This window comes from Pongo abelii, chromosome Y (genome assembly GCF_028885655.2).
Source record: "Pongo abelii isolate AG06213 chromosome Y, NHGRI_mPonAbe1-v2.0_pri, whole genome shotgun sequence".
In the NCBI taxonomy this organism is placed as follows: Eukaryota; Metazoa; Chordata; class Mammalia; order Primates; family Hominidae; genus Pongo; species Pongo abelii.
The window spans coordinates 2,187,320-2,309,215 of record NC_072009.2 but is presented as its reverse complement, the minus strand read 5'-3'; the positions used below and the strand labels follow the sequence as shown (position 1 = coordinate 2,309,215).

Below are 121,896 nucleotides of genomic sequence, written 5' to 3'. Positions count from 1 at the left end.
TATAGTCCCAGCTACTCGAGACGCTGAGGCAGGGGAATCGCCTGAACTTGGGAGGCAGAGGTTGCAGTGAGACGAGGTTGCACCACTGCACTCCAGCCTGGGCGACAGAGTGAGACTCCATCTCAAAAAACAAAAAACAAACAAACAAAAAACCTTTTCTTTCTTGTTACTCCGTCTGCTGAAAACATTTAGAGGTGAATCACACAAAACTGTTTGAACCAATTGATGACTTTAAAAATTCATATTAGCAAAGACAACTTTTACTCAAGATAAATTAAGAACCAACATGTAGGTTAATTCTCTTTTCTAAAGGGAAATTAAGTTTTAAAAACATATCCGCCCTCGGCCAGGCACGGTGGCTCATGCCTGTAATCCCAGCACTTTGGGAGGCCAAGGGGCGTGGATTGCCTGAGCTCAGGAGTTCAAGACCAGCCTGGGCAACACGGTGAAATCCCGTCTCTACTAAAATACAAAAAATTAGCTGGGTGTGGTGGCACGAACCTGTAATCCCAGCTACTCGGGAGGCTAAGACAGGAAAATCACTTGAACCTGACAGGTGGAGGTTGCAGTGAGCCAAGATTGCACCATTGCACTCTAGCCAGGGCAACAGAGCAAGACTCCATCTCAAAAAAATAATTAAAAAAAAAATCCTCACAGTGGGATGAGACACCCAACATCTGGAAGACATTGGGTCTCACCAATTACATAAAAGATCACGTGTCCTTCATACCTCATGGCAGGCTGTTCGGGAACCAAAGAAATCCAATAAGGCTGACACATGTCTATTGCTCTCCTTGAAGAAAACATTTGCAAAGTCAGGGGGAAATTTCAGATTTTATTTACTTATTGTGATGACTAAACATGACCAAAAGCAACCAAACATGATCAACTTCCTCTTTTTTTTTTTTTTTTTTTTTGCATTTGCAATTCTTCCTTAACAAGAACATCGTAACTGCAGGTATATAACAGGAAGGAGACCACTGGGGGCTATTTCCAAAGACATGAGCCTAATAAGGAATGGAAAAGCCATTTCTTCTCCAGGAAGGTAACTGCCATTTTTAACATTTTTATCTCATTTCCCCAACCTCCCTGCTATGGACCATGTTCAGATCCTCATCAGCCTGGGCTCTTCCACCAGCTTCTCAGCATTGCTCTCCAAGGTGTGGTCACTGGATCAGCAGCATCAACATTCCCTTGGTGCTTACTGGAGATGCAGAATCTCAGGCCTCATGTCCCAGGCCTCCTCAATCAGAGTCTGCATTTCAGCCAGACTCCCCAGTGATTCCTGCACCCCATAGAGACTGGGAGTCCTGAGAGTTGTCCTGGTGCTGTGGAGTCCAAAGTTCCTGAGACTCACTGCACAACAGCCAATCATTCAAGAGACAAAAAGAGCAAGAAAAGCATCTTTATTTAGAGAGCCAGCAAGTCAGGAAGATACCGGACCCATGTCCTAACGAACCATCTTTAAAGGCATGAATCTCAAGCTTCTTTGTACATTGAGAAGGGGAACAAGGAGGAGACTGAGGTGAGGGGGGTGGCTGGTGACCACAGACACTTGGGTATCAGCAGGGGCCCAAGGAGATTGCAAAACTTCTTTGTCCTTGCTCAGGTCACAGTGCTCCTACAAATCTTCAACATAACATTGTTACTTGTGTGCATGCCCTTCTTATCTCCTCAGAGGTTAGTTTTGGAAAGGAACTCTTATCATCCTTGCTTTCCAGTTAAACTGTAATCAAAGTTCTTTCCATGATTAACTTGGCCCGTGTGCAGAAGTACCTAAAAGCAGTTAGCTTGAGGAGTCAGAAGCAAGATGGAGTCAGCTATGTTCGATTTCTCTCCCTGTTACACTGGCAACCCATTCTATCCTCTTCTGAGAGTCTGAGTGTTTCAAAATGTGGGCCTCTCAGCGGCTTTCAGGATAAAGTCTAGGTGTCTTTAGAATTAAGCAGGGTGCAGCCCTCTGCTCAGAACCCTGCATGTGTGGCATGGTATCCTCACTCTCTCCTTAAAATAAAGGTAGACAAAAAATAGAAACAGTTCTTTTCTTTCTCTCTACTCTCACTCATTAAAACAAACAAAATGAAAGAGAGAGAGAGAAAGAGAGAGAGAGAGAGAGAGAAAGAAAGAAAGAGAAAGAAAGAGAAAGAAGAAACACAGAAAGAAGGAAGAAACGGGGCGGGAAGGAGGAATGGAGGGAGGGAGGGAGGGAGGGAGGAAGGAAGGAAGGAAAGAAGGCAGGCAGGCAGGCAGGCGGCCATTGCCAGCACATGGCACCTGCTCCCCTCTGCAATTTCAAATCCTATCACCCAAGAAAACATCCCGTCCACATAATTCCTAAAACACAAAAGTCCATTTTCAAATCACAAAATAAGTAAACATTTCTACAGGAAAGCCATCATTCTTCCTTTTTCTCTAAACAAGGCCCCGAAATAAGTATTTATCTTTCTCAGGGGAGAGTCCTTCTCTTATAGCCTGATCCAATGAAGGCTTTCCCTCTGGGTGAACTCTGTGGGGCTTTGTTTCTTTGCTTTGGGACCTCTGAAAAACAGACGCATCATGCAATGAATTTACAAAAGCAGCAGATAAAACCCACCCACGCTGTCTCACAGCCCTGCTCTCTTCCAGCTGCCTGCTTTGTCACTAGAACAGACTCTGCAGGCCACTGGGCTCAGGGGGCTTCCCACCGGGTTCTTGCCTTTGGCAGATGGTTTTGTTTTTACTTTCTCGGCAGATGTTTTCTTCGGCTAAACTTGGCTTAGACAAAGGAGGAGGAGCTGAAGTTGAGTAAGGATTACTGTTGTGGTGTCGGTGTTTTAGAAACCATGACAGAGGCTGGGCGCGGTGGCTCACGCCTGTAATCCTAGCACTTTGGGAGGCTGAGGCGGGCGGATTGCCTGAGCTCAGGAGTTCGAGACCAGCCTGGGCAACAACGGTGAAACCCTGTCTCTACTAAAATACAAAAAATTAGCCGGGCGTGGCAGCGTGCGCCTGTAATCCCAACTACTCGGGAGGCTGAGGCAGGAGAATCGCTTGAACCCAGGAGGTGGAGGTTGCAGTGAGCCGAGATCATGCCACTCCACTCCAGCCTGGGCAACAGAAGGAGACTCCATCTCAAAAAAAAAAAAAACAAAAAAACGAAAAAACAAAAAAACTATGACAGAACTGAAAAGTTTTAGTCAGGTGGCAAGTTTATATTTTCAAAGCTACATGCCATTTGCAATGGATAATTTTAAGACATAGCACAGAAATAGAAGAGTAACTGCAGAAATAAAAATAGTGTATGTGTGTTTAGCCTGAGCCAGTCACAATGATAAGGACTATTTTCTTTTTGTCATTGACAAATAAAAATTAGATATGCTTCTGATACACATGATCCATTCATATACTGAAATATGTATCCATTATGAGATGGGTAACTAAAACTAATTAACATATTACCACACATACTTTTTTTTTTTTAGACGGTGTCTGGCTCTGTCACCCAAGCTGGAGTGCAGTGGTGCAATCTTGGCTGACTACAACCTCTGCTTCCTGGGTTCAAGCAATTCTCCGGCTTAGCCTCCCAAGTAGCTGGGACTATAGGTGCCCACCACCACGCCTGGCTAAATTTTTGTATTTTTAGTAGAGATGGGGTTTCACTGTGTTAGCCAGGATGGTCTCAATCTCCTGTCCTCGTGATCCACCCCCCTCACCCTCCCAAAGTGCTGGGATTACAGGCGTGAGCCACTATTCCCAGCCCATACTTATTTTTTTAATGTGGTGAAAACAGTTAAAATCTACTGTCTTAGTGGTTTTCAAGTATGCAGTACATTGATATTAACTACAATCACCACATTGTGCAATATATCTCTTGAACTTATTCCTTAGGTCTAACTGAAATGTTCTGTCCTTTTATTATAATGCAGTGGAAGGTATCTGAGTTACCAGTGGTGAATCCATACAGGCCTGCAGCCACTGGAATTCTTGCCTCCTCAGAAGAAAGAATTTGACTGAGGGCCATAAGGCAGAGAGAGAGAGACCCAGGCAAGTTTCAGAGCAGGAGTGGAAGGTTTTTGTTTTTGTTTTTGTTTTGAGACAGAGTCTCGCTCTTGCCGCCCAGGCTGGAGTGCAGCAGTGCAATCTCGGCTCATTGCAACCTCCACCTCCCAGGTTCAAGCAATTCTCCTGCCTCAATCTCCCGAGTAGCTGGGATTACAGGTGTGTGCCACCATGCATGGCTAATTTTTGTATTTTTAGTAGAGAGGGAGTTTCACCGTATTGGCTAGGCTGGTCTCGAACTTCTGACCTTCTGATCCACCCACCTCAGCCTCCCAAAGTGCTGGGATTACAGGCATGAGCCACTGTGCCCAGCCGAGTGGAAGTTTATTTTAAAAGCTTTAGAACAGAAAAGAATGGAAGTACACTTGAAAGAGACCCAAGCAGGCACCCTGAAGAACAAGTGTGGTGTTTAACTTTATAGGACCTTATAGGCTGGTCCACTTCTAGCATCTTGTATCCCTTTCCCATGATTCTTCCCCTACAGTGAGCTGCCCGCATGCAGAGTGCCCTCCTTATGCTTGGGAGGTGAGCATGAGGTTTAAGAAGTTGTAGCATGCCCATATCTGAGACTTCCTTCCTGTTTCCAGTGGAGTGACCTCAGAAGGTCATATTCCGCCATGTTTTCTCCTAATGTGCATGTGTAGGAAGTTGTGTCTCCACGGCACTTGCACTCAATGAACAATTGAGTGTGACAGGTGTGGAACATCAGGAAATGGTCTCTCCCTGCCACAGGCTGCCAATTTTTTTTTTTTTTTTTTTTTTGACACTGAGTCTCACTCTGTCGCCCAGGCTGGAGTGCAGTGGCACGATCTCAGCTCACTGCAACAACCTCCGCCTCCCGGTTTCAAGCAATTCTCCCGCCTCAGCTGCCCGAGTAGCTGGGATTACAGGCATGCACCATCGTGCCTGGCTAATTTCGTATTTTTAGTAAAGATGGGGTTTCACCATCTTGGCCAGGCTGGTCTTGAACTCCTGACCTCGTGATCCACCTGCCTCAGCCTTCCAAAGTGCTGGGATTACAGGCGTGGGCCACCGTGCCCAGCCGCCAATTTATCATTTTTCAGAGAGGCAATGCGATCATCGCTGAACCATCACCTGGCATTGCTGGTGGGTGGGGGAAGAGCCCTCTCCTGCCCGCCCATGCCTGTCTAGTGGCCTGTAATAGTCTGACCAACATCTTCCCATACCTATCCCCCGGTAACCACCACTATGTTCTCTGCTTCTGTGAGATCAAGGTTTCTAGACTTTTACATAGGAATGAGATCATGTGGTACCTGTCTTTCCGTGCCTGGCTTATTTCACTGAACACAATATCCTTCACATTCACCCGTGTTGTTGCAAATGACAGATGTTCTTTTCTTTTGTTTTTTGAGACGGAGTCTCACCCTGTTGCCCAGGCTGGAGTGCAGTAGCATGATCTTGGCTCACTGCAACCTCTGCCTCCCAGGTTCAAGCACTTCCCTGCCTCAGCCTCCCAAGTAGCTAGGATTACAGGCACCTGCCACCACACTTAGCTAATTTTTGTATTTTTAGTCGAGACGGGGTTTCACCATCTTGGCCAGGCTGGTCTCCAACTCCCGACCTCAGGTAATCTGCCCGCCTTGGCCTCCCAAAGTGCTGAGATTACAGGAGTGGGCCACCGTGCCCAGCCGCTCTGACATTCTTGAATCACCCACACTCATGGGCCATTGGACCCTCCCTGCAGGGCCACACCTTGGGCTCCCATCCCCCGTGGCTCACTGCTCCTTCCCAAACACCACGCCTGCAAAGGAGGACGCAGACATATGTGCAAATCATGGAGGTTTCCGAGAAGCAGGATCTGTCCCTCCTATATCACCAATGTAAATTGCAAAGTCAATTATTCTGCCAACACATATGGTCTATTGATGTCTCAGAAAATAATGAAGAGCCTCAAATAATGCGTCTGGCCCTAGTGGGTATTGATATAGGGTGTTCTTTTAAGGTGGGGGTAGTAGGTGGGCAAAGGAGAGAGGAGAAGGGATTTAGGAGGTGGGGCTGGGACTCTGCATAGTTCAATCACTCTCTGGTCTGCTGTCATCTCCAGGGTCTGGGACGCTTGTATAAAAACATGGTTGGCCAGGCGTGGTGGCTCATGCCTGTTAATCCCAGCACCTTGGGAGGACGAGGCAGGTGGATCACCTGAGGTCAGGAGTTTGAGACCAGCCTGGCCAATATGGCGAAACCCCGTCTCTACTAGAAATACAAAAATTAGCTAGGCGTGGTGGTGCACACCTGTAATACCAGCTACTCAGGAGACTGAGGCAGGAGAATTGCTTGAATCTGGGGGGACAGAGGTTGCAGTGAGCCAAGATCATGCCACTGCACTCCAGCCTGGGCAACAGAGTGAGACTCCATCTCAAAAAAAAAAAAAAAAAAAAAAAAGAATAAAAAATGAAGAGCCTCACATAATGCGTCTGGCCCTAGTGGGTATTTCTACAGGGTGTTTTTTTAAGGTAGGGGTAATAGGTGGGCAAACGAGAGAGAAGGGATTTGGGAGATGAGGCTGGGACTCTGCATAGTTCAATCACTCTCTGGTCAGCTGTCGTCCCCAGGGTCTGGGATGTTTGTGTAAAAGCATGGTCGGCCAGGTGTGGTGGCTCACGCCTGTCATCCCAGCACTTTGGGAGGCCGAGGTGGGCAGATCACCTGAGGTCAGGAGTTCGAGACCAGCCTGGGTAACATAATGAAACCCTGTCTCTACTAAAAAATACAAAAATTAGCCGGGTGTGGTGGCAGCCACCTGTAATCCCAGCTACTTGGGAGGCAGAGGCAGGAGAATTGTTTGATCCCGGGTGGTGGAGGTTGCAGTGAGCTGAGATGGAGCCATTGCACTCAAGCCTGGGGGACAAGAGCAAGACCCCTCTCAAAAAAATAAAAACAATTAAAAAAAAAAAAAAGAAAGAAAAGAACGCCTCTGAGTATGGGCACGCATGTCTGTCATCCTAGCATTTTAGGAGGCTGAGGTGGGAGGATCACTTGAGCCCAGGAGTTCAAGACCAGCCTGCGCTACATAGTGAAGCCCCATCTCCAGGAAACATTTAAACATTAACCAGGCTGGGCATGGTGGTTCATGCCTGTGATCTCAGCACTTTGGGAGGCTAAGGTGGGTGTATCGCTTGAGCTCAGGAGTTCGAGACCAACCTGGACAACATGGTGAAACCCTGTGTCTTTAAAAAAGAAAAAAGAAAAAAATAGCCAAATGTGGTGGCTAGTGCCTGTGGTCGCAGCTACTTGGGACGCCAAGGTAGGAATATCGCTTTAGCCCAGGAGGCAGAGGCTGCAGTGAGCCAAGAGACTGTACCACTGCACTCCAGCTTGGGCATGAAAACCTGCATGAAACCCTGTCTCAAAAAAATATAAAAATTTTAAAAATTAGGCAGGCATGGTGGTGTGTGTGTGTAGTCCCAGCTACTCAGGAGGCTAAGGAGAGAGCGTGGCTTGAGCCCAGGAGGTCGAAGCTGCAGTGAGCCATGATAACTTCACTGTACTCCAGTCTGAGCAACAGAGCGAGATCCTGTCTCAAGAAAAGAAAAGAAAGGAAAAGAAAAGATAAGGGAAGGGGGACGGGAGAGGAAGGGAGTGGAGGGGAAAGCGGAGGGAAGGGGAGGGGATAGGGGAGGGGAAGGGAGGAGGAATGGGAGGGAAGGGGAGGGGGAAGGGGAGGGGAGAAAGGGAGGAGAGGAGAGGAGGGAAGGGAAGGGAGAAAGAAAACTAAGCAAGAAACAAGATAAAGGAAAGGGAAAGAGGGGAGGGGAGGGGAAGGGGAAGGAGGAAGGAAGGGAGGAGAGAGATAAAAAAGAAAGAGTTTGATCATGGCTGGTGTCCACATTGATTGAGATCCACAGACAACAATGGGCCATCCTGATAATATAGACAATTGTCACTTCTCTCTCGTATCACCACGAAACTAGAGATATGCTTTCTGGAGGAGCAAAGGTGCTTCAGAAATGTGGAATCCTGACATTCACAATGCAGAATCTTTCTCAGAAGCGAGCTCAACAATGTGTTCATGTTTTTTTGTTTTTGTTTTTTTTTCCAAGTTATTGGTGATTGGCTTTGTAAACAAAAAAAAAAAAAAAAAAGAGAGAAAGAGAGAGAATGCAACTGTGAATAGAGAGATTGAATGTGTCTGACGCAAGGTTGTCACAGTTCCTGTTTTCTGGTTAGGCCTGCATTTCCTTATGAATTACAGAGAATGAAGAACTTTTCTTGATAATAATGGTCATTCTATGCAGAGCAGGACTTGAGATGTTATGATAAATGTATAATTTCTCAAAAGTGGTCTACTTGAGAACACAGTTTCGAGGAGTTCCTCTCCATATTTGTTCCTGGGTAAAGCAGCTCTTCATAAGGTAATTCAGCTTTCAATTTATTTTAATCAGCACTTCAGCTCAGGCTAGCAATGTCACTATGCTTTCCAGCCAGGATGGTCCCAGGGTGCCTCAGACATTGAGACAGAGAGGAGTGTAAAATGACTGCCACTGAGGGGTAAAGTAGAATCTGATATGAGAAAAAAACAGAGATATGTAGAAATCACAAAAGAAGCATACTATATTTCCAGTGCAATTCCATTTTAGGTGAATATAGAAAATAATTGCAAAACTTCACATAGGCCTTCATTAATTTATGCTATACTAATTTTCACATATGCCCAAGTTAATTCATACTAATTTATACTAACTACCACCAAGGCCATACAATTCTGCCCAAGGTAAAATTTACCTACTGTCAGAAGTAAATGTGGTGTTTTAAAACTGATTCTACAGTCAAGAGATCCCCATTAACCACACTTCTTAAAACCAGATGAGCAAGTTCTATCAGATTAACTCTGGAGCTTAAAATCCAACTACACAGAGAACTTTTGAAAACCCTGAACGATTAGTTCCCCCTGTTGGAAGTGGTGCCCTTCACCCGGGCAACTGCTAAGTCACTGTTTTATTTCGTGTAATGGAAACACAGTAATGCATTAGATACTCATAAGATTAAAATATTTGGAGGTAGGTCCAAGGAGCACAGTAACGCTGAAGTGGTCATGAGTATAAAGAATATTTCATCTGCAACTCCTGTACAGTGATAGGAAAGTATCTGTGATAATGGCTGCTGAGAAATCTACAGGCAAGACTAATACTGTTGTGGGATGTTGCCTATGTCCACAGGCAATGCTGAATTTCAGTTACAAGTGAGTGAACCCAGAGATGTAGACTTTGTCCCATCTGAGTTGACAGAGCCCTGGAATTTTACTCACAGACTTCTGGGTTCTCTCAACATACCAAGGCAAAGAACAAAACCTCCAACGATAGGGTAACAGAAGAGGGAACGAGGGCCAGCCTTGTTCGTTTGCGATACCATTTAAATAACAAACTTAAAGCAGAAATAATTAAAATGAAATTGCATGTTAAACTGCTCTTCTATATGCTTATTTTTGGTTTCCCTTGTTCCTCTTTTATTTTTCATTATTATTACTATTATTATTATTATTGAGACGGAGTCTTGCTCTGTCACCCAGGCTGGAGTGCGGTGGCGCCATCTCGGCCCACTGCAACCTCCACCTCCCGGGTTCAAGCGATTCTCCTGCCTCAGCCTCCCGAGTAGCTGGGACTACAGATGTGTGCCACCACGCTCGGCTAATTTTTGCATTTTTAGTAGAGACGGGGTTTCACCATATTTGCCAGGCTGGCCTCGAACTCCTGACCTCATGATCCGCCTGCCTTGGCCTCCTAATTTTCATTATATTTTTAATCAATAAACAATAATTGCATATGTCTCTGGGGTGCAATGTGACGTTTCTCTGTATCTTTCCTGTTGGATTCATCCTCAGCATCAGTGCAAAACCCATCATGTTTGCAGACACTTGGTCTGAAGAGATCCAACGTTCAATGGAAATGTCTATCAGACAATGAGTGAATGGCTGTGCCTTCCATATAAAAGCACGATAATGATGTATTCTGAGTGGAGGCATGCCTCTGTGATTTTACCCCTCTCTCAGCTCGGCTGGGACCCGGATTCTTTCAGATTTACACCTCTCTGGGTAAAAAAAAAAAAAAAGCTGGGACCCAGATTCTCAGAGTTAAGTATAGTCTTTCTGCAAGAGGCTCTTTGTCCACATCAACAGTAAGATAATTTGCTGTCTCCAAACTGCTAGACCAGCTGAACTTTCCTTGTTTGCTTTCTTGTTAGAGTGCCCATGAAAAGGCAGATTGGAGATAAAATTGATTCAAGAGAGGCCATGGATAAGAGATGTTTTGTCTCCGGTTGCATCAGAATCACAAACTATTCCAGGGGAAGGTACACAGAAAACATTTCTGTAGGTTATTCTGTGCTGAAAAGGATTATGAATGACATTTGTCACTGTGGTTCATGCATATTCCTTCTGGTATCTCAATAGCGATGTGATACCCACGAACACCGTCAACATCGTAGAGACTGGGATGTGCAGAAGGGCACAGGAGAGCACAGTGCCTTTGGAAAGCTCCCAGGTCCAATATCAACTCTACTTTCCTTCAGCCTGTCTCTCTCTGATGTATCCCTCTTGTCAAGAGAGGGAAATGCAGTTAGAGGGAGTCCATTTAATGTTTGTTGAGTGAATGAAAGAATGAATGCATGATGAGTTCTTGTCTGTGGCCACATGCCTCTCTGCCAAAATCTATTTCTTCAAACTTAATTTCTGTCTGAACATCTCTATTCATGCTTCCTGTGGCTTTGGTATTTCAGCAAAAACCCTCCCTGGGTTCTGACTCCAGGAGACATAAACCACTCAAGCAGTCTTTAGAAATCCTTCAATTAATTTTTAAAAATTATTTGTAGAGACAGGGTCTGGCTATGTTGCCCAGGCTGGTCTCAAACTCCTGAGGCTCAAGTGCTTCTTCTACCTTGGCCTCCAAAGGTGCTGGGGCTACAGTTGTGAGCCACTGCACCTGGCCCCAATTCTGTCTTCCAGATTTACCCTCACTGATGATCCAGTCACCTGCTCACTCTCCTCTTTGGGTCATGAGAGCTGGTGACTATGCAGCCAAAAGGGTACCTTCTGCAGACTTCAACAGAGTCCTGCCCTTCCATTTACATTTAACCTCATTGTTTATGGGTGGCCCCCAGAAACTCTCAGAAACAACAGTTAGAGTGGGGGGGGTCCTAAGGGGAGTGGGGTGAAGTTAGACCTGAGCTTCTGAGTTATTCTTCCTCACCTCTCCTCCGTCCCTCCCTTCTCTCACATTCCTCCTCCCCTTCTCTCTCTCGACCCCCATCCCTTCCCTCAATTCCTCTTTTTTTCCAAGCTCTGAGAATGTTCTGGCATCTTCCACCATGCAGAGAGTATGGTAGGAGGTTAGGAACTAATGGCTCTGGAACCAATGTCTCCTTCAGGTGATATGTACTTCCAATCAGCAGCTCCAAGTCTGTTCATGTTCCTATGACATCAGAGAGGAAAGCAAGATTATTTGGTGCCCAGCCAGTCTCCCCCTCCTCTGGGAGATGTCCAACCTCTGTGTCCTCTCTTCTGTCTGCACCCAGGGGACCAGGTATTTGGAAGCCACACACAGAGACTCAGCTTTAGGAGGCTGGCTCCCCATCTCAAAGACATCTGGTGGTTGAGGTTGGTTGACCCATCCAATCAGTGATCTTTCAGTTGGAAGGTTTTTTGGTGGGGAGAGGGAGTAACCCTACAAAGAAAAAGCACCAGATCCCCGTGCTTTTCAGTCTCTCATTCCTGACTCAGACCAGGGAACTGATCTCTGGGGGACTTTGAGCTGGGAGGAGCTGACAACAGCTGCTATTGATTTGGGGCTGAGACTTCTCCCAGTTCCTGACGAGTTTGGAACTTGTTGACTTCGGGTAGGTCCAAAGGCAATGAATGTAAGGGCTGTTTAGGCTTCTGGAGGGGGTCTTGGAGAGGAGAGGTGCCTGGGGCTTTTGGTCAGGGGTGATTCCCAGGAGATGCTTCTAGGGGAAAAGGGAGAAGCAAGAACCTATAGATGGTTCTACGGCTCTGGGGACTGAGAGGTGAACTGGACAAAATGAAGATAGCAGGAGTTGCTGGGCCAGCAGGTGGAGGACAAGGTCAGAGGTCAACGTCCACTAAGCAAACAGCCTTTACCAGGCACGCTGCCAATTAAAGGGACAGCTTTGTGGGGCTCCAGAAGCATGTTGGTCTGCCACACTCCTGTCTTCTCCACTGAGATTTCTGTGGGGAAGGATGTTGTTGTAGAAAAATACCCATAACATTAACTTCATCATTTAACCTTTTCATTTGTGTATATATGTATTTATTTGTTTTAGAGATGGGGGTCTCCCTCTGTCACCCAGGCTACAGTGCAGTGACAGAAACACCTCTCACTGCAGCCTTGACCTCCTGGGCTCAAGTGATCCTCCAACCTCAGCCTGCAGAGGAGACGGGACTACAGGCACACGCCACCATGCCCAGCTGATTTTTAAAAATTTTTTGGTAGAGACTGGATCTCACTATGTTGCCCACTCTGGTCTTGAACTCCTAGGCTCAAGCAATCCTCCCGCCTTGGCCTCGCAAAGAGTTGAGATTAAAAGGCGTGAGCCACTGCACCCAGCCTGTTTTCACCTTTTGTTTTTTTTGAAACGGAGTCTCATTCTGTCGCCCAGGCTGGAGTGCAGTGGCGCGATCTCGGCTCACTGCAACATTCACCTCCCAGGTTCAAGCGATTCTTCTGCCTCAGCCTCCTGAGCAGCTAGCAATACAGGCATGCGCCACCAGAGCCAACTAATTTTTGTATTTTTAGTAGAGACGGGGTTTCCATGTTGGCCAGACTGGTCTCGAACTCCTGACCTCATAATCCGCCTGCCTCGGCCTCCCAAAGTGCTGGGATTACAGGTGTGAGCAACCGCGCCCGGCCTGTTTTTACCATTTTTAAGTGAACAATTCAGGCGCATTTAGTACATTCACAGTGTTATGCCACCATCACCGCTATCTAGTTCCAGAACCCGTCATCTCTGCAAAAGGAAACTTCGTATCTATCAAGTAATCACTCTTCATTCCCGCCCCCGCCAGCCCTGAGCAACCACGAAGTCAGTTTCTGCCTTGATGGCTTTAACTATTCTGGACATTTTATATAAAGTGACTCCTACAATATGTGACGTCTTGTGTCTGTCTTTCTGCACTTAGCATAATGTCTTCAAGGTTCATTCATGTTGTAGCATGTGACTGTTTCATTCCTTTTCATTGCTCAATAATATTCCATTGTATGGACGGAACACATGGGGTTTATCCACTTAGTATCAGATGGACATCAGATTGTTTTCACCTTCTGGCATTTTGGATATTGCTACATACATTTGTGTACAAATTTCTGTTTGCACATCTGTTTTCAGTATCTTTAGGTATTAGGTAGAAGTAGGATTGCTACATCACTTGGTAATTCTGTGTTTAATTTTCTGAAGAGCCATAAAACTGCCTTCCATAGTGGCTATACCATTTTAACTTCCCACCAGCAAAGCAGGAGAATTCTAATGAATCCACATCCTTGCCAATAATGATTCCTTTTCTTCTTTGTAAAAACAATTATCAGAATTCTAGTGATGCTTTGAGGATTTAAACATTGCTCAGGCCTGGCACGGTGGCTCACGACTGTAATCCCGACAACTTTGGGAGGCCGCGTGGGTGGATCACCTGAGGTCAGGAGTTCAAGACCACCCTGGCCAACATGTGAAACCCCGTCTCTACTAAAAATACAAAAAATAACCCAAGTGTGGTGTCACGTGCCTGTAATCCCAGCTACTCGGGAGGCTGAGGTGGGAGAATCACTTGAACCTGGGAGGCGAAGGTTGCAATGAGCCAAGATCGCACTATTGCACCCAGCCTGGGCGACAAGAGTGAAACTCCATCTCATAAGCAAACAAACAAACAAAAACATCGTTCACAACTGTGGTTCTGTGCATTCAAGGGTGTGGGAAACAAGGCTCAGGTTGTCTTATTTTTAGTCCCATTATAAGAACTGACAATACAGAACTGTGGACAAGAACTGAAAATACAGAACTGTGGACAGGTAGTCAAACATATTTTTCTATCTTGGTAATCTGAAATCTAAACCACTTGAAGGGCACATACAGAATCTGCTGTCCTGGGTTTGCACAGTTAACTCTGCAGAAAAGCTATTCTGAACACAAGAAAGGGTCCATAGTCACAGACCCCATAGTTAGCAATTTGCTTATTATCAGCCTTTTATTTATTTATTCATTTATTTTATTTATTTATTTTTTCTGAGATGGAGTTTCCCTCTTGTTGCCCAGGCTGGAGTGCAATGGTGCGATCTCAACTCACCGCAACTTCTGCCTCCCTGGTTCAAGCGATTCTCCTGTCTCAGCCTCCCGAGTAGCTGCGATTACAGGCATGCGCCACCATGCCCGGCTAATTTTGTATTTTTAGTAGAGATGGGGTTTCTCCATGTTGGTCAGGCTGGTCTTGAACTCCAGACCTCAGGTGATCCGCCTGCCTTGGCCTCCCAAAGTGCTGGGATTACAGGTGTGAGCCACCGTGCCCAGCCTTATCAGCCTTTTATAATCAACTCAATGGGTGGTGCATCCATCACAAATGAAGTAAAGTAGGAGAGGCCACCAGCCAGGATATGTCTGTGCCATCATTATCCATCTGCATTATGTGACCTCCCACAGCGGGCACCAGCGGGGAAAAGAACACACACACGGACCCCCAAACACTGGAGTCTCCTTCTCCCTCTGCTGCCCCCTGGACCAGCAAGAGGAAAATACACCTTGTCATCCACCAGAGATGAAAAAGGATCCCCAGCCAGGTGCGGTGGCTCATGCCTGTCACCCCAGCACTTTGGGAGGCTGAGGCAGGTGGATCGCTTGAAGTCAGGAGTTCAAGACCAGCCTGGCCAACATGGTGAAACCCCATCTCTACTAAAAATACAAAAATTAGCCGGGCGTGGTGGCGAGCGCCTGTAATCCCAGCTACTCGGGAGGCTGAGGCAGTAGAATGGCATGAACCCAGGAGGCAGAGGTGGCAGTGAGCCAAGATCGCACCACTGCACTCCAGCCTGGGCGAGAGAGTTAGACTCCACCTCAAAACAAAAAGAGAGAGAGAAAGAAGATGAGGGAGGGGGTATGGCAGGAGTTTCCTTGAGGAGACCAGCACCATTAGTTTGTTCTCACATTGCTATAAAGAAATAACTAAGACTGGATAATTTATAAAGAAAAAAGACTCCATCTCAAAGAAAAAAAAATGAGAAAAAGAAACCCCAAAGCTTCAGGAAATCCAGGGTATGAAACCGCAAATCCACTGGGCAAGGAAGATGATGCCTCAGTATCCCAATTCTTCAGATGTTCTTCTTCTTCTTCCTTTCTTCTTTTTTTTTTTTTTTTTTTTTTTTTTGTTTGAGATGTAGTCTCGCTCTGTCACCCAGGCTGGAGTGCAGTGGCATGATCTCGGCTCACTGCAACCTCCACCTCCCGGGTTCAAGCGAATCTCCTGCCTCAGCCTCCTGAGTACCTGGGATTACAGGCGTGCACCACCATGGCCAGCTAATTTTTGTATTTTTAGTAGAGACGGGGTTTCACCATGTTGACCAGGATGGTCTCAATCTCCTGACTGATCTGCCTGCCTCGGCCTCCAAAAGTGCTGGGATTACAGGCGTGAGCCCCCACACCCAGCCCAGACCTTCCTCTTATCAGTCACCAACTCAGCTTCCCCTGGGACCACTTCAAAAATCAGCTGTTCATGAGGCCCGGTGCCAAATGCCTGGCTTCTAAGAGACACATGAAAACCCTGATTCCTCTTTTCATGGGGAAGACAACTCTGTCCACCCAGTGGACAGCACAGACAGCTCCTAGCACCAGAATGGCAGGGCAAGGGTAAGAGCGTGCCCAGTGGGGAGGCAGGAATGTATATACGTGCTTCCAGACAGGATGTACAAGACAAATAATTTGAATGACTTTTTGAAACAATGTCATACGGTTGCCTGTGCCAAGCCAATTCCCACTCAGGAGACAGCGCCTACTCAGTGTGCTGGAACAAGCATCCCTGTATGAGGAAGTGACTGCTGCCGGCAAGGGCAGCTCACTTGGCAGAGAGGAGAAGCTGGAATGAAGACTAAAGGCATTTTCAGGGTGTGGACTCCCATCAGTGACTTCTACAGAGGAACCCTGAACCCAATCTGGGGTCTGGAGTGGGGACCAAAGGGACAGAGGGGAGGCAGGAAGGGACTCCCTGGGAGACTTGATGGATGACAGAGAACCACAGACACAGAAAAGGCAAAGCCCTGAAGCCACCGTTTGAAAATCAAGGTTAGGGAGACCCAACACAGGAGAGGATTTGGTAAAGGTCACCCAGGACAGGAGGCAGGCAGGGCTCCCTGATCAGAGCTCTCTACACCTGCATTTCTCTTTGTCCTGGTCACCAGGAGAGAGAAAAAGAGAGCCTCCGCCTGACTCAAATGAAAGATGTCTCCGTGGGTAAGGATTTAATTTTCCCTTGATGACCTAAGGAGAAAAATTCTCACTTTCATCCTCATAAATCTATCCTTCTCTTTGCATTCACCTTTGCATCTATCTACATATCTAGCCAGCCACCCACATCCACCCATCCATCTATCCACTCATCCACCCATCCATGAACCTGTTTATTCATGCATCCATCCATCCATTCAATCATCTACTTATCTACCTATCCATCTATCCATCCATCTATCCATCCATCCACCCACCCATCCACCCATCTACTCATCCACTCATCCACCTAACCATCCATCCAACCATCCATCCATCCATCCATCCATCCATCCACCCACCCACCCATTCATCTACTCATCCACCAAACCACTCACCCATCCCTCCAATGATACATCCCCCTATTCATTGACACATCTATTCACTGATCCATCCGTCCATCTACCCATCCATCCACCCATCAATCTATCTATCCACCTTTCCACCTACACATCCACCCAAACACCTTTCCATCCATGTATGTGTCTATTCATCCATCAAACACTTATCCATCTCTCCATCCATCCACCTGTCTACCTATCCACTCAGACATTCACTCATCCATCCATCCATCCATCCACCTATCCATCCATCCATCCATCCATCCATCCATCCATCCATCCAAATATCCATCCAAACATCCATCCATCCATCCCTCCATTTTACCCACTAATTCACCATCCATTCATGCATCTATCCATTTGTCCACCTTTCCATCCATTTATCTATCCATCTGTCCACCCATCCCTCCCTCCTTCTCACTTTCCCTCAGTTCCTGCATATGGACACCTAGACATGTCTAGACATCCATGTAGCCATGAGCCCACCTGTAACATCACTCATGCACAGCCTTGCCTGCTGTTTTGTAGCCAGATGATCATGACTATGGGTGGCAGAATATCAACAGCAGGGTGGGAAACCTGGGGCCACTGGAATTGGGCACATCTGTGAAAATGTCCCTGGATCTTTCCTTTGTGTCTCATTTCTTAGAGGACTCAGGGATTGTAGCACTTGTGTTATTTATCAAGTTTCTCTACTGCTGGCCTCTGCTCAAGGGAGTTAGAAGAAATGGCAAGAGTGAGTCTATGGAAAGCCCTTAACTCAGAGCCCCACACAGATGAAGATGCTGGTCTTAATTGAGACCTCAAATAATAATAATTATGTGAAAATAGATCAAAGCAGTATCTCTGCCCTGCAAAATATTGAGAGGGGAAAATCACATAATACATTTTCTAAAGATACAAACACTATTTTCCATTGGGCAAAACAGTCTAGAAAGCAAGGCCAAGTCTGAAGTCTACTTGAAAGAGCCAGATAATGTTGTAAGATTTATTTGCCTAAACCAGGGCCCCGGAAAACCTTGTTTATCTGTTTACACTGCTCCCCGCTATACCGCACTAGAATAATTCCCATGTACTACTTGCTGGGGGTCCAGGAAGGGAAACTGAAACTGATTCATCCCTAGGATATCAGGGCCATAATCTAGTTGCAAGCATAGACTTTGAAGACAAATGTCTTGATATCTGAATTTCACTTCTGCTGTTTATTTGCAGTGCATTAGCTGAACACGTCACCAATCTGATTTTCAAGTTTCTGACTTGTAGAATGACAGTGATCATTCTTACTATACAGTTTGGTGCAGATTTTCTGAAAGTGCTTGCAAAGCACCTGCCATGTAGAGAGGGCTCCATCAAGCAGCATGGATGTTGTTATAAATTTCATTCCTGCCCCTAAAGAGGGAATTCTTGACAAGACATCCCCAGCCCCTGACTTGTGGATTGAGCCTGCTGATGTTCAGTCAGTGGTGGGAAATGAGACCTGCTAATGGGACCCTGTACTGCACCAAGGTGCTGAACTGTTGGGAAGATAAAGGAAGAAGTCAGACAAGGTCTGGTAAGCCAGCTGACTCGCCATGAAAAACATCTACAAGGAGCTCTCACGTACCTGGAACTAAATTCTGAACCTATGCATGAGTTAAAAAGAAAAACAGGCTGGGCGCGGTGGCTCACACCTGTAATCCCAGCACTTTGGGAGGCTGACGTGGGTGGATCACGAGGTCAGGAGTTCAAGACCAGCCTTGGCCAAGATGCTGAAACCCCATCTCTACTAAAAATACAAAAATTAGCCAGGCGTGGTGGTGGGCACCTGTAATCCCAGCTACTCGGGAGGCTGAGGCAGGGAACTGCTTGAACCTGGGAGACGGAGGTTGCAGTGAGCCAAGATTGTGCCACTGCACTCCAGCCTGGGCGACAGAGTGAGAATCCATCTCAAAGCAAACAAACAAACAAAAAACATGCTAGTGGAGATAACTGCATGCTCCTTGCACCCATAAAAATAAGCTATACAAGCTCATGTTTGCCCATATCTGCGCAGAAACAACAGACCTTGTTGGATCATTTAAAATGTTGCTAAAATTTCTGCATGATTTCTTCAGCCATGTAGCATTTTTTTTTCTTGGTTAGCATGTTTTCATTGGTTTTGTTTTTTAGCATTTTGAATTTATCAGACTACTACTGGTGTCCGGCTTCCAAAGTTTCCAATGAGAAGTCTGATGATAATCTTCTTTAGGATCCCTGGGATGGGATCAGTCACTTCTGTCTTGTGGCTTTCACTGTGCTTCAGGGTGGATCTCTGACTTCATCCTACCTGAAGTTTGCCGACTTTCTTGGATGTTTATTTCAAATAGTTGCACTGACAGGTCTAAGAATTTCCCCTGTACCATGGTGAGTGAAATGGATGAGCATGCCCACGAGAGCTCTCAGATTTTCCAACCACCCATGTGTGGGTTGTGTTCAATTTCCTCCTCCTACAACCATTTTCCTTCCTAATGAAAATGCCTGGGTCACCTCACAATGTAATCACATGACCGAATCTGGTCACACATCCTATGCTTGGTACCTGTCACATCTACTTTGCTCCCAGCCTTTGGGGTCCCTACTCCTGAGGTCCTGAACATTCATAGAGAACAGATCTCATTAAGAGGGGCAGAAAGGATTTGCAAGATTAAGTGGGCCAAGTCTTGTAACACCAGTTGTAGGTAGAAGCAATAGCAGGCCCCAAAGATATCCATGTCCTGATTCCCAGAACCTGTGCAAGGGAAACGAAGGTTGCAGATGGAATGAAGGTTGCTGATCAGCTGAGCTTGAGATGAGAAGACATTACTGGATTACCCAGGTAGGACCAATGTCATCACATGGGTCTTTATCATTGAAAGAGGGAAGCAAGAGGGTCTGTGTTAGAGAGAGATTGGAAGATGCTACACTGCTGGCTTTGAAGATGGAGGGAGCAGCCACATAACAAGGCATGTACGCAGCCTCTAGAAGCTGGAAATATCAAGCAAACCCTTTCTCTCCTAGAGCCTCCAGAAGGAAGCCAGCCCTGCTGACACCTTGATGGGAGCCCCAGGAAACTAATTTCAGACTTCTTACCTCCAGAACTGTAAGCAAAGAAATGTGCACTGTTTTAAGCTGCAAAGTCTGTGATGCTTTATCCTAGAAGCAAGAGGAAACTGATCTAACCTCCTTCAGCAGTTGAAGGAAATCAAGTCAACAGCAACTGAAGTCATTAGAGTGAGGTCTCAGATTCCCATGGGGGATTTTTTTCCTTGCTCTTGGTTTTGCTCAAGACCTAGGATCTGATTTTGGCTGGTGCAAAAGCCACCAAAGTTACCGAGATTAGGGGGAATGGGATTCAGGGCTGAGTGGGGACATAAGAAGCCCGGAGCAGAAGCTGAAGAGTCAACAGACACCAATTTAAAACACAGCACATTCTTAGCATCGCACGATGTGCCTGCAACTAAATGATTGGATGGTGTGCGTTTTCTGTGTCTTTTTCAATATGTTAAAGGCAAAATCACAATAGCGAGTAAGGGTGACTGCACAGCAAAACTGTTCTTCTAGACTCATCTTGCACCATAGTGGCAGCTGCACGAATTGTGCACCACGATGCATCCCTGTGGTCAGGAAAGGCTTCTAGGATGCCTGGGAGCTGAACGAGGTGGTAAATGATGGTGTTGGCGCTGGAGAGAAGTACAGGGTAGGCATTCCAGGTGACAGGAAGGAAATAAGGAAGCCAAGCAGTGTGGTGGTGAGAAGCAGCACAGATTCACCCATGTGTGTGGACCTCTGCTTCTTCACACCCAGGAACCCAGCCAGTCCTGGAGATGCACAGATGAGCAAACCATGGCCAGACACTCACTCTCATGTTGCTTAGCGTCTAACGAGGAAAGCAGATATTTAAACAAAATTGCCTACAGGACATAAAAGTAGTGCTGTGGTCAGAGCAGCAGTAAGGAGGTGAGGCTTCTAGATGCTTATAATGTGGTCAACTTGGGTCAGACAGGGACACGATATGAACTTTTTAATTTTTTTTTATTTTTTTGAGACAGAGTCTCGCTCTGTTGCCTAGGCTGGAGTGCAGTGGCGTGATCTCCGCTCACTGCAACCTCTGCCTCCCAGGTTCAAGCGATTCTCCTGCCTCAGCCTCCTGAGTAGCTGGGACCACAGGCACATGCCACCACACTCAGCTAATTTTTTTGTATTTTTAGTAGAGATGGGGTTTCACCATGCTAGCCAGGATGGTCTCGATCTCCTGACCTCGTGATCTGCCCGCCTCGGCCTCCCAAAGTGCTGGGATTACAGGAGTGAGCCACCGCACCCGGCCACAGATGTGCACTTTTAAGGGGAAGTGACAATGGAGCTGAAAGTGGAGCTGACAATTGAAGTATGAAGACAGCACAAGGTACAGGCAGAAAGTTTTGTGTAGCAAGTGTGGTATGTGCAAAGGGCCAGTGGTCAATGGAACTGAGGATCCCGTGGGGCTTAGTGAGGAGGGAAAGAGGAGCTCAGATATGGCGTGGCATGGCAGGGAACAGTGAGGCTACAGTCAGTCCTCAACCTTGAAAATGGCCCTTTGACTGTCCTCAGGGTCTAGCCTTGCTTGCCATGTTCATTGTGCCTGGCACCCTCTGCTTGCTCCCAGACAGCTTTCTCCTGCCTCCCAGCTCTGCGTCTCTCAGATCCTGGCTCTGATCCCACACTGCTGTTGCTTCCACTCATGTACCCATTGCTAATGGCATCATTTCTTGGAGTAATTCACTGCAAAGTTCATTCCCCATGATAAACACAGTCTGTACTCATTACAGTCAACAGGGTGGCCCAAAAGAGTTCAGTTAAGGGGAAAAAAAAATCAAATTTTCCCTTGAAAAGAGCCAGTGATATGGTTTGGGTCCACCTTCCTGAGGTTTGAAAACTTCTCTGTTAGTGTTAGTTGCTTTTAGGCCTGGTCCTGCTGCATATACAATGTGTATCTTTCTCTTTTTTTTTTTTTTTTTCCTTTTTTGAGATGGAGTCTCGCTCTGTCAGCCAGGCTGGAGTGCAGTGGCGTGAACTCTGCTCGCTGCAACTTCCGCCTCCCAAGTTTAAGCGATTCTCATGCCTCAGCCTCCCAAGTAGCTGGGATTACAGGTGTGTGCCACCATGCCCGGTTAGTTGTTGTTTTAAGACTGAGTCTCACTTTATTGCCCGGGCTGGAGTGCAGTGGTGTGATCTTGGCTCACTGCAACCTCCACCTTCTGGGTTCAAGCAATTCTCCTGCCTCAGCCTCCCGAGTAACTGGGATTATAGGCACCCCCCACCACGCCCAGCTAATTTTTGTATTTTTGGTAGAGACGGGGTTTCACCATGTTGGCCAGGCTGGTCTCGCACTCCTGACCTCAGGTGATCCATCCACCTTAGCCTCCCAAAGTGCTGGGATTACAGGCAGGAGCCACTGTGCCCGGCCTATCTTTCTCTTTATATGTAGATGGTGCCCTCTCCTGGTGGGAGGATCTCAGTGCCTGGCTCCAAATCCATGACCCTAGAGGTGGAGGGGTCCCCAGCTGCCCCCCTTCCTTCTCCCAATCTGGTGCCCTTGGGAATCAGCAACTTCCTGTACCCACCTGTTCTACCTACTTGTTCACTTTGACTCAGCAACGCCCTCCCTCATCAGGCTCCCAGATCCCATCAGGTGTTCAAACCCTATGTGGCAGGTACAATCCTGGTCCCCAGAGATGCCCACATCCTAATTCTTAGAACTTGTGACCTTTTAGGACAAAGAGGAATTGCAGATAGGATTCAGGTAAGGTTCTTAAGATGGGGACATTTTTTGCATGATCTATGTAATCGCAGTGGGGTCCCAGGGCTTTTATAAGAGAGAGGAAGGGAGATATTTAACCGCAGAAAAAAGGGATGTGAGGATGGAAGCAGAGGTCGGAGTGATGTGCTTTGAAGATGGGGTAACAGCTAATGAGCCAAGGATGGCAGGTGGCTTGTAAAAACTAGAAAAAGCAAGGAATGAATTCTCTCCTAGAGATTCTGGAGAGACTGCAAGCCTCCCAACACCTTGATTTTAAAATAGTGAAATCCATTTCAGACTCCTGACCTACAGAAATGTAAGAAAATAAACATGTGCTGTTTTCAGTGTTGGCAGCTCATTACCACAGCAACAAGTAATGTACACACTTCCTCAATTCATCCTTCTTCCTCCGCCCACTCAGAAATAAAGCTCCCTCTCTTCAAAATGGCATTTGTCTGCAGTGTATGAGGAGTGTGAATACAGGTGTCATGATGTATATTTTTGTGTTTTTCTTGTTTTTTGTTTTTTTAGAGATGGGGTCTCACTATGTTGCCCAGGCTGGACTTGAATTCCTGGTCTCAAGCAACCCTCCTGCCTTAACCTCCCAAAATGCTAGGATTACAGGGATGAGCAACTGTGCTCAACCTATATCTTTTTTGTTTTGTTTTTTTGTTTTTGAGACAGAGTCTCATTCTGTCGCCCAGGTTGGAGTGCAATGGCACGATCTCAGCTCACTGCAGCCTATGCCTCCTGGTTCAAGCAATTTTCCTGATTCAGCCTCCCAAATAGCTAGGATTACAGGTGCCCACCAGCCTGCCCAGCCAATTTTTGTATTTTTAGTAGAGATGGAGTTTCACCATGTTGCCCAGGCTGATCGCAAACTCCTGGTCTCACGTGATCCTCCTTCTCAGCCTCTTGAGTAGCTGGGGTTGCTGACATAAGCCACTGCACCTGGCCTTTGAATCCTTTCGAGAATTAAGTCAATGGTCTGTTTCGGCAATTCTACTCACTTATTTCCCCACAGCCCTTCTCCTCCTCTTTCCCTTTTTCCACCTCCCACATGCTTCGCGCCTCACACACCCTTCCTATGAGTCTCAGCATCCATGCATCCTTGCACCAAAGCGTGAGAGACACGGTGTCAGTCTTGGATGGAGAAGGAGCTCCCTTCTACACTTTCCTGAGCTCCTGGAGCTGATGTTACTGGTGCCCCATCCTCCCTTTCAATCACCTTCTGCCATCCCTCCCATGAAGGTCGGCCCCACCTCAGGCTATCCCCTCATACCCCCGACCTCCATTACCACTTCTGCGCTCCCCTCCAGCCCTGTGCTCACTGCTTCTCATGCTCTATACCTGCAGTCTTTGACCGCTGCCCTTGAATTGCTGGGTTTGCTCTTTCCTGTGATCTGAAAAAGCTGAAGCACAGGGGTTTTCCTTCCTCCCCTTTGCTGTGGCGTGAACCCCCACTCCCTTGCCATGCAGGCCTGGAGGGTCTGCCTAAGTAAACCACTAGCATGATTGCATGCCAGAGTTGCATATTGTTGTGAGTCATAAAAAGGTATCTGCGGCCGGGCGCAGTGGCTCACGTCTGTAATCCCACCACTTTGCAAGGCTGAGGCGGGCGGATCACGAGGTCCGGAGTTCGAGACCAGCCTGAGCAACATGGCAAAACCCCGTCTCTACTAAAAATACAAAAATTAGCCAGGTGTAGTGGTGGACGCCTGTAATCCCAACTACTTGGGAGGCTGAGGCAAGAGAATCACTTGAACCCAGGAAGTGGAGGTTGCAGTGAGCTGAAATCATGCCATTGCACTCTAGCCTGGGCAACAGAGTGAGAGTCTGTCTTAAAAAAAAAAAAAAAGATGTGCATGTCCTCACCCTCAAAATGTAGAAACAGGATCTTATTTAGAAATAGGTTCCTTGCAGACATACTTAAGTGAAGGATCTTGAGATGAGATCATCCCAGATTTAGGGTGGGCCCTAAATCCAATTACTAGTGTCCTTACAAGGAGATAGAGATTTGGAGACACAGAGGAGGTGGCCACGTGGAGATGGAGGCAGGGACTGAAGTGACGTGGCCACAAGCCCAGGAACACCTGGAACCCCCAGGAGCTGGAAGAGGCAGGAAGGGTCCTCCCCTAGAGCCTCCGGGGTAGCGCAGCCCTGCTCACACCTAGATCTCAGACTTCTGGCCTTTGGAACAGTGACAACATCAATTTTCTTTGTCTGAAGTCACCCAGTGAGTGGTGACTAGCTGTGGTAATGTGATCAATTCTCACTTCAGAAGACATCAGAGTGACCCCTTCTGGGTCAAGGTATCCTGAGGTCTGTGTGGCATTTCTTCTAATCATACCCGTGAATGACCAGTGTATGAAAAGCTTCCCCAGTTTGCCCTCCCTAAGATGACAATTTCTTCCCTTGCGAAATTCTCCAGAGCATCTCTTTAGTGTGGTATCCACTGTGGCATCTCCTCTTTCCATAATTAAGATGTTTGAGCCCAAAAATGTGATCATTAGTATTAGTTGTTTTTTGTTTGTTTGTTTGTTTTTCTGAAACAGTCTCGCTCTGTTGCCAGGCTGGAGTACAGTGGTGAGATCTCAGCTCACTGCAACCTCCGTCTCCTAGGTTCAAGCACTTCTTCTGCCTCAACCTTCTGAGTATCTGGGATTACAGGCACCCGCCACCACACCCGGCTAATCTTTTGTATTTTTTTAGTAGAGACGGGATTTTGCCATGTTGGCCATGATGGTCTCGATCTCCTGACCTCGTGATCTGCCTGCCTCGGCCTCCCAAAGTGCTAGGATTATAGGCGTGAGCTACTGCGCCTGGCCAGCATTAGGTGTTTTTAATAAAACTGGAGAAGCATCATTTTAGCTACAGGATACTAAGTAAAAGTTCATTCTTGAGCTGCGAAAAAAAAAAAATACCTGGCTGGGCATGGTGGCTCACGCCTGTAATCCCAGCACTTTCGGCAGCAGAGGCAGGCGGATCACCTGAGGTCAGTGGTTCAAGCCAGCCTAGCTGACGTGGTGAAGCCCCGTCTCTACAAAAATATAAAAATTAGTCAGGCATGATGGCAGGTGCCTGTAATCTCAGCTATTCAGGAGGCTGAGGCAGGAGAATCACTTGAACCCGGGAGGCAGAGGTTACAGTGAGCCGAAATTGTGTCACTGCACTCCAGTCTGAGGGACAGAGCGAGACTCCATCTCAAAAACAAAACGAAACAAAACTCTGACACTAGAACAACTGTGTTGTCAAGTAAATTAGAGGATGCTGGGACAGTGACATTCTTTCCCTCTCTCCTGGACCCTGGCAGTGAAGCACTAGAGGGGTTCACGTGCACCTGAATCATGGGGCATGTAACCCAGGGGCCGCTTTTTCACCCAAGGACACTTCCGGCCTCACAATAGCACTGTGGTTAGAACTTCATCAACAAGAGACATGCGTAACATCAAGGAATGCGGCACAATTCAGCAGTCCCGAATACAGCGGCATGAATGGTGCCTTCTAAGAGCATTCAGAGCAGCTAACGAGCAAGAGATGACGGCTGGCATTTCTCAATAAACAACTGCAGTACGTTACCCTTCGTACATCAAGCAATATTTTTCAACATCTCCTGGTGAGAAACTTAGATAATGCCTGATAAGAACACACATGGCAGCATAGAACGCATTCTTCCATTTGCTTCTTTTAGGCAGAGATGTTTTTTTCTCTTGGAACTGACCCCAGAGTTCTAGCAGAGGCCTTGTTAAGTGGGGTGGGATGGAGAATTGTTGAGAAACACTAATGACCAAGACATACATTTTCACATTTATATTTGTTCTCTCTGGAGCTACCAGACACCCAGTGCAACAAAACTAACCCAATTCTATGGAAAGGAAGGGAAATGTATGAGCCACACGCCTGTGGGCTCCAGGAATCCTGGCTCCATAGCTGCCTGAATTCCAAAGTAAGAGCTGCAGTCAGGATGGGCATGGTGGCTCACGCATGTAATCCCAGCACTTTGGGAGGCTGAGGCAGGCGGATCACCTGAGGTTGGGAGTTCGAGACCAGCCTGACCAACACGGAGAAACCCCATCTCTACTAAAAATATGAAATTAGCGGGTGTAGTGGCGCATGCCTGTAATCCCAGCTATTCAAGAGGCTGAGGCGGGAGAATCACTTGAACCCAGGAGGCGGGGGTTGTGGTGAGCCGAGATCACGCCATTGCACTCCAGCCTGGGCGACAAGAGCGAAACTCCAACTCAAAAAAAAAAAAGAGAAAAAAAAAAGAGTTGCATTCATTCGAATCTTCTGTCCTTAGTCGGTTGCATGTTTCTCCAAGTTACGTGGTTCCGTAGATGTTGAGATGTTTGTGACATCCATGTCCCCTTCGATTTTGGTCCTTTGTTTCTGACAGGGGCTGTATGGTTGAGTCCAATGACCAATCATCAAATTTCCATTACGCCAAAGTTGTGTGTGCATGTGTGTGTGTACCTGTGTGTGTGTGCGTGTGTGTGTGTATAACTATATGTGTGTATATACGTGTGTATGTAGGTATTTGTGTGCATGTGCATATCCCTGTGTATGTGTGTTTGTGTATGTGTGTAGGTGTAAGTATGCATGTATGTCTGGTATGTATGTACATGTGTATCTGTGTATGTATGTGTGTATTTGTGTGCATGTGTGTATGTGTATATCTCTGTGTGTGTTTGTGTATGTGTGTGTATAGGTGTAAGTATGAATGTATGTTTGGTGTGTATGAATATGCATATCTGTGTGTACATGTGTATATCTGCAGGCTTGTGGATGTGTGTGCATGCATGTGTTATGTGTGTATATGTGTATGCACATATCTGTGTATATGTTTGTTATGTATACTTCTGTATGTATGTTATGTATGTGTATATCTGTGTATGGTTTATGTGCATAGGTATATGTGTATATCTGTGTGTGTATGCATACATGTGCATGTGAATGTGTATCTGTGTGTCTATATTTGTGCACATATGTATTTATCTGTGTATACATGTGCATGTATGTATTTTTACGGATGTGTGTAACTGTGTATATCTGTGGTATATGTGAATGTGATTGTGTATACACAAGGGTTTAAAACTTAGTGCAATAGAACCTTTGTGAAGAACCATGGGAAAACAATTGTGCTTCCTATTGGTACCAGAGAGAAAGAGGAAGAACATTTTATAAAACTCTCTTTTGTTAGTTTTCGTCGTATAATGGTAGGAAGAAGTATGGCATGAAGGACAGTTTTGTACACGCTGCAGGAATTTCTACTCACCCAGGAGAAACCTGGGAACATATAAATCTCAAAGATAACCAAGGAAATATCTGACTCATATTTTAGACACTGACCAAAGAAGAAAAACTTAACAATTTTATAAGCTCTTCAGTGCATCTCTAGTGTATATTAATGGTTTTTATGCTTATATACCTGATAACAGAAACCATCGTAAGAGACTGCAAAAATCTCACCCTTGCAAAAAAAATACTTCCACGAGGACATCTGCCCAAAAACTGGCTGTCCAAACTCAGACTGGTGTCAGCATGTTATTGATCTTTTTAGCCAAGGATAATCATTTCAAAAGAATTATGGAATCCTCTTCATTATTTCCTTTAAAATCCTTTTTTCCCCTTTACCTCCCTGAATATGCACATAGTTTAATATGGCACATCTATTCTTATGGCACTACTATACTCCCAAATAAACATCTTTTCTATTACAGAGTGTATTCGTCAGTCCTTACACTGCTATAAAGAAATACCTGAGACAGGGTAATTTATAAAGAAAAAGAGGTTTAAATTGGCTCACGGTTCCACAGGCAGTACAGGAAGCATGGCTGAGGAGGCCTCAGGAAATTTACAATCATGGCGGAAGGCAAAGGGGAAGCAGGAACGTCTTACGTGGCCACAGCAGGAGCAGGACAGGGGTGGGGAAGTTGTTGCACCCTTTAAACAACCAGATCAGATGATAACTCACTTCCGCCACAACAGCACCATGGGGGACGGTGGTAAACCATTCAATGGAAACCACCCACATAATGCAGTCACCTCCCACCAGACCCCACCTCCAAACTGGGGATTCCAACTCAACTTAAGATTTGGTGGGGAACCAGATCCAAACCATCTCTTTGTTGACATCAATACTTAGGTTGACACCAATACTCTGTATCTGTTTCATCCAATTTTATTCTTTTTCATAAAAGCAATGCAGTAAAGATACAACTAAATGTGGACCCTGGGAACAAGGAGTCCAGAGGTTGCCCAAAGAGTTGCAAAGTGCATCAGGAAACCTGAATGTGAAGATGGGTGACCGAGAGCCTGACGCCAGCCTCCTCTTGGGTCCTGAGCCTCCATTAGAGGATAGACTTAGGCATACGGTTTGCCCAGTAAATTGAACAATCTCCAGAGTTTATGAATTGAAGAGTGGGATGAATACAATACACAGAGGACCGAAGCAAACACATCAGAGTCGAGGCAAGTCCCCTGGGAGAAAAAACGGAAACCTTGAGCTGAATAGTTCAGAACAGGCTGTCACAAACTGGGCATCTCGGGGACCTTTTACCCCCAAGAACTGGAATCTGGAAAGATCTCTGCCTGTTTATCATGATTTATTTTTCCTGGGAGGTATAAATTCCCAGTGCCCTCCCCTCTATCTTACTGTGGAGGGTATTAGCTCAGTTTTTCCATTTTTAAACAGGTACTGCCAAAAAGTGTCTTCTCAATGCTTCCCACGCTATTCCACATGGACTTTTGGCTTACAGTTTGCTTGCATTTTACCCACTTTTTATCTATCATCTAATATGTCAATCAATTGCCTATTAATCATCTCTCTTAAAATATCTTCTATCATTCATATATCTATATACCCATTTCTATCATTGATCTATCTCTGTGTATATTTATCTATCCATGTATTCATCTATCCATCCACCTACCCTGTCTATGTATCTATGTATGTACTGGCTGTATCCATATCATGTATCTAGCCATGTATTCATTTATCTATCCACCCATCCTGTATATATATCTATATATCTATCAGGTCTAATCTATGTATCTATGTATCTATCTAATCTCTATCATCTATCAATCAATCATGTATCTAGCCATTTACTCATTTACCTACCAATCAACCAATCATGTATCTAGCCATTTATTCATTTATCTACCAATTAATCAATCATGTATCTAGCCATTTATTCATTTATCTATCTACCCACCCTGTATATATCAGGTCTAATCTATGTATCTATCTATGTATCTATGTAATATCTATCTATCTATCAATCATCTATCATGAATCTATCTATCTGTATCAATGTATTTGTCTGTCTACCTATCTTTATTAACTTTTTGACCACAAGTAACTTGAACAAGATAAATTCACAAATTTTCTGGGAGAAAATTTCAAGTTGATTCCAGCAGGTAGCAAACGTAAAAGCTGTCTTACACCAGGAAACAGGGTTAAAGACCCAAAGGAGGAAGAACTTTTTCATCCTTTGATAAAAGACCAACAAGTCTGATGGGGAAGCTGTAGCTGTGCCTTAAAGTGCAAAGTGACTCAGAGAACAAGGTGCAGGTTAAAGAAGAAAGCTCGTAAGGTCAGAGGTGGGAGAACCAACAGAGCTCGCTTAGATGGAAACTTTTTTTTTTTTTTTTTTTTTTTTTGAGATGGAGTCTTGCTCTGTCGCCCAGGCTGGAGTGCAGTGGTGCAATCTCAGCTCACTGCAACCTCTGCCTCCAGGGTTCAAGTGATTTTCCTGCCTCAGCCTACAGAGTAGCTGGGATTACAGGTACCCGCCACCACGCCTGGCTGATTTTTGTATTTTTAGTACAGATGAGGTTTCTCCATGTTGTCCAGGCTGGTCTTGAACTCCTGACCTCAAGTGATTGACCTGCCTCAGCCTCCCAAAGTGCTGGGACTGCAGGCATGAGCCACTGTGTCCAGCCAGATGGAAACTTTTTTTTTTTTTTTTTTTGAGATGGAGTTTTGCTCCTGTGGCCCAGTCTGGAGTGCAATAGCACGATCTCGGCTCACTGCAACCTCCGCCTCCCAGGCTCAAGCAATTCTCCTGCCTCAGCCTCCAGAGTAGTTGGGATTACAGGCATGAGCCACCGCGCCCGACTAATTTTGTATTTTTAGTAGAGATGGGGTTTCTCCATGTTGGTCAGGCTGGTCTCGAACTCCCAGCCTCAGGTGATCCACCCGCCTCGGCCCCCCAGAGTGCTGGGATTACAGGCATGAGCCACCACACCTGACCAAAACTTTTAAATCATTTAAACGAGCACTCTGTAGCCCAATGTCCTCTGCACCTTTTCATCCTTGAAGGGTGACAGCCAAAATCCCACTCTAGGCTGACGGAATGAGGAAGCTCCATGAAATCTCTGTTTTCAAGCTGTCCCTGAGTGAAATGACCTATTTCCTTGCTTTCCTCACTGGTAGAGACGACTGGGCCAGCCAAAACCCTCCGATGCCCTCAAGCCAATGCTGAATATGAATTTTACCATTTAGTTAATATATTATTTTAGTCATTTAAAAATAAAATCCGGTCAATAGCCAGACATGCTAGCCAGAAGCAAGCTAAGGCAATGCGCCATTTCTGTTCCGTGTGTTTTGAAAGTGTACCTTTTTTGGATAACGAAAATCTCTACAATATTTTCTTGGGCTAATGAGAAGTCAAGTGTTTATTTGTATTTTTAATATGAAAGAGAACATCTTTGCCCCTGGGAAATATTTATGAGGAACATAACTAAATGGAGACTAAGCTTTCCTTTTCATTTCCCTTCTGCGTCACAGATTCTTGTGTTTCTTCAAAGCACTAATTAAATATTTAAAGCTGTTGTCAATGCAGAAATGTTCCTCCCTAAAATGTTTCAATGAGCTGGAAAAAAGCGGAGAATAATTTGCTACCATCTACATATTCATAACATAAGGGTGTCAGGAGGTATTAGAGTCACTTTCGATGTGTCTGACTACACAGCATTGGTAATAATATTAGAACACTTTCAGCTTTCAAGGTGTAAATTTTTCATCTCCTCCTTTTCACTTCCTTCCATTGGTATCCAGGCCCCTTGGAGAGGTGGCTGCAGGTCACTTTTTTTTTTTATTATTTTATTTATTTTAATTGTATTTATATTTATTTTTATTTATTTATTTTTTTGAGACAGAGTCTTGCTCTGTCGCTCAGGCTGGAGTGCAATGGTGCCATCTCAGCTCACTGCAACCTCCGCCTCCTGGGTTCAAGTGATTCCCCTGCCTCAGCCTCCTGAGTAGCTGGGACTATAGGCGTGTTCCACCATGCCTGGCTAATTTTTGTTTGTTTGTTTGTTTGTTTGTTTTTGAGACGGAGTCTCGTTCTGTTGCCCAGGCTGGAGTGCAGTGGAGCCATCTCAGCTCACTGCAACCTCTAGCTCCTAAGTTCCAGCAATTCTCCTGCCTCGGCCTCCTGAGTAACTGGGATTACAGCCACCTGCCACCACGCCCAGTTAACTTTTTGTATTTTTACTAGAGACGGGGTTTCACCATGTTGGCCAGGATGGTCTTGATCTCCTGACCTCAGGTGATTCACCTGCCTCAGCCTCCCAAAGTGCTGAGATTACAGGCGTGAGCCACCACTCCCAGCTGATCACATTTATTTTTTAGCCAGTTTCTGTGCACCAAAGAAGGGACAGCCTTCTGGAAGCATTTTAAAAGGGAGGCAGTAAAAAGCTATACGAAGTTCATTCCAAAACATATCACCCAGATTTCTCGAAGAACTAAAAAGAGAACTACCATTTAGTTCAGCAATCCCATTCCTGGATACATACATAAGGAAAATAAATTATCCTACCAAAAAGACTCCTGCACAAGCATGTTGATCACAGCACTATTCCCCACAGTAAAGAGATGGAATCAACCTAAATGCCCATCAATGGTGGACTGGATAAAGAAAATGTGGTCCATAGACGCTGTGGGATACTACACAGCCACAGAAAAGAACAAAACCACGTCCTTTGCAGTAACATGGATGGAGCTGGAGGTTCTTATTGTAATCAAACTAATCCAGAAACAGAAAACCAAAGATTGCACATTCTCATTTCTAAGTGGATCTACATATTGGGTACTCATGGACACAAAGATAGGAACAGACACTGCGGGCTTCTAGAGGGTGGAGGGAGGGATAGGGTAAGAACTGAAGAACTACCTATTGGGTGCCATGCTCACTACCTGGGTGACGGAATCAGTCATACCCCAAACCTCAGCATCACACAGTCCACCCAGGTAACAAGCCTGCATATGTTCAACAAGTCAGCAAAATAAATCATGATGAAAATAATCAAATGTTCTTAGTTTTATTTTAACCACAAATTAGAAATCAGACATTTTTCAACTATCTGCCTTGGACCTGATTCTAGGGAAAATATCCTAGGTCTGTGTTTTATAAAGATATGTGTATATACCTATATATATATGTGTGTATATATACATATATATGTGTATACCTATACATGCATGTAGAGGTATATACACACATATATGTATGTATATATACATATACAAGCATACACAAATAATCAACAGTGTCTTAGTCTTCACATTGAATTTATTGTTCTGCAAATGGAATAACTGTTGATATTTTAAAATAGAACATGCATTTGCTATTATATTTCATCCATATTTTTTTAACCCCTTCTGTGTTTCAGGCAGTGTCCTAGATAGATCTGGGGATTTTGGAGTTGAACAAAACACAGTTCCTTCTTGAAACTGACATTTAGAGACCCATATCTGAGAGATAAGCAAATAAGGTCAAGCATTAATAAGGCTATGAATAAATACATCAAAATGCTGAGCAAGAAATATTTATTTAAGTATTACTCATCTACTTGACAGAGAAGAAGAAAGAACATGAAAATTTGAAAGCCAACCTATCTGGTCATCAGGGAAATGCAAATCAAAACCACAATGAGATAGCCCATCAAACACATTAGGATGGCTCTAATGACAAATATGGACAGTGACAAGTGTTGGCTCAGATGTGCAGAAACTGGAGCGCTCTTACATTGTTTGTGGGATGGTGCAATGGTGCGGTTGCTTTGAAAAGCAGCCTGGCGGATCCTTCAATGGTTAAACATAGAGTTATCATATGACCCAGCCATTCCCCTCCTGGGTATTTACCCCAAAAATTGAAGACAGTTACTCAGACAACTATGTACATAGAAGTCCTAACTGTATGCTAAGTGCTAAGCATTATTCATGGTAGTCACACAGTGGAAAGAACCCAATGCCCATCAACAAGTGTGTGGATAAACAAAATGTGGTCTACCCATACAATGGAATGTCATTCAGCCATCAAAAGGAATGAAATTCTGATGCATCATACAAAATCAATGGACCTCAAAAATATTATGCTGAGTGAAAGAAACCAGGCACAAAACCACATGGGAGGCCATTTGTTTGAAATGCCCCTGATAGGCAAATCCATGGGATAGGAAGTAGATTCGTGAGTGGCTGCATAGGGCTGGAGCAGATGGCAGGATGTGGGTGATGACCCAGGGAGTGTTGCAACTATCCTTATGAACCAGGAAGTGCTACAATTATCCAGATGAGCCAGGAAGTGTGGCAATGTCCCCACGAACCAGGAAGTGCTACAATTATCCCTATGAACCAGACAGTTCCAAATGTCTTTATGAACCAGGAAGTACTACAATTATCCATATGAACCAGAAAGTGCTGCAGTGTCACTATGAACCAGGAAGTGTCACAATGTCCCTCAAACTAAGAAGTGCTACAATTATCCCTATGAACCAGGAAGTACTGCAATGTCCCTGCAAACCAGGAAGTGCTACAATTACCCGTATGAACCAGGAAGTGTTACAAGGTCCCTATGAACCAGGAAGTGCTACAATTATCTGTATGAACCTGGAAATGTTACAATGTCCCTATGAACCAGGAAGTGCTACAATTATCCAGATGAACCAGAAAGTGTTACAATGTCCCTGCAAACCAGGAAGTTATACAATTATCGGAATGAACCAGAAGTGTTGCAATGTCCCTGTGAACCAGGAAGTGATACTATTATCCACATGAACCAGGAAGTGCTACAATTATCCATATGAACCACAAAGTGTTGCAATATCCCTATGAACCAGGAAATGCTACAATTATCTGGATGAACCAGGAAGTGTGGCAATGTCCCTATGAACCAGGAAGTGCTACTATTATCCACACGGACCAGGAAGTGTGGCAATGTCACTATGAACCAGAAAGTGTCACAATTTCCCTATGAACCAGGAAGTGCTACAATTATCCCTATGAACCAGAGGGTTGCAAATGTCTTTATGAACCAAGAAGTTCTACAATTATCCATATGAACCAGAAAGTGTTGCAGTGTCACTATGAACCAGGAAGTGTCACAATATTCCTAAAAACTAAGAAGTGCTACAATTATCTGTATGAACCAGGACGGACTGCAGTGGCCCTACAAACCAGAACTGCTACAATTATCCATATGAACCAGGAAGTGTTACAATGTCCCTATGAACGAGGAAGTGCTACAATTATCCATATGAACCTAGAAATGTTACAATGTCCCTATGAACCAGGAAGTGCTATAATTATCCATATGAACCAGGAAGCGTTACAATGTCCCTACAAACTAGAAAGTTCTGCAATTATCCAAATGAACCATAAGTGTTGCAATGTCCCTGTGAACCAGGAAGTGCTACTATTATCCATATGAACCAGGAAGTGCTACAATTATCTGGATGAACCAGCAAGTGTGGCAATGTCCCTATGACCCAGGAAGTGCTACTATTATCCATATGAATCAGGAAGTGTAGCAATGTCACTATCAACCAGAAAGTGTCACAATTTCCCTACAAACCGGGAAGTGTGGCAATGTCCCTACGAACCAGCACTTCCTGGTTCATAGGAAAATTGTGACACTTTCTGGTTCATAGTGACATTGCCACACTTCCTGGTTCATATGGATAATCGTATCACTTCCTGGGTCATAGGGACATTGCCACACTTCTTGGTTCATCCAGATAATCCTAGCACTTCCTGGTTCATAAGGATATTGCAACACTTTCTAGTTCGTATGGATAATTGTAGCACTTCCTGGTTCATATGGATAATAGTAGCACTTCCACAATATCCCTAAAAACTAAGAAGTGCCACAATTTGCCGTATGAACCAGGAAGTACTGCAATGGCCCTGTAAACTAGAAGTGCTACACTTATCCATATGAACCAGGAAGTGCTACAATTATCCATATGAACCACAAAGTGTTGCAATATCCCTATGAACCAGGAAGTGCTACAATTATCTGGATGAAACAGGAAGTGTGGCAATGTCCCTATGAACCAGGAAGTGCTATTATCCACACGGACCAGGAAGTGTGGCAATGTCACTATGAACCAGGACGTGCTACAATTACCCATATGACCCAGAAAGTGTTACAATGTCCCTGCAAACTAGGAAGTTCTACAATTATCCATATGAACCAGGAAGTGTTGTAATGTACCTGTGAACCAGGAAGTGATACTATTATCCATATGAACCACAAAGTGTTGCAATATCCCTATGAACCAGGAAGTGCTACAATTACCTGGATGAACCAGGAAGTGTGGCAATGTCCCTAGGAACCAGGAAGTGCTACTATTATCCACACGGACCAGGAAGTGTGGCAATGTCACTATGAACCAGAAAGTGTCACAATTTCCCTATGAACCAGGAAGTGCTACAATTATCCAGATGAACCAGGAAGTGTGGCAATGTCCCTACGAACCAGGAAGTGCTACAATTATCCCTATGAACCAGAGGGTTCCAAATGTCTTTATGAACCAGGAAGTTCTACAATTATCCACATGAACCAGAAAGCGTTGCAGTGTCACTATGAACCAGGAAGTGTCACAATGTCCCTGCAAACCAGGAAGTGCTACAATTATCCGTATGAACCAGGAAGTGCTACAATTATCCATATGTATGAACCTGGAAATGTTACAATGTCCCTATGAACCAGGAAGTGCTACAATTATCCATATGAACCAGGAAGTGTTACAATGTCCCTGCAAACCAGGAAGTTATACAATTATCGGAATGAACCAGGAAGTGTTGCAATGTCCCTGTGAAACAGGAAGTGTTGCAATGTCCGTGTGAACCAGGAATTGCTACTATTATCTATATGAACCAGGAAGTACTACAGTTATCCGTATGAACCAGAAAGTATTACAATGTCCCTATGAAACAGGAAGTGCTACAATTATCCCTATGAACCAGGAAGTGTTGCAATGTCCCTGGGAATCAGGAAGTGCTAACAATTATGTGTATGAACCAAAAAGTGTTGCAATGTCCCTGTGAACCAGGAAGTGCTACAACTACCCATAAGAACCAGGAAGTGTCACAATGTCCCTGTGAACCAGGAAGTGCTACTATTATCCATTTGAACCAGGAAATGTAACAATGTGAGCCAGAAAGTTTTACAACGACCCTATGAATCAGAAAGCATTACAATCTCCAGATAAACCAGGAAGTGTTACAATGTCCCTATAAACTAGAAAGTGCTGCAACCTTCCAATGACCCAGCAGTTCATTTACCATGTCTAGGAAGCAGGAAGTGCTACAAACTCCCCAGTGACCCAGGAAGTTCTCTTACCATCCCCAGGAAACAGGAAGTGCTATAAACTTCCCTAGTGACCCAGGAAGTTTATTTAACATCTCCAGGAAGCAGGAAGTGCTACAATTTTCCTAGTGACCCAGGAAGTTCATTGACCATCTCTAGGAAGCAGGAAGTGCTACAACCTCCTCAGTGACCTAGGACGTTTATTTACCATCTCTCTAGGAAAGCAGGAAGTGCTACAACCTCCTCAGTGACCCAGGACGTTTATTTACCATCTCCAAGAAGCAGGAAGTACTACAACCTTCCCAGTGACTCAGGAAGTTCATTGACCATCTCTGGGCAGCAGGAAGTGTTACAACCTCCCGTGTGACACAGGAAGTTTATTTACCATCTCCAGGAAGCAGGAAGTGCTACAACTTTCCCAGTGACCCAGGGAGTTCATTTACCATGTCTAGAAAGCAGGAAGTGCTACAAACTTCCAGTTGATGGGGTACAGGACATCCCACCCTGAATAAGAATGTAGAACATTATGTGACACCCTGAAATATGCCACCTTGGCATACTGATTGCCTTGAGCAGAAATAAATCAAGAACCAGCCAAAGCACAACTCACAGTCTCTTGACTTCGTCACAGTGCTCCTGTCTGACATTTCTTATTGACTTTAAAAACGTCCTGTCTGTGACATTTCTTAGGTCCAACAGGAAACCCCAAGCCAGGTAGTGGGAGCCAGGCCAGCCCCTGAATGTCAGCGGCTGCCTGCTTCTCTCACCATGCACTGAATCTTGCAAATTTGCTGTGACCTCACATACAGGGGGGAAAAGCTGTTTTTTCCTTTGACACGCATACCCCTCTCATCCTTCACTTCTGACACTGAATGTGTAGGAACAACTGCTTTTTTCTATATATACACTCAAAATCTCTGTGACCAGAAGTCACAGAGACTCTGGGACTCTGTGCTGATAATCATTTTTTCCAGCCCTCTCATCCCTGTGACCCAGGGCCCAGGTAGCCAGGAAAACCAGCAATTACTCAGCAGCAAACGACCACTCATTCAATCCTTGTCACGTATTGGATCCAGGTTACTGGGTCCTCACAGGCTAGATCCACCCTCCAACAGCTGCATCTAAGCTATCCAACGGGCTGGTGCAACTTCCAGGGAAAGATCATTTGGGGATTTAGGAGAATTTGAAGGGCTGGGGGCAGCCATGGCAACCTGGGTGCCAAAGTCTTTCAATGACTTTTTTTTTTTCAATGGTCCTCTCCACTTTTATTTCTGTCTCTTTCCACATGTGAACACCTCCTTCATCCTCTGACGGAGGCCTCTCTAAGGAACCTGTGATTCCATTGTAATTACACAGCTCATCCTAAATAATCTTCCCATGTCAAGATCCTTAATGTAATCCCATTTGCAAAGTCCCATGTGTTGCATAAGGTCACACATTTACATGATCAAGGGGTTAGGATGTGGGCATCTCTGGGGACCAGTATTTCGCCTATCACATGGGGTTTCAACACCTGATGGGATCTGGGAGCCTGATGAGGGAGGGTGTCACCCCTGAAGAGCTGGGTCAAAGTGAACCAAGTAGCTAGAACAGGTGAGCACAGGAAGTTGGTGATTCCCAAGGGCACCACTTCGGCAGAAGTAAGTGAGACTGTTGGGGACCCCTCTACCTCTTGGGTCATGGATTTGTAGACAGACACTGAGAGCCTCCCACCAGAAGAGGGCACTGTCTGCATATAAAGAGAAAGATACACCTTGCTAATGCAGCAAGAACAGGCCTAAAAGCAACTAACACTAAGGGAGAGGCTTTCAAACCTCAGGGAGGTGGACCCAAATGGTATCACTGGTTTCTTTTCGAGGGAAAGTTTGAATTTTTTTTTTTCTTTAACTGCACTCTTTTGGGTCTCCCAGTTGATTGTTATTAGTACAGACTGCTTTTCTAATGGGAAATTAACTTTGCACTTAGCTGCTGAAGGGAATGATGACATTAGCAATGGGTACATGAGTGTAAGCAACAGCAGCATGGGATCAGAGCCAGGATCTGAGAGACGCAGAGCTGGGAGGCAGGAGAGAGCTCTCTGGGAGCAAGCAGAGGGGAGCAGGGGTAATAAGCACTGAAAACAAGGATGGCCCCTAGGGACACTCAAAGGGACATTTTCAAGACTGGGCACTGACTGTAGCCTCATTCTCTTCCCCTCCATCCCATGCCATGCCTGACTTCCTCTTTTCCCCTTCACTGAGCCCCACAGGCACCCTCAGTTCCATTGACCACAGGCCCTTTGCACATGCCACACTTGTTACACAAAACCCCTTTTGACCCACTCCTTGGGATATAAGTCATCCTCATTCCTCAGCTGTCATCTCAACTGTCATGTTCCCTCAGGGGTCCACATGTGTGCCCCTGCCTGAGCCCCAGGCAACTAATATGGAAGCATCTAGAAGCCTCAAACCTTCATCACTGCTCTTCCTACAGCACTCCAAAAACACAAACAAACTATAAGCAATTCGGCAACAGAGGAGACTTTAAAGAGTTACTCACTGTTTCATTCACCATGAAGAAACATCTGTGAAATCAAAGTCAGCCCCTAAAGAAGGGAAACAGGCTGTTAACACCAAAGTTCTGAGAGAAATGAGGAAGAAATGACCTGGAAGCAGATGGAGAAAACACCACAGGCCTAAGTTTCTAAGTGTTTTCTAAGTATCACTGTGACCAGGACCTCATAAGAAAAAGTGAATTCCTGATCATTTTCACATCACTCTTCTCTCAGATGCAAAGAGTAAAAGATGAGAGCAAGAGTCAGGGGTGGAAAGAGAGGGAGAGAGAGAGAAACAAAGTAATTTATAAATGAACTGTGCTGGCTGGACGAAGTTGGAACTCTAACTCTGCCAACACACAATTCCCTCCTGTTGATTTCCCATCCCATCACCATCTCCCTTCAGGTAACCAACACCTTCCGCCACAGAGGCCCTAAGAGGTGGGGACACATGATTATGATCAGATTTGGGCTAGAGGGTGTCTAAAAAAGTGGCTCTATCAACCCAGAGTACTGGATAGACGTACTCTATCAACCCAGTCACTGGACTGACGTGAAAATTCACCGTGGTTTCAGCTTCTAGTTTTAAGCTTTTCAAATCCCGACTAAGGCTGCAGAAATTTTTATACTGAAAGGGGATAATAAGGAGGCTTAAATAAAAGAAACATGAGGGGGCCACATCAAATCCGACATTTTTCCAAAACCATGTAAGAATATACTTATATAGTTTCAATGAGTAATCAATAACTTACATGGTTTTAATGAGTAATCAATAAAAACCAGATGAGTATCCAAATATATATATAAAGAAATAAGAAACCTCATGGTAGGAAAACCAAGAATATTATATATTTGGGGAAAAAAGTATACCAGAATAGAATGACCCTTCCTGAAATGACTACATTTTTTAAAAGGCAATTTATTTTATTTAAAGGTGAATATCTTTGGGTTTTTGCTTTAAAGTCGGGAATTTAAAATATCTGCTCTCTTCCCTCATATTTAAACCTGTCCCGGGTTTACTATCAAAGGTAGTACAACAAAAATACAAATAAAATGTAAAGAAAACATGTAAAGATAGAAAATTGAAAAATATTTAAAAATCGTGCAAATAATATGATTGTCTTCTTAGAAAGGTATGAAATTAGAAAAAAATAGAAATTTAATAAGGGATCGTAGTTCAGGATATAGTAAGGAAAAATATATTAAATCTTTTCTATGTAACAAAAATAAACAGAAAGAGAGTGGGCATAAAAATATATCCACAGAAATGAAAAAAAAAGAAAAAATTAGAAATGCATTAAAAGAAATCATCAGGGAAAGAGGTACATCGAATATCAAGAAAAATCTCAATTTTGCAGGCATGTTGGTTCTGAAGTTCAAAGGAAAAAATGTCAGCTGGGCATGGTGGCTCACGCCTGTAATCCCAGCACTTTGGGAGGCTGAGGCACGTAGATCATGAGGTCAGGAGTTCGAGACCAGCCTGGCCAATATGGTGAAATCCCGTGTCTACTAAAAATACAAAAATTAGCTGGGCGTGGTGGTGGATGCCTGTAGTCCCAGCTGCTGGGGAGGCTGAGGCAGGAGAATCGCTTGAACCCGGGAGGGAGAGGTTGCAGTGAGTCAAGATCATGCCACTGCACTCCAGCCTGGGCAACAGAGCAAGACTCTGTCTCAAAAAAAAAAAAAAAAGTCACCAAAATCAGAAAGCTCAGACAAATATAAGACACCATGAATAAAAATTATAAGACTTGCCTGTCAAAAAATACTGTTAAATTATCCAATGGCAAAAATAAGATGAAAAAGCATTTTCATAGTAAATGGTTGGCAATATTTAATGTTTATAAAAAAATGAGGAACGCTTATAAAACAATACAGACATATCGGAAGATAAGAATAAAGGCAAAATAATCAATACATATAGAAGAAGTAGGCTGGGCACAGTGGCTCATGCCTGTAATCCTAGCACTTTGGGAGGCCGAGGCGGGTGGACTGCCTGAGCTCAGGAGTTGGAGACCAGCCTGGGCAACATGGTGAAACCCCATCTCTACTAAAATACAAAAAAAAAATTAGCCGGGCATGGTGGCGTGCACCTGTAGTCCCAGCTACTTGGGAGCCTAGGGAGCAGAACTGCTTGAACCCAGGAGGCAGAGGTTGCGATGAGCTGAGATGGTGCTCCTGCACTCCAGCCTGGTGACAGAGTGAGACTCTATCTCCAAAAAAAATGTACTATTTACTCTTTTTTTTTTAATTGCAGAACTAAAGAACTGAAACTAGGCAAAGATTAATGTTACATGTGATAGTACATGACAAAGGTTTTCTAGGTGATCAGCAGCAGTAACGATGGTGGGAAGAAAGGGACATTTGCATATATCCCTGGCATCAAAATAAATTCATATAATTCTGGGCCAATTTCAGAACCAGGTCAAAAGGTATAGAAGTACTCATACACATTGATCTAAACAATTTGCATTCTAGAAATTGATTCGAAGGAATAAAAACAGGGGCATAAAGTTGATTCAAGTTGGCTTTGAAATCCATAATTCTAAAATGTTAGAAGAAACATAACATTTTCAAAATTAAATATTGAAGTATATAATTATGTGTGAAATAAGAATATAAAATTGACAGTAAAAGTCATGTTAGAAAGACTTAAATGACATGAGAAAATCATCAAGAAATATGAATATGCCAAAAATAACGTTACTAGCACATAACTATCAAACTGTCAACAGGATTTGGACACTATATTTTTCTGTGTTACAAGTTAAACAAGCATGTAAACAAAAAAAAAATCACTAACGATCTAACTATTTGAAAAGCACTCACTTCTCCACTGGAAAGCAAATATCCCTTCCTTCATATCATGTCTGTATTTAAAACCTCGTATTCAACTTTTTTAGAGGTGGAATCCAAAAAAATCTCAGAATTTAAGATTCTATTTAAGATTTATGACTTAAATCTTAAAATCTTAGAAGTAAAATCAAGACACTAAAAATATAATCCAAATCAAAATTACATAGTTGAAAACGAGGTTTTGGAATTTCCTTGTACAAGGAGTGAAGAGTGAGCACAGGTTTCATGTGCAATCTCCTCCCAGCTGACATAGACATCACTGTCCTGTAAACAACATACAGATGACCCATAGGGTTAGAGGCTCTTACCGGTGGAATCAGGCTGCTTGGGGTTTGGATTTGGCTTTGGTTTGGGTGGGTTCAGTGGTGCTGGCTCATCTGTTTGTAAAAGATGAGAGTTGCGATTATGAGTGCCTTGCAATGAAGAAAATGAAACATCAATTTGCATACAGACGTTCACTAAACAGATAAAAATTGGACCTTGTTCTTTGTCATGGTGGGGATACCCATACACACAGCCTCATGCCAATAGCCTTCCAACATCTTCCAGCTACAGTACTTATAAAGCATTTTCAATAAAACCTATCAGGCAGCTTTTCAGATCAGCTACAGAATTGGCAAGGTACTGTGTAAAATGAAAATGCAGAAACCCTTGCTCAACTGTATTAAGAATTTCAAGATGACAACTACAGACTCATAAACCAATATGGCACCCTCGTAAGCACGGGTCCCTGGGTGATCGAACAAGTCACACACTCATGAAGCCTAACTTGGCCAGGGGAGTCACATTTGCCTTACATCATTCCAAAGACTGTAAGAGTTTTAAAATAAAACTATGCATACTGGTAAAAACAAAAACAAAGTCCAACAACATCCAAAACAAACAACACACCTACTCCCTAACTTTCCACTGTGCAAACAGGTTTCATTGATCATTCACAAAAGATATGTTTTTTGGAAACGATAATAATTTGGTGATAATAAGCAAGTCAGCCACAGTGGAGACTTTACGGAGTTACTCACAATTTCTTGTCATGTAAGGCATCTGCTAAGTCAAAGTCATCCCCTAAAGGAGGGAAACGGGCTGTTAACAGCAAAGTTCTGAGAGAAATGAGGAAGAAATGATCTCGTAAACAGATGCAGAAAACACCATAACCCCACGTTCCTAAATACTTTTCTGGATATCCCTCTAACCAGAATCTCAATAGAAAAAGTGAATTCCTGATCATTTTCACATCACTCTCCCTTCTGATGAAAAGAACAAAAGATGAGAGCCAGAGAGAGAGAAATAAAACAATTTATAAATCAATTGTGCTGCCTGGACAGAGTTGGAATTCCAGCTCTAACCTGCACATGGTTCTCTCCTGCTGATTTCCTGTCCAAATATCATCTCCCCCCAGGTAACCAACACCTTCCACCAGGGAGGCTCTAAGAGGGGCTAGAGGGTGTCTAAAAAGTGACTCTACCAACCCATTTGTGCTGGACAAACTGACGTGAAAACTCACCATGGTTTGAGAGTTTGCCTTCTAGTTTTAAGCTTTTCAAATCCCAACTAAAGTTCGGGAAATTTTTTTTTTTTTTTTTTGAGACGGAGTCTTGCTCTATTCCCCAGGCTGGAGGGCAGTGGCACAATCTCGGCTCACTGCAACAACCTCCTCCTCCCAGGTTCAAGCAATTCTCCTGCCTCAGCCTCCCATGTAGCTGGGACTACAGGTGCCCGCCACCACAACCAGCTAATTTTTGTATTTTTAGTAGAAATGGGGTTTCACCATATTGGCCAAGCTGATCTCGAACTCCTGACCTTGTGATCCACCCACCTCGGCCTCCCAAAGTGCTGGGATTACAGGCATGAGCCACTGTGCCCGGCCAGGTTGGGGAAATTTTTATACTGAAAGGGGATAACAAGAAGACTTAAATAAAAGAAACATGAGGGGCTACATCAAATCCAACATTTTTACAAAACCATGTAAGAGTACATGAGTAATCAAGAAAAATCAAATAATTAGTCAAATATATTGTATATAAATAAGAAATTTCATGGTATGAGAAACTATGCTATTATATATTTAGGAAAAAAAGTATACTGGAGTAGAAAGAGGCTTTTTGAAGTGATTTACTTTATTTAAAGGTGAATCTCTCTGGGTTTTTGCCCTAAAGCCTGAAATAAAAGCTGTTTACTGTATTTACAATTCTACATATGAAAAGCTGTCCTGGGTTTATCTAGCAAAGACAGTACAACCAAATTACAAATAAACTGTAAACAAAATGTACAAATATAAAAAAGGGGAAATTAAAAAAATTTGCAAACAATTTGTGGATCATAAAGAAAAATATACAAAATCCTTTGTATATTATAGCATAGAGATAAACAGAAAAATAGCGGACACAGAAATAGATTCAGAGAAACAAAAAACAAAAACAAAAACAAAAAACAATTGAGAAATCCATTGACAAAAATCATCAGGAGAAACAGATGCATCAAATCTCAAGGAAAAAGCTCAACTTTGAAAATGTTTCACAACTTCTTTGATCAACTTATGTTTGAAGACAATTCAAATGAAATTAAAAAGACAGTTTTACTTTTCCCAAGCGGGAGACACAATGGCAAAATTATTCTCCGTTAAAAAAAAAAGTCACAAAACCAGAAAACCAACACAAACATAAGACACCATAAAAAAATAGGTCTTGCTTGTGAAACATTCCTGTTAAAAATATTAAAAGGCAAAAATAAATGGCAAAAACATTTTCATAGTAAGTAGCTGATAATCTTTAATATCCATAAATAACTGAAGACGACTTATAAATCAGTAGGTACATATAAGAATTTAAGAATAAAGGGCATAACATCCAATACACAAAAAGAAGTATCCATGGCCAACTGGAATGCACTATTTTTTTTTAAATTTCAGAATTAGAGATGCGAAACTAAGACAAGTTTGATATAATCCTTATACTATCTGACAAAGGTTTTGCAGGTGATAACCAGTATAGAGATGGTGTGAAGACAGAGACATCTGCACACACCATCATCAAAATAAACTGGGACAGTTCCGGGGCAAATGATGAACCAGGTCAAAAACTATAAAAGGACTCATATACATTCATCTAGACAATTTGAATGCAGAAATCTCTTCAAAGGAATAATAAAAAAAAAGTAGATGAAGTTGACTCAAATTTGCTTTGTAATTCATAATTCTAAAAAGTCAGACGACACAATATTTTAGACATTAGGGATTCAATAAATTAATGTATTATATATTTATATAGAATAGTATATAATTGACAGTAAATGTCATATGATATAAATGATAAAATGACATGAGCAAATGTTCAGTGACTATTAATAAATATAAAATAGGCCAGGCACAGTGGCTCATGCCTGTAATCCCAGCACTTTGGGAGGCCGAGGTGGGCAGATCACCTGAGGTCGGGAGCTCGAGACCAGTTTGGCCAGCATGGTGAAACCCTGTCTCTACTAAAAATACACACAAAAAAATTAGCCGGGCATGGTGGTGCATGCCTGTAATCCCAACTACTCAGGAGCTGAGACAGGAGAACTGCTTGAACCCAGGAGGCAGAGGTTGCCGTGAGCAGAGATCACGCTACTGCTCTCCAGCCTGGGCAACACAGCAAGACTCCATCTCAAATAATAATAATAATAAAATAATAAAAATAATGTTACAATGCAGTATGAAGACTGGCTTTACTACTTAATGTTTGCTTCATTTAAATTGATATATAAAATGTAAGCGCAAATAACCACCAAAATGCCAAGAGGATATGAACATTATTTATGTTTCTGTGTTAAAAATTAAAAACAAAAATAAAAAAGAACTAAAAACCTGAATGTTTCACAACAATTCAGTTCAAAAAACAGTTGCTAGTCAGATTACCCGAGAATGCTGTCACGTGTCAAAATAGCTGATACAAATATTCAAGGGCAAAAACATTGAAAACACCCAAGCTTCTCTACAGGGAATGCACAGGCCACTTTCTCTATACCAAGTTCATATGAAAATCTTGTGCTTGGTGTTTTAGAAGTTCCATACAATCTTGGAAGTAAAATCAGCAAACTAAAAATAAAATGCAAGTCAAATATCTATTGCAGAAAACTGTGTATTTCACCCCCTGCCCACTGGAGTAACTGTACAGAAAGTCAACAGCAAGCACGTGCTCATCGGAAAGCCTCTCGTCCAGCTGATGTGGATACCACTCTACTGTGGACAATATACAGACAACCTATAGAGTGAGAAGCACTTACCAATGAATCCAGGCTGCTCAGGGTTCGCATTTGGCTTCGGCTTGGGTGAATTAGGAGGTGCTGGGTCATCTGTTTGTGACAATGAGAGTTGCAATCGTGAGTGTCTTGGAGTAAAGAAAATGAAACATCAATTTGCATAGAGATGGCTGATGGATCAGGTAAAAGTTGGAGCTTGTTGCTTGTCATGGCAGGGATAACCGTACACACAGCCTCCTGCCAACTTTCTTCCATCATCTTCCGGCTACATTGCTTAATATCAAATTAAACTAAAGCAGGTGTCTAGACCAGTGACAGAGTTGGCAAGGTCCCGTGCAAAACAAATATGTGGGATCCCTCATCTCAACTGTATGAAGAAGAGCAACACGGTAACTACAGACCAGTAAACCAATATGGCGCCTTTGTAAGCACAGGTCCCTGGGTGACTTCACAAGCTGCATGCCCATGAAGCCTGACCTGGCCAGGGGAGTCACATTTGCCTTACATCATTCCAAAGACTGTAGGAGTTTCTAAACAGAAGCAAGTGGACTGGTTATTTCCATCCCATCAACATCTCGTTCGAGTCCCCCAACACCTTCTGTGAGGGAGACCCTAAGAGGTGAGGAAGAATGACTGTGATCAGATTTGGGCTAGAGAGTGTCTAAAAAGTGGGTCTACCCGCCCAGGTGTATTCCACAAACTGCTGTGACATTCTTGATCATTTCAGAGGCTGCCTTCCAGTTCTAAGGTTTTCAAATCCTAACTAAAGTCGAGGAACCATTTTTGTTTTGTTTTGAGACAGGGTCTTCCTCTGTCACCCAGGCTGGAGTGCAGTGGTGTGACCACAGCTCACTGCAGGCTCCGCCTCCTGGCCTCAAGCACTCTTCTTGCCTCAGCCTCCCAAGCAGGTGGCACAGCAGGTATGTGCCACCATGCCTGGCTAATTTTTCATTTCATTGTAGAGGGGGGTTTTGCTATGTTGCCCAGGCTGGTCTTGAACTCCTGGGCTCAAAAGATGCTCCCATGTCAGCCTCCCAAAGTGCTGGGATGATATGTGTGAACCTCTATTCCCGGCCATCATGAAATTTTTATATGGGGAAGGGAGAAAAAAAGAGGCTTAAATGAAGGAAACTTTGAACCAACACTTTTCAAAACCATGTAACAGTACATTAGTAATCACTAAAAATCCAATGATTTTTCAAATATATTGTGTATAAAGAAATAAGAAGTCTCACAATATGAGAACCTATACTATTGTATGTTTAGGGAAAAAAAGTATACTAGAATAGAGAGATCTTCTTGGAATGAATATCTGGTTTTGTAAAGACAATCTATTTTATTTACAGGTGAACCTCTTTAGGTTTTTACCTTGAAATCAGGAATAAAAAATGTCTACTCTCTTCACTCATACTTAAAGCCATCGTGTTCTCTAGCAAAGCCAATTCAACAAAAATACGAATGCACTCTGAAGACAACGAGAAAACATAGAAAAGAAGACAAATTTTAAATAACATGTCGGTCTTAGAAACATTAAGAAATGAAAACAATTGGAAGTTCCTAAGGGTTCATCATTCAATGGAGAGTAAGAGAGAATGCACAAAAATGTTGCTATAGTTCAGAAATAGAGAGACAAATAGCACACATAAAAATGTACTCACCAAAACAAATCAATACCGGCAGGAAAACATCTTAGAAATCCATTTAAATAAATCACCAGGAGAAAAAGGCACACAGAAGAATTTGAGTCCCAATGAAAATGCTCGATTTTACAAATACTTTAGCACTCTATAGATCAACTCACAGTTGTAAGTAATTCAAATGAAAAGAAAAAGATGGTTTTCTTTTTCCCAAGAGGGAAGAGAGACAGTGATCAAATGGTTCTGAAGTTAAAGGAAAAACGTGTTACACAAAAGTGGAAACTCACACAAACCTAAGACAACATAAAAAAGAAAAATTCAAGCCTTGCTTGTAAATGGTTCTGTTCAAAATGTTTTCAGAGGCGACAATAAAGTGGAAACACATTTTCATAATATATTGGGCAATGTTTATTGTCTATAAATAATTCAAAAATGACTACAAATCAGGGAGGACACACCAGAATAGAAGAATAAAAGACACAGTATCCCATACACAGAAGAAGAAGTCTCCACGGCCCACTGATGCATTGTTTTTGCTTCAAGTTTCAGAATTAAAGACGTGAAACTAAGACAAGGTTAGCATGACATTTTGCACTACTGGACAAAGATGTTTTGGTGAACACCAATATCGGAGACAGGGTGAGGAAAGGGTCATCTGCGCACCCCGCCGCCATCAAAATAAATTGGTGCAATTCTGGGTCAATTTCAAAACCATGTCAGAAGCTACAAAAGTACTCACACACATCGATCTAAACAACTTCCACTCTAGAAATATATCTTCAAACATAAAGGAAAGTGCATGAAGGGCAGTCAAATTTGCTTTGTAATTTATAATTCCAAAACATCAGAAGAAACAGAACTTCAGAATTAGGGATTAGTTAAAGAAACCAAAGTATGTAATTAAGTATGTAGTATAATAATGTAAAGTCGTATGATACAAATGATTAAATGACATGACAAAATGGTCAAGGAATATTCTTATGCCAATAATAACATTACCAGCAAAAAACCATAAAAATGTCAACAGGATTTAGAGCATCTTGATAGTTTTCTGTGTTAAAAATTAAACAAACATATAAAGAAAAACACTCAGTAAAAATCTAATTATTTAAAACAAGTTGGTTTCTCCATGGGAAACACAGATTCTTTTCCTCATATCAAGTCTACATCTAAAAGCTCTTATTCAATTATTTGGAAGTTCCATTTATCTTTGAAGTAAAATCAAGAAAAGGAAAATAAAATCCAAACCAAAAACATATTTTCGTAATCTAGGTTTTCCACTACTTGAACACTGGAATTACCTTGTAATTCAACAGTAGGAACAGGCTCACCTGAAATCTCCTCTTCTCAGATGACACGGACATCACTGCCAGGTAAACAACACAGAGACCACTCCGTAGGGTTAGAGGCTCTTATCAGTGAAACCAGGTCAGTTGGGATTTGGATCTGGCTTTGGTTTGGGGGGATTAGGTGGTGCTGGGTCACCTGTTTGTAAAACATGAGAGTTGGCGATCATCAGTGCCTTGCAGTCAACAAATGAAAAATCAAGTTCCATGGCGACCAGAAAAGCAAATGAAAAATCAATTTCCATGGCGACCAGAAAAGCAAATGAAAAATCAATTTGCATGGAGACCGTTCACTAAAAAGGTAAAAAATGACCCTTGTTTTTGTCATGGTGGGGATGCCCATACACATAGTCTCCTGCCAATTCCCTTCCATCATCTTCCAGCTACAGGATTTAACTTCAAGTATTTTCAAAGAAAACTAAGCCAGGTGTCCAGACCACCTCCAGAATTTGAGAGGTCCTGCACAAAATGAAAATGCAAGATTCTGTTCCAATTTTATGAAGAATTTCAAGATGGCAGCTACAGAGTAATATACCAACATGGTGCCCTTGTATGCACAGGTCCCTGTGTGACGTCACAGGTCACATGCCCATGAAGTCTGACCTGGCCAGGGAAGTGACATTTGCCTTATATCATTCCAAAGACTGTAACAATTTTAAAATAAAGGCCAGCATATTGGTGGGAAAACAAACAAAAATCCAACAACAACAAAAAGCACAACAAGGCATATACTTCCAATATTTCCACTGTATAAACCCAATCCACGGATTATGCAAAAGAGGTAAGTCTCTTGGAAATGACAGTAATTTGGTGACAATAACCAATCAGCAACAGAGGAGACTTTAACGAGTTACTCACTGTTTCCTCCATCACCAAAGGCATCTGCTAAGTCAAAGTCAGCCCCTAAAGGAAGGAAACGGTCTGTTAATAGTAAAGCTCTGAGAAATGAGGAAGGAATGACCCTGGAAACAGATGGAGAAATCACCAGAGACCCACATGACTAAAGACTTTTCTGAATATCACACTGACCAGGATCTCATTTGAAAAAGTAAATTCCTGACCATTTTCACATCATTCTTCCCCCAGATGAAAAGAGTAAGAGATGACAGCGAGAGAGGGAGGGAGAGAGAAATAATGTCATTTGTAAATCAACTGTGCTGCCTGGACCCAGTTGGGACTCCGAATCTGCCTGCACACAACTCTGTCCTGTTGATTCCCCATTATCTCCTCCCAGGTCCCCAACACCTTCAGCAAGGCAGACCATAAGAGGTAGGGCAGGTGACTGTGATCTGATCTGTGACTGACAGATTCTGATCTGTGTCTGAAAAGTAGCTCTAACCACCCAGCTGGGCTCCACAAACTAATGTGACATTCATGCTAGTTTCAAAGCCAGCTTTCTAGTTCTTTTTTTTTTCTCATATGGAGTTTTGTCCTTCTGCCTGGCTGGAGTGCAGTGGTGTGATCTCAGCTCACTGCAACCTCCGCCTCCCAGGTTCAAGCCATTCTCCTGCCTCAGCCTCCCGAGTAGCTGGGATTACAGGCATGCGCCACCATGCCCGGCTAATTTTTGTATTTTTAGCAGAGGCAGGGTTTCTCCATGTTGGTCAGGCTGGTCTTGAACTCCTGACCTCAAGTGATCCAGCCATCTCGGCCTCCTAAGGTGCTGGGATTACAGATGTGAGCCACCTTACCTGGCCCAGCCTTCTAGTTCCAAGCTTTTCAAGTCCCAATTAAGGTCGAGGCACATTTTATATTGGGAGTGATCAAGGAGGCTCAAATGAAAGAAACATGAGGGGCTACATCAAAATGAATCTTTTTTTCAAAACCACATTAAAATACACAAGTAATGAATAAAAAGCACATGATTTTTCACATATATTGTATAGAAAGAAGAAATCTCATGGTATGAGAACCTATGTGTTCAGAAAAAAAAGTATACTAGAAGAGAAAGACACTTATTGAAATGATTTAGTTTATTTAAAGGTGAATCTCTTTGGGTTTTTGTCCTAATGTCTGGAAAAAAAGCTGTCTACCGTATTTACAGCTCTACATATTAAAAGTTGTCCTGAGTTTTCTAGCAAAGGCCATAGAACTAAATTACAAATAAACTGTAAAGAGAACGTATAAATCTAGGAACAGGGAAAATTTTAAAAACCCATTACCAAATAACATACCGACTTCTTAGAAAAGGTCAGAAATGAAAAGAAAAAGATTGGAATTTAACAAAGGGTCATCATTTCATGGATAGTAAAAAAATATACACACAATATCTTCTACATGACAGAAATAAACAGAAAAATAGTGGACATGAAAATGGATTCAGAGTAACAAAAACAAGGAAAAAAACACTTTAGAAACCCATTGACAGAATGAACAAGAGAAAGAGACAAATCGAATCTCAAAGAAAAAGCTCAGGCCGGCATGGTGGCTCACACCTGTAATCCCAGCACTTTGAGAGGCTGAGGTGGGCAGATAGATAACCTGAGGTCAGGGGTTCAAGACCAGCCTGGCTAACATGGTGAAACCCCATCTCTACTGAAAATACAAGAATTTGCTGGGCATGGTGGTGCGTGTTTGTAATCCCGGCTAATTGGGAGGCTGAGGCACAAGAATCACTTGAACCCAGGAAGTGGAGGTTGCAGTGAGCCAAGATCATGCCACTGCACTCCAGCTTGGGCGACAGAGGGAGACTCTGTCTCAAAAAAAAAAAAAAAAAAGAAAAAACTCAACATTGAAAACGCGTTACCATTCCTTGAATCGACCTACAGTGATAAACAATTCAAATGAAACTAAAAAGAAGGTTTTACTTCTCCGAAGAGAAGGGACAATAGCAAAATGATTCTCAATTTAAAAGGAAAAAAAGTTACAAAAAGCAGGATATCCACACAAACATAAGACACCATAAAAAAATAAACATACCACTTGTAAAACATTCCTGTTAAAAATACTCAAAGGCAAAAATAAAGTGCAAAACCATTTTCATAATAAGTGGCTGGTAATCTTTAATATCGATAAATCACTGAAGAAGGCTCATACATCAGTAGGTAGGGAGGCTGAGGCAGGCAGAACATCTGAGGTCAGGAGTTCCAGACCAGCCTGGCCAACATGGTGAAACCCCATCTCTACTAACAATACAAAAATGAGCTGGGCCTGGTGGCGGGCACCATGAATTGAAGGATCAAGGTCAAAGCATCCAATACACAAAAGAAGAAGTCTCCTTGGCCCATTGGGATGCATTATGCTTTTTACATTTCAGAACGAGAGATGTAAAACTAAGACCGGTTTGATATAATAATTACACTATTTGACAAAGGTTTTGTTGGTGATAATTGCTACTGGAAAAGGTTCGAAGACAGGGACATTTGCAGATACCCTGGTATCAAATCAAATTGGTACAATTCTGGGGCAAACAACCAGGTTAAAAGCTATAAAAGTACTCACGAGCATTGATCTAGACAATTTGAATGCCAGAAATCTCTTCAAAGGAATGAAAAAGAGTAGACAAAGTTGACTCAAATTGGCTTTGTAATTCATAATTCTAAAATGTCAGAAGACACAATGTTTTCAACATTAGGGATTAAAGAAATTAATGTATTTTATTATATATTTAGATAGAATAGTATTTAATTGTCAGTAAATGTCATATGATAGAAATGAGAAAACATGAGAAAATGTGAATTAATATTCTTATTAATAAGTATAAAATAAAGTTACAATAAACAATATAGAGACCACCCGTAGGGTTAGAGGCTCTTACCAGTGAAACCAGGTCGGTTGGGGTTTGGATCTGGCTTTGGTTTGGGAGGATTAGGTGGTGCTGGGTCACCTGTTTGTAAAACATGAGAGTTGCAGTCATCAGTACCTAGTAGTCAAGAAAATGAAAAATCAATTTCCATAGCGACCAGAAAATGAAAAATCAATTTCGATAGCGACCAGAAAAGAAAATGAAAAATCAATTTCCACAGCGACCAGAAAATGAAAAATCAATTTCCATAGCGATGAGAAAAGAAAATGAAATATCAATTTGCACAGAGACTGTTCACTAAACAGGTAAAAAACTGGCCCTTGTTTTTGTCACGGTGGGGATACCCATACACGTAGCCTCCTGCCAATTCCCTTCTGTCGTCTTCCAGGTACAGGATTTAACTTCAAGTATTTTCAAAGAAAGCTAAACCAGATGTCCAAACCACCTCCAGAACTTGGGAGGCCCTGTGCAAAATGAAAATGTGCGACCCATTGTTCCAACTGTATGAAGAATTTGAAGATGGCAGCAACACAGCAATAAAGCAACACGGCACCCTTGTAAGCACAGGTCCCTGTGTGACTGCACAGATCTATGCCCATGAGGCCTGACCTGGCCAAGGGAGTCACATTTGACTTACGTTGTTCCAAAGACTAGCCATTTTAAAATAAAAGCCAGCATACTGGCTGGGCGTGACGGCTTGCACCTATAATCCCAGCACTTTGGGAGGCCAAGGTGAGTGCATAGCTTGAGTTTAGGAGTTTGAGATCAGCCTGCTCCACATGGCAAAACCCAGCCCCTACTAAAAAGACAAAAATTAGCCGGGCGTGGTAGTGGGTGCCTGTAATCGCAGATGCTCAGGAGGCTGAGGCACGAGAATCGCTTAAGCCCAGGAGGCGGAGGTTGCAGAGAGCCGAGATCACGCCACCGCACTCCAGCCTGGGCCACAGAGTGAGACTCTGAACCTACACTTCAAAAAAAAAAAAACAAAAACAAAAGCCACCATGCTGGTAAAAAAAAAAAAAAAAAAAAAAAAATCAAAAATCCAACAACAAAAATAAACAACACATATACTTCCTATGTTCCCACTGTCCAAACTCAATCCATTTATCATGCAAAAGAGATGTCTCGAAAATGATAATTCAATGACAATCAACAAAGTCAGCAACAGAGGAGACTTTAAAAAGTTACTCACTGTTTCCTCCATCACGAAAGGCATCGCTAAGTCAAAGTCAGCCCTTAAAGGAGGGAAATGAGCTGTTAATACCAATGTTCTGAGAAATGAGGAAGGAATGACCCAAAAACAGGTGGAGAAAACACCATGGCCCCACGTTTCCAAATACTTCAGAAAACGTGAATTCCTATCTTCGCATCACTCTTCCCTCAGGTGAAAACAGTAAAAGACGAGCATGAGAGAAAAAGAGGGAGTAAGAGAGAGAGAGAGACAGAGAGAGGAGAGAGAGAGAGGAGAGAGAGAGAAGAGGGGGAGAGAGGAGATAGAGGAGACGGAGGAGAGAGAGAGGGGAGAGAGACAGGAGACAGAGGAGAGATAGGCGACAGAGAGACAAGAGAGAGGAGAGAGTGAGGAGACAGAGAGAGATAGGCGAGAGAGATGAGAGAGAAGAAGAGAGGAGAGAGAGATGGGAAAGAGGAGAGAGAGGAGAGAGATGGGAAAGAGGAGAGAGAGGAGAGGAGAGAGAGACGAGAGAGAAAAGGAGAGAGAGAAGAGGGGGGAGAGAGAGGAGAGAGAGAGGGGAGAGAGGTGAGAGAGAGGCGAGAGAGAGAGGAAAGAGAGATGAGAGGGAGAGAGAGGGAGAGAGGAGAGTGAGGAGAGAGAAAAGCGAGAGAAAGGAGAGCGAGAGAAGAGAGAGAGGAAAGAGGAGAGAGAGAGACGAGAAAGGAGAGAGAGGAGAGGGGAGAGAGAGAAGACGTGGGGGGAGAGAGGAGAGGACACAGAGAGGAAGAGGGAGAGAAGAGGAGGAGAGAGAGAAGAGACAGGAGAGAGAGAAAGGAAAGAGAAGAGCGAAGAGAGAAAGAGAAGAGAGAATGCAGTATCCGTAAGATCCATAAGAACGTCACCAGGGTTGGGGGGAATCGGATGCCACCTCTTCCCCAGGTTCCCCTAAATTTAAGAGTTTGCGATTCTGAAAACTGTAGAAGGAAAAGTAAAACTTGGAATCCCAGTTCACTCTGCCAAAATAATTAATAATAATAATAATAATAAAGCTGGAAGCTGAGTCAGGCAAGAAGCTGTCTTTCCTTCTGTTCCCAAGCAGACAGATGCAGAGAAAGAGTGCAACAACTCTCTGTTGACCTTATCTTAGTAAAGTGCCAACTGAGTGAGCGCAAGACAAATACATAATTGACTATTCTACCTGCTCCTTTTCTTTTGCAACAGGTGAATTCGGTAAAATGAGCCTTCCTCCTTCTTTCCCGTCCAGTGTACTTTCCCCTCTTTAAATACCGAAGCTCTCAATATCGTCTTTGAGAAAGGCATAGACTCGTCTCCTGGGCTCCTTCCTGACCTTCGCCAAATCAACTCAAACACATTGAGACTTGTCCCAGATACTTTTTGGTTTACAAAAGAAACGCTGACTTTTTCCTCTGAAACGGCTCCCACCTGGCCCCAGAAAGAGCGTTGGGAAGAAAGTGGGCGCCTCCTCCGGACCTGGGCCCCCGTGGGCACAGCGCGTCCCGCCGGGCACTGAAGAGGGGCCGGGTGTCCCCGCGGGGCGCCCCGCCCCCGCACCCCACATCCCCAAGCGGATCCCCAGGCCCAGCCCGCGCCACCTCCCCCCCGTCCCCCCCGTCCCCCACCCGGATCCCGCCGCTCGCTCACCCGGGGCGGCCACCAGAGGACGCAGCAGGCCGAGGAGCAGCAGCGCCAGCGCAGCCCGGCGCCCCAGGGCGCGCCCAAGGCGAGCAGAGACCGTCCGCGAGTGCAGCGCGCGGGCGAAGGCGGCGGGACGGAACCTCCCCCACGCGTCGGGTGGGGCGTAGCGCGCAGAGGACTCCAAGGGGTTGGGTGAGGGGAGCAGCCCTGCAAACTCAGCCCAGGCTGCGCCTGCCCTGACCCGCCCCGCCCCGCCCCGGCCTCCACTTGCGCACGGAAGGGGAGGGAACGCCGGGCCCGGGGAGGGGACAGAAGAAGGGGCGGGCGGAGGTGGCTCGGGCGGCGCCGAGGGGACCACGGGACGCCCCCCTTCCCTTCTCAGGAAACTGTGAGTGCCCCCCGCCCACAAGCCCGTCGCCAGGACGCCGCCAACTAGAGCAAAGTGCAACCCCCAACATTCTCGGGAAAGTGCGGGTCCCTCCCTCTCTACAGCCCCTTAAATGCACGCCCCAGGGCGGCCCCTACCTGGAGCCAAGAGAAACCGCCGCCCTTCTTGGAGAGCTGTGGGCCTCTCCGCGCTCGCCCTTGCTGTCCCCTCTCTGTTCCTAACAGGCAGCCCCAACGGGGAGGAAATGAAACTCTTCCTGCTCCTTTGCTCAGAAAAGTATGGGGCCCCCTTCCCGCTGCTCACGGGGCGCTCAGGGCGATCCCCAAGGGGTGCAAAGTGCAATCCCTTCCCTGCTCAGGAAGGCGTAGGCCTCGACAGGCAGCCATGGCCCCTGGTCCTTTCTGGAGCGTCCGAACTGGGGGCGCTCAGTGGAGAAGGATGGCGGGGGTGGGGGGCTTTGAGACACACTGCGGATACCCCCTCTGCGCGGGACCAAGGACGTTCCGCCGCAAGCTCAGAGACAGGGTTGGGAGTGAGGACTTGTGGTCGTGGTTTGGGGTTGGGGATAAGACCCCTATCTGGGTCGCCTGGCTAAGTCCTGGTCCTTGGCGACCCGCTCCAGCAGGCTGCGTCAGGGGCCCTTCGGTAACATTGGTCTTGTGCTGTTTCAGGCCTGCGGCAACTCCGTCTCTCCCCAGGCCACCTGTGCCCCTGGATCAGACACAGGCAAGGCCAGAGGGGCTGGCCCCGCACCCCGGGGCCCACCTCAGGGGTTTGAGGAATGCAGCAGTCTAACTATGCACTCCACTCCTGGAGGCAGAATAATTTTTCTTTTTTCTTTCTTTCTTTTTTTTTTTTTTTTTTTGTCTTTGCTTCATCCTGAACCTGCCTAGAATAACGATGTGATGGCTGGAGTCCCAGCAGCCAGTTTGGAGCAGGAACTCTCCTACAGGATAGAAGTTGTGTGTGTGTTGTTTGTTTGTTTGTTTGTTTGTTTTGAGATGGAGTCTTGCTCTGTGGCCCAGGCTGGAATGCAGTGGCACAATCTTGGCTCACTGCAACCTCCGCCTCCTGGGTTCAAGCGATTCTTCTGCCTCAGCCTCCCCAGTACCTGGGATTACAGGCATGCACCACCATGCCTGGCTACTTTTTGTATTTTTAGTAAAGACAGGGTTTCACCTTGTTGGCCAGGTTGGTCTCGAACTCCTGACCTCATGATCCGCCCACCTCGGCCTCCCAAAATGCTGGGATTACAGGCATGAGCCACCGCGCCCAGCCAGAAGTTGTATTCTAAGCATGGCAGAACACGTTGAGCAAAGGTATCAGGGTGGCTGGTGATACAGCAGGACGGCTGTGCCAGCCCGACTCACTCTCCCAACTTCTTTTACAGGACAAAGGAGTACATTTTTATCTTACCATTTGCTAAAGTTAGGTTTCTGTCAGCTTTCTTTAAATCACTTTTATTTCTGGTTTTCATTACCAAGGTCTGAGCCCAACTTAGAGACCTCCCGTGAGGTTCTTGTGGGCAACCATAGCACTTAAGAGGTGTCAGAGCATCACACACCATGTCTGCTGCACAGACGATCAAATGAAGCTTTTGAAGTCAGTGGATGATGGGTGGATAGATGGGTCTGGGGGTAGGAAGTGGTGGATGGATGAATGAATGGACAGACAGCCATCCGGATGCATGAATAGATGGATCACTTGCTGGAAGGATGGATAAAGAGATAGATGGCTAGATGAATGAATAAATGAGTGGACAAATGGGTGGATGGATGAGGGGATGAGTGGATAGATGGATGGAAAGATGAGTGGATGATTGGATGGATAGATAGTTGGGTGGATGGATGAATGGATGGATACATAGATGAATAAATGGTTGAATGGATGAGTGGGTGGAGGAATGGATAAATGGACAGATGATTAAATGGATGGATGAAAGGGGGGATAGATGGATTGATCTATGGATAGATGGACAGATAGATAGGTGGGTGGATAGGTGCGTGGATGGATGGTTGGAAGGATAGATGGGTGGACAGATTACTGGGTGGCTGGAGGGGTAGAGAGATGAGTGGGTGGGTGGGTGGATGGATGGATAGATGGATGAACGAATGGATGGATGGATGGACAGATTACTGGCTGGATGGATGAATGGGTAGAGAGATAGATGAGTGGGTGGATGGATGGATGGATGGATGGATGGACAAATGGATAGATGGATAGATAGATGGACAGACGGATAGATAGCTGGATAGATGGGTGGGTAAAAGAATAGATGGATGAGTGGATAGATGAGTGAATAGATGGATTGATGGACAAACAATTAAATTTTTACCTGACATTTTTGTATGGTCATATAACTTTCTGTGTGTTCATTCATTGGGAAACAATTGTGATACATGGATATTGGACTTACTAGCTCACGTCTGCTGATAAGAAAACAACACAGGGCCATAGAGTTCATTAGCAGTGGGCTGGGATCAAGACGAAGGGCTCTTTGATTCTGAGTTCAGGCCATTTGGACCACTTTGCCTTGTGACTGCCCCCAAATCACTGGAATTTTCCTCGGAGTTCACAGTGCCCAAAGGTAAACAGTATTTGGTAGCCCAGAGTTCATACATTGGAAATTTCGTGGTCTGTGCCCCCTCAGTGGTACAAAGCATTTTTACAGCAATAATTAACTTGGCAGTAACTTGATGTGCGAGCCTGTGTATGCGTCTTTTCAGCTGGCTAGTAGAGTACCAGTGATGCCATGTTCGCACACTAAATACCAGCCAGAGACATGCAAGAAAAGAAAGGCAGGCTGGGCACAGTGGCTCATGCCTGTAATCCCGGTACTTTGGGAGGCTGAGGTGGGTGGATCACCTGAGGTCAGGAGTTCGAGACCAGCCTGGCCAACATGGTGAAACCCCATCTCTACTAAAAATACAAAAATTAGCTGGGCATGGCGGTGAGTGCCTGTAATCCCAGCTACTCTGGAGACTGAGGCAGGAGAATTACTTGAACCTGAGAGGCGTATGTTGTGGTGAGCTCAGATCACACTACTGCACTCCAGCCTGGGCAATAGAGCAAGATTACATCTCAAAAAAAAAAAAAAAAAAAAAAAAAAGAAGAGGGGCACCACCTACCAGATCTGCTCAGACACATGTTTTTTAATCTGAACTTTTGGGGGTCAACTCAAAATCCAATCAACAGATGACAATGACATCCTAAAAACTGTTCCCAGATCAGACAGTAAAATTTCACAGATTCTGTCTTTGAGTCATGGGGATTTGCTTCTCTGTAGATTCAGGAGAAACATCTCATGCATACAGTTCCAGAGTCAGGGACCAGCCTTTTCTGTAAAGAGGGAAAGAAAATGGAATTGCACATTGGCATGGACCGGACGCAAGGAGACATCACTGATTTAAGCTTCTTTACAAACCCTATCCTAGGAAGCGCTTTCCTTCTTCACTTTCAGCAGTCGAGCCTCCCCAATGTCATTGCGTCTAAACCTGTTGACATGATGGGGCTGTGGTTCACCTGGAATATGGGCTCTATTCCTGACCATTCTGAAGGCAAAGAACTTGAAATAAGTTCAAATTCAAGTTGCAGCACATCCACGGAGCAGCTGGAAGTGCTGCCTGTGGCCTGTCGTAATGGCAGGGTAGCAGGGAGAGAGAAACATGTTTCCTCACCCATCATCGGGTTTACGACTAAGGCCCCTAGAACAAAAGACAGAATAGCAAGAGAAAAGCAGGCCCATGTATTTAGGTTTTATGTGACACAGAAGCCGTCATAAAGAAAGAAACAGGAAAATCTGAGTATTTTTATGCTTAGGTTTTTTGGTTTTTCTGTTTGTTTTCGAGATGGAGTCTCAGTCTGTCACCCAGGCTGGAGTGCAGTGATGGGATCTCGGCTCATTGCAACCTCCACCTCCTGAGTTCAAGCGACTCTCCTGCCTCAGCCTCCCGAGTAGCCAGGACTATAGGCAAGCACCACCACGTCTGGCTAATTTTTGTATTTTTAGTAGAGACAGAGTTTCACCATGTTGGCCAGGCTGGTTTCGAACTCCTGACCTCAGTTGATCCACCCACCTTGGCCTCCCAAAGTGCCGGGATTACAGATGTGATATGTTTAGTTTTAATGAAGAGTGGACAGTGATGGAGAAGTATGATTATTGAAGAAAAGCGCCACAGGAAAGGGGTCCCAATCCAGACCGCAAGAGAGCGTTCTTGAATCTCGAGCAAGAAAGAATTCGGGGTGATTCCACAGAGTAAAGTGAAAGCAAGTTTATTAGGAAACAAAAGGAATAAAGAATGGCTACTCCATAGAGCAGCCCGGAGGGCTCCTGGTTGCCCATTTTTATGGTTATTTCTTGAAGATATGCTAAATGAGGGGTGGATTATTCATGCCTCCCCTTTTTAGACCATGTAGGGTAACTTCCTGACGTTGCCATGGCATCTGTAAACTGTCATGGTGCTGGTGGGAGTGTAGCAGCGAGGACAACCAGAGGTCACTCTTGTGGCCATCTTGGTTTTGGTGGGTTTTGGCTGGCTGCTTTACTGCAACCTGTTTCATCAGGAAGGTCTTTATCGCCTGTATCTTGTACCAGCCTCCTATCTCATCCTGTGACTTAGAATGCCTTAACCATCTGGGAATGCAGCCAAGTAGGTTTTAGCCTCATTTTACCCAGCCCCTATTCAAGATGGAGTGGCTCTGTTTTACACACCTGTAGCAAAAGGATCTGATCTAATGAGAATAAACTGCGGGAACTTAGCAGGGCCTGTTTGTTCAGATTCTTCTGCGTCCCTGCATGTTCAGAGTTAAGGATATTCTCTTCCTCCTGGTATAGGGAGGGCACCTCTGGAATGAGGGTCCCCTGACCTGCTTCCGGGTAAGGTCAGAGAGTCCTTCCGGGTAAGGTCAGAGAGTCCTTCCGAGGTTTGATGACCGATGTTAAGGAAGAACCATGAGGGTAAAGGTGAAAGTGACCTTCGTACTTAAATTGTTTTCTCAAATGCCAGAGTTCCATATTTTGCTGGAATGTTTCCTGAGCCCCATCAGGAAAAGCAAAGCAAGGAGAAAACAATTTGGGGGGACAAGACAAGGAGATATAACAGATGGGGGAGGTTTGTGGTCGACTACATCATTCTTAGAGGCATTCGACCGAGGAATATTTCAGAGTATCTGGTAACACACACCAGGAACAGCCTAATCTACTCCCTAAAAGGAGTCCAGTTCATTACTGAGTTTATGGCTTCCCTACATTTCCTTGTTTCTGACCACAACCATTTTTTTTTTTTTTTTTTTTTTTTTGACACTGGGTCTCCCTCTGTCGCCCAGGCTGGAGTGCAGTGGCGCAATCTCGACTCACTCCAACCTCCACCTGTCGGGTTCAAGCGATTCTCCCGCCTCAACCTCCTGAGTAGCTGGGAGTACAGGCATGCACCACCACGCCCAGCCAATTTTTATATTTTTAGTAGACATGGGGTTTCACCATGTTGGCCAGGCTGGTCTCAAACTCCTAACCTCAGGTGATGCCTCTGCCTCGGCCTCCCAAAGTGCTGGGATTACAGCCATGAGCCACCATGCTCACCTCCCCCACCTGCCCAATTGTTTTTTTTTTAATTAGCCAGGCATGCTGATTGCTTGAGCCTGGGAGGTGAAGACTGCAGAGATGTAATTGCACCACTGCACTCCAGCCTGGGCGACTGAGACCCTATCTCAAAATACAACAAAATAAAACAAAAAACAAGAATGCAGACTCAGAGTACAGCCAAAACCAGGTTTTAGCTGCAAGACAGGTTATGGGAGGGAGAAAGGAAAAGGCTTTCCTAGCAAAAGTGGGCTTGTTATGTAGATGCAGCTTCACAGGTAGCAGCCCCCAGAGAGAAGAGATGGTGAATATTTCTTTTCAGGTCTTTAAAGGCACCATACTCTCAGTTAATCTCTCCTAGATCTGGACAAGAGAAGAGTTGGCTGCCTTACAGCAGACCCTCTGCAGATCGACAGACGCAAGTTCCCCCACAAAAGGCAGTGTTTCTTCTTCTTTTTTTTCTTCAACTTTTATTTTAAATTCAAGGGTGCACGTGCAGGATGTGCAGGTTTGTTATCTAAGTAAACATGTGCCATGGTGTTTTGCTGCACAGCTCAACCCATCACTCAGGTATGAAGCCAGCATCCATTAGCTATTCTTCCTGAGGCTCTCCCTCCCCCTACCCCCGATCTTTTCACAGACCCCAGTGTGTGTTCTCCCTGTGTCCATGTGCTCTCATTCTTCAGCTCCCACTTACAAGTGAGAACATGGAGTATTTTATTTTCTGTTCCTGCATTAGTTTGCTGAGGATAACGGCTTCCAACTCCTTCCGTGTTCCTGCAAAGGACGTGAACTCATTCTTTTGTATGGCTGCATAGTATTCCATGGTGTATATGTACCACGTTTTCTTTTTTCTTTTCTTTTTTTCTTTCTTTTTGAAATGGAGTCTTGCTCTGTCACCCAGGCTGGAGTGCTGTGGTGCAATCTCAGCTCACTGCAACCTCCGCTTCCCGGGTTTAAGCGATTCTCCTGCCTCAGCCTCCCAAGTAGCTGCGATTACAGGCACCCGCCATCACACCCAGCAAATTTTTGTATTTTTAGTAGAGATGGGGTTTCACCATGTTGGCCAGGCTGGTCTTGAACTCCTGACCTCAAGTGATCTGCCCGCCTCAGCCTCCCAAAGTGCTGGGATTACAGGCATGAGCCACTGTGCCTGGCCACCACATTTTCTTTATCCAGACTATTATTTAAGCATTTAGGTTGATTCCATGTCTTTGCTATTGTGAACAGTGCTGCAATGAACATACGCATGCATGTATCTTTATAATAGAATGATTTTTCCTTTGGGTACATACCCAGTAATGGGATTGCTGGGTCAAGTGGTAATTCTGCCTTGAGGTGTCTGAGGAATCGCCACACTGCCTTCCACAATGGTTGAACTCATTTACACTCCCACCAACAGTGTAACGGTGTTCCTATTTCTCCACAACCTCGCCAGCACCTGTTGTGTTTTGACTTTTTAATAATCACCATCCTGACTGGTGGGAGATGGTATCTCATTGTGGCTTTGATTTGCATTTCTCTAAGAATCAGCGGTGTTGAGGTTTTTCTATATGTTTTTTTTTTGGCCATATGAATGTCTTCTTTTGAGAAGTGGAAAGATAGCATTTCAGGAGTATTCCCCAATATATTAAAGAAATATATTTTGAGATAAAATATTTGTATTTCCTTTAGTATATTTTATTTATTTATTTATTTTTCTTTGAGACAGGGTCTTGCTCTGTCACCCAGGCTGGAATGCAGTGGTGTGATCTCGGCTCTCTGCAACCTCCACCTCCCGGGTTCAAGCAATTCTCCTGTCTCAGCCTCCCAAGTAGCTGGGATTACAGGTGCCTGCCACCACAGCTGGCTCATTTTTTTTGTATTTTTAATAGAGATGGGATTTTGCCATGTTGGTCAGGCTGGTCTCAAACGCCTGACCTCAGGTGATCAACCCACCTCCCAAAGTGCTGGGTTTACAGGTATGAGCCACTGTGGCCAGCCTGTTTCTTTTCTTATACAAACAAACCTATAATGGTAAAGTTTAATTTATGAATTAGGCACAGTGAAAGATTAACAACAACAGACTAATAATAAAATAGAACAATTACAACAATATACTGTAGTAAAAGTTATGTGAATGTGGTGTGCTCTCTCTCTTTCATGTGTGTGTCTCACTCTCTCTCTTGAAATATCTTAGTATTTTCAGCCATAGTTGACCAGTGATAATGGAAACCACATGTTGTAGGCTGTTTTTGCATTGCTGCAAAGAAATACTAGAGACTGGTTAATTTATATGAAAAAAAAGAGGTGGGCTGGGCATGGTGGCTCACGCCTGTAATCCCAGCACTTTGGGAGGCTGAGGCGGGAGGATCACTTGATATCAGGAGTTTGAGACCAGCCTGGCCAACATGGTGAAACCCTGTCTCTACCAAAAATACAAAAAAATTAGCCAGGGATCATGATGGGCACTTGTAATCCCAGCTACTTGGGAGGCTGAGGCAGGAGAATCGCTTGAACCTGGGAGGTGGAGGTTGCAGTGAGCTGAGATCATACCACTGCACTCCAGCCTGGGCAACAGCAAGACTCCTGTCACACAAACACACACACCCACGAGGTGTAATTGGCTCATGGTTCTGCAGGCTATGGAGAAAGCACAGCACCGGCATCTGCTCAGCCTCTGGGGGGCCTCAGGAAGCTTCCAGTTATGGTGGAAGATGAAGTGGGGGTGGGCATATCACATGGGAAAAACAGGAGCAACACGGGGGTGGTGAGAGGTGCCACAGCACTAAAACAGCCAGATCTGGCAAGAACTAACTCACTATTTCGGGGACAGAAGTAAGCCATGAGGAATCTGCCCCCATGACCCAAACACCTGCCACCAGGCCCACCTCCAGCATTGGGCATGACAATTTGACATGAGATTTGACAGGGACAAATATCCAAACTCTTTCACCATGGAAAGCAAAACCACAGATAAGGGGGGGCTACTGTACATTGTGCAGAAATGCAGCTCCTCGGAGCCGGCTGGGGGAAGGAGCAGGTCTCTCAGCTGCTGAACAGTTTTGGGAGATTACCTACCATCACTTCTCTCTGTCCCAGAATCACACAAAATGGTCAGCTGTGCCAAGTGCCTTGCCCAGTTCTCTGCACCTTTCCTTTTGTCTCCTTCCACGTGTGACCACCCCTTCACCATCCTGTCGTCACGTCTAAAGTTCCCTCCACACATCACATGATAGCCAGTAAGTCTAGACACAAGGTGTGAAGCTAAGGACAGCAACTTTATTTTTAAGAACCAGCAAGTCAAGAAGACAGAAGACTGCTGTCCTAAAAAGCCATCTTTTTTTAAAAAAATTTATTATTATACTTTAAGTTCTGGGATACATGTGCAGAATATGCAGGTTTGTTACATAGTTAAACATGTGCCATGGTGGTTTGCTGCACGCATCAACCCATCATCTAGGTTTTAAGCCCCGCAGGCATTAGGTATTTGTCCTAATGCTCTCCCTCCCCTTGCACCCCACCCCGCAACAGGCCCCGGTGTGTGATGTTCCCCTCCCTGTGTCTATGTGTTCTCGTTGTTCAGCTCCCACTTACAAGTCAGAACATGTGGTGGTTGGTTTTCTGTTCCTGGGTTAGTTTGCTGAGAATGATGGTTTCCAGCTTCATCCATGTCCCTGCAAAAGACATGAACTCATTCTTTTTTACGGCTGCATAGTATTCCATGGTATATATGTACTACATATTCTTTATCCGGTCTATCACTGATGGGCATTTGGGTTGAAAGAACCATCTTAATACAATTTTAGGCTGCTTTTATACTAGGGGGAGAGGGAGGGTGATAGAAGGCAAGAGGTGAGCAATGACCACAGACATCTGGGCGGCTATTATGGGCCAAGGGGCCTTGTGGAACTTCCTCATCCTTGGTCAGGTCACAATGCTCTTATAAATCTTTGACATAACATTGTTCCTTCTGTGCACATCCTCCTGATCCCCTCGGGGGTTATTTTTGGGAAGGGACTATGATCATTCTTGCTTTAAAGTTAAACTGTAAACTGAATTCATGATTAGCTTGACCTATTTGTAGGAATGAGCAAATGCAGTCAGCTTGTGAGGTGAGAAGCAAGATGGAGTGAACTATGTTAGAATTCTCTCACTGTTACATTCACACATAGGTTCTTGGCCAAAGAAGCACATGACCAACACATTCTCTCTCTTTTTTTTTTTTTTTTTTTTTTTTGAGACAGAGCTTCGCTCTTGTCCCCCAGGCTGGAGTGCAATGGTGCGATCTTGGGTCACTGCAACCTCCGCCTCCCGGGTTCAAGTGATTCTCCTGCCTCAGCCTCCTGAGTATCTGGGATTACAGGCGCCCGCCACCACGCCTAGCTAATTTTTTTATATTTTTAGTAGAGACAGGGTTTCACTGTGTTGGCCAGGCTGGTCTCGAACTCCTGACCTCAAATGATCCACCACCTCGGCCTCCCAAAGTGCTGGGATTACAGATATGAGCCACCACGCCCGGCCCAACACGTTCTCTTGTTAGAGGCATTTGAACCAGAGCAACTCAATCTTGAATAGTAGCTGGGTAAAATGAGGCTGAGACCTGCTGGGCTGCATTCCCAGGAGGTTCGGCATTCTAAGACACAGAATGAGATAGGAGGTCAGCACAAGATACAGGTCATAAAGACCTTGCTGATAAAACAGGTTGCAGTACAGAAGCCGGCCAGAACCCACCAAAACTAAGATGGCGACGAGAGTGACCTCTGGTTGTCCTCGCTGCTCATTATACCCTAATTCTAATACATTCGCTTCTCAAAGATGCTCCCACCAGTGTCATGACAGTTTACAAATGCCATGGCAACATCCAGAAGTTACCCTATATTGTCAAAAAGGGGAGGAACCCTCAGTTATAGAAACTCCCGTTTCCCAGAAAACTCTTGAATTTAGCATATAATATAGCATTCAGATTATATGCTAAATGCCCTTTGTTTAGCATTTAATCAAGAAATAACCATAAGTATACTCAGTCAAGCAGCCCACGCTTCTGTTCTGTCTATGGAGCAGCCATTGTTTTATTCCTTTACTTTCTTTTTTTCCCCCCCCGAGACAAGGTCTCGCTCTGTTACCCAGGGTGGATTCCATTGGCACAATCAGAGTTCACTGTAGCCTCAACCTGTTGGGCTTAAGCAGTCCTCCCACCTCAGTCTCCCAAGTAGCTGGGACCATAGGTGCATGCCACCACACCCAGCTAATTTTTTTATTTTTGGTAGAGACAGAGTTTTGTCATGTTGGCTAGCTGGTTTCAAACTCTTGGGCTCAAGCATTCCGCCCGTCTCAGCCTCCCAAAGTATTGGCATTACAGGCATAAGCCACCCTGCCCAGCCCTTTTACTTTCTTAATAAACTTGCTTTCACTCTGTGGACTCATCCTGAATTTTTTCTTGCACGAGATCCAAGAACTCTCTTGGGGTTTGAATTGGGACCCCTTTCTAGTAACACTTTGACTCCTCTGTTCACATGTCATCACTTCCTCCAGCAAACCTGGAGTGTTCAAACTCTTTTCCATCCATCCTTTCCTCTCAAGGCAAAGAGGCAACTTGGCTATTCTCATAGACACACAGATAGGAGATGTAGGAATTCATAGGCAGACATTCAACTCAGATGTTAGATCTATTGATAAACAAGATGGCAGCTTGTCTTGCTGCTTAGATATAAAAGATGCTGTTACTTGCTTGCAAAAAAAATGAAGCATGTTCCTGGAGTTCACCAATATGGCGTGGACTTTATCTCCTCAACAGTATCAGTCAGTGCAAGATGGTCCAACCTCTGGGTGCCAAGACACGCACTCATTTTCCCAATGCCATTCTCTTATCCCTTGAGCCTGCTTTCCCACCTGCTATGGTTTGGATCTCTGTTCCCACACAAATCTTATGTCAAATTGTAATCCCCAGTGTTGGAGCTGGGGCCCGTTGGGAGATGGTTGGGTCATGGGGGTGCTTTTTCATGAATGGTCTAGCATCCTCTTCTTGGTGCTATTCTCATGCTAGTGAGTGAGTTCTTACAAGATCAAGTTGTTTAATGGTGTGTGGCACCTCCCTTCTCACTCTCTCTCTTGCTCCTGTTCTAACCATGTAAGATGCACCTGCTTGCCCTTTGCCTTCCACCATAATTGTAAGTTTCCTAAGGCTTCCCCAGTCAGGCTTCCTGTCCAGCCTGCAGAACTGTGAGCCGATTAAACCTCTCTTCTTTATCAATTACCCATTCTCAGGTATTTCTTTATAGCAGTGCAAGAAGGGCTGAATACATCACCCATTGAGCAGATTGGAAGTGCAAGAAAACTAGCACATGCCCCCAATCCTGGAAGCAACCTCAGCCAACACATGTTGGGAAATGACAGAAAAAGACCCCGGCCTTCCTCACTCTTCTGGTGGGATGACCCTGTCTCTCCAAGCTCTCATTGCAGTCACTGGCCTGATAATACCTTCCACTCTGTCTTCACTCCCTCTCTCCTCCCACTGCTCCCTGGGACCCACCCCCGCCCACCCTCCCCAAACACAAAGGCTTTGCGGTAAAATCACGGTCTCAAGGTCTGCTTTGGGGAGAAAAGAGTCACCTCCTTGAAATCTAGACTTTCTGTGCTTCCAGAAAACATGTTGAAACGTTACCTGTCAATTAAATTCCAGGAAGCCTGGGTGTATCACACTTTGAATCATACGGACAGACACCAGGAAGAGCCTGGAGTTTGGTGAACTTTGTTGAAACCCCTCCATCACCCTCCTGGTTGAATCCAATCCAATCCTCATGTCCTCATGAGTTCATTTTCATTTCCTAAATGACATCCATGGAAAAATAATGGGGAGAGAGGAAAGCACAATTTTACATTTGTATCTGACGGGCTCTGAAAGGGAGCCAGAGAATGTAGTTAGCATCCATAAATTATGGAAGAGGGTATTTCCCATCTTCTTAACACATGCAACACTTCTAATGGACCTGCAAAAACCCCAGCGGCCTTTCAATGTCCCCCACATCTTAGCACACATAAATATTTACATCTCTCCTATCAAGAAACAAATATGCATGCATATCATTATTTTGGAGATATAGCGTGAGCACTTTGTTTGCAAGAAACAAATATGCATGCATATCATTTTGGAGATATAGTGTGAGCACTTTGTTTGCAAGAAACAAATATGCATGCATATCATTTTGGAGATATAGTGTGAGCACTTATATTTGTTTGCAAGAAACAAATATGCATGTGTATCATTATTTTTGGAGATACAGTGAATGCACTTTTCAGTTACATGCTCAAAATGGTATGCTAAACTGAAAGTGGTTGTCATTACCCTTAATTTCTGCAAGGAATAAACAAGTATGTCCTGGCGGCACATTGCTACGAATAAAGCAGACTATTTCAGGGCTATGGGAGTTCTACGGAAAGCGTGAGCCAAAACATGGTTTTTCCTGTGTCTTGTTTATGATGCTTATTCATAATGGGAGGGAACAGAATATTGGCTTCATTCATGTCCTTGATTTATGATGGAGTCCATAGGAATCTGCCACCTTGGGTGAATGAGCAATACTTAAAGGAATGTCCTATATGATACCGAGATATGCCACCCAAAATATGACTTAGGAGACCAAGATACACCACCCAAAATATGACTTAGGAGACCAAGATACGCCACCCAAAATATGACTTAGGAGACGAAGATATGCCACCCAAAATATGACTTAGGAGACCAAGATTGCGATTTTTATAAAAAGCTCAACAGCAATCATTAGTGTTAGTGGGGTTTTTTGGGGTTTTTTTGTTTTTGTTTTTGTTTGTTTGTTTGAGACAGAGTCTCACTCTGTCACCCAGGCTGAAGTGCAGTGACATGATTTTGGCTTACTGCGCACTGCGACCTCCATCTCCCAGGCTAAACCAATTCTCGTGCCCCAGCCTCCTGAGTAGCTGGGAGTACAGGTGTGCACCACCGCACCTGGCTAATTTTTGCATTTTCCTTTTAGTAGAGATGGGGTTTCACCATGTTGACCAGGCTGGTCTCAAACTCCAGGCCTCCAGGAATCCACCTGCCTTGGCCTCCCAATGTGTTGGGATTACGGTAATGAGCCACTGCACCTGGCCAGTGTATGTTTGTAAGGTTCACCCACATTGTAGCATGTGTCAGTACTTGAAACATTTTTCTGCCTGAGTCACATTCCACTGTATGGATATGCCATATTTTGTTAAATCCATTCATCGGCTGAGGGATATTTGGGTCACCTCCACTTTTTGGCTATTGTGAGTAGTGCAGCTATCAACATTATGTGTACAAATGTACAAGCTATTTGGTGGACACGTGTTCTCATTTTTCTCTTGAGTACTTGCCCAGAAGCAGAATTGCTGGCTCATAGGATGATGTGGTTTGGCTGTGTCCCCACCCAAATCTTATCTTGAATTCCCATGTGTTGTGGGAGGTAATTGAATCATGGGGGCAGGTCTTTCCCATGCTGTACTCATGGTAGTGAATAAGTCTCATGAGATCTGATGGTTTTATAAAAGGGAGTTTTCCTGCACAAGCTCTCTCTTTGCCTGCTACCATCCATGTAAGATGTGACTTACTTCTCCTTGCCTTCTGCCATGATTGTGAGGCCTCCCCAGCCACATGGAACTATAAGTTCATTAAACCTCTCTTTCTTCTGTTACTTGCCCAGTTTTGGGTACGTCTTTATCAGCAGTGTGAAAACAGACTACTACATATGGTATGTCTTCGGTTAACCTTTTGAGGAAACATCAGACTCTTCCATCTTTGTATCTTTCCAATTTCAATCTAAATGCACTCAAATCTGACTCTTAGACTCCACTCCCCTGGGAAATGTGATGTCGGCTATTATTGCGGTTCCCTCTCCTCCCTAGAGTCTCCTAAGAATCTGGGTCATGCTCCATTTTCAGGCGATTTGAAAATTGGTCCGTCATGGTCTCTGCTCTGAAAAGCTTCATTCTCATCCCACCTCCTGCCCCGGCTTCCAGCAGCCTTAAAATTCTGGGGACGCAGACATCTGTGCTGAGGCTGAGAAGCCAGGAGCCTAGAGACCAGCGTCCCTGGGCAGGTGCAGTGGAACCAGCTGGCCATGTGCCAAAATTCCTGTGGCCCTTCCCTGGTACTGTGCTGTCTGCGCTGAGAGCTGGCCGCCTGCTCAGGGGTCCCTAAATCTTACGCTGGACAACTGCATAAGTGAGAAGTAATTATTTAATTGTTAAGCCACAGAAATTCTGGGGCTCATGTGTTACAGCCAGTCATTTCTCATGAACGAATACAGTAGATGGCTTGGATCAACCCCCTCTGATGCGATGCTACTTCTCTTCTCAGTTGGTGGAAAACGAATTTCTATCAGTGTCTCTCTCCTTGTCTCTCTCTCTCTCTCTCTCTCTCTCTCTTTATTCCTTTTCCTTTCTGTCTCCATCTCCCTCTCCCTGACTCTTCTGGCCCCTCCCTACCATTGTCAGACAAAATATCAGGTTGCACACGGTAGCGCACGTGTGTAATCCTAGCACTTTGGGAGACTAAGGCAGGAGGATTTCTTGAGTTCAAGAGTTCAAGACCACCCTGGACAACATAGTGATCCCTCGTCTCTACAAAACAAACAAACAAACAAACATATTATTTGAGCATGGTAGCACATGCCTGTGATTTTAGCTGGTCTGGAGGCTGAGGTGGGAGGATTGCTTGCCCCCAGGATGTCAAGGCTGCAGTGAGCTGTGATGGCACCACTTCTTTCTAGCCTGGGTGACAGAACAAGACCCCCATTTCAAAAAAAAAAAAAAAAAAGACACAACATCATCAAAAATTGTACTTAAATATAAAAGCTTGAATACTGAAAAGTCTCCCACAGCAAGCAGGCTTTAAAACTCCAAAATCTATCTGAACACAGTAAGCACATTTTTTTTTCACTCTTCTCAGATCTAAGAACGATGACAGGTGGCCATGGTGCCTCGTGTCCCCTTGCAGGGATGCAGGGGTACACACACCTTTTTTTTTTTTTTTTTTTTTTTTTTTGAGACAGAATCTCGCTCTGTCGCCCAGGCTGGAGTGTAGTGGTGAGATCTCGGCTCACTGCAAACTCCGCCTCCCGGGTTCACGCCATTCTCCTGCCTCAGCCTCCCGAGTAGCTGGGACTACAGGCGCCCGCCACCACGCCAGGCTAATTTTTTGTACTTTTAGTAGAGATGTGGTTTCACCATGTTGACCAGGCTGGTCTCGAACTCCTGACCTCGTGATCCTCCCGCCTCGGCCTTCCGAAGTGTTGGGATGACCGGCGTGAGCCACCGCACCCGGCCTCGGTGAAAACCTGAGGCAGGCAGCATATTCCCTGCAGAGCCGGTAGGTGGCGCAGTCAGATAAGCATTAACTAAATCACAGCTCCCTCTCCCCATCAGAATCTTTATCTAGAGGGTAACCCCAAACCTGAGAATTTGGTCAGGTCCCCATACACATAGGCATCATCATTCTTCAGCGCCAACATGAAGGGCTCTTCTCCCACTGTTAAAGGAAACTAACACATAGTCTTCCGAAACAGCCAGTCAAAAACTGTAATGCAGGAAAGAACAAAAAAAAATTAAAGGATGATTACAGAATAAATATTTACATTTCTGCCTGTAACACAGACTCTGAAGCACTGGAATAATGAGGACTTGCACACTGCAAATGGGCATTAAAATCTGGCTTTTTACTTGAAAAATGAAGTTTTGTGTCAAAGAAAATGGACATTTCAAACACCACATTTATGTTTGACCCACATATATATGTGATTTTAGCTGGTCTGATATTATATTTTATATATATATATATATATATATATATATATATATATATATATATATTTGTTTGTTTGTTTGTTTTGAGACAGAGACTCACTCTGTCGCCCAGGCTGGAGTGTTGTGGAGCAATCTCGGCTCACTGCAGTCTCCTCCTCCCGGGTTCAAGCGATTCTCCCACCTCAGCCTCCCAAGTAGTTAGGACTACAGGCGCCCACTACCGTGCCCTGCTAATTTTTGTATTTTTAGTAAAGACAGGGTTTCACCATGTTGGCCAGGCTGATCTCGAACTCCTGACTTCAGGTGATCCACCTGCCTCAGCCTCCCGAAGTGCTGGGATTACAGGCATGAGCCACTGCACCCAGTCAGTACCTTTATACCCTTCTGGAAACAGAACATGTTCCTTCCACTATTGACAATGAATTATGTCAACAGTTCTCCCCCAAGTAATGCACGAGTTTAAATCACACGGGTGATTTCAACTTGCTGCCCCCACTGTTTCATTTGAAAAATGACACCGTCATGCCTACCTGAGAGGCAGTGGCTCTACGTAAAAAGTTTTAACACACAGGAAACACTATTAAAGGGTTAGTGACTAACCCATATTTCCTGTTTTTTTGGTTTGTTTGTTCTTTTTCCCCACACATCCCCACTGGCCTGAATGAGACCTCAAGGTGTCTCATTCTTACTTTATCTTACAATTGCTCTGATGGTCAAGAAGCTTGACCACATGGGAATTCTTAAATCAAGGCACAAGTTTGTTACTAAGAATAGACACTGAGGTGGGTGGATCACCTGAGGTCAGGAGTTTGAGACCAGCCTGGCCAATATGGTGAAACCCCGTCTCTACTAAAAATACAAAAATTAGATGGGTGTGGTGGCGAGTGCCTGTAATCCCAGCTACTGAGGAGGCTGAGGCAGGAGAATCACTTGAACCTGGGAAGTGCAGGTTGCAGTGAGTTGACATCGCGCCACTGCACTCCAACCTGGGCAACAGAGCAAGACTCCATCTCAAAAAAAAATATATTGTTGTCAAATGTCCAGTTGACAAAGCCATGAGATCTTCTTGGTATGCCTGTCTTTTTGGAAAGGCATGGAGTTGAGAAAGAGGGACAGCTTGTCTTAAAGGAATTAAAGGAGAAGAGTTAAGCTTGTTTGAACTTTTCTTCTCCAACTCAGCGTTTTCATACAAGCTGTCCCCACGCAAGTGTATGACAATAACCTGCATCTGCTTCCACCCCCACCCAGGATATTCTCTACTTTTCAGTATGTTGGAAAGCCATCCTGAATAATGATTATAGAAAGTAATGTAAATTGGCTGGGTGCTGTGGTTCATGTCTGTAATCCCAGCACTTTTGGAGGCCAAGGTGGGTGGATCATCCGAGGTCAGGAGTTCAAGACCAGCCCGGTCAGCATGGCAAAACATCATCTCTACTAAAAATACAAAAATTAGCTAGGCGTGATGGCAGGCGCCAGTAATCCCAGCTACTTGGGATGTTAAGGCAGGAGGATCGCTTGAACCCAGGGAGCGGAGGTTGCAGTTAGCCGAAATCGCACCACGGCACTACAGCCTGGGTGAAAGAGCGAAACCCCATCTCAAAAAACAAACAAACAAACAAAAAACAAGAAAGCAACGTAAACTCTCCTGGACTTAGAGATTTCGCCCCCTTCTCACAATTCAGACACAGACCATCCGTTTTTATCAGGCAGCCACTCTCCTATCTACATAAAGGGCAAAGCTATAAAATATGGATTGAAGTTGGGTCTCAACACCTCATAATTAAAGATAATTTCAAATGTTAATTGAGAAGCCACAGATTTGCATGCAAATCATAACAAATCCCATATTCTGTACACAGTAGCCTGAGAAATAAAATATCATGATTGCATATAACTTATAAAAAAAATTTAAATCGAGACGATAAATTCAATCAGCACACAGTGTTTTACAGCTTCTAAACGCTGTATAAAGAAATTTATTGCCGGGTGTGGTGGCTCATGCTACTAATCCCAATATTTGGGGAGGCCAAGGCAGGAGGATCACTTGAACCCAGAAGTTGGAGATCAGCCCTGGAAACATAGAAGACCCCATCTCTACAAAAAATAAAAAATTAGCTGGGCATAGTGGTGCACACCTATAGTACCAGCTACTTGGGAGGCTGAGGTGAGAGGGTGGCTTGATCCTGTGAGGTCAAGTCTGTAAGGAACCATGACTGCATCGCTACACTCCAGCCTAGGTAACAGAGCGAGACCCTATCTCAAAATACAAACAAAAGAGAAAGCAAAAAATGTGTGATAATAATTCAACTTTTTCCAAGTGAAAAGGCCTTTCACTTCCAAGACACAGAGGCAGGAAGAAATATTAACTTATTTGAGATGTCAGTTTAAACAGCCTACGACATCAAAAAGCAATGTACAGCCCTTAACAAAATTCCCCTCGAACCAATGCTGAAACCACTGGTCGACAAAGCAATTGTTTGCTTCAACTTAATTTCAAAAATTTTAAATGTTGCCAGGCATGGTGGCTCACACCTGTAATCTCAGCACTTTGAGAGGCTGAGGTGGATAGATCACCTGAGGTCAGAAGTTTGAGACCAGCCTGGCCAAGATGGTGAAACCCTGTCTCCACTAAAAATGCAAAAATTAGCCAGGCGTGGTCGTGCCTGTAATCCCAGCTACTCAGGAGGCTGAGGCAGGAGAATCGCTTGAACCTGGGAGGCAGAGGTTGCAGTGAGCGGAGATCATGCCACTGCACTCCAGCCTGGGTGACAGAGTAAGACTCCATCTCAAAACAAAAACAACAAAAACAAACCAAAAAAACAAGTTAATTAGAATGCATGGCCAATGTTATGTTCCCCAGCTCTGTTGGTTTTCATATTTTTTTCCACAAACCAAATAAAAATGAAAGCAAAGCTTAAAGCTAAAAAGCATACCCATTTAGACAATCTGGAAATATATACTCATTGTTGAAATAACACTGTGAGAGTTTGTGCATATTTCTTTGGTCGTTTTCGTCATCTGAATCTATGGCTGACTGGCTCCCACTCTGCTATTTTAAAAATAAAATGTCCTTTCTTCTATCGTTTCTATGGTTTTGTCACCAACCCATATTTGCTGGAATAAGGTAGTAAAAAACATAAAGTCTGAACTCCCCATCAGCTCTGCTAACTTATTACTAGTTTTCACACACACTGAGTTTAATCAATCTGTGTTTTGGAACAAAGCAGTTACCTTAGGAACTTGAGAGATGTTTCCGGCCGGGTGCGGTGGCTCACCCCTATAATCCCAGCACTTTGGGAGGCCGAGGTGGGTGGATCACAAGGTCAGGAGATCGAGACCATCTTGGCCAACATGGTGAAAGCTCGTCTCTACTAAAAATACAAAAATTAGCTGAGCATGGTGGCACGCACTTGTAATCCCAGCTACTTGGGAGGCTGAGGCAGGGGAATTGCTTGAACCCGGGAGGCGGAGGTTGCAGTGAGCCTAGATTGTGCCACTGTACTCCAGCCTGGCGACACAGTGAGACTCCAGCTCAGAAAAAAAAAAAAATCTAGAGAGATGTTTCCTTGTAAAACCACCCCATTCTAAAAAGCAGGTGGGTTACATCTGCTTCCCTGTAAAGAGAACTCTTTCTAGTGTTAGCTCCTCTGTTCATAGATAAAAAATGCTGCACACCTAAAATGTTAGTTTAAATTTATTAATAGCATCTACATAAAATCTTAGCTATTTCACACAACACTACCCAGTATCATATTTGAAATAATTTGAGCAAATAGTAAAAAGACGTATCCCAAAGACAACAACACTGGCAGACTAAAGAAAAGCAGAAACCATGAACTAAGAAGGTAAAATGCTTTTGAACCTCTAAGCAACTCCTGCTATTACAGAAACATCCGTTTTCGTCCATTGGGTTTTATCGGTTTTTATCATTGGCTTTGTGTTTTGCCTAAATTAGCAAATATAGCAAGTCTGTTTATGCCTCAGTTAACCTGTAGACTTAACCTCACTAAAAATAATAACACATTAGGAAAAACTGTCAGAAAAAACAATAGCCACACCTCCACCCCAACACAAAGGCACAGATAAAGAGGGACTGGACACAAATCTATACCACAGACTTGATTTGGTTTACAAACTTGATTTTGTAACCCAAATCCTTTTTGTTTTTGAGACAGAGTCTTACTCTGTCGCCCGGGCTGGAAGTACCCTGATGCAATCTCAGCTCATTGCAACCTCCGCCTTCCGGGTTCAAGCAATTATCCTGCCTCAGCCTCCCAAGTGGCTGGGACTACAGGCGCATTCCACCACGGCCGGCTAACTTTTGTATTTTTAGTAGAGATGAGGTTTCACCATGTTGGTCAGGCTGGTTTTGAACTCCTGACCACTGGTGATCCACCCACCTTGGCCTCCCAAAGTGCTGGGATTACAGGCATGAGCCACCAAGCCTGGCTGCAACCCAGAGCTTGATTTTTGACCTTGATTTGACCCACAGATTGGGGAATGAGAAGTGACTACAGAGTTGGAGGCTTGGAGGGAGAGAGGGTTTCTCATGTGAGCGGGGCATGGAGAAACAGTAGTCAAAATCCTGATTTTGACCAAGATTTTTTCCAAATCTTGATTTTTGACCTTGATTTGTAAACCAAATCAGTTTTGTTTTGTTTTGTTCTGTTTCCTGCTTTTTTGTTTTTTGTTGTTTGAGATGGAGTCTCGCTCTGTCGCTCAGGCTGGAGTGCAGTGACGTAATCTTGGCTCACTGCAACCTCCACCTCCTGGGTTCAAGCGATTCTCCTGCTTCAGTCTTCCAAGTAGCTGGGACAACAGGTGCCCGCCACCACGCCCAGCTAATTTTTGTATTTTAGGAGAGACAGAGTTTCACCATGTTGGCCAGGCTGGTCTCGAACTGCTGACCTCAAGCAATCCACCTGCCTCAGCCTCCCAAAGTGCTAGGATTATAGGCGTGAGACACCATGCCTGGCCAAATCAGTTTCATATAGCAAATTGTGAAAGCTGGTCACTGGATCACCTGAGTTTGAATTATTTTGAATATTGATGACCCAACGTGCAGATCCAGGAGACAGAGCCAGGACCCAAGATTTTCAATCCTTCAAAGGAGCCCAGGATTGTCAAGAATTTGGGCAAGTTTCCTCTGGTTAAATAACAAAATGCATGTCTCAGCATTCAAAGTGAAGCAGAGGAAAAGCACTTATTATTCAATTACTTTAGGCAATTGAGTCAAGCCAGAGATAGACACGATCCAAAAACTCTTGGGAAAGATGTTCCATCTTTTATATGGAATGCTGGACCTATCCCAAAGTTCTCCAGGGATACCCTGAAGAGTTGTAGCACATTCAAGAAAGTACACACATTTCTTCAATAAACAGACCCAGAGATAGCTGTCCACCTGGAGCAGATTCTGGTCAGCCCATGAGCAGCTCTTACTCACACGGATACTAAGCCAATCAGAAGTGATAAAATCCTTCCAATATTTCTAATCACCCAGGAATGAATTGGTCAATGGGGAACTTTTCCTGCCCTCATCTGCCTGCCCCAGGGCTCATGGTTCATCTTGTCCATGAGTTTCTACATGCAACTATGAGCTAAAAAAAAACAAACCGACCCAGGCGTGGAGGCTTACACCTGTGAGCACTTTGGGATGCCGAGGCAGGCAGATGACTTGAGGTCAAGAGTTCAAGACCAGCCTGGCCAGCATGGAGAAACTTCATCTCTACTGAAAATACAAAAATTAGTTGGGTGTGGTGGCGCACGCCTGTAGTCCCAGCTACTTGGGAGGCTGAGGCAGGAGAATTGCTTGAACCCAGGAGGTGGAGGTTGCAGTGAGTTGAGATTGTATCACTGCACTCCAGCCTGGGCGACAGAGTAAGACTCTGTCTCAAAAACAGAAACAAAAACAAACAAACAAAAAACCCATATACACAGATTAAAAAGGAGAAGTCCTAATCACTCATAGTAAATCAATAGATTACCATCCCCGTTAGAAGCTCTGCATCTCAGGACCAAACAACCACAAGCCATATATGGAGACAGCATTTAGTAGTTTACACATTGTGATTTAGGAAGCAACCACTTCTCTGATTCTAAAATAATTCACTCTAGGGAAAGTGGCTGCCCTGAAACATTGCCTTCCCACCATATTTAGTTCAAGAAGTCACTCAGGGATGAGGAAAATGAAGGATATGTGCATGACTGAAGGATTAAGTGGCAGAAACAGCATTTTATTTTTATTTTTATTTTTGAGACACAGTCTCGCTCTGTTGCCCAGGCTGGAGTGCAGTGGCGCAATCTTGGCTCACTGCAACCTCCACCTCTTGGGTTCACCATGTTGGCCAGGCTGGTCTCGAACTCCTGACCTCAAATGATTCACCTGCCTTGGCCTCCCAAAGTGCTGGGATTACAGGGGTGAGCCACTGCACTCAGCCACTAGCTTCTAATAATGATAATTCTACTCTCTACTTCTATGAGCTTAACTTTTTTGTGGCTCCCACTTATGAGTGAAAACATGGGGTATTTATCTTTCCATGCCTGACTTCACTGAAGATAATGTCTTCCAAGTTCATCTGCGTTGTTGCAAATGGCAGATTTCATTTTTTATGGCCGAATAGTATTCCTTGATGGATAGATATCATATTTTCTTTATCTAGTCATGTGTTAATGAACATCTTAGCTATTATGAAGAGTGTTGCAATAAACTTGGGCGTGCAGATATCTCTTGCATAGACAGGCTTTCTTTTAAAAATGTATACAGTAGTAAGATTACGGAATCATATGGCAGTTCTACTTTGAGTTTTTTGAGTAAGTGCCATACAGTTTTCCATCCTGGCTGTATTCATTTACATTCCCACCAACAGTATATGAGTTTCCGTTTGTCCCAATCCTCACCAGCGTTTTTTACTTTTTGTCTCTTTGATAATAGCGAATCTAACTAGGGTGAGTTGGCCATGAGTCTGTCTTTTCTGGGGGAAATTTGTTTCAGATCCTTTGATTTTTTTTTTTTTTTCTTTTTGAGACAGAGTCTCACTCTGTCGCCGCCCAGGCCTGGCACCATCTTGGCTCACTGCAACCTCTGCCTCCCAGGTTCAAGTGATTCTCCTGCCTCAGCCTCTCAAGTAGCTGCGATTACAGGCGCCCACCACCACACCCAGCTAAGGGTTTTGCCATGTTGGCCAGGCTGGTCTGGAACTCCTGACCTCAGGTGATCCACCTGCCTCAGCCTCCCAAAGTGCTGGGATTGCAGGTGTGAGCCACCGCGCCCAGCCCTTTTGGTAATTTTTAAATTGGATTACTGTTTCTTACTCTTGAGTTGTTTGAGAACCTTGTAATTTTAGAGATTCATCCCCTGTCAAATGAGTAATTGTTGTCCCCAAATATTTGTAAATATTTTCTCCTATTCTACAGCTTGTCTCTCCACTCGGTTGATTGTTTCCTTTGCTGAGCAGAAGCTTTTCTGGTTTAATATAGACCCATTTATCTATTTTTGTCTGTGGTACCTGTGCTTTCGAGTTGTTGCCCACAAAATCGTGGCCTAGACCAAGGTCCTGAAGCATTTCCTCTTCTTTTAGCTTTAGTCATCTCATCGTTTGGGGTCTTATATTTCAGTCTTTAATTCATGTGGAGTTTGTTTTTGTATATGGTGAGGGATGGGGGCTAGTTGTATTCTTCTGAGTACGGTATCCGTTTTTTCTAGCATGATTTATTCAATAGAGGGTTCTTTCCCCTGTGTACTTCCCTGCTGCTTTTGTCAAAAGTCAGTTGGGTGTAAATCCATGTTTTTTTTTCCTGGGATGTCTATTCTGTTCTGTGTCTTCCTACATTAAAAATCACATTATAGGCCAGGCACAGTGGCTCATGCCTGTAATCCCAGCACTTTGGGAAGCCAAGGTGAGTGGATCACCCGAGGCCAGGAGTTCGAGACCAGCCTGACCAACATGGTGAAAATCCATCTCTATTAAAAAATACAAAAAATTAGCCAGACGTGGTGGCGGGTGCCTGTAATCCCAGCTACTCAGGAGGCTGAGGCAGGAGAATCACTTGAACCCAGGAGGCAGAGGTTTCAGTGAGCTGAGATTGTACCACTGCACCCCAGCCTGGGTGACAGAGCGAGACTCTGTCTCAAAAAAAAAAAAATCAAATTCTATTTGTGAGAAAGGAATCGTGGTGTATTGGCTCTGACACCTGCCTTATACCTTTGCATCTGGATGTTCTTTTTGCTCTTGGCTTCATTGTGGGTGTCTGATAAATTGTACAGACAAAATTAAGTTTACAAACTGTCTGAAACTTTGTGTTTCTTCCCCTGAGGAATTCCCCTGAGGAATACCAACTCTTCATATGCAGGGAAGTGGAAGTACAGAAATTCAATTATCCCTCTTCTCTCAGCCGATGAACAGCTAGAGGCTGGAAACGCAGGTTCAATTGAAAGTTAGAAGCTGCTGCCCTGGAAATGTACACACTATCGCTGAGCGGGGACCTTTTCATGCAGCACATTGACAGTTCACTGTGTGGACACGTGCACACACACCCACACACACAGGGGCGCGTACACACACACACACACAATTGATTTCCTCTCTAAAGTGGCAAGAAGAAGCTGCCTGGCTGCAAGCCCTGCTGGCATGGGTCATGCCATCTACAAAACTGTTCCCTTGCTCCCCACTTTTGCTCGAAAACCTTTCACAGACTGCAGATTCAAGGGAAAGCCATGCCAGCCACCCCGCTATCTGCTGGGAGACCCTGAGGTGGGCTCTTCTCTTTGCCGTCAGTAGGAAGAGGGTCTCCTCCCTCCCACCTGTGTCATCCTGGGGGAAGAGCTGTCTCTGGAATGGAAACACCGGGTAGAAGGGTGCAGAGGAGAGATTGCATCCCCACTTCAGTGCTTGACGAACTCCTTTTTCCCCGACCCACACAGCCCTCTGATATCATGGTACATTTTCCTGGCATCCTTCCTCAGCTGCAAATCCATCCTAGACCATAGCAGGGGAGGCTATTTTTACCTGGGTCAGGTCATATCTTCTCCTTTGTTCCTGTTTCTGAAGGTCAGGAATGCCTTCCCCTCGGGAGCCAGGCTCTCAGACAAAGGCTCTCCAACCCTGAAGCTCTTTCTGCCTCCCAGAACCGTGGAGCATTGGTGCTGCGGTCACTGCATGCAGGCATATAATTTTCCCTCAGTAGTGCGTCACTGCAGGCAAGCGAAGACTTCTACCAGGCATCGTGGAACAGTTCCTGCTCACCGCTGTTAGGGGCCACAGGTAGCGGAGACAAAAATTAGGGTATGAAAGGCCCGAATTGTGTATTTGCTGGGAAACTGGGTGGTCCCTGTTCTTCCATGTCATGGATTCCTGGTGCAAGCCCTATGCCCCTGTCCAACACCCCCAGCTCCCTCCCTCCCTTAAAGAGAGTATTCAGGATGCCCAGCTAGGGAGGAACCACCTCCTTTCCCAAGAATTTGGGCTCCTTCGGCCTTCTGTGCTGTGCCCTGACCTGTTCGTGTCTCCACCAGACATCAGCCCTAAACACAGCTCACACTTCAGGAAAAAATGTGTGTGCACCCACGTGCCACAACGCCTGTCTCTCCATTCCCCAGGGCTAAGCCCCAAAGAGTAAGAGACAAACGTGGGGTGGAGGAAGGCGTCTGTGTGCATCGCCCCTTTATCACAGGACTGTGAGTCTCACACCAAGGCGTCTGCCTCACCCCTTCATCACAGAACCCAGTCTCCCCCTTCCCCTTATGTAAGCTGTGACTCTGGGCAAGGGTGTGTGCTTTTTTCCCGCCTGGGCCCATCCTGCTTGGTGTCAGCAATGAGTTAGTTCCAACTTGAAACCCCCTTCCCTGTACAAGAGACAGAGAGAGAGAGAGAGAGAGAGAGAGAGAGAGAGAAAGAGAGAGAGAAGGGGCAACTTCTCTCCATGAGCACCTTCATTCTTTGATGAGAATATCGCAGCTCACCCATACCGGGTTGCAGGGTGAGAGTGAGGGAAAGAGGAAAGAAAGGGGACTCCCAAAGAAGGGGTGAGATGCAAGACCTGGACGAGAGAGACATCCACCGCTGCGCTGGAGAGAGGGGGCCGGCAAAATCAGAGAGGTGGGAGAGGTGATGGAAAGGCGCGCAGTGGGGGACGCCTGCTCTCCCCCCACCCTCCCCATCTGCAAAGGGAGGCCCCCCGCCCAGTGCCGCAGCCCCTCCCCGCGCGCTCGCCCCCGCGCCTCCCTCCCGCGCCCCCGCGCCCCCCGCCGCCAGTGGACGGCTGCGCGCTGCTGCCCGCGGGGCTGGCGTTTCCACCTGTCACCGCGCCGCCTCCGCCCCAAGTTTTCGGGGGACTTGCCCGGCGCGCCGCCTTCCTCCGGCTCTCCCCCATGGCCGCCGCCCCCTCCTCCCGGCCACCCCCCGGGCCCCCCGGGTCCCCCGCCCAGCCCAGCGGCCACCGGGCCCGGTGAGCGCCAGCAGCTGGGGGGACCCGGGCGGTGGGAGCCCCGCGCGCAGCCGCCTGCATCCGAGCGCGCCGGCCTCCGAGCAGCCACCACTGCCACCACCGCCGCCGCCGAGCAGCCACCCAGGCAGCGTCCGTCCCGGGCACGGAGCATTGCGGATGCGGCGCGGGGCTGGCGCGGGGCTCCGGGCGCGCTCGGGGGTCGTGAGCGCCGCGCCCCGCGCCCCCGCGCGCCCCCCGCCCTCCCGCGCGCCCCGCTGGGGCCATGCAGTCTCTCATCTCGCCGGTGACCAAGGCGATCCTGGTGGCCCTCTTCATCTTCGCCATCCTCCTCATCCTCTACGTGATCCTCTGGTACATCTGCCGCGATGTGGACTGTGACCACGGCATCTGAGCGCCGCGGACCCCCGGGGTCGCCACGCGGGGGGCGCCCCCAGCGCCAGGGCCATGGGGACTGAGCCGTCCCGCGGTGCCCCCCAGCTCGACGCCCGCGCCCCCTACTCTGGGCCCCACCGCGCGCCCTGCACCTCCACCGCCTCCTGGCCTTGACCTTCAGGGACGCACCGGGGAGAGCGGGTGAGTGCGCTCGTGCGGGCGCTTTGGGGGGCCACGGTTGGGGAGCCCCAACTTCGGGGAGGGCGCGGAATCTGAACGCGGGACTGAACCGAAGGATTCACGGAGCCCAGGGCTCCCCCATGGGGCACGGGAAGCGGCAGATGCGTGTGCAGAGAGGTGGGCGCAGGCCCCCCCGTGCCCCCTCCAGGTCCGTCCCACCCACCCCCTGGGCGCCTTGGGTCCGAGGAGCATAGGCGCTCCCGCCTGTGGCCGCCACCGATGCAGCAGAACGCGGGCTCTCGGGTGGGTCCGCTGCGCTATGGCACACCAGGCGCTATTGGGTCCCCAGCCCTCTGCTCCGGCGGTGGGGACCCCGCACTCAAGTCTCCTATAACCTCCATGGACAAACACGGAGAGCGCGAGGCTAGGAACCGAGTGAGCGTTATCCACGGCCAAGGGACACTTCTAGGGAGCAATGGGAAACAAAATTTCAACCAGGTCGGAAGGCGGTTTGCCTTTCTCACACTGCCAAGCGCCCCCAGGGAAGCCGAAGCCTTGGGGGTGGGGGGAGTAGGTGTCCTCCAAAGTCCTCTGGCCCCTGCTCCAGAAGGGAGAGGGACAGATGTGACAAGGATGAGGCTTTGCCCTACACCAAGTGTGCCGGGCAAGTTTGGGAAGGTGAAGCAATCTGTGACTTAAATAAATATCTTCTTAGCCACAAAAATGCCTCCCTTTGAATATTTCTCTGGGAAAAAAAAAAACTGTGAGGAAAAACACCCAGTTTAAATAGACTGCCAATTTATGCGTGGGCATGGCTTCCTTTGGTAATCAGGGCAGACAGAAGCTGTTTGGGGGCTCACTTCTGATCAGACGGAGCTGGGCTTGGTGTTATTTATGTTCGTTCATTCCTCTCTGATTAACAGTTTCCAGCCACTTAAGGGTTAAGGAAACTAAAAATCCTAGGACTTTTTTTTTTTTTTGGTCCCAGGATAATCTATAGATTGCTTGTCCCGGGAATCTTTGGAAATCCAGTGGGACTGCAAATGTCTGATTTGGGATGGTTAGGGTGTGAGTGTGAATGTGACTCTGTGTGTGTCTGTTTTCCACACACTGTAGTTGACACAGTGAGTGGTACTGCAGCACCTAACTCATGTCCACAGATGCCAGTGTCTGCAAAGGGTTGGCGGGGTTGGGGCAGGGAGGCATTAGGGGGAAGAGACACCACTTTCAGGATAACAGATATGATTTGAGAAAATGAAAACATTTTCAAAGTCCCCCCACATTCTCCATTAAAATACATTCTCATGGGACTCTGTGGCTGGGTACGTGTATTACATCTCCCAAGATGCCAAGTTTGTCTCTGGAATTTGTTGCCTCTCCTCAGCCTGACCCCCCAACTCCCAGGTCACATACCCAAATGTACGATTTTTACAGCTCAGTCCGAAAAGACTCTCTGACGCCAGAACGGACCAATATTTTTGAAGTACTGCGTGTGCTCCAGGTATTAAATTAACTGAAAAGAAACAGAGTAGAAGCTTGATTATGAAAATCCAAAATGGGACGCTTTGCAAATTATTCCCGGCACAGAGGAAAAGGCTACTGGAGCTTCACGCAAGCACATCCCACCCAGGGGATCCAAAATTATGCCAAGCACAAACCCAACGGGCTAGTTGAATAGAAAAAGGAAGATTTAATCCAAGAAGCCTGTTTCTCAGGTGAGGGTTTGGGAAGAAACAGGATTGTGGAGTCAGTCACTAGTGGGGCTTGTCTGGGAATGATATGAAAATACAGTTGCAGCTGAAACTAGATGTGAGCCACTAACCAAGCTCACCCTAAACATGATAGCTGAAGTCCTGTTCACATCTGATGATTCCTTAGAGCTTGTACATTCTCAGCCTCTCTCGGATTATTTTTCTTATATAAAATTTCCGTATTCCAATCGAGCACTGTTTATTCAATTTCCCAGAGAATGCCTTCTCATAAATTAGAAACTAGCCATCTACATATTGATTCTATGAACGATTGCATTAAAATTCCTACTTAATAGTCTCTACCATGTCTGCTGAAAGGCTCATCACCAAATGAGAACAAAACGCAGGGATTCAGAATTCAAATGGTAGGGCGCTCACAAAGTCACAAAGTGAACAGCTAATTAATGCTCTTGGAAAAGAACCCTCATCCCCATCACAGATAGTCTCCTTCCCCCAGAGAGACAAGGCTAGAACCAGAAAGAAACCTTTAGACAAAAGGAAATCGCAGTAACTCGTGTCTGTGTAGCCTCCTGTGTGATCTACAAAAGACCTTCCCGTGTGGTGTTCCTCCAAATCTACGCCACTGTCCTGGGAAGATGCCAGGTTGGTGCTAACATCCCTGTTTCAGGTACACAAACCAAGGCAGGTAGAAGTGCTTCTTGCCCAAGGTCATGCAGTGAGTCAGTGCAGAGTTGTCACTGGAAGTGACATAGACTCCCACTTGGAGCTTTTGGCTAGAGATTGGGGGGCATTTCTTTCTACAAGTGTGACTCTTCTCTGTGGTCCTGTTTTATGTCCATCAGTACACACTGACATCCATCAGTTCTCCAAGGGAGTCCTTAGATCATGGTGACCATTTGGGTATTTCTTTTCTTTCTTTTTTTCTTTTCTTTCTTTTTTTTTTTTTCTGAGATGGAGTCTTGCTCCCTCACCCAGGCTGGAGTGCAGTGGCGCAGTCTCGGCTCACTGCAACCTCTACCTCCCAGGTTCAAGCGATTCTCCTGCCTCAGCCTCCTGAGTAGCTGGGATTACCGGCACATGCCACCATGCCTGGCTCATTTTTGTATTTTTAGTAGAGATGGGGTTTCACCCATGTTGGCCAGGCTGGTCTCAAACTCCTAACCTCGTGATCCTCCCACCTCAGCCTCCCAAAGTGCTGGGATGACAGGTGTGAGCCACTGCTCCTGGCCTGTTTGGGTATTTCACACCTAAAGAAGATATGAGTATTCAAACAGCAGCATGATCACTCAGGATGCTTTCCTGGAACCTAGAAAGATAAGCCCTGACTGGAAAAAAGGACAATCTCAGTGAAGCTGGGAAAAGCATGATGAGACAGAAACCTCTGCACTATTATCGTAATTTTCTATGGACAACCCACACATGCAAGGGTGGCTATGATTACTGTCAAAAGACCTATGGTTTCCTCTAAATAACAATTACACCTAATAGTTGCTGAGTGTTTTACTAAACACCAGATCTGGAGTGAAAATAATATTATATACATTGTATTTTACCCTCCTGACAGCAACATGAATATAATTAGTATCCCAATTACACAGAATAGAAAAATAAGATTGGAAAAAAACAGGTTATGTAACTTCCCCAAGAATAAAAGAAAAAACTCAATCATCAGTAACCAAGCTTTTACCAACGGACCTGTGGCACACATGTGTGTTTATGGGGGGGGTGTGTGTGTAAAATCTCACATCCATTGCAGTGATATTACACAAAAGTTTTAAATTATATTTCTACTTGCAACTCTAGGGTTTAAAATTAATCATTCTCTTTAAAGTTTTTAAAAAATTGATTACAGAATAACTGCTAATTATCTATTTCTACACACTGCTCACACAGGTTTCCATTTTTAAAACTTTTTATGTATTTTTTTTTTTTTTAAGACAGAGTCTGGCTCTGTCACCCAGGCTGGAGTGCAATGGTGCAATCTTGGCTCTCTGCAACCTCCATCTTCTGGGCTCAAGCAATTCTCATGCCTCAGCCTCCCGAGTAGCTCAGACTACAGGCCTGAGCCACCATGCCCAGCTAATTTTTGGACTTTTTAGTAGAGGCAGCATTTCATCATGTTGGCCAGGCTGGTTTCGAACTCCTGACCTCAAGTGATCCACCCACCTCGGCCTCCCAAAGTGCTGGGATTACAGGTGTGAGCCACCGCGTCCAGCCAATATATTTTATGTGTTCCAAACTGTAAAGATTTTTATGAGTCTTAAAAAAAAAAAAATGAACCTTAAAGCGAAGCTGCTGAAAAAGTGGCCCTAAATGCATTTTTCTTGGGATCCCATATAGTGTGAAGACCCTCCTAAAATCTCCCTTATATGGTTTTGGCAGCTTCCAAACTTAAGGGGAAGGTCCCCCAAGGGGCAGAGAGGGCCTCCTGGAAACCTCAGCTTCTGTGCAAGAAGAGTTGAGGGAAGAGGGTAAATTCGATCTGTAATGAAGCTTGAGATGTAGCAAGACAAAACATCTAGACACCATAATGAGGGACAGTTGGTGGCAGTGACGAGAGGGGGATGTGGTCAACTAGATGAGAGAGAATTTTCTCAAGCTGATCATTAAGGACAGGGTGGGCACAGTGGCTCATGACTGTAATCCCAGCACTTTGGGAGGCCGAGGTGGGCAGATCACCTGAGGTTAGGAGTTCCAGACCAGCCTGGCCAACACGGTGAAACCCCGTCTCTACTGAAATACAAAAATCAGCCAGGCATGGTGGCGCATATCTGTAATCCCAGCTACTCAGGAAGCTGAGGCAGAAAAATCGCGTGAACCCTGGAGGTGGGGGTTGCAGTGAGCCGAGATGGCGCCACTGCACCCCAGCCTGGGCGACAGAGTGAGACTCCATCTCAAAAAAAAAGAAAGAAAGAAAAAAAAAAAAGAACAGGCTGCCTCAGAAGTGGTCAGAGGTGTTTGTTTGCCTTGTGTGTACTTCCCCAAGGGAAGTGTAGCGGGGAGGAGAGACGAATACGCAAGTGTTTGGGTCATAGGACTTCACACTCGATAAGAATATTTACATACCTTCCAAATTTATATCACTGAAAAAAAAAAAGATTATTTAGCAGAAGTAAATATTTTGGAATTCAAGATAAGTGACATGGGGGAAAAAGAATTGGGTTGAAAATCTCACTCTAGGCTGGGCGTGGTGACACATGCCTGTAATCCCAGCACTTTGGGAGGCCAATGTGGGTGGATCACCTGAGGTCAGGAGTTCAAGACCAGCCTGGCCACCATGGCGAAACCCTGTCTCTACTAAAAATACAAAATTTGCCGGACATGGTGACACATGCCTGTAGTCCCAGCTACTTGGGAGGCTGAGGCAGGAGAATTACTTGAACCTGGGAGGCAGAGGTTGCAGTGAGCCAAGATCATGCCATTGCACTCCAGCCTGGGTGACAGAGTAGGACTCTGTCTCAAAAAAAAAAAAAAAGGAAAAAAAACAAGGTTCTTTAGCAGAAGTAAACATTTTGGAATTCAAGATAAGTGACCTGTGGGAAAAAGAATTGAGTTGAAAATCTCACTGTTGTTTTCAAAGCTGTTCTCAGTTAATGAAGATGGAGCCTGAGGATGTGGCTCAGGTTATTGAGACACTCCTTAACCATTCTTCTCCTCCTTCAACCTAAAATTAAGATCCTTTTATATCTCCTCTTCTCAGGCTCTGTTCCACAGATGTTCATATTGGAACTTGCCTGCATTGCAGATGTCTGTAAAAAAAAAGTGGGGAGAGCGGAGAGGCAGGCTGAAAGATAATAGAGAATTCCAAGGTGCCGACAGAGAAGGAAAGACCAGCCTGGGTCTTACATATTAGCTCTGTGATACTCCGAGCTCCACAGTGTCAAGCTAAATCCCACTTAGAAAGTGAAGTAGGAAATAGATGTAGATTTGGAGCTAGGAGGGGCAGTGCCGCGGCCTGACTCAGAGAGCTGGGTCCTTTCAGGATGTAAGATACACGAAACGGAGGACTCCTAAGAGGAAGAGGAGGCTGCGTTCACTTTCACGCACTTCCCAAGGCAGCGTGTCAGGCCGGGAAGCTGTACAGTGGGAAGAAGAATCTGTAACAGCGCCTCAAAGCAGGAAAACAACACCGTACCATAAGCCAAACCCCTGCTGTGCTTTCTGAGTAATGCCATTTCTAAAAAGATCATGTTTCCACGAGTTATTTTTTCCCCTCTGCCGATTTGGTCTAGCAACATGTAAAGTGTAAATTCAAGGGAAACATGAGTGAAATAGAAAGGGTGACTTTGGAGGTACCTACAGTCAATGCAGTGCTGTGATGGGGCGTGCTGACCTAGAGGGGGATATTCCCCCATCGGAGAAAGGTCCCAGGGCCCTGCTGCTGTCTCACAAACCTGAGCGCTTCCTTTCCGAAACTATCCCCAGAGGCAGGATCTTTCAAGAAATGTTGTCCTTGGTCCTTGTCTTGCATCCTTAGCTAGGGAGCCTTCCAGGCAGAGGCTAGGATTTTTGGAAATGCCTAAGCCTCCTTCAGCGCCAAGTCTGGGGGATAACTTTAGAAGCCAATTTAATCAATATGGCTTTTAGCTCAAAATAGCGCCAGTGTAAGGTAAGGTCTAGACAGGCGCTTGGAGGCAATTCTGAAACAGTTCCAAAAATAGTTTGAAGCAAACTGGGCCCTTTGAATGAGTAGCCGGCCTTCTGGAGGAAAGGGATCAAACTCACTCGTGTGCAAAACCTCAGGTGCAATTTGTGTTGTAATCTCTCCTCGGTCACCTCCTAACTAGGATTTTTCGGGTGGGGGAGCAAGATGTATGCATTTATTGAACACCTACTGTGGGTTTATGACAATTTTACGCTTTTATTATGAAACCTTGGGATAGGCTGTTATGTTTTCCTCTGGGGAAGGTGAAGACTGTCTGTAATTATGCGCTCAAAAACCTGTCCATGGTCGGGCGCGGTGTCTCACGCCTGCAATCCCAGCACTTTGGGAGGCCCAGGCTGGAGGATCACTTGAGGTCAGGAGTTTGAGACCAGCCTGGCCAACATGGCGAAACCCCGTCTCTACCAAGAATACAAAAATTAGCCAGGTGTGGTAGTGCACACCTGTAATCCAAGCTACTTGGGAGGCTAAGGTGGGAGAATTGCTTGAACCCAGGAGGCAGAAGTTGCAATGAGCCAAGACTGTGCCACTGCACTCCAGCCTGGGCGACAGAGTGGAACCCTGTCTCAAAATAAATAAATAGTAAATAAATAACTGTCCACTAGGGATCTCAAGGCCAGGTTGCCAGCGGTCAGCAGTGGCTATTTTTCATGTCATTGTACTATCTCTTACCATCTGACCAGACTCATCCTTCCATTTCATCCGCTTACCCCCTGTCTCTGAGTCATCAGATGACTAAGCATACCTATGGGTTGGTACTGTTGGCGTGAATGCAGTGATTCAGGTTGTAAGTGAGCCCACCACACAGAAGGCTCACGGAAAGATCCTCAGGGAAAATGGACAGACATCATTAGTGAAAGAGAAAAGCAAAGTATCCCCAAAGCCTACCCATTAATGGTGGTCTGAACACAAGGCATTGCTGCATTACTCTTCATTGCTCCCTAATTCCCATGTCTGTGAAGTGTGACTGTAATTACGATGAAAGCTAAGTGAATTAAATATGATTTTCTTTTTTTTTTTTTTTTGGAGACGGAGTCTTGCTCTGTTGCCCAGGCTGGATGTGGCGAGATCTCGGCTCACTGTAACCTCCACCTCCCGGGTTCAAGCGATGCTCCTGCCTCAGCCTCCTGAGTAGCTGGGACTATAGGCACCCACCACCACACCCAGCTAATTTTTGTATTTTTAGTAGAGATGGGGTTTCACTATTTTGGCCAGGCTGGTCTCGAAATCCTGACCTCAGGTGATCCGCCTGCCTTGGCCTCCCAAAGTGCTGGGATTACAGGCATGAGCCACTGCTCCCAGCCAATTTTATTTAGTATCTCGTCTTTTAGCATGACACCAATGGACAAGTCTAACGGGAATTACAATAACACGGAAATTGGATCTTTCCTACCATCAGCAAAAATGTCAAGACCACAAAAGACAAAACAAACAAACAAAAAACTATCTAAGTGAATAAAATAGTAGAGGCAAACAGAAATATGAGAATAAAGGCATCTAAAAAAGATGCTTAAGAAAAAAACTTTGAGGAGGCCAAGGCAGGCGGGATCACTTGAATTTCAGGAGTTCGAGGCCAGCCTGGCCAACACGGTGAAACCCTGTCTCTACTAAAAAAAAAAAAAAAAAATTAGCTGGATGTGGTGGCAGGAAACTGTACTCCCAGCTACTCAGGAGACTGAGGCAGGAGAATCACTTGAACACAGGAGGTGGAGGTTGCAGTGAGCTGAGATCTGGTTCAAGCAATTCTCCTGCCTCAGCCTCTTGAGTAGCTGGGACTACAGGTGATTCTCTCACCTCAGCCTCCTGAGGAGCTGGGACTACAGGCATGTAACACCACGCCAGGCTAATTTTTGTATTTTTTTGTAGACATGGGGTTTTGCCATGTTGCCCAGGCTGTTCTCAAACTCCTGGGCTCAACCGAGCCTCCTGCTTCAGCCTCCCAAAGTGCTGAGATTACAGGTGTGAGCCACCCTAACCACTGCAAACATCATTTCTTTTTCTTTTTCTTTTTTTATTTTTAATTTATTTTATTTTATTTTTTTTTTTGAGACGGGCTCACTCTGTTGCCCAGGCTGGAGTGCAATAGCACAATCTCGGCTCACTGCAACCTCTGCCTCCGGGGTTCAAGTGATTCTCCTGCCTCAGCCTCCCGAGTAGCTAGGATTACAGGCATGTGCCACTGCACCTGGCTTAATTTTGTATTTTTAGTAGAGACGCGGTTTTGCCATATTGGCCAGGCTGGTCTCAAACTCCTGACCTTAGGTGACCCACCCGCCTTGGCCTTCAAGTGCTGGGATTACAGGCCTGAGCCATCCTGCCCAGTGCAAACATCATTTCAATATCCCCTTGCATCCTGCAAGGGTTCTCCATCTGGGGACAGATGGTGGGGCAGTAAACCTTCAGAAGTGCAGAGAGACAATGGGTGCTTTCCTCAGGGGCAGGGGAGATGAATTCAACCAAGAACACAACTCTTGAGGAGGAAGACAACTGCAACGTTGGAACCACCAACCACAAGTGGCTATTGAGTATGGTTTCATTCAAGGCTTGAATATTTATTTTTATTGAGCTATATTGATTTAAACATAAACAGCCACAGGTGGCTGGTGGCTATTCTATTGGATAGCACAACTAGAATTGTAATATATGTGCTGTTTGATTCATTCATTGTATTAGTTTGCTAAGGCTGCCATAACAAAGGACCACAAACTTGGAAGCTTAAACAAGGGACATTGATTCTCCCGGAGGCCTGGAGGCTGGAGGTCTGAGATCCAGGTGTCGGCAGGGTTGGCTCCTCCTAAGGCCTCTCTCCTGGGCTTCTAGACACCATCTTCTCCCTGTGTACTCACAGGGTCATCCCTCTGTGTGTGTCTGTGTCCTCGTCTCCTCTTCTTATAAGGGCACCAGTCCTATTGGATCAGGCCCTACCCTAATGACATAATTTTCACATAATTACCTCTTCAAAGGCCTTATCTCCAAACACCATCACAATGAGGGCTAAGGTTTCAACACAGGCATTTCGAAGAGACACAATTTAGCCTGAAACCCTCATTTAACAAACCTTTCCTGGCTCTTATGTACCAGCAGTTATAATACTGGACAAACCTGGTTCCTGCTCTCTGAGTGTAAATTCCCAGCTGGGGAGATGGCAAGGTTATTTGATAATTGTGGTACATTTTGGTCCAAGATATAACAGAAGTCCGGGCCACGTGCCATAGAACACCTGGCAGACAGATCTCAGAGTCTCTGTGCTACAGGAACATGGAGGAAGAACCCAGGTGGGCTTGGGAGGAGATGTTTAAGGCATCGTGATGCTTGGTGTAGCCCTGAAGGTCAAGATACAGTTATCCAGATAACGCTAAGGCGAAGATTCATTTCAGGTAGAGGAAGCCACAGCACGTGAGATCATGCATGCACACATACATATGTGCACACACACACACACACACACACACACACACACATAATTCCATGCCCAAAGGCAGCAAATTCTGCAGCCCAATTTGTATTCCAGAGCCTGCTGTTGACCAGGTTTGAGATATGTCCTGAGACCAAATCATGCCTCAGTGTCTTTTTTTTTTTTTTAGATGGAGTCTCGCTCTGTCGCCAGGCTGAAGTGCAGTGGCGCGATCTCGGCTCACTGCAACCTCCGCCTCCCGGGTTCAGGTGATTCTCCTGCCTCAGCCTCCCGAGTAGCTGGGACTACAGGTGCACGCCGCCACACATAGTTAATTTTTGTATTTTTAGTAGAGATGAGGTTTCACCATGTTGGCCAGGATGGTCTTGATCTTTTGACCTCATGATCCACCTGCCTCAGCCTCCCAAAGTGTGGAGATTACAGGCGTGAGCCACCACCCCTGGCCAGCTTAGTGCCTTTTTAAACGGGCTTCCCTCCCTCCCTCCCTCTGCAAATGCTCTATGTCTTTGAATCCCAACCTCAGTCTCTGTGTCTGGGGAACCCACCTTATGACAACACCTTATCCACACATAAGTTTGGCAGGTAAGTAACATGATCATCCCTCGATAGACATGCTGCCTTAGGCCCAGGTCACCTGGCCAAGGTCCACCACTCATTGAGCACCATGATTCTCCATGTTGGACCTCTGCCTCAAGGATTCATGAATAAACAGAGAAAGGGGCTGATAAAGGTTCTTGTATACTAAAATTGCACATCTGGAAACTGACTCTGAAAGCGGTGCCATACCTGGAACATAATTAGTGCAGGTCAAAAGCAAACCCATCATCCTGCGTGTTGTTTCCTCTGGCCCTTCTTCCTGCTCCCTGGAGCCATGTTGGCATTCAACAAGACAGCATGAGTGGATATGTTTACACCTCTTGCAGTATTTTCGGGTTTTCCTGGGGCCTCCCGGAATCTCTGTGTCTGAAAGCAAGCCAGGGATGCTTTTGTGAAGGTGGCAACCCCAACTCTAAGGCCAGCCGAAAGAGTACTCTCTGTGCCTCTCAAGTTACCCCAGCTTCTTGGCCATCTGACTCAGCCCTGTTGGGCATCAGTCTCGTGGAAAGACACAGTAACGGGTGGAGACCTACCCATTCTTTTTGTTTGTTTGCTTGTTCTTTGTTTTGAGATGGAATCTAGCTCTGTTGCCCAGGCTGGAGTGCAGTGGCGTGATCTCAGCTTACTGCAACCTCCGCCTCCCGGGTTCAAGCAATTCTCCTGCCTCAGCCTACCGAGTAGCTGGGACTACAGGTGCATGCCACCACGCCCAGCTAATTTTTGTATTTTTAGTAGAGACGGGGTTTCACCCTGTTGGCCAGGCTGGTCTCGAACTGCTGACCTCAAGTGATCCATCTGCCTCAGCCTCCCAAAGTGCTGGGATTACAGACGTGAGCCACCTCGGCCAGCCCCCACCCATTCTTAAAGATAAGATTTATAGAGTTACAGCTGGGGAAAAGACAGACAGGAATTAGCTTCCTTGCAAAAGCTGAATTGGATGCGGCTGGTTCCTGGGGCTAGCAAATGTGAACATCATGATAATTTGTGGGGATCAACCCATTCTCTTACCAACAGCAGCGATTCAGGAGGTGGTAGATGGCGTTCCCAGCTGAACGTTTGAGATACTCAAGTGAAGGAAAGCCCTTTTCAGTAGGCTTTGAATTCTTTGAGAAGGTATCAAGGAATTCCCTATACCCCCAAGCTTCGTCCCAAGTGCTCAGAATAAATAACTAGTCACTTCCAAGTTGCTCCAACTGATTTGCCTGGAGCAAGGACGGGTCCCTGGGGCACTGGATCTTCCTTGACCCAGACGTTTGGGTCATCCTAATTGGGAAGAGTCTTTATGCCACTGTGAAAGGTGGAGGGACTGGAGTTCAAAGGGGTGAGAGGTGGAGTAGCAGCCTGCCCTGCCTGGTGTCCCTGGAGATCATGGGGCTTTTGGGGGCCTCTGGGGAACACAGCTATGTGGCTACAGCCCCGCCTAGTACTCCACTGTGGTACCCGGAGCCCTGTTTCTGTATTTTCCTTGGATGCCCCAGGTTTTCAGGGTCTGGAACAACTCTACCCATCAGAAATAAAATATAGGCTGGGCACGGTGTCTCACACCTGTAATCCCAGCACTTTGGGAGGCCAAGGTGGGTGGATCACTTGGGGTCAGGAGTTCGAGACCAGCCTGGCCAACACGGTGAAACCCCCTACTCTACTTAAAATACAAAAATCGGCCAGGCGTGGTGGCGGGCGCCTGTAATCCCAGCTACTCAGGAGGCTGAGGCAGGAGAATTGCTTGAACCCAGGAGTCAGAGGTTGCAGTGAGCCAAGATGGCGCCATTGCACTCCAGCCTGGGCGACAGAGTGAGACTCGGTCTGAAAAAAAAAAAAAAAAGAAATACAATATGATCCACATAAGCAATTGAAAACTCTTTGTTAAACACATTAACAAAGGAGTAAAATGAAAATGGTGAAATCAATTTTAATAATATGTTTAATCACTATATTGAAACAGTCTCCTTTTAACGGGTATATATATTTATATTTACATAAATATATGAATTTATATTTCATGTATGTTTTTAAATTTATTAAATTTGTACAAATTTTATTAAAAATGTATGAAAATATGGTATTTAATAATAAATATGGTATTTAATGACACTAAATAGTGTCATTTTAACATGTATGCGTATTTCTATATTTACATAAATATATAAATTTACAGTTTATGTATTTTTAAAATCAAATATATACAAATTTTATTAAAATATATTTTCATATATTTAATCACTATATCAAATAGTCTCATTTCAACATGTATATATTTATATTTACATAAACAAATTTATAGCTTATGTATATTTTTCAGTTTATTAAATTTGTACAAATTTTATTACAATATATTTATATATAAGATATTTATTTTATCACTATATAAAATAGTCTCATTTCAAAATGTATATTTATATAAATATATAAATTTATATTTTATTTATTTTTTAAATGTAAAATATGTACACATTTTATTAAGATATATTTCTGGCCAGGCATGGTGACTTATGCCTGTAATCCCAGCACTTTGGGAGGCCAAAGTGGGCAGATCACCTGAGGTCGGGAGTTTGCGGCCAGCCTGACCAACATGGAGAAACCCCATCTGTACTAAAAATACAATTAGCCGAGCGTGGTGGTGCATGCTTGTAATCCCAGCTACTTGGGAGGCTGAGGCAGGAGAATCGCTTGAACCCGGGAGGCAGAGGTTGCAGTGGGCCGAGATCACGCCGCTGCACTCCAGCCTGGGCAACAAGAGTGAAACTCAGTGTCCAAAAGAAAAAAAAACGATATATTTCTATATAAACATATATTTATAAATGTCATAAATGAATATATTTTATAAGTATATAAAATAATTGTATACATATACACATAATTTATTTCAAATTTATATTTTAAAAATATATGTGTGAATATATTTAGAATTGTATATATAGGTATAATTATTTAGAATTGTGTATATAGTTATTTAGAATATATTTATAATTTTATGTATATAGTTATTTAGAATAGATTTAGAATTGTATATGTAGTTATTTAGAATAGATTTAGAGTTGTATATATCTTTATTTAGAATTATTTAGAATAGATTTAGAGTTGTATATGTAGTTATTTAGAATTATTTAGAATAGTATATGTAGTTATTTAGAGTAGATTTAGAATAGTATATATAGCTATTTAGAATATATTAGAATTGCATGTATAGTTATAAGTGAGATAGCGCACATTCTTTTTTCACACCAAGTCTTCAAATCCAGTGTCTATTGTACACTTACAGCACAGCTCAATTCAAATGAACTGACATCCTTTGGGTGTTTGTCCCTCCCGAATCTCCTGTTAAAATAGCATCCCCAGTGTTGGAGGTGAGGCCTGGCAGGAGGTGTTTTGGTCACAGGAACAGATTCCTCATGAATGACTTGGTGCCATCCTCTTGGTAATGTGTGAGTTCTCACAGTATCAGTTCATGCAAGAGCTGATTGTTAAAAAGAGCCTGGCTCCTCCTCCTCTCTCTCTTGCTCCCTCTTTCATCATGTGACACTCTGGTTCCCCTTGCCTTCCTCCATGAGTAAAAGCTTTCTGAGGCCTCACCAGAAGCTGAGCAGATGCCAACACCATGCTTGCTTCTTATACAGTTTGCAGAACGGTAAGCCTAATACACCCCTTTTCTTTAATAAGTCACCCAGCCTGGGGTATTCCTTTATAGCAATACAAAATGGACTAAGAGACCACATCCAAATGCCATCTGTGGCTGGTGCCCCCAGTCTGGATAGCACAAGTCTCATTTTGTCTTCCAGCTAACCCTATGCTGTTTTTATGGAATTTCTCTCCCCTGGCCCTGAAGAAAACATCTCTTCCCTCCCTGGCTCTTCTCTCATCTTCACTCTCAACCATCTGGTAGTTTTCTACATATGGTATTTAGCCAGAACTAGCCCTGATGGAGGGGCCTCCCCGCACACAGCCCGAGCAAATTCACACAGGACTAAAGTCTGTTTCTTTATTGGGTCATTGTCTTTCTGGGTAGACTGACAGTGAGTGGGGATTCAGAATTTCTGTCAAGCTCCAGACAGGTCTTCTCAGGCTCCAGCACCCCAGATGCTTGTGTCTTGACTTCCATTTGGTTCTACTATATGCAGAATAAAAGTAATCTATAAATGGAAAAATGCGGCCGGGCACAATGGCTTAGGCCTGTAATCCCAGCACTTTGGGAGGCCAAGGCGGGCGGCTCATGAGGTCAGGAGATCGAGACCATCCTGGCTAACATGATGAAACCCCGTCTCTACTAAAAATACAAAAAATTAGCCAGGCGTGGTGGTGGGCACCTGTAGTCCCAGCTACTCGGGAGGCTGAGGCAGGAGAATCACTTGAACCCGGGAGGTGGAGGTTGCAGTGAGCCGAGATCACACCACTGCACTCCAGCCAGGGCAACGGAGCGAGATTCCATCTCAAAAAAAAAAGGAAAAATGCTAGTTATGCAGGTACTTGTTAGGGTCTCCTGCCCACCCCCCACCCCGCACCCTTTGTAATCTAAACTCTTCCGTTTACTGGACTTCACTACTTTCCTCCTGATGTCCTCTTTCTGTCCCAGGATCTCATCCAGAACCCACATTACATTGAGTCATGTCTCCTCTTGGCTGTGACAGTTTCTCAGACTTGCCTTGTTTTTCATGACCTCGAAGCAAGGTCTTGTACATGATTCTTGTATGGGTTTATTTATTAAAACGATATTTATTTGGCTCACGGTTCTGCAGACTGTTCAAGAGTCAAATACAAGACCTTACTTCAAGGTCATCCAAAGCAAGGCCTGCAGACCATACAAGGGCCCCTTGCCACAAATGGCACTTGGATGTGGCTTGTGTAATAGTCCATTTTGTATTGCTATAGAGGAGTAACTGAGCTGAGTGATTTATAAAGAAAAGAGGTTTATTTGGCTCACAGTGCTGCAGACTATACGAGAAACATTGTCTTGAGGACAACGGGTCAGGTATTTTGTCAAGCGGTCCCTCTGTCGGGATTTGTCTGCAACTTTTCTTGTGGTGAGACTAGGGTGGTTGGCTTTGGGGAGGATGACAGCAGAGATGAAGAGTCATATCAAGGTACATACTGTCAGCATGACCTACCATTGTTGACGTTGGCCTTGATCACGTCTGAGGTGGTGTTTGTCAGATTTCTCCACTGAAAAGTTATTGATCTCCCTGACCATGCTCTTTGAAAGGAAGTCTCTACATGCAACCCACACTTAAAGGAGTGGGGAGTTATGTTTCATCTTCTTGAGAATAAAACATCTACATCAATTATTTGGATGGGACTCTTCTGCCTAGGGGATTTGTATCTCCTCCTTCATTTATGTTTTTATTCAATAATTGATTGCTTTGGGTTACCATCTAATATTATTTTATTTTATTGCCCAAATTGTTCCAGCTTTGAGCACCAGGAGCTCTTTCATGTTGGCTTTTGCTTATCTTTCACACCCCCATTTTTTTGTGTATTTGAGCATTTTCTTATTTTCTTGTACTACAAGATGGTCCAGGCATATCTGTATCACCCAAGCTCCATTCTTAGAATTAACCATTATTCCAGAGAGCCCTGGTTCTTTTTTTTGAACATGATACTAGGAACCAAAGTGCTGGGTGAAATGACTTCTCAGTAGCATTAAAGAGATGTACTGGCTGGATGCCGTGGCTCATGCCTGTCAGCACAGCACTTTGGGAGGCTAAGGTGGAAGGATTACTTGAGTCCAAGAGTTCAAGATCAGCCTGGGAAACTTAATGAGACAAAAAAAAAAAATTAAAAATTATCTGCTTGGTGGCACACACTTGTAGCATTAACTACTCAGGAGACTGAGATAAAAGAATTGCTTAAGCCCAGGCGTTTAAGATGACAGTCAGCTATGGTTGCGCCACTGTGCTCCAGCCTAAGCAACAGAGCCAGGCCCCATCTCTAAAAAAAATTAAAAAGTGCAAGGGTTTGAGATTACAGTCAGCTGTGATTGCATCTCTGCACTCCAGCTTGGATAACAGAGCCAGACCCTGTCTCTAAAGAGAGCAGGAGGCGGCGGTGGGGGGTAACCCTTCATCAGATCACCATTGATTTTTTTTTTTCTTACTCTTTTTTTTCCTTCTGTTTGCATCTGCTTAGGGCCCTTAAAGTGATGGAGTGGCTGTGGAGTCTTCAGTTTGCCTGCATGCCAGGTGCAAGCCAGGGAGGTGTAAGAGCATCCCCCTCATAAGCTACCAATAGGCCAGGACTCCAGTGTGGAGGGATGGATCTCTGAAGGTCACTGCTTGGCCCTTCTCTGAAGACCGTCCACCAGCATGTCAGCCCAGCTGCACTGCAGGAGTGAAGGGTGAGATGACTGTCAATAAGGATAAAGGCCATCTTCCCCGCCTGTCACTCATTCTGCCAAGCCATCACTGGGCAACCAGGACTCATGGGCAGTGTCACCTCTGGGGCCATGCTGGCATCTGTAACCTCCATTCCATCCTTGTGGTCCCATCCAGCCATCTCTGCCCCCTTGCCTGGCCCATTCTGTTGTGAAGTTTTCGTCTGCCTTGCTCTTGTGCAGAGTCGGAATTCACAGGGGTTCCCATGCCCAAGGGAAGCCCAGTGGAACTATTTACTCTTATTACTGGCTAGAGACGTCCAGAGGACAAATCAGCTTCAGATTATACTGTCGTTAGAGTAGGTGCAACTGGGGGGCCTTGCTCTACTTAACTCTCCAATGCAATCCATGCTGCCAGCTTCATACAGACTCCATCCAGTGCAAGTGGCTTCCTTCTGTGTGCAGAGCAAATGCTCCAGGGAAGAGACACAAAGGATTCCCCATCATCATTGTTGCCAAGTGACCCCAAATATTCCTATCTTGTCTGTTGTAAAAAGGAAAAATCATGTCTTGGAAGAACAGCATCGCCCTACAGATACAGACTAAACACTTTGCACATGAAACAAGAGTCCCAAAAATTTCTAGAAGCAAATCTCGCATTCGTGACCACCAGACCTACGGGATGTGTAAGGCACATTCTCAATCTCATCACTTGTGAGAGTTGCATTGCCTAGTCCAGCAGCCGCGAAGGACTCTCTGCTGTTTTTCCTCTGCTTCATTTAACACGTGAGAGTGAAGAGATGAAGATCGAGGCGGGCCCTGCACCAGGGGACATGTATATCTCTCTGAATGTCCTTGACAGACAGCAGCAGCCCAGCGATGCCCAGCCCCCATCCTGTCTGTATGCACCCTGGTGAGCATTTTCTACAGTCTCCTAAACGCTCCCATTATTCTGTTTTGCAGGTGTGATGTGTGGCACCTCAGTGTTGTCATAGCTTCTGCCTCCTCCGTGTGGAGAGAGGGCATAAAGACAGAGCTGAGATATTATGGCTATTCCAGAAAATAAAATATTTTTTGAAACCACATGGCTCAGGTGTAGCTCTTTGTGTCATTGTGAAAATAGAACCCTGGCCCGTATACCATTAGCTTGGCAGCACTTGGATAACAGACAGAGTATTCACTGGCCCTGCAGAGGAGCATGGGTGGACACGAATTTATCAGCTGATGTTGGCACAGTTTGCTGTTGGTGCATTATTATTATTATTATTATTATACAGAGTCTCACTCTGTCATCCAGGCTGGAGTACAGTGGCATGATCTCTGCTCACCACAACCTCCGCCTCCCGGGTTCAAGCAATTCTCCTGCCTCAGCCTCCCAAGTAGCTGGGATTACAGGTGGCCGCCACCATGCCTGGCTAATTTTTTGTATTTTTAGTAGAGATAGGGTTTCACCATGTTGGTCAGGCTGGTCTCGAACTCCTGACCTCAGGTGATCTGCCCACCTCGGCCTCCCAAAGTGCTGGGATGACAGGAGTGAGCCACTGCGCCCGGCCTCTTGGTGCATTCTATAGAATGAGATGCCTCTCACGTGGTGTCCATAGCTATGGGAAGGGATGCTTTCTATTAAAACAACAACAACAAAAAGCGGCTGGCAAAGCTCGCATGATGATTTTAACAATCGAGCTATTCTATAGTCATTTTCCTAAAGGAGGTCTGGGTTCTCTGTGTCTCGGAAAAACTCAGGAAGGCTCCTCACCCTCTGCACAGGGGAACACAGCACTCCACCCTCGCTGGTCTCAGCTTTCACTGGGCAGGCGCTCAACGTGCCAGTCAGACCACTAGGCAGAAAAGCCTGCTGTAAGATTCACACAAGTACCTCACCTACCCCAGAACAGGGTCAAAAGCTAAGAGACAAAGTTTGAAAAGGCATATTTCATAAGTACAATTTTAATTGTATTTATGATTTAAAAAGAACATGTTTTTCTTTTTCTTTTTTTTTTTGAGTCAGAGTCTCGCACTGTCGCCCAGGCTGGAGTGCAGTGGCCTGATCTCGGCTCACTACAACCTCCACCTCCTTGGGTTCAGGGGATTCTCTTGCCTCAGCCTCCTGAGTAGCTGGGATTACAGGCTTACACCACCATACCTGTCTAATTTTGTATTTTTTTTTTTTTTTTAGTAGAGACGGGGTTTCAGCATGTTGGCCAGGTTGGTCTCGAACTCCTGACCTCAGGTAATCTGCCCACCTCGGCCTCCCAAAGTGCTGGGATGACAGGCGTGAGCCACCGAATCCCATCGACTCATGTCTTAATACACTTATTTTATTATTAGCCCCAAGAAGGAAAATATGGCAGACACATGGCTAAGGGTTAGTTTTCATATCTACATAGCTAACAAGATGGCTGGGTGTTTGAGGGAGCTGTGAGGAGGGCACATTCCTCTGGGAAGGGACCTTTATAATCTTGGGGTGACAGATGGCATAAGATAATTTTTGTTCATCTAAGAGAATGTGGGAAGATCATCAAGAAGTGGCTGAGACTCGGTGCAGTGGATCATGCCTATAATACCAACACTTTGGGAGGCCGTGGAGGGAGGATCCCTCGAGCCCAGGAATTCAAGACCAGCCTGGGCAACATAGTGAAACCCCATCTCTACTAAAAATTTAAAAAATTGCCCAGCACAGTGGCTCATGCCTGTCATCCCAGCAGTTTGGGAGGCCTAGGCGGGTAGATTGCCTGAGGTCAGGAGTTCAAGACAAGACCAGCCTGGCCAACATGGAGAAACCCCATCTCTACTAAAAATATAAAAATTCGCCAGGTGTGGTGGCAGACATTTGTAATCCCAGCTACTCAGGAGGCTGAGGCAGGAGAATCGCTTGAACTGGGGAGGCGGAGGTTGCAGTGAGCCGAGATCATGCCGCTGCACTTCAACCTGGGCAACAGAGCGAGACCGCATTTCAAAAAAAAAAAAAAAAAATTAAAAAAATTAGCCAGGCATGGTGGTGTGCACCTGTAGTCCCAGTAACACAGGAGGCCAAGGCGGGAGGATTACCTTAGCCTGGGAGGTCAAGGCTGCAGTGAACTATGATTGCACCACTGCACTGCAGCCTGGGTGACAGAACAAGACCCTGTCTCAAAATTAAAAAAAAAGGAAATAAAAGTGGCGGGCTTGGTGGTAGCATGGGGGCCCAAGCATTGGTGGAGAGAGCACTAGAGGAAGGCAGAGCTTCCTGACAGGTTGATGGAGTATTGTCATAAGACACAGGCAGACTCATGGGTGCGTACCCTACATTCAACATTGCGTACAGATTTGATCTCTCTGCTGCTTGTCCTTAGGTATAAAAGAAGGGGAGAAGCCCCTCTTAATGGAAGGGGTCAGGGTCCCCTCAGTACGAAGGTCTGGACAAAGAGCATAGTCTGCATCTAGAATCGGGTTGCTTTGGCTTAAAGCCCAGCTTGGGCATACAATTGTAACACAACCTGAGCCAATTCCTTAACCTTTGCCTACCTAAGGTGCCCCAGTTTGAAAAATGATGATAACGATAATATAATGCCTACCACAACACAGTATTTCTACATGCATATCACACAGAAATATGTTAATACGGACCGGGCGTGGTGGCTCACACTTGTAATCCCAGAACTTTCGGAGGCTGAGGCGGGCAGATCACTTGAGATCAGGGATTTGAGACCAGCCTGGCCAACATGGTGAAACCTCATCTCTGCTAAAAATACAACAACAACAACAAAAAATTTAGCTGGGCATGGTGGCACACGCTTGTAATCCCAGCTACTTGGGAGGCTGAGGCAGGAGAATCACTTGAACCCGGGAGGCGGAGGTTTCAGTGAGCCAAGATCGTGCCATTACACTCCAGCCTGGGCAACAGATTGAGACTTTGTCTTAAAAATAATAATAATAAAGAGATATATTAATACAAGCAGAATTTGTTTAAAAATTTCCAGCACAGTATAAGCCCGGGATACTCACAGCCATTACCGTTACCATTATTCTGAATATTTTAAATTCACCAAAGAACAAAATGAGAAAAAGTAGATGTGTGTGAACTTAAGTGTGAATCTTGTTGAATTAAGTGGGCAGGATTCTGTAATTAAGTCACGGCTGCAACTTTATCCTTGAATACTAGCTAACAAGATAAGAATTTACACTCCTCTTTAAAAACTTTATTTTTTTTTTGAAAACGGCCTTGAACTTTGTCTAAAACTCTGAATGGCAAAGATATTTCTTTTTCATTAAAAAGATTCTGTTGAAGATTGAAGTTGTGTTTTCGGCAGCAGCTGTGAAAAGATGGTGTGATGGTTAATACTGAGTGTCAACTTGATTAGATTGAACGATGCAAAGTATTGATCCTGTGTGTGTCTGTGAGGGTGTTGCCAAGGGAGATTAACATTTCAGTCTGTGGGCTGGAAAGGCAAACCCCGCACCCCCCTTCATCAGGGTGTGCACCATCTCATCAGCAACCAATTTGGCTAGAATATAAGCAGGCAGAAAAATGTGCAAAGAGAGACTGGCCTACCCTCCCAGACTGCATATTTCTCCCGTGCTGGACGCTTCCTGCCCTTGAACATTGGACTCCAGATTCTTCAGTTTTCGGACTGGCTTCCTTGCTCCTCAGCCTGCAGACAGCTTATTGTGCGACCTTGTAATCGCACAATAATAATAATAAACTCCCCTTTATGTGTGTATATATATATATATATATATAGAGAGAGAGAGAGAGAGAGAGAGAGAGAATATATATATATATTCTGTACAGACGGGAAGACAGGTATATTTGAGATTGACCTGAAAACTCCGAATATGAATGAAAACCGGGCACATTTAAAAAGAAAAGTCATGCATGGGTTATCGGGGGTTTGCTGAAACCCCTATCGTGTGTATGAGCAGCTCTGATGAGACACACTGATTTGGGTATCTCAGATATACTAAGTATACTGGCTACAGTGGACTCAGCACCCTTCCTGTAATTTGCAGATATGACCATAGCAAAAAGAAATTGTTAAGGTAATTATTGTTAATAGCTGTTTCATGCCCTATTGGGAGTTTGGAGAAAATGTTTAAAATTAAGTACTTTTGGGTAATACTTTTATTTATTTATTTATTTATTATTATTTTGAGACAAGGTCTCAGTCTGTCACCCATGCTGGAATGACATCATAGCTCACTTCAGTGTTGACCTCCTGGGCTCAAGCAATCCTCCCATGTCAGCCTCCTGAGTAGCTGGGACTACAGGCACACACCTCCATGACTGGCTAATTTTTTAAAGATATTTTGAGAGATGGGGTCTTGCTATGTTGCCCAAGCTGGTTTCAAACTTCGGGGCTCAAGTGATCCTCCCACCTCAGCCTCCCAAAGTGCTGGGATTGCAGGTGTAAGCCACTGCACCCAGCTGAGAAAACTTAGAGTGTTCTGAAAAAATAGAAAGGAACTATGCTGACGTGCTCCCTGCTTACTCTGCAAATGAAGAAGTAGAGAGCTCCATTTCCTAGGGTCAATTCTAAGAGAGTAAAACAAGGCATCGATTTGGCATAAGCGCTTTCACAGAGCACAGTGTCTGTGGTAACATCATGTTGTAACATGATGTTAAATAAAAATGTGTCATTGCAGGCCAGGCATGGTGGCTCACACCTGTAATCCTAGCACTTTGGGAGGCTGAGGCAGGCAGTTCACCTGAGGTCAGGGGTTTGAGACCATCCTGGCCAACATGGCGAAACCCCGTCTCTACTAAAAATACAAAAATTAGCAGGGCATGGTGGCGGGTGCCTGTAATCCCAGCTACTCGGGAGGCTGAGGCAAGAGAATCGCTTGAACCAAGGAGGCAGAGGCTACAGTGAGCCGAGATCATGCCACTGCACTGCAGCAGGGGTGACAGAGTGAGACTTGTCTCAAAAAAAAAAAGTATATATATATATATATATACACACACACACACATACACACACGCACACATATAGTGATTGCCACAGTGTAAGAGTCAGTGCTCCCAGGATAAATATAATTTCATTTAATCATCAGCAAGCCTGTGAACCTGCTTGGTAATGACCCCTACCCCTATTCTCACTTGCATTTGGATTTGTTTCATTCATTGGCTGAATGGAGACAGCTTATTGTTCTTCCTGCATGTTATACAGGGTTATTCATCTTCCACATTGTGGTTGACACCCCTGTGTTTTTATGACATGTCTTATTCCAGATAACTTTGGACTCCTGTTTCTTTTATTGGAAGAGATGTAAATTCAAAAGTAAGGTCACTTGCTTTTAAGCGATACACAAATGGACAGGGTTTGCGGTCGGGAAATGACTGACCTCATTTTTTTCAGCCACAGAAGAGGACTGTCCTGAAGCACATTTGAAGAGGCACATTTAATGATCACTCTCTGAATTGTAGTAGCATCCCTTCAGCTCTCCCTACGCCACTGAGACCCAGATTTTCTCATGTCATTCTCGCAGCCATCCTGTCCTCTGCTTTAAAGATGTGACAGGGGAGCAGAGAAGTTGAGTTGCATGAACAAGATAACACAGCTGGTCCCTGAGGCTACTGAGAACAGCACACCTGCTTAGAACTACTGTATGGGGCCACCCATTTTGCACCCCCTGGGACCACCAATCGACATGAAAGGTGGACAGGAGTTGGCATTAAGCCATGAAGTTAAGAATCTTCCATCTGTCCATCCAACCATCTATGCAATTATTTATCTATCCATACATATATTCATCTATTTTTCCATCTGTAATCCATCCAACCAAGTGTCTATCCAACTATCTATGCATCCATTCACCCATGCAGTCTGTCCATCTATCATCCATTTATCTCTCCACATAACCATCTATCCAACTATCTATCCGCCCATTCGTCCAATCAACTATCCAACTATTTATCTACCCATCATCCATCTACCCATTTATCAGCCCATCCATCATCCATATATCCATTCATCTCTCCCTATAACTATCTATTCAACTATCTATCCATCCATTCATTCAAACAACTAACCAATTATGTATCTACCCATTCATCCATCCACCCATCCATCTGTCCATCCATCATCCATATGTGCATCCATCCATCTCTCTGTATAACATCTATCTGACTATCTAGCCATCCATTCATCCAATCAACAATCCAACTACCTAGCTACCCACTTATCCATTTACCCATCTATCTGTCCATCCATTAATCCATCTAATAATTCATCCGTCTATGCACCCAACTTTCTATCCAGCTATCCATTCATCCACTTACCCTGTCCATCCATCCATCTATTTGTCTATCTACCTATTACTTTCTGAGACCAAATGTTGGGACCCATATATATGCAGGCCTACTCCAATATCTGGCACAGTCTAGGTCATTAATATTCATTAAATGAATGCATGCACCCATGAATGAATGAATTGACTTTGTCTGGGTCATCCTAGAGAATCTTTGCAGGGATATTCCATTTTTGCCATGGAATAAATTCAAGGAAAGAGAACAACTTGGTTGGAGGAAGCCTGAGTTCCCCATTTCTTTGGGGGAATTGCATTCCCCTGGAGACAGAGGCAAACTCTTGACGCAAAAAGATCACAAAACGCATTCTGTGAAATGTGCATGAACCTCTTTACAGTTTTCTCTGCTTAACTATTCGTTCCAGCCAGAGGGGAAAAAAATAATTAGATTCCAAAGAGTTTTCATGACTTTATATATTAAACGTTGGCCATGTGTAATTGCAAAATGGATGCAAAAGCTATGGTTCATAAATAACACTAAAAAGAGGCACTGTATTCTCCTGATGGTTCAGGAAATTGGAAACGACAGGTTGCAATACTGAGTATTACTCACTGTTTAATCTCAGTCTAGTTTCCAACAATTGCAACACATTCTACACCAGAAATTTGGAAAATAAAGGAATAATGTTTATACTCTAGTGTTGACAAATGTTTGGATGGGTCTGGAGTACTTTATATCCTAACTATTGCTCATTACATGGTCCCTGGAAGACCTCATGTAATTTTTTAAAGAAATAAAATAGATCTTAATATTAATATCTTTGATTTTAGAATGTCCACCTTAATGCATTTTTTGCCAGTGCCAGTAAGTTTAAATAGCCAATTACCCTGGGTGAAATTAATCATTTCATACCACTGAGACAGAAGGATGTTGAAAAGACGGTAAAAGGGTGACATTTTAGCATCTAGATGCTAGATAATTTCAGCATCACTTATCATCAGCAAGCACTGACCGTCAGACTTTTCTTTTTAAACCTGAGCCCCCAAGCTCTCTGAGCAAATGCACTTTTCTCGACGAAGAATGGAGCTACCCTCTCTTATCCTCCAGAGAAGTCCATGGGGAGCTCCCACACACCAACTTTGTCTCTACGAACAACAAGTTCTGAAGGCATCAACTTAGCAAGACTCCCTTTTTTGTTTCTTTCTTGGTTTTGGAAATGGTCTCTCTGTGTAGCCCAGGCTGGAGTGTAGTGGCACAACTGCAGTTCACTGTGGACTCAACCTGCTGGGCTCCAGTGATGCTTTCATCTCAGCCACCAAGCCTGGGGGCTCAGCTAAGTTTTCTTTTCTTTTTTCTTTTCTTTTCTTTCTTTCTGTCTTTTCTTTCTTCCTTTCTTTTTTTTTCTCTCTCTCTCCTTCCTTTCCTTCCTTCCTTCTCTCTCTGTTTCTTTCTTTCTCTCTTTCTCTCTTCCTTTCTTCCTTTCTTTCTTTTTTTGAGACAGGGTTTTGCCATATTATCCAGGCTGGTCTTTAACTCCTGGGCTCAAGCAATCCTCCTGTCTCAGCCTCCCATATTGTTGGGATTACAGGCATGAGCCACCGTGCCCAGCCAAGACTCCTTTGTCCCTGGGCAACAAGAGCCATTTCTGCTTCAAGAACCTCACATCAGCAGTACAGGAAGATGCTACCACAGAACATGAATCCAGCCAGGTAGCCATCATTTTAGTTGTTTCTACTGATGCATTTGTGTTGATCCATCTGGGGCATTTACTTTGTCTTTCTTGTGATAAATTGCCTGGACCCATGCAATTCCTGCTAAGGGTCAAGAAAGTGGCCATCCCAAGTTCCATGCCTACCTACTGAGTTAAGCCAACCCAGGGACCCCTAGGTTGCACTCTGCTACCATTTCTAGCCCAGGTCATTTTCTGTAGTGAGTTTATGTAGGGCATCACCTATATACATAAACCTATATACACGTGTGTTATAAAACCTCAAGACACAATATATGGTCCATGGATGAGCAGTATCAGCATTGCCCAGGACTTAGACACATAGAATGTGAAGCCCCACCCAGACCCACTGAAACAGAATCTGCCTTGTAGCAGAACCCCAAGAAATTCACACACATGATAGACTAGGAATCACCATGTACCTGAGAGCACAAAACAAAATTAGGTAAAAGCATGCTGCTTTCTTATGAAGATATCCATGCAGAGTTTTTAAGGACAACCAAAACCCATCATTATCTTCTCTGCCCAAGACCACTTTGGGAATCTTGGAGAAGAGAGAATAAAGGCAGAAATGAGGATACAGAAAGCATGTCACTTGAAGATCAAGAAGTCAAGCTTGGATGCCAATGGTAAAGTGGTAAGCCTACTGGTTTTGATCTTGGGCATGGAATGAGTTTGCCAGACCTCAACTCTGAAGACGGCTCTAGAAGGACCTAGACTTGCTACAGAAAGTGTATTCCAAGTAGAATGAGAAGTTTGGGTAATGTATGCCACAAGATATTGGTCATTTGCAGAGTGGAGATAATCATTAAGTACTTGGCTCTCAACTACCCTTGATTATCCCAACTAGTCAGGAATTCAGCTACCAGATACCGAAGTTTCCAACCCTAACCCCAATGGCAGCTGCATGTTTAAATCCAGCAGACAGGTGTTGTAAACACTTTCCCGCACCAAGTACAACCTGAGTCTTCCATCCTAGACTGAATGCATTACCTGATCTGCAATACTTTGTATTCGTAATTATGTTTATGCCTGAAACAGGAGTAGGTAAGATCAAAGGCTTGATTTTGTGGCTGGAATGTAAATTAAGTAGTCATTGATCCTGTTGCAGAAAAAAACATCTAATTTGGAAGTAATGGGTGTGATGAATGAACACAGCTGTAGAGAGTCGATTCTAGGTGAGTATGGGGTTGGCTTGGTTACTTTGCTATGGAGCCTTGGAAGTTCTGTTTTTTTGGCTTGCAGATTTATAGAAGTTCTAGTCTAAGATGCAACGTGGGAAATATAATTTCACGCCATGACTGACATTGGCCTCCCATGAGTTAGAGAAATGTGTGTTTAAGGGGATAATCTGATTTTGGAAAATAATATTCAAATGCCACCATGTTTTCATGTTGATCCCTCTCCACCTGGCTCAGCGTTCTCTTAGTAAAAACAATTTCCTGCCAAGCACAGTGGCTGACGACTGTAATCCCAGCACTTTGGGAGGCTTAGGTGGGCGGATCACCTGAGGTTGGGAGTTCGAGACCAGCCTGACCAACATGGAGAAACCCCATCTCTACTAAAAATACAAAAATTAGCCGGGTATGGTGGTGCATGCCTGTAATCCCAGCTACTCAGGAGGCTAGGCAGGAGAGTCACTTGAACCCGGGAGGTGGGGGTTGTGGTGAGCCAAGATCGCGCCATTGCACTCCAGCCTGGGTGACAAGAGCAAAACTCCATCTAAAAAAAAAAAATCAATTTCCTGCTGATATTAATGATGTTAAACCATTAAAATATATGTAAAGGTGAAAGACTGGTAACTGTGATTTGAAAATGAGAAGACATTGACAGCTAGACAGATCAAAATAAAGGCTTTGCTTCAGAGAGCCAGAAGAGAAAGTTTTCTGACCCTTTTCTTAATTTTGTCAAATCAGATATGTCTGGCTCATGGTTCCATAGCTTAAGGATGTTATGAAGCCATTTTGAGTGGCTGACTGTATTAGCCTGTTCCCGTTACTAGAATACCATAGATCTGATGTAGGATGGATTACCCCTACAATACAGATGTAGGACCCAAGGACCTAGAGGCAAGGTCCATTGTCCAGTGTAATGACCTAACCAATGGTAGTTCTGGGACCACATACTTATGTTCCCTCACCCTAAACCCAATACTCTTTCCTCTTCTGGTAGAAAAAGTGATGGCCCCAGTGATGTCCATGTCCTCATCCCCATGTGATAGACAACATAATGGCTGCAAAGATGTCAACATCCTAATCCTAATGTGGTAGACAGAATAATGACCCCCAAAATGTCCACGTCCTAATCTCCATGTAGTAGACAGGTGATGGCCCCAAAGATGTCCACTTTCTAATCCCCTGTGGTAGACAGAATAATGGTCCCAAAGACGTCCACATCCTAATCCCCATTTGGTAGACAGAATAATGGCCCCCAAAGATGTCCACATTCTAATCCCCATGCGGTAGACAGAATAATGATCCCCAAAGATGTCCATGTCCTAATCCCCATGTGGTAGTCAGTATAATGGCCCCAAAGATGCCCACCTCCTAATCTCCATGTGATAGAATAATGGCCCCAATGACGCCCACATCCGAATCCCTGAAATCTGTGAATATGTGACCTTATATGGCAAAAGTGACTTTTCAAAAGTGATTAAGTTAAGGATTTTAAGATGAGAAGATTATCCTGGATTATAATCAGGGTATCTCAATGTCATCACAAGCATCCTTATACCGGAAAGAGGACGCACGAGGGTCAGAGTCAGACAAGGAGATGTGGGGATAGAAACAGAGGCCTGAGAGGAGGGAAATGTGCTGATGTCTTTAAGGTAGAGGAAGGGGCCACAAGCCAAGGCATGCAAAACAGCCTCTACAAGCTTCAAAAGGCAAGGGAGTAGGTTCTGCTCTGGAGACTCCAGAAGGAATCAGCTCTGACAACAACTGGGTGTTAACCCAGCAATACTAATTTCAGGCTTCTGAACTCCAGAATCAGAAGACAATATATTTCTGTTCTTTTAAAGCCACGAAATTGGTGGTGATTTGTTATGGCAACTGGAGAAGACAAAAATGCACATCTTTTACAAAATGACAGTGATGTGGTTTGGCTGTGTCCCCACCCAAATCTCAACTTGAATTCTATCTCCCAGAATTCCCACATGTTGTGGGAGGGACCCAGGGGAGGTAATTGAATCATGGGGGAATGGTCTTTCCCATGCTATTCTTCTGGTAGTGAATACGCCTCACAAGATCTGATGGGTTTATCAGGGGTTTCGGCTTTTGCTTCTTCCTCACTTTTCTCTTGCCCCCACCATGTAAGAAGTGCCTTTTGCCTCCTGCCATGATTCTGAGGCCTCCCCAGCCATGTGGAACTGTAAGTCCAATTAAACCTCTTTTTCTTCCCATTCTCAAGTATGTCTTTATCGGCAGCATAAATACAGACTAATACAGACAGTGTCAGAGGGCGTTTGAACCATGGCAACTCCATCTTGAATAGGGGCTGGGTAAAAGAAGGCTGAGACCTACTGGGCTGTATTCTCGGGAGGTTAGGCATTCTAAGACACAGGATGAGATAGGAAGGCAACACAAGCTACAGGTCACAAAGACCTAGCTGATAAAACAGGTTGGAGTAAAGAAGCTGGCCAAACCCCACCAAAACCAAGATGGTGATGAGAGTGACCTCTGGTCATCCTCACTGCTACACTCCCACCAGCGCCATGACAGTTTACAAATGCCATGGCAACATCAGGAAGTTACCCTCTATGGCCTAAAAACAGGAGGCATGAATAATTCACCTCTTGTTTAGCATATCATCAAGAAACAACCATAAAAATGGGCCACCAGCAGCCTTCAGGGCTGCTCTGCATGTGGAGTAGCCATTCTTTTATTCCTCTACTTTCTTTTTTTTGTTTGTTTTGAGACAGAGTCTCACTCTGTCACCAGGCTGGAGTGCAGTGGCCAGATCTCGGCTCACTGCAACCTCCACCTCCAGGTTCAAGTGATTCTCCTGCCTCAGCCTCCCGAGTAGCTGAGATTACAGGTGTGCACCACCACGCCCAGCTACTTTTTGTATTTTTAGTAGAGACGGGGTTTCGCCATGTTGGCCAGGATGGTCTCTGTCTCTTGACTTCGTGATCGGCCCGTCTCAGCCTCCCAAAGTGCTGGGATTACAGGCGTGAGCCATCACACCCAGCCGGTTTTTATCTCTTTAAGTGTCTTTATTTCCCCAGGATTTCTTAGGTCTAGCATCTCTGGAAACCTCAATGGCAGATTCTGAACTCATTCATAAAGAACCAGGACTTTGTCAACTTCCTGGAAAACACTGATGGTTTTCCTCAATTACTTTATAATTATGCATAAGCAGGTGTGCCACTCTTCCCTGTTAACTGGAACTGCACCTATGTCCTGACAAGTAAAATGATTAGAAAACTAATAATTAGAGTTTTGCCTTGGCTGAAGTCTAAAATCCTCAGAGTGTGCAGTCAGTTCTCAAATTTGGCCGGGCACGGTGGCTCACACCTGTAATCCCAGCACTTTGGGAGGCCGAGGCAGGAGGATCACTTGAGGTCAGGAGTTCAAGACCATTCTGGCCAACATGGCGAAGCCTCATCCCTATTAAAAATACAAAAATTAGCCGGGCGTGGTGGTGGGCACCTGTAATCCCAGCTACTTGGGAGGCTGAGGCAGGAGAATTGCTTGAACCCAGGAGACGGAGGTTCCAGTGAGCCCAGATCGTGCCACAGCACTCCAGCTTGGGTGACAGAGCGAGACGCCATCTCAAAAAACAAAACAAAACAACTCAAAAAAAAAGAAACCCACTTGTTGAGAAAACACGACAAACTCAGATAACATAGCACTTAGCATGTGAAAATTTTCACCTACATGTGCATGAAACATAAATCTTGTGTTTCCATGGAGGGTGCATGGCACATTTATACTGCACCATTCAACTTCCTTAGAAAAGGCATCCGACTCTTGTCCAAAGTTGTAACTAGTAAATTTTATCTGACTGGGATTATTGAACAAATGCTTCAATGACTTTCGGACTTTTACGGTTCTACTCTCTGGAATCCCATGTGATTGAAATGTTAATAACTGACTTTAGCAAAAACAGTTCTGTGGTTAAAGAATTTGGGGAACGCGGATCACAGTACCCACAGTATCTCTCCTGGGGAGATTTCATTGCCCTTCAGCAAACAAAAGACTGAGAAATCTTGCTGAAAAGAACAGCTCAACTCTGAGAAGCTCAGTCTTTTCCACATTTTTTTTTTCCCTGAATTTAGAGCCTCTTTTTTCCCCCAGGCACTTTTATTAGCATTCCAAGACATTTGTGTTGGAAAGAATTGCCCAATATAGTTCAGAAAATATTTAGCTACATAATAGAGACAAAGAAACATCTGGCAGTTCCCATGGAGGGATGTGTTGTGGAAGGCACTGTTGGTGGTGGTAAATGTGAATGTTTTCTTCTAGGTTTCATCTTGGGTCATGCAGCTGACCCCATCTATAATTGCAGCTCGTGCTAAAAACACTCCTAGGCTGAATGCTCCATACACTTGCATTTATTTATTTTTATTTTTTAGAGACAGAGTTCTGCTCTGTCACCCAGGCTAGAGTGCAGTGGTGCAATCACAGCTCACTGCAGCCTCGACCTGCTGGTCTCAAGCAATCCTCCTACCTCAGCCTCCCCAGTAGCTGGGAATAGAGGTGCATCCTACCACATCCAGCTAATTTTTTTTTTTTTTTTTTTTTGTAGAGATGGGATCTCACCATGCTGCCCAGGCTGGTCTCCAACTCCTGGTCTCAAGGGATCCTAAACCTTGGCCTCCCAAAATGCTAGGATTACAGGTGGGAGCCACTGTGCCCGGCCGTACCTGTACTTTTATTTACAAAAGCCGCATGTGACAGCTGTCAAGTAAATATATTAAAATAGCTCATGGAACATGGTTTTTGTAACTTCCTGAAAGTTCTACACATTTCTAAAATATTTAAGAAAGTGATACTGGGCCAGGCTCGGTGGCTCACACCTGTAATCCCAGTATTTTGGGAGGCAGAGAGGGGCGGATCACCTGAGCTGAGGAGTTTGAGACCAGCCCGACCAACATGAAGAAACCCCGTCTCTACTAAAAATACAAAATTAGCCGGGTGTGGTGGTGCATGCCTGTAATGACAGCTACTTGGGAAGGCTGAGGCAGGAGAATCGCTTGAACCCGGGAGGCAGAGGTTGCCGTGAGCCGAGATCGCGTCATTGCACTCCAGCCTGGGCAACAAGAGCAAATCTCCATCTCAAAAAAAAAAAAAAAAATCTTGCTAGGTGCCGTGGCTCACACCTGTGATGCCAGTACTTTGCAAGCCGAGGTGGGAGGATCACTGGAGCCCAGAATTTCAGCACCAGCCTGGGCAACATAGTGAGACCTCATCTCTACCAAAAAATACAAAAATTACCCAGGTGCAGTGGCACATACCTGTCATCCTAGCTACTTGGGAGGCTGAGGTGCGAGGGTCACCTGAGCCTGTGAAGTCGAAGTTGCAGTGAGCCATGATCACACCACTGCATTCCAGGTCTCCAGCCTGGGTAACAGAGGGAGACCCAGTCATTAAAAAAAAAAAAAAAAAAAAGATTTTGCACAAACTTTTACGATGACTCTGCTCTATAATTAAAAGTAATTTCTGCTTTGTTGGTGTTTTCTCACACATTTATCTGGTTGACCAGATATCTGCATATGATAGAGCAAGAATGACCCATTTCCCTCCAAGGAGAACAGCATTGCAAGGGGGTTGAGGATGCATGCGTGTGGAATCCAAACATTGAATGCACTGAGACGATGGTGCATGAAGCCTGTCTGTGAGTTTATGATGAAGCTGCACATAGATTCCTACCTGGCTCTCACTCCTCTCTTTGACCCTTTGGCTTCAGTTTAATTGCATGGACATCCTTCAAAGCTGCTCGGGGCCACCACGTCTTCAGACTTCTGGTATTTTTCCAAGAAACACTAAACCTCTTTCCAATAGTCCCTCTGGATTTTGTGTGCATGTCTTCCAGCACTGGAGCTGCTTGACCTTTACTTGCATGGGTACCATAACACTGGATAGGACAGAAGCTCTGCCCAGCCCCATGTGAGAGCTCTGTGTGTTCAGGGACCATGTCCTGTTCACACTGTCTCCCTCACATCTAATACAGCCATGATACTCGGCAATATATACTCCACCCAACAGGCAACTGAGAGTCTGCCAGTGATACAGGAGTTAAGAAGAAATCACTTAAGCAGACAGTAAGGGTATGGGAGTCCTAGGTAAGACTTTTCTCTTTAATGAAAAGCAGCCCCAAGTCATTTTGTAACAAAGAGCAGCCTGTCAAGTCGAGCTGCAGACATAGACAAGCCAGCTGGGAGCTTGCACGGGTGAATGCCGGCAGGAACTAGGGACTAGACACGTTCAAGATGGTGGCTCCATCTTCCCTCCTCTTTGTTAGCCACTTGTACAGTAAGGAGCAGACAAGATGGCGCCTATCAAATGGAAAGCCCATTTGCATAATAAGATTAAGGTGGGGCAACCAGCCTTCCGCACGGGCGCTATGTAAACATACCTGATGGGACCAATCTGTGAGCCCTACATAAATCAAACACCACCTTCGCCAGCCTGCCTATAGAATCAGCTGCTGATTGCCACCTCCCTACTTTTCAGATGTCTCTCTGTCTCTCTCTGGCAAGGAGCTGCTCTCCTCTTTCCTTTGTTTGTCTCTTAAACTTTCCACTCCTTAATCCACCCACATGTGTCTGTGTCCTGAATTCTTTCTCGGTGAGAGACAATGAACCCCAGGGTATGTACTCCAGACAATGGAGCTGTTTCATCATGATGACAGTCACATGCAAACCAAGGTGGTGATAACTGCATTTGCTCACTGGCTCTGCAACAAATCCACTCAGGACCTAGAAAAGAGTATATTCAATCTGCGACCCTCCATGCTGCAGAGGTATCTGATGAGAGGGCTTTTTGAAGAATCAGGTTAAAGTATGGTCAGAGGTGTTTGAACCAGAGCAACTCCATCTTGAATAGGGGCTGGGCAAAATGAAGCTGAGACTTACTGGGCTGCGTTCCCAGATGACTAAGGCATTCTAAGTCACAGGATGAGATAGTAGGTTGGTACAAGATACAGGTCAGAAAGACCTTGCTGGTAAAACAGGTTGCAGTAAAGAAGCCAGCCAAAACCCACCAAAACCAAGATGGCCACAAGAGTGACCTCTGGTGGTCCTCACTGCTACACTCCTACCAGCACCATGACAGTTTACAAATGCCATGGCAACGTCAGGAAGTTATCCTATATGGTCTAAAAGGGGAGACATGAATAATCCACCCCTTGTTTAGCATATCCATAGAAATAACCATAAAAATGGGCAACCATCAGTCCTGGGGTTACTCTGGCTGTGGAGTAGCCGTTCTTGATTCCTTTATTTTCCTAATAAACTTGGCTTTCAATTTATGGACTCGCCCTAAATTCTTTCTTGCGCAAGATCCAAGAATACTCTCCTGAGGATCTGGATCGGGACCTCTTTCTGGTGATAACAGTATGATCTGGTTTCAAAAGAGGAGCCTTTTGCTGAATCTGAATGCTTCAGGCCGTTCTCCCTCCAAATTACAGGCTGTCCGGCAAAGCTTTCAACAAAGCAACACATCCTAGCCTGCAGGATGCACTGCTTCCGGCTGTCCATCACATGAAATGAGTGCGTGCTTTTTGTGCAGCTTAAGGAGTCTCATGCATAACAGATGTGTTCAAACTGGGGATGGAAGGAACTTAGGCATTGATGGATGATCCCCGTAGAGTTACGACTCTTTCTCATTCGGGTCGAATTTCATTTACAAATAGAAATTTCCTAGTCTTCCAACTACACAGTGTGTCTAAAATCCCATGTAAATGGAAAAAGGAAAAGAAAAAAACAGACCACCCCAACTGTGTGCGTGCCTACAAGGTTCTAACTGAGGAAGGGAAGCCAGGATCATCGGCAACTGGGAACTTCACAACTGAATTATGGTCTTGTGGGCTGGGTGTGGTGGCTCCTGCCTGTAATCCCAGCACTTTGGGAGACTTAGGCGGACAGATCACTTGAGGTCAGGAGTTTGAGACCAGCCTGGCCAACATGCTGAAACCCCGTGTCTAGTAAAAACACAAAAATCAGCCAGGCATGGTGGTGCATGCCTGTAGTCCCAGCTACTCAGGAGGCTGAAGCAAGAGAATCGCTTGAACCTGGGAGGTAGAGATGGCAGTGAGCTCAGATCACGCCACTGCACTCCAGCCTGGGCAACAGAGCAAGACTCTGTCTCAAAAAAAAAAAAAAAGAAAAAAAAGAATTATAGTCTTGTCGATCTAGATCATTTTACTTTTAACCAAGGACACTAGTGTAGCCATAGCCTTTTTTTTTTTAAAGCAAGGTCTCATTCTAAGAGCCTGGGACTAGAGTGCAGTGGTGGAATCATGGCTCACTGCAGGCTTGAACTCCTGGGCTCAAGTGATCCTCTCTTCTTAGCCTCCTGAGCAGCTGGGACTATAGGTGTGCGTGCCACCAGGCCTAGCTAATTTTTTTTAGAGACAAGATCTCGCTATGTTGCACAGCCTGGTCTGAAACTCTTGGTCTCAAGCGATCTTCCTGTCTTGGCCTCCCCAAATGCTAAGATTACAGGCATGAGCCACCATGCTGGGCTGGTGAGTCCATCTTGAAATAATAGGATGCACCTGTTCCTCACAAATTTGGTCAGGATGTCAAGATTTATGACCCCCACCCCCACCCCACCCCACCCCCACCCCCACCCCACCCCACCCCCACCTACACACATACACACATACAAACAGAGTATGCAAACACATATTTCTTACATAATACAGCTTTTGCGGGAGAGCAGGAAAGATCTTCCAAGCTGATACAGAATAGACCAAGATGGTAAAGAAAAAACTCTAGATTGAATTTTTATTGCGGGTAAGGAGCAGGGTAGGGTGAGATTCCCAAATGCAGGACAGCAGCTTGCCTGGTTTCAATTTTTGTAATTTTTTATTTTTTGAGATGGAGTCTTACCCTTTCACCCAGGGTGGAGTGCAGTGGTGAGATCTTGGCTCACTGCAGCCTCCATCTCCCAGGTTCAAGTGATTCTCCTGCCTCAGCCTCTCAAGTAGCTGGGATTACAGGTGCATGCCACCACGCCTGGCTAATTTTTGTATTTTTAGTAGAGATGGGGTTTCACCATGTTGGCCAGGCTGGTCTCGAACTCTTGACCTCAAGTGAACTGCCCACCTCAGCCTTCCAAAGTGCTGGGATTACATTCGTGAGCCACCACACTCGGCCTTACCTGATTTCAAGCTCCTACTGGCACCAAAGGAGCGAGCGCCTGGGCTTTATCAGCAGTTTGCTAAGATGTGCTTTGTCATTATTTGTGGGGAGAACAGACTAGATGTCTTGTGAACTCACTCACTATCACATAAACAGCAAGTGGGGAATCTACCCCTTGATCCAGTTACCTCCCACCATGCCCTTCCTCCATTATTGGAGATTACAATTGGACATGAGATTTGGGTGGGGACACAAATCCAAATCACATCACAATGCAAAACGGACTAAGACAAGAACCAGACAAATAAACACATCTCCATTCCAGGGGAATGGAGAGGGTGCACTTGAAAGTTCTCAGCAACCAAATATCAAAAACTGGCATCACACTCTTTAATACAAACTTTCACGCTTGCAAATTCTCATTTGATTCCCTCAGCAAGCCTCAGAAGGAAGCCAAGAGAGTGTTATTCCATATTGGCCCAGGGAGTCCTGGCAGATGGAAGAACTCAGCCGATGTGTAGGTGGAAGTGATGGTTAACTGTACATGTCAACTTGCCTGGGCTATGGGATGCCCAGGTAGCTGGTAAAACCCTTAGGTGTGTCAGTGAGGGTGTTTGCAGAAGAGATTCGCATTTGAACAAGCAGACTGAGTAAAGAAGACTCTCACCACTAGGAGTGGGCATCACCCAATCCATGGAGGGCCCAAGTAGAGGAAAAAGGTAGAGGAAGGGAAAACTTCCTCTCTGTTTTTAAGCTGGGACATCCATCTCCTTGGAGGGCAGAGCTCTTGGTTCTTGCATCTTTGGACTCCAGGACTTACATGAGCAGAGCCCCTCAGTTCCCCACACCTTCCACACCCACCCTTAGGCCTTCGGATTCCAAATGTGTTGTGCCACCCGTTTCCCTGGTTCTCCAGCTTCCAGATGGCAGATCATGAAATTTCTCGGCCTCCATAATCATGTGGGCCAATTCCCAGAATGAATCCTACCTTATATATTTATTTGTCTGGTTCTTGTCTTAGTCCGTTTTGCATTGTGATGTGATTTGGATTTGTGTCCCCACCCAAATCTCACATCCAATTGTAATCTTCAATATTGGAGGAAGGGCGTGGTGGGAGGTGACTGGATCAAGGGGTGGATTCACCCCTTGCTGTTTGTGTGATAGTGAGTGAGTTCACAAGACATCTAGTTGTTTAAAAGTGTGTACCACCTCCTGCTTCACTCTGTTTCTTCTACTCCAACCATGTAAGAAGTGCCTCCTTCTTCTTCACCTTCCGCCATGATTGTAAGTTTCCTGAGGCCTCCCCAGCCATGCCTCTTGTATAGCCTACGGAACCATGAGCCAATTAAACCTTTTTTCTCTATGAATTACCCAATTTCAGATAGTTCTTTATAGCAATGTGAGAACGAACTAATACACATTGCTCTAAAGGCATACCAGAGGCTGTGTGGTTTATAAAGAAAAGAGGTTTATTTGGCTCACAGTTCTGCACACTGTACAAGCGTGGAGCCAGCATCTGCTTCTGGTGAGGCCTCAGGAAGCTTCCACACGTGGTGGAAGGTGAAGTGGAGCTGGCGTGTCACAGGGTGAGAAAGGAGGTGAGAGAGAGAGGTGCCACGCTGTTTTAAACAACCAGCTCTCATGTGAACAAACAGAGCAAGAACTCACTCATTACTGTAGAGACAGAACCAAGACATTCATGATGACCCAAATACCTCCCAGTAGGCCCTACCACCAACATTAGCGGCCAAATTTCAAAGTGAGACTTGGAGGAGACAGATATTCAA

The 121,896-nt window shown here is 44.9% G+C and overlaps 3 long non-coding RNA genes across 9 annotated transcripts; 1 reads left to right on the top strand and 2 right to left on the bottom strand.

Moving 5' to 3' along the window:
• Positions 1–815: 815 nt before the first annotated feature.
• LOC129053353 (uncharacterized) lies at positions 816–56,592 on the bottom strand. 7 transcript variants are annotated; one of them, XR_010139077.1, is made up of 10 exons: positions 56,425–56,592; positions 54,781–54,823; positions 53,601–53,669; positions 50,702–50,746; positions 49,829–49,982; positions 46,885–46,953; positions 43,647–43,689; positions 42,933–43,001; positions 39,777–39,822; positions 816–1,356 (listed from the first exon to the last, which is right to left on the bottom strand). It is a non-coding gene; the product is annotated as an uncharacterized LOC129053353 (long non-coding RNA). The 7 variants fall into 7 exon arrangements; XR_010139078.1 differs by having other exon boundaries at positions 869–8,559; XR_010139074.1 differs by lacking the exon at positions 816–1,356 and adding an exon at positions 1,389–11,462.
• A 9,300-nt stretch (positions 56,593–65,892) lies between these two features.
• On the bottom strand, positions 65,893–83,311 carry LOC129053356 (uncharacterized). Its single transcript, XR_008518265.2, has 6 exons — positions 83,090–83,311; positions 82,169–82,407; positions 76,395–76,534; positions 72,814–72,936; positions 69,028–69,190; positions 65,893–66,040 (listed from the first exon to the last, which is right to left on the bottom strand). It is a non-coding gene; the product is annotated as an uncharacterized LOC129053356 (long non-coding RNA).
• Positions 83,312–83,576: 265 nt separating this feature from the next.
• LOC129053355 (uncharacterized) lies at positions 83,577–101,928 on the top strand. The gene is made up of 2 exons (XR_008518264.2): positions 83,577–84,179; positions 100,663–101,928. It is a non-coding gene; the product is annotated as an uncharacterized LOC129053355 (long non-coding RNA).
• Positions 101,929–121,896: the final 19,968 nt, after the last annotated feature.